The 116,174-nt window shown below is 39.4% G+C and overlaps 6 protein-coding genes and 8 non-coding genes across 24 annotated transcripts; 2 read left to right on the plus strand and 12 right to left on the minus strand.

Annotated features, from left to right (window-relative positions):
• Positions 1-6,811: 6,811 nt before the first annotated feature.
• caly (calcyon neuron-specific vesicular protein) lies at positions 6,812-15,758 on the minus strand. Its single transcript, XM_067585921.1, has 5 exons — positions 15,610-15,758; positions 12,683-12,845; positions 11,921-12,037; positions 11,657-11,770; positions 6,812-8,514 (listed from the first exon to the last, which is right to left on the minus strand). Exons 2-5 carry the CDS (start codon positions 12,809-12,811, stop codon positions 8,275-8,277), a joined length of 600 nt encoding a protein of 199 aa, XP_067442022.1. The 5' UTR covers positions 12,812-12,845; positions 15,610-15,758; the 3' UTR covers positions 6,812-8,274.
• An 8,232-nt stretch (positions 15,759-23,990) lies between these two features.
• Positions 23,991-25,779, plus strand: LOC137175996 (trace amine-associated receptor 13c-like). The gene has a single exon (XM_067581987.1). It carries the CDS (start codon positions 24,480-24,482, stop codon positions 25,470-25,472), a length of 993 nt encoding a protein of 330 aa, XP_067438088.1. The 5' UTR covers positions 23,991-24,479; the 3' UTR covers positions 25,473-25,779.
• Positions 25,780-26,471: 692 nt separating this feature from the next.
• On the minus strand, positions 26,472-31,231 carry nsmce1 (NSE1 homolog, SMC5-SMC6 complex component). The gene is made up of 8 exons (XM_067582001.1): positions 31,074-31,231; positions 29,944-30,075; positions 29,591-29,712; positions 29,270-29,347; positions 29,043-29,189; positions 28,421-28,537; positions 26,893-27,019; positions 26,472-26,604 (listed from the first exon to the last, which is right to left on the minus strand). The coding sequence occupies exons 2-8, from the start codon at positions 30,059-30,061 to the stop codon at positions 26,570-26,572; spliced, it is 744 nt and encodes a 247-aa protein (XP_067438102.1). The 5' UTR covers positions 30,062-30,075; positions 31,074-31,231; the 3' UTR covers positions 26,472-26,569.
• Positions 31,232-34,155: 2,924 nt separating this feature from the next.
• vps37a (VPS37A subunit of ESCRT-I) lies at positions 34,156-46,259 on the minus strand. Of its 2 annotated transcripts, none has more exons than XM_067582105.1 (12): positions 45,766-46,259; positions 43,943-44,017; positions 43,068-43,185; positions 41,680-41,783; positions 40,921-41,140; positions 40,573-40,643; positions 40,262-40,389; positions 40,110-40,168; positions 39,920-39,988; positions 38,775-38,918; positions 38,563-38,651; positions 34,156-37,768 (listed from the first exon to the last, which is right to left on the minus strand). In XM_067582105.1, the coding sequence occupies exons 1-11, from the start codon at positions 45,873-45,875 to the stop codon at positions 38,571-38,573; spliced, it is 1,179 nt and encodes a 392-aa protein (XP_067438206.1). In that variant the 5' UTR covers positions 45,876-46,259; the 3' UTR covers positions 34,156-37,768; positions 38,563-38,570. The 2 variants fall into 2 exon arrangements, with proteins under 2 accessions (XP_067438206.1, XP_067438199.1); XM_067582098.1 differs by having other exon boundaries at positions 40,921-41,143; positions 45,766-46,255.
• Positions 46,260-47,672: 1,413 nt separating this feature from the next.
• LOC137180660 (small nucleolar RNA U3) lies at positions 47,673-47,888 on the minus strand. The gene has a single exon (XR_010928032.1). It is a non-coding gene; the product is annotated as a small nucleolar RNA U3 (small nucleolar RNA).
• Positions 47,889-48,652: 764 nt separating this feature from the next.
• On the minus strand, positions 48,653-48,868 carry LOC137180673 (small nucleolar RNA U3). The gene has a single exon (XR_010928046.1). It is a non-coding gene; the product is annotated as a small nucleolar RNA U3 (small nucleolar RNA).
• A 1,596-nt stretch (positions 48,869-50,464) lies between these two features.
• On the minus strand, positions 50,465-50,680 carry LOC137180661 (small nucleolar RNA U3). The gene has a single exon (XR_010928033.1). It is a non-coding gene; the product is annotated as a small nucleolar RNA U3 (small nucleolar RNA).
• A 753-nt stretch (positions 50,681-51,433) lies between these two features.
• LOC137180662 (small nucleolar RNA U3) lies at positions 51,434-51,649 on the minus strand. Its single transcript, XR_010928034.1, has one exon. It is a non-coding gene; the product is annotated as a small nucleolar RNA U3 (small nucleolar RNA).
• Positions 51,650-52,407: 758 nt separating this feature from the next.
• On the minus strand, positions 52,408-52,623 carry LOC137180663 (small nucleolar RNA U3). The gene has a single exon (XR_010928035.1). It is a non-coding gene; the product is annotated as a small nucleolar RNA U3 (small nucleolar RNA).
• Positions 52,624-53,376: 753 nt separating this feature from the next.
• Positions 53,377-53,592, minus strand: LOC137180664 (small nucleolar RNA U3). Its single transcript, XR_010928036.1, has one exon. It is a non-coding gene; the product is annotated as a small nucleolar RNA U3 (small nucleolar RNA).
• A 758-nt stretch (positions 53,593-54,350) lies between these two features.
• Positions 54,351-54,566, minus strand: LOC137180674 (small nucleolar RNA U3). The gene has a single exon (XR_010928047.1). It is a non-coding gene; the product is annotated as a small nucleolar RNA U3 (small nucleolar RNA).
• A 756-nt stretch (positions 54,567-55,322) lies between these two features.
• Positions 55,323-55,538, minus strand: LOC137180675 (small nucleolar RNA U3). The gene has a single exon (XR_010928048.1). It is a non-coding gene; the product is annotated as a small nucleolar RNA U3 (small nucleolar RNA).
• Positions 55,539-56,713: 1,175 nt separating this feature from the next.
• micu3a (mitochondrial calcium uptake family, member 3a) lies at positions 56,714-88,629 on the minus strand. 10 transcript variants are annotated; one of them, XM_067582024.1, is made up of 15 exons: positions 88,306-88,628; positions 82,998-83,145; positions 81,471-81,502; positions 80,310-80,388; positions 77,041-77,088; positions 76,032-76,114; positions 75,152-75,223; positions 73,433-73,474; positions 70,310-70,405; positions 63,441-63,535; positions 63,124-63,295; positions 60,815-60,923; positions 60,534-60,691; positions 59,270-59,334; positions 56,714-58,402 (listed from the first exon to the last, which is right to left on the minus strand). In XM_067582024.1, exons 1-15 carry the CDS (start codon positions 88,567-88,569, stop codon positions 58,396-58,398), a joined length of 1,470 nt encoding a protein of 489 aa, XP_067438125.1. In that variant the 5' UTR covers positions 88,570-88,628; the 3' UTR covers positions 56,714-58,395. The 10 variants fall into 10 exon arrangements, with proteins under 10 accessions (XP_067438125.1, XP_067438185.1, XP_067438115.1 ...); XM_067582084.1 differs by lacking the exon at positions 59,270-59,334 and adding an exon at positions 84,236-84,387 and having other exon boundaries at positions 56,714-58,399; positions 88,306-88,420; XM_067582014.1 differs by lacking the exon at positions 59,270-59,334 and having other exon boundaries at positions 56,714-58,399.
• A 4,116-nt stretch (positions 88,630-92,745) lies between these two features.
• LOC137180530 (fibroblast growth factor 20-like) lies at positions 92,746-97,043 on the plus strand. The gene is made up of 3 exons (XM_067585922.1): positions 92,746-94,353; positions 95,523-95,626; positions 95,774-97,043. Exons 1-3 carry the CDS (start codon positions 94,029-94,031, stop codon positions 96,017-96,019), a joined length of 675 nt encoding a protein of 224 aa, XP_067442023.1. The 5' UTR covers positions 92,746-94,028; the 3' UTR covers positions 96,020-97,043.
• The last annotated feature ends 19,131 nt before the right edge of the window (positions 97,044-116,174 follow it).

The following is a 116,174-nucleotide window of genomic DNA, read 5'->3' on the forward strand; positions in this document are numbered from 1 at the left end:
TGTTGATGTTTTAAGACAGAGATAGCAAAAGTGTATCAGCACGTAGGAGCTTAAATAAGATGAAAATGATTTTATTGAGTGATGCAAGTTACAGACAGGAGTATTGTCTTCTGTAGGGGGGGGGGGGGGGGTTAAGGTTTATTTGAATTTGAGGATATAAAACTTCCAGCAAGTAGAAGGATAAGGCTGGCAATCTTCTATACATTTCTTATTTTACTGTCAACAAATCTCATAAAAAGACCAAAACACACACTGCATTCATTTGTCTCTCAGCACTTTCTGAGTCTCCCGGCCCTGCCTGTAGCACTCAGTCCCAAACCCATCGAGTCCTACCAGATAAATCTATAAATCTTTAAAAAACTGTTCTTAGATTTAAAGTTTCATTAAAGAAAAAAAAAGTGTAATAATTTCCTTAATTAGCTGGACACTTAAACTTACTCAAACAGGAGTAAATACTGCATTTGTTGGGAACTATTTTCAGCTGCGCATAAATACACACTGTTGAGTATTTACAGCTAGCAGGACAATGTGTGTGCGTGTGTGTGTGTCGGTGTGTGTGTGTGTGGGATAGACATAAAATAAACTACAGTGTTCATTATGATGAAGGAACATGTCACCCAGTGCAACAGTCTGGCTCACTGATGTTTTTCTAACAGACAACAGTGGAGCTCTGGCACAGAGTGTGAGACAGACAACACTTATTAGTGAAATCAATTCATTGTTGGTTTTAGTCTTTTCATGGAATTCGCTGACACTAAGAAAAATATAAATATCACCAGACTCATCTTTAAAACGTACGAACATTTCAGCGATGAGATTTCATCTTGTTTGTTTTAGTGCTCCGCTATGATATGAACATGCTATAATTATCAGTGATTACAATGAACAGTAGGCTCACAGACAGTAGCCTATATACATCTTCATAAAACTCCTGATACCACAGCGCTGGTATTACATGACACAGAAACCAGACCTCTTGTCTGGAAACTTTCAGAAGTCATGTTGATTGAAAAACAAATGTACTGTTTGGTAAACCCCCCTCGGTTTTAGTAACTGTTTGACATTAATTTTGTTTTATACTCTGTGTTCGGTCTCAGATCTCAGACTCAAACTGCATTTCTGCTGCATCATACTCTACATTTCCCCTGCAGATGTGCGTTTGCTGATAATTCATCCCTTGCTACATCTTAGCCGGCCGAGTCATGGATTCAATAGATCCCCATTAATCACGCGGTGACCTTCCTCTCCACTAGGCCCATCTAAGGCTCATTCATCCCCATTTGCCATGCAGCTCTGCGGGTCGATAATTGGCAAAGCAAAACACAAATTAAACCCAATTTGGATGGTTTCAACTTGAAGCTTAGCAGAGACAGCCGGGCTCAAGCTGAACTGGAGTTCACTCCACTCTGGTCCTCTCTGCCTGTCTGAGGCTTCAGCGGGAGGGGACCGCAAAACCTAAATCAAACCAGTCTGTGCTCTGAGTGTTTGTGTTTGCATGTGTATGTGTGTGTGTGTGTGAGAGAGAGAGAGAGAAAGAGGAAAAAAGTGTGTGTGTGTGTGTGTAGAGCATGCAACAGTGCACTTCTCCCTGCAATGCCATCACTAATAGAAACCAACTTCCAGCATTCAAACTCCATTTGTCTCATTAACCTATTAGCTTAAAGTTTAATTGCAGGATGTCGTAAAATGATTTGGTCTATGAGTAATGACAATATTTCGGCTCCGTAATGGCCAGAACAAAGCAAACTAAAGCTAAGCAAAGCAGAGCGGGTTGTTTTTCTTCCTCATGGCATGTCTGGGCTGCAGCTTTGGGCCTTTACCTTGCTGTGTCGGTCGGATAATTGTTTACTGGTGAGGTTTTTGTTGCATGAGGGCAACATCACGGCAGGATAAAAAGCTAATGACTAATTTCATGGCTACTGAGTCATTTTAAAAAGACCATCATGAGGATCAGCTTTAAAGAGCAACTGTGACTAATCCAATAGCAGGTATTCAAGGTATGGTCAACAAGGTATAATCCCCTAGTAAAGTGGGAGAAAAAAAGAGACAAGCATTATGATGTCTCCACTCATCAGATTTTTAGTTACTTTAATGGATTTTAAGAAAACATAATCCACTTAAATTCTGTTTATCAAACTAGTGGTTGAAAATAAGCAGAGAGGGGATGCAGCCTGGTGCCACATTCCTCTCTGCAACCATGGGAGATGACCCCTAGGTGGCGGTGTATCTCACGAAACCTCCACCTCTGTTGCAACAACATCACTCCAATTACAAAACCTCTTCAATTGTGCTCACTTTTATTTGCTCTGCGGGCAACGAAACTGGATGACAGTACGTCCGAACACTCGATAAGTTATGATCAGCTGCCCCGGCTCTCGCTCCCGCCCTCTAAACAGCAGCTTGATAGGATCTGTGAGGCGCGCTGGGCATGTATAGTGTTACTCTCATCAAAGGGGACTGAATGGGGGTGAATGGAGGATGATGTGTGTACTGCCTCTGCTTAGTGGAGGCATTTCCAGCTGGCGCCAGGGCAGAGGAAACCCACTGAGACACACAACAACACACACAGACACAGGGGTCAGCCTGGATTCACCCTCCTCCTCCTCTCCTCCTCCTCCTCCTCCTCCTCCTCCTCCTCCTCCTCCTCCACCTCCAGGCCTCTTGGCCTCCACCGGCTCCTCTTCTCCAACTCAAACCCTCACCCCCTGCCTTCCCTTCCCAGGCCCGGCCGCCTCTCATCTGCTCCTTCTCTTATGCTCATCCTTTTTCTTCTTCTGCTTTTCCTCCCGTTTTTTCTCTTTTTTTTTTCTCCTCATCAGCCCTGGTTTCATCTAATGTCAAGTGAATTTTAAGCAAACTTTTGAAATGACACAAAAAAAGACAAGGAGGAAGAAAATGCGAATGAGGTGTGTTTCCATCAACTGGTTTGGAGCAAATAAACTAAGCTACGCAAAGCATAGTTTGGTCAGAAGTTAGCAGTATAGGCTGTTTACACATGACGGTAATAAACAGGATAGAACCTTGGCCATCTATGAGATAAAAATGAAGAGATTTGTTTCAATTGGGCAGGTTATAATTGTTCTTTCATGTCAGCTAGTATTGGTCATGTGTTTGCGCGTTCTGGGAATATCAAGGAAGACATTGACAGTGGAAACAGCTGACCAGTCATGTGAGTTAAATGTTCCCTTATTTGGCAAAGGTATTTCCAATCTCCCATTTAGCACATTAACTCTTTTTCGGCTTTTTTTGCAAAATTGAGGAAGTTTTTTTGAATTTTGCCGTTTCCATCAACCTTTTCTGATACTTCAAAATGCACATCTTTTTTCTTTTTATCTGTCTCATTTGGTTTTCTTTTCTTTTTGTAAAGCACTTTGTAACATTGTTAAGAAAGTGCTATATAAATAAAGTTTATCATTATTATAATGATTATTCAAAATATGTTGATGGAAACACGGTTACTCTCTGTTACGTCCAGGCTCATATTTACCAAACTAATAATTACACTGAAGAGTTCTCTAAAGTTCAAGAAAGTTCTTTGTTGAACAATAAGACACATTTATCAAGACGCTTAATCCTACTTGTAGAGAATAAGAGTAACATTAACAGCAACGCTCAAGCGATCACATGATTGATCTCATGTATGTTCTGTGCAGGAACAGCCAATCAGAGACAAGGATTTCCCTACATCTGCTGTTTTTCTGGAAATAAAAAAATAAATAAAAAAACACAATACCCCCCCCACCCCCAAGAAAAACTAAGTTTATTTTAATTATAAATTAATTATTTATATTATTTATATTGCTGTGAAATCCTTTATATTACTACAAGCTATTAACATGTAGAATTAAGAACAATCTAATACTACTACTACTACTACTACACTACTATACTTACACATATAAGGATGCAGTAATTGGAATTTGGCTTTAAACAAAATGAAAAACAAACTGAAGGAAATAAATCCTGCTGCATCAGATAAATCATATAATAAGGAGATTTAAGCACCACACTGACACGTGCAGAGAGTGAAGATGTACTGACAGTGACTGCTGACAAAATCCATATATAGTAAACATTATTCTTGTTGTTTGCACTCCCTGATAAAAGCAAAGAAAAAGAGAGAGTGGTGCAAGATATCGAATGTTAAAACTATCATGTTCACAGTACGTATTGCTTCAGCTAACATAGTATGTATCATGTTTAATGATCTGCTGAGAGAACATGTCTCAGAAGGTGTATTCAGTCATCTACTCTTAGACCTCGAGAGCTCTCTTAAATCTAAGAGCCTTTTTAAGTTGTATGAAATTTTATAGCTCGCCTTTATTCTTTACAAGAGTAAAAGTGACATTTTTAAAGTGACTTTAAACTTTTATCTTTCACTTTTTTTTATTTGTGTTGAAACGCTGACACTGTGTCAGAGGGAGCTGCGCAATCTTAACGCCTCCTGTGTGATCAGCCACAGGAAAAAGAAAAACAGGAAGACGGTACTTGCATCACCATACAACCTCCCTCCTTCTGTCCAAGATTTGAGTGACATCAGGGTTCGGAGGAATTTGATTCTGGGGGGATGTTAACGGCTAAATGACTCTTGGCACGGCTCTCCCTCACAATCTTCAGGGGGAATGCTGGGGAAGAGGAGGTGGGAGGAGAGGGGGGTGGGGGTGGGAGGGGGGACGACGACTCTGAATGGTCAGGACAAATTAAAAAGCCAACCTGCTATTTTACTGTTCAGATCTGTTGATGCTATAAAGCAGGGAAACGGGGCTGGCAGCCTTTATGTGACTACTCGGGTGATTTTACGTGATTTTCCCCCGGCCCTGAATCTAAGCCTCTTTGGCACAACATGCTATGCCTTGACCAAGCATGGGCTCTGTAAATGCCCTAATAAATATTTTTAGCACTTTATTTAGTTCCATGCCCTGGGCCAACAGCATCTAAAGTATGTCACCCAGTAACAGTGGGGAGAAAAAAAAAAAAAAAAAACAACCCTAAAGGCTAAACAGGGCGTAATGTAGATTTAATTAACAAGCTAAGCATGGGCACACACACACACACACACACACACAACCTTCAAGCCACACATCCCTGGGTTTAGAGCAATGGTGTGAAAATATGTGAGTGTAAATGAGATGCAGACAGGCTCACAGCAGTGAACAGAGAGACAGAGAGAGAGAGAGAGAGGATGTGGCTTGGCTTTGAATTGCTAAACTAAACTTTTGAGGAGATGGAAGGAGTCATATTTTGAATTCTGTGCATACTGATCATCTCTGAGCAACAGAGTGTAAAAGGAGCTGTAGGTTTTTCTTCAGCTGGTAATTTAGGATTAGATCTTTTAGACTGTGAATAACAAATGTGTCACAAACACACGTGTGTGTGAGTGAGTCTTTCCTCCTGTGTAGCTCAAGCAGAGGTGGAAAAAGTATTCAAATCCTTTACTTGAGATTAAAGTAGCAACAACAGATTGTAAAAAAAAACAAACACCGTTACTGTACAACTAAAAGTTCAATGTGCTTCTGGCAAAATGTGAGAATCAAAAGTAAAATGAACAATTATGCAGAATAGTCCCTGTCATTGTTATACTGGTAATAGTTTATAATCCTGGGTGTGGAAGGAATCAGGAACTAACTGATAACTGCTGTCTTTGGTTTGACATTAAGGAACTAATTGTGAATTCTCAGTCAAAATGTTAGTAGCTATTTGTTTGTTCTGTAGTTTGATGTTTCACTTTACTCAAGGAGGCACAAAAAAGTCATATTTAAATCATCAAAAATGAACGAGTAGTCGTTTGTTTTTTGTCACTCCGTGGCCGATTCAACATTAATCAGCGACGCCTGAATAAAGTTGTCAGTATGTTGATTCACTGATATCTGTGAGCCATTTATCACATAAAGCTCCATTAACATAGCGTCTCAGTTTTCAAGTAACTTATCAATATTTACTATATGTGACACAGTTCAGAGTTATTGAGGAACTGCTTAAAAAAATGTTTTAATTATCAGGCTGTTCCTGATTTGTTCCTGACTCAGTATCTCACATATCTCACTGTGTAATCATGATATTATGAAATACAGTAGTGTTTTATTATTATTAATGATGCATAAATGTGCAAGAAGCATTTAAAGTTTTGGCAGGTCAAAGCAGAGCTCATTTGAACTGTTTTATATACAATATGTTGGGTAACTGAAATACTACGATAATGCATCATATTTTACAAGGTGTAATATTTGTTGTTTGTTGAAACTTATGCTGCAAAGTTGACGGAGTAAACGTAGTGGAGTAAAAAGTATGATATTTCCCTCTGATATGTGAAGACGTAAAGTAGCTTTACTCCAAACTTCAGTTCATGCAATAGTTCCTGGATAAAAACACCTAATGGCAAAGTTTCATCGTTCTCTGTGAACCATTAATTCAGGTCATTAGAGGCGATGAATCTAAATCAACGGGGCTCGTTGTGAATGAGAAAACTCAACACTTCAGTCATTTTATTTCTGTCCAGTCGGTGACATCAGAGCAGATGTGTCTGATGTAAATGTTTGGCACCTGAACCTCGAGGACAAGCTGTGCTGTGATCTCACCTTCTTCCTACTCGCATGAAGAGTTTTGTTCCAAAACAAGACATTTCGTCATTTGAAAAAAAAAAAAGTGTTTGAGCAACAAAAAGAGAGGAAAGGTAGGTCAACAAATCACAAAAGGCCCATCAGAGAATTGTGGGTAATATGTTTGCTCCCTTTTAAAATGAATGTACATATGATGAATCGGGGGGAAAAAAGATTTGAAAACACAACTTTTCCATTTGAAAGACACCAAATAATCACACAGATAAATAGTCTGTTAATGAAATAAATAGAAAAACGTGAAGAAGCTTTTAGGTTGTACATTATAATCACTAATCCTATCTACTGCAGCTACTCATACATTCATATAAGGGTCATGATGAGCGTTACATTACCTCCGTGGTTCTACTGTACATGTTCTTTTCCTGTACAAGAGCGTTACAGAATACTTACAGTGACATAAATCAAAAACAGGACGTAGTAACAAAACTTGGATGGAACATAATTGGTTAGTTTTTTACAGTCAGTTTGCACATATGAACATACAGCATCATTAAAATGTCGATTTTTTTTTTTTGTAGTAATACATTAAACGCTCTCAAGTTTTATCCATCGTTACAGGAAGTAGTTCACATCATATGTAATAAGTCTTCAAATGATTTACAGCAGCTTCAGAAAGTATTCAAACCCTTTTACTTTATATAGATAGATACATTTAATTTAAAACTGATTGCTTTTTTGGAATTATACACACAATTATCTATAATGAGAATGCAAAAAAAAAACTTCCAGAGATTTAAAGTTTTGATTTTTGATAGTTTGATATTTTCCAGAGCCAGTATGTGAGTCTGTTTTAAAACAAGTGCAACAGAGCTGCACTCTTGAGATAATAAGATGCCAAATCAACTCATTTCAGCAAACTTAAAATGGTCAATTATAGTTCCTCGTCTTAATGGTTAAGCTGTCAGCACGCTCACTGATGATTTCATACATTCCCTGGAATAGACAGCGAGATAACGAGGTGCAGCGATGAGGAGAAACTCGCAGTAATCTCATTAAAACCTGTTATCTTCACTTCTCACTCCGTGCTCTCGCCTTGCTTCTCTTCTCTCACCTCCAACTTTCTCAGACAAGAACTGAGACAAGTACGCAAGTCATGCAGTTTGTACAACACGTACACACACACACACACTGCACATAGATGCGTATATACTCTACGTACATGTGCACTCGTATGTATGTAAGCATTTACAGTGTACAGTTGTTCTACACGGGTGTATACACACATACAGAATGCAGATGGCAGAGTTTAGTCATGACTCAGTAACACTGTAAAAGTCAGGCACATTCTCCCACACTTTAATAACATTCCTGCCTTTAACCGCAGCAAGTCACCACACACACACACACACATATATATCCTCACACATACACACACTGCCACAGCTGGGTCTTTACTTGTATTAAATATTAACAGAATATAACTGGATTGAAGTTGAGTAAACTTGTGGTTTACGTTGCTGATTCCAGATTTTGGCAGATATTCAGACATATTTAAGGTTCTGACGCACCAGTATAGGTTTCAGTGGACTGTCTGGGGGAAGAAAAAAACATCCTGAACACACACACACACACACACACACACACACACACACACACACACCAACACACACAAAAATAACCTACGCTACCTCCCATCATGCTTTTCTATCAGCAACCTTCACTCCTCTCCCTCCAGCGCTCCTTTGAGTGGCTCGCTGCCTTGTTTGGCCATCTCAGCCTCCTTCAGAGCGCTGATGACTGGTAACCATGGCGATGGCAGCTCAGGCCCAGTCCTCTTGACCTGATTGAGGTGGCTGAGGGCGGCGTACAGCCCGGCGTTGGTGCTGCCGCGGACACCCGGCTCCTGCTGCTGCTCTGTGTAGTACATCTCCAGAGCTGCCGGGGTGCAGTGCTTCTGCTGTTAGGACAGAAAGTATGATTAATTATTATTATGATTATGAATAGTGATTTATAGACTTGTAAATGAACAAGTTATGAAGTGCAGTTCATGAAACTGAATACATGCATTTGATATTTTTATGCACTGTGAGTCTTTGTTGAAGAAATGATCAATATGTTAATGATGCACATTAACATAAACTGTCTCTCTTGAAGTGTTTTTTCAAACCTACAGTAATGTTAGTCTGTCTAAAAGTCTGTCAGTAATGTTAGATTGTATTCTGTAACTTGTAGTTATTGACGCAGACACTGCATGTGCACTGCGGGCTATATTTACATATAAATGTATCTGATAACGGTGTTGTTTGTCTGTATTAATTGATCCACAGGGTACGAAATGGCTCTTTCATAGTCAGAGTTCATGATCCAACACACCTGTCCATGAGTGCGTTTACATGTACATTAGTATCTTAGTTTTGATCATATTGATGTTTACATGGAACATGAGAAACCTTCTTATTCATATGTTTACATGATCAAACAGCAGGCAGGTTTCTGATCATTTGCCTGCAGATGTGTCCTGATTCCTAAACATCTCATGTTCATGTTCACGTATATTTCTGAACTGACTGAGTTTCCTCAACGATCGAGAATGAACACAGTTTGGTTTCTGGCTGTCTGAACTGGATTTAGCCTCTCCATCTCCTCACTGGTAACTGAAAACAGCAGCGATGACTGACTTTCCCCTTTCAGCATGTTGATCATCACTCAACATCATTTACCATCATATTTTTTGTATAACTGACGAACTACTATGTAATTTTAGTTGATGACACACATGGCAGAGAGTTATTAGAAACCTGGATAAGGTCACAATATCTTGGATTCTATTAGAGAACTTCAAATAGTTTCTGAAACCAGGATTAGGTGTTAATAATCATAGCTGGGATACTCCAGGATACTCGTGCACATGTAAACACACTCCATAAGAAGTTCTTGAAACTAGCCCTGCTCATGAAGTGACTCTAAATCCAAGTAGCTGGTCGGAGTCGGCCAAGTTAAAGTGTCACATCACAAGAAGGACGAGTACAACAAGCACAAAACAGTAACCGACATGTACTACTGCGTTTGCAGTGACAGCTGTTAGGCAAAACTACAGGATGTGCGTTGGAAAAATGATGACATCCGAGCCCTGACACGCTTTCAGGGAGATTAGAGGGCTGGAAGTGGCTGCACCAAATTAAAATATTTGACAGAATAATTTTACATTTTCTCACTTGAGTCTAGATTATTCTGTCAAATTACCATTTCCAAGGCCAAGAAAAAAACTTTCAAGCTCAAATCAAGAAGTGCACCAGAGGATAATGCAGGGTTTGGAAAACTTTTGGATGAACACTGCTGGAAAAAATATTATATCTATAAAAAGTAAATGAAACAAGTTTATAGAGAAATCATGGACAGAAATGCACAGCAGAGCAAAAAGTAAAACAACAGAAGTACTGTAAGTGCAGGGAAGCAGAAAGCATTTTGGGTCACCGACTGGATTTCATTTCTGAAGCGTTACGATTCTTAAAATACAACAAAAATGCAAAGAAGAAATTAGCACCAAAGCCTCACAAATTCTTCAAAGTTTGTGCAATAAAGTTTTAGTTTCAGGTCACAGGTTTTAAGTTCCTGAAATTAAAAAACTGGCAAAATGTGTGTATACACAACCTTTATCAGTATAAAATGGTGTCTAAACACTGTACAAACAAGCATTTACCTTGATGTTTTTTAAGAAGTGTAGGATGCACTGTTTGAGGACAGAGAAATACACATCCTTACATACAATAAATCTTAATGGAACTTTACTAACATGCACAGCAAATGTTTCTACAAATCAGATCAGGGGAGTAAAAATGCCTCCTGAAGTATTAAGTTCCTCTTAATCACTGAGCAAAGACTTAGTTAAAGATTTATATTACTAATAGGCCACAGCTGCCAGGCTCAGCTCAGAGAAGAAAAGTCAATTTTAGTTTAGTTTACTTCACATGTGCTTTTTGAGGAGAGAAAAGTCGTGTACCATGAGACACTGTGGGTGAATTAAGTCAAACAAACTGAACGTCCACCCTGATGTTATGTTTGGGGAAGAGCACTCTGAGTTGTGTTGACCTCACAAGAGTTTCCCTTCAAGGATCCACTACCTGACCTTCCCTCACAGTGAGGAGTTGCACATCTCAAAAGCACAGCAGTGACTACGCCGCCCTCCATCCTCCATCCTCACTCCTCTTTTTATGTCTCCAACAACGCATTAGCAGGAAAAAATGCTGAAAGCAACTGTAACCGGCAAAAACTTCAAAAGCCTTGCCGGAAGGCCCCCTCCCTCCCTCCTTCCCTTCCTTGCTTCCCCCCTCACTGTTAAGCCTTTAATCACAGTTTAGTCACGCTCAGCCCTAATTAAAGACCCCTCCGATTCACAGGCGGGCATCCCAATCTCTGCCTGACCAGAAAGCAGGCTGCGTCGCTCCCTCTCCCTTCTTTCCTCTCCCACTCTCTCATTTTCTTCTGCGAGACAGGCTCTTTAACTAACATGCGTGGCAGCGCCGGCTCGGTACACGATGCCTCCAAGGTGTTGTTGGGAGATAATGAGTTTGGGTTTCCAGCTCCAGTGTTCAGAGAATCCTGCTCAAGTGACTGATGTGAGGGTGTGCCGAGAAACAAAGCACCAGATGAGCAGCATTGTAGACCGTGTTAAGTACCATTTGAGTGGGTGTCGCACAGACTGCTTTGGACTGGATAATGCAATAAGTAGTCTTTGATATCCAAGGACAAGACTCTGATATGAGCTGTTTCTACTGATCTCTGCTATGGGCATATTTACATTTCCTTTCCGCCACTAAGTCATGTAAATCCACATGTTTATGTATCTGTATGCACATGGATGTGCAGACACATGCTTGAGTGCGTGTTTATGCAGAATCGGTTTTCCGCAAGGACAGTGAACATGTATTTGCTATGCTGATTTTTGGGTCAGTGGTTAAGGCTAGGGTTAGATTAAGTCTCCAGAAAATGAATATAAGTCTATATAATGTCCCCAAAGGTGACCTAGGTCAGTGTGTGTGTGTGTGTGTGTGTGTGTGTGTGTGTGTGTGTGTGTGTGTGTGTGTGTGTGTGTCGTCTACCTTAAGGATGAAACCCTCTGGGCAGGTAAGTTGGTCATACCACATGGCTTTGTACATGAGTAGGAGGAGCAGGCTGGTCAGAAAGGCCAAAGTGATGAGGATCAAACCTGTGATCTGGGCGATAACACACACATGTATATACATTAAATGATAATAATCAATATTTTTCTTGATTTCAGCAAATCACCATGAACAAAGATCAAAACTGACATTGTTTCAGTCCGTTTCTCAATACTCTTACAACCCATCAGGTTGTTTTTGTACCTTAACTTTCTCTGAAACGTCACTGTAGAAGTTGATATTCAGCTTCTTGATGTTGGGCACATACAACTTGTTCTTCTTCTGCTGCAGCTGGTACTGTGTCGACGTCTTCACAATGACCTGAGACAACATACTGTCAATGTGACTCTGCAGGAAAAACAGCTCACATTTCCTTACTAGCCATTATTTGTTATACATTACAGTTGATGGATGGTGTTGTGTTCGGTGTATCCACTGAAAACACTATTTTGCATGTCTAAAAATACATGAGCGTCATTTGCAAAAGCAGCCAGTTTTAATCGATGCCTTAAAAAGACATTTGGGAGCTGCAAAGTGGTTTTTATGGTAATGTTTCACCACCATCTGATCAGTCTGTGGAACATCCTGTGCTGTTGAGTATATCATCCAACCAAAATATGATTCTCAGGGCTTTCTTGTTGCATTATGCATTCAAAGAGGTGCTTGGATAGTGTGGGCTGGTGCCAAGGTTTTAACCTGTGATGGCAGGTAAGGGAAGGTAAATACAGCAGCCTCAGTGTTGGAACTTTTGCTGAGAAGGTAAGTACGCCCACATGAATTTTAATGCTGTTTGTCCACACGTGTTCTGCAGTGAGCCGTAATGTGTTGGCCATGACTGTAATGCTGTAATGCATGGTGTGTTGTGGCCAGCGCGTGCTACTTGGAAACACAGTATTTTAGAGAAAAACAAACATAAACAGGCACATAAACAGATTCACAAACACAGACATAATAGGCCTTGCGTACCTTTTCTGCGAATGGCTGCTGGAGCTGATTGACCTCCAGGGGTGTGATTAGGGGGATGTTATCAAAGCCGTCGTCCGCAGACGGCTGTTTCTCCTGCTTATCAGAGAGATTGCTGCCCAGCTTCACCATGGCTGCTCGCCTGCCTGAAAATTCCTGGACAGATCTGGGCAGCGGGGACAGACAGCTCAGGTCAGACTGACTCTGATGGTGTGCTTTGTAAACAAATGTGACTGCGCTGCTGGTAGCTCACAAAAGAAGATGTAGAAGAGGACAGTGTGATGAGAAAAAACAGGACAGGACAAGAGTGATATAGATTGTACCAAAACAAGCAGAGAATTAAAATTTAAGAAATCTCTCTGTCAAAACATTTAGCCTGGTAAATTGAATAAAACACAATAAAAACATGATAGGAAAACCACAACTTTGAGTATAACCTGTTCTGACATGCATTTTCTGAGTTTCTGAAAGATGCATTAAAGGAACAGTTCAACAATTTGGGAAATGCATTTGTTTGATTCCTCACTGAGAGTTAGATGAGAGGATGGATATCACTCACATGTCTGTGAAGCAACAGCAGCAGCCGGTTAGCTTAGCTTAGCACAAAGACTGGAAACAGAGGGAAACAGCTAGCTTGGCTCTGTAAAAAGTAACATAATCTGACTACCAGCAGCTCTAAAGCTCATTAATTAACACATATTTTTTATTTGTTTAATCCCTACAAAATCTAAAGTGTAAAGACAACAATTTGCCATTTTACGGGGAGTTCAGTGCCAGACTATTTCTTGACTGGGAGCAGTAACTCTAACTAAATGCTTCCACCCAAGTCCAGCACATAACCGGTATACAACCACAACTTGTCATTCTACTCTTATGTGTTTGATAACACAGATTACACAAACGAGATATGGATCAATAGTGAGCTTTAGAGGTGCTGGTAAGCAGATTTTGTCACCTTTAGAGAGAATCAGGCTAGCTGTTTCCCCCTGTTGCTAGTGTTTGTGCTAAGCTACGCTAACCTGCTGCCGGCTGTAGCTTCATATTTGCCATTCAGACCAGAGAGTTGTATCATCTATTATGTGTGTTCTTTCTCAGTAAGAACGCAAATAAGTGTATTTCCCAAAAAGTCAAACTATTCCTTTAATAATCTCTAATTAACTGCTGAATAATTACATGACGTTATGGTTAGTGGAATTGTAATTATGTGGGTTAAAGTGGGGGCGTATGTAAATGACTTCAGACTGTTTTTGCAACTATCCTCACAGGGAAAGTCGGCTTTCTTCCTGTTTATCAAATCAACAGTCTAGAGTAATCACGTTTCATAACTACTGCGTGTGATTCATCATATATATATATCTCTCAGATGCATCTCCTCCTTCAAGCTCTTCTTTTTAATATTTATGCCGATTCTATTTTCTCTCCTCGATCAAACGATCATCTAAATGTGGAGGGAAGAGGTGAGGAGCCACTTATCTCATTCACACAGTGCAACAGAACACCTTCCCCAGCCAAGGACCCCACGGGCCCACTGACGCCAATGACTCACAATGATGATACACGCCAAAGGGGGGGGCTACAGTTTTAATGTTCCAGGAGAAGTCTCTGATGTGCAGAAAATGTGTTTCTGGTAATGGAGATACTGGGTCATTAACAAAGACCTACTGGACACATCTACTGAGGATAAATAATATTTTCTGTTGATTGAGAAACTCTAACACTCCATCAATTGTAGGATTTCAACCAACAACAGCCGTACATACAGGCGGCCTTCAACACTGGTGCAAAGTAATCACCTCTAAATGATCGAAAAGACGAAGATGCACATCTGCTTTTATATTACAAGCCGTTAAAGAGCAGCATTTGTCAGGTGGTTCAAAGGATCTTGAATGAGTTTGTTACTCAAGGCTACATATCCGGTATCCTTGGTGTCTGTACATGTGGGTGGATAAAGTGATCATCTGTGCTGACCACCATTTTCATCCCCACAGTTGGAGAGAAGTGTGGGAACGATGAATCATCCCGAATCTGTGATTAACAAATGAGCCGAGTGTTGCTGTCAAACACTCACTGTTCCCACACTCTGACAGAAAACACGCCGAGCGAATGGAAGAGCTGCAAACGACAGCTTTTAAATGCACAGTGACATCTTAAAAACAATAGCCTCTATATGGAAAATGTAACTATGAGAATGATGATTGATTTAACATATTTTGACATATAAATATCCACAGACGGGACAGGGAAGACACAGCTCCCAAAAGGTGAATACGAGCGGTGTTATGAATAGGAAAGAGTGGGCTGTTTGCTGCCTGTGCCTCTCAAGTTCTTCAGGGTTCACTGGTCATGCATATCTGAACTTGCTGCATTGAAGACTGCTGCGACAAGACATATAGGCAGTGTAACCAGGAATCAGAGACACATCTACAGTAGCAGCCTGTCCATGTGAAATAGAGAAAAAGATTGATTTTCCATTAAATTATAGGTCTGAATTATGTTTTATTCCAGCTGCTAAAGCCTGTTTTCTTGCCTCTTAAATCCCATGGTGCACCTTTTCTATTTAATGAGGACTATCCACTTCTTCTTAATGAGTTGTGGACTCTACTTAATGTTGCCAAAAGCCATAAAGGACAATTAATAGATAGGTATTTAACTGTAGCCTTTATGTGGAGGTAGAGCAAATTATAACACAGCTTGTCAGGGAGACAGTCCCAGTAACAACAGAATAAAGATTCATTCATTCTCCACAGCAGATTAATCATAGTGAATTACCTGCACTACAAATCACAATCATGTGAAGAAACATGTCTCATATAGCGAGATATTCCGCAGAGGAGCTCCAGCATTTTACCCGCAAACACATCACTATCTTAAAAAAATTAGTCGGCTTCAGTCCCAGAAATATGAAGGCAGAAAAGAGAAGAAGAACTTACGGTGGTTTTCTCTGTTCTCCGGTCGCCTGTAGATGGGATCGGACCCCACTGATGCTGACGGGCACTCGGTGTGACCGCCGGTTGCCGTGGTGATGTGTGATTCACGGCAGGACTGCGCATGTAATTCAGCCTGAAGCGGCTCCGTCCTCCGGAGGAAGCTGCAGCTCAGTGTGAATGCGCATCTTAGCGCGGCTCACTGGGATCGTTGTGGCTGATCAGGAAATTGCGTTTGTCTGTGGAAAATAATCATATTTCGTGTTTATGTGCGTGTTTGTCATCAGTGTGCTGCTCACTGCGGTGGGCCTACAAACAGGGTCATATAATGTCTGGCTTGTCTTCGGATGGAAACACGCAAGACTCTGGATTTTAAAGCACAGTTAATTAATGGCTGCTAAGTATTCCAGCGTGCTTTGCATTTATAGTTTAGTGGAAAGAAATGACAAATGATAGGATCAATAAAATGCAAACCAATTAAGGGCATAATTATCTATGACATGCAAAACAACATAGAGGCTACCTCTACCCCAAACTGAAAATACACTGACAAACGCAAATCTGAGCCACTTCTTCTGTTTTTAGAGTGATTTGAAGGTATTTTGGTATTTATACTTTTACTTAATTAGATAACTTTTTTTTAATATAAAGTTTAAACTAGGAACGTTCCCAACATGTCCTTTAAATTTCCTCTTAACCTGTCTCCAGGTAAGCATTTTCCCATATTACAGATGAGCTGCAACTGACAATTATTTTCATTATCAAGAAAATTGTGAAAAATGTTGATCACAGTTCCCAAAGCCTAAGATGCAACCTGAAGTGTCTTGTTTTGTCCCAACCAACAGTCCACAACCCAAATATTCAGTTTACTATCATATACAACTAAAGAAACCAGAAAATCTTCACATTTGACAAGCTGAAACAAAAGAGTTTTAGCATTTTTCCTTAAAAAAATGACTCAAAACGATTAATTGATTATCAAAATAGTTGGTGATTAGTTTTCGATCGACTAATCAATCGACATCCAGGATACTCAGGCACTGAACTTAAGTTTTAAGGTGCTTGTGCATGACTTTAGTATTTTCATTGAAGCTAATTTTACTCAGAGTGAAATATTGTTATATAAATATTCTCCACTGGATGTATCTGACAGGTGTAGTTAGTTATTTTACACACAAAAAAATCATATAATGATATAAAACGTGATAGAATATTAAATGAAATTCTACCAAAAAATATATAAAGTGGTTATTTTAGCTCCAGCTAAAACTTAAATGTATTATACTTACACATAAATGCATAAAACAATCCAATAAAATAACTCTCTATTAATACTTTTACTACCTTAATGACTTTTTCTGCTAAGTATGGATTCACTACTCTCACTTGTAACAGTTTTTTTGTTTGTTTTTTTGAGGTATTTCTACACTTACTGAAGTAAAATATCTCAAAGGTTGTTCCTCACCACACTTCAGTGGAGAATTCTTGATGTCTTGTGTATCGTTATGGGCACATTACATATTACTAGCCTCAAATATTTTGCATCTTCGAGTATGTTGGGATCTTCTTCACTAGAATATAAAAAAAATTGCTCCGAGGCTGCAGAGCAAGATTCTGTTAAGATGGACAGAAGGTCAAAGGTCACTGGACACGGTGTAGCTTGCTTGCCTTACTAACAGATATCCTGTAACCTGAGGAATCTTCAAAGACATATTCAAACATTTGTGTATTTCTGGGTTTATTTACTCTTGAATCAAAGGTGTCTTGCTGTGAGGATCAGCGAGGTAGAGCGGCGTTCTGAAGGGTTTCTGATCCACGATGATCTGCTTCACCTCTCTCGGTGAAGGTGAGGGAGGAGGTGATGCATATGTAGAGTGTCGGGAAGAGTTTCGAGTATTCTTTCATACGTGTGTGTGTTTGAGAGAGAAAGAAGAGAGCGATGGGTCCCAGAAAGAGTGGGAAGAAGGAGCCAGGCTCAACTGCAGATTTATATCAACCTTTTCATGGAAAGAGGACTCATGCTGTTTCCTTCTTTGGCCATGCCTGACTGTATGAATGCATTACGCCTTTAGGGGAGCACTCGTCCAAAAATCAGCTCTGAACCCCCCTCGCCCCCCTGCCAACCCATCAATTGGGCCTACATTTATTATTTTGACCTTTCCTTTGCAGGGGAGCCACATCAAAGTGGATCCTCAACTCTTCCCTCTGTAAGGAGACGGAGGTGTCATCCTCACAGTGTGAGAGGCAGACTGCCGGCCTGCGCTGGTTTTTGTTGTCAGTGGAGAAGAGAGACGGAGTCTGGGTCAGCATAATTAAAATGAGAATCAATTAGGCTGCGGTGTGTGGAAGAGAAACTGGGTGAAATGTGGTGTGTTAATGTGTGGGCATCCATGTGTGTCCCTTTGTGTGTGTTCGGCAGTTTATAACCTTTTTCACACATTCACAAGAACATAATAAACTCATTTTATTTATACATTTCCCACTATAAACTAAATATATAGTTTAATTTACTTTAAAATATAGTTTTGTTTGCACCATGGTAATATTATCCTGTTTTATATTCTGACCTGAAAATATCTACAAAACACCAGCTGAGTTGATTTTCAAATTTGTTCCATTCAACACATTAAAGAACAAATTATCCTGCTATAAAACACTTTGGATGAACTGTGTTGTGTCTAAATTGCTATATAAATAAAGTGGAGTTGATAGTCCAACCAATTACTTGTTTTTGAGTCAGACAATGTCATTAATGGTAATTTCAGGACCTTTTAGCAACTTTCTTATAGCTTTAGGGGTCAAAAAAGTTTTTTTCTAGAGTGTATTATGAGATAAATAAAATATAAATTGGTTACACTTTGAAGCATATGGGAGAAACCAAACTATCAACAAAAAAAAAGAAAAGTTATATCCCTTAAACACAAATATTAAATGATTTCACTTTTCACTCAACCGGTGTATCTGATGATATTGTTAAAAGTGATTCTTTAAATTTTATCACAAACGTGTTTTTAATTTAAACGGAATCAAAAGTTTACCGAGATGTTCGCACTGAAGTAACACTTAAGAAGTTACAGTTCAGCTAAACTGTGGATTAAAAGCTTTTGTGCAGTTTTATTTGAGACAGAGCAGTGATGATGTGGTTACAAGAAAAAGAAGAATGGTGTTCATCATAAACAAGACAACCGCAGTGCTTCTTTGTGTCTCCAACAGTTTCTCATGACCATTAAATTTGGTTGATAAAATTCTGTATGAAAACCAGACATTTAAATAACATCCTATGAAAAGTGACAAGCCTGCTTTCTTATGAAAATATAACCATAAGATTGTATTTATGTCTGATTACAACAAAGATATAATTTTCATCAGCTTTAGGTCACTTTGGTCTTGTTAGTTATTTTGGTTAGAGTGAAGTTTTGGTCATGTTTTTACTTATTATACTTAAAATGCCCTGAAGTAATGTCTGCTCTTCTCAGTAAATATCAAATGGAAAACACTTATTTTCATACAAACAGTTACATATTTTCCATGAGAGATGGCTGATCCATCAACTTCTTGTAATTTCACTGTTATAAAATGCCCAGTAATCATTCTTTTCTAACCAAAACCAGCTATAGCTCAACTCAGACCCTCATTTCCAGACTTCAGCTGAAGACCAAATGAATTACACAGTAAATAAAGGTGACCTAAAGCACATTTTAGTTTTCTCCAGCCTTGATATTGGGGACACAGGACGAGATCTGCAGCAGATTACATTCAGACTAAGATGGAATCCTGCACGTAGCAGCCGCTCAGTTCTCCAACCTTCAGTCTCCTCCGTCCTGCCCAGCAGAGCCCTGACTGTCTGTGTCCTCCCTCTTTGACTGAAAACTCATCTTCTGGACGACATCGCCCTCTTCCACAGAGCAATTTAACCTCTCTAAAAATACCCCATCTGTCTTTTTCCCTGAGATTAATACCGTTCCCTTCTCAGCAGTCACTGCAATATTAGAAGGACACCAAGGCCAGAAGCTATTGCTTTTCTTATTTTAGGCTGCTAGTTATTGTTTTGGGGTAAGAGAATTAGGGGTTATTTTGTAGCAACTATAATTCTGTATAAAAGCATGCAATCGTTAATGCCTAAAATAAAATCATATGGTGGTAAAAAGAAAAAAAACAAGACCTAAATCAACCTAAATCAGTAAAGTAGGACACTTGTTATATAAAGTCAGGCGTATTCTGAATAACATACGATATAACCATAGAGTCAATATTTGTTTCTTATTTCAATATTATCTATTAGCATTGTTTCCATACTAAGAAACAAAAGTATTTATGCTTTTCCAGGTAATCCCAATATGTTTGCATTAAATTACCAGTAATTATTAAATAATGTTTGTTTGTTTGTTTCAAGTATGGATCTTAATTGCCACACTTTTACATAGTAAACAATACATATGAGCTCAGTAAAACACAATTAAATTCTGACTGATTTGCTCTCTACATCTTGTCTGCTGCACAGGTCGTAATTCTCACCGAAATGTGAACAGCAATAACAGATTTCATTTCTATGTATGTACACAGAACAGAGCAAGTTATTGGTGTGGGCAGTCCAGGTGATGTGAAGAGGTTAAAAATGCAAGAAACATAAGATTATAAAAGGTTTTCAAACATAAAACATACCAAATTGGCTGATAGAATGAAGTAATTTTAAGAATGCCTCTTTAAATATTGCGTTCATGTGTCTTTAAAAGCTTTTCCATGCTCTCTATAACATGTTTTTAAATTGGATGTCTTTTTAAGACGGTGATTTCTAGAAGCGATAAGTGCACTAAGTCATCAGAGATATTTTAGATGAGTGTTGACCGCTTTACCAACAGTGCCATCTAGTGTCTGATTAACCACACGACCACTGAGTTTCTGCTCCAGGAGTCAGTAAAGGTTTGGCTCTGCAGCACTGATGGGTTTCAGACAGAGAAGCTGCAGCACAAACAGCATCAATGCAAACTTTCAGTTCAAACCACTGAGTTTGATGCATAACTGAGTCAGTTAGTGTTCATCATCAACAGATGGCAGCAACACATCAGTGAAGAACACCTTCATTGTATAACCGGACACTGTCAATACAAAATCTGTTGATGTAACAATAAATCATGTCGATAGATGATGATGAACATGTGATACAGATTATGGTTTATTGTACTACAGAACAGTAGAGTAAATGTATCTTAATCATTTTAGGAACTGAACTGACAAATTAGATGATGATGAACTCACTTATTTCAACAAACTCATTGTGTGCCAATAGCTTACAAACTCTCTTTATATACCAAATTAATCACTTGTCACAGCCAACAATCAGAGAAACAGATTGACTTTTATTGGGCTTGATAAAATGGGGAAAGTCTGAAAAGAAATCAACAGCGCTGATAAATAAAGACGTATTATTAAAGGGTAGGTTTGTTATGTTTTTCAACCTTTTTAAGATGTTTTTTTAACATATTTGAGCGCAGTACAATCTTACCATAGCTTCAGCTTTGTGGATCCTACCATCCTGCTGCAGCTTCTCACAGGATTCAACACTTGAACAGGAAAATCACAATAAATTCAGACATCTTTAGATGTTCTACATGATTCTTTCTATTAGGTTTCCAGTGTGGATGTAACCAAAAGACTGTGGAAGATATCCACTTTATGTGACTAACTCAACTTAACTTTTAAATACATTTTGCTCAAAACAAGGACTGTGCATTTTGTCTTACCTTGGAAGTGTATTATGAAGAGATCTTCTAGAGGTCAGTGTGAACAGGAGGAATGATTACAGCAAGAAAAACATTTGGGCACCTGACTATGGCTTTAAGACAGACTTGAAGAAATGTGAACCTAAGTAAAGGTCCTGCACTCAATTTAGCTTTAGTATGTTCTGTATCAGTAAATACACTTGAGTTTTGTGTAAAAATTAACCAGCATCAACCACCACTGATGATTTGTTTATAATGTCCCCATTTATAGTTGCTAGTTTAAACCCATTTAATTAATGTTCATATTTTATATGATGGTGGTTGTAATTCCATCAGACAAATGTAATGTAGTAAAACTGATAGTAAAGTTATATTGATTATGGGAGTAATTTTAGCTTTGTATAAATATTATGTAGCCGGTGACCTCAATGTTAAGTTTCACTGTAATTTGCATCATCTAGGACCATCATCATCATCATCAAACCCATCAGTATCTTAGGGGAAACATAGAAAAACATGTTAGTAGATGGCTGTGTCTAGCACCTGAGGGGCATGTTCGCACGTTATAATTATGTCTGATAAGATGTTACACAAGTGAATTCCAGTCAAAGGTGTTAATAAACAAACACACCCTTTAACATCAACACATGATGCAACCATATTCCCTCTTCACATGTAAACCATGACCACAGCTGGGAAAGAAAACATGAATGTACTTGTATTTCAAAAGTAGGGAGCAGAAAATGAAAATATGTCACATGAAAACACACACACAAACACACAAGCAAGGTAGAAAGGACTAAATGCAATTTTCTGCTATCCGACAACTTGTTACTAAATTGTTGGAAAGTGGAACATTTGCATTCATGCATCGCTACAAAGAGTTCAGACAGGAAGAAACTGGGAGTACAAGTGTATACTGACTGAACATGCCATTTAATTAATAGTGTCTAATGAGCAAGATCAGCTTCTGATAAGGCATCAGTCCCTGAAATTGTCTTCTCAGCAGAGGATGCACAGTTTGCTACATTTTATCCTCACACAGTTTTTGTACCAACACCAAGGTAAAAGTAGTACAAACAGAAAATGTTAAAGTGATGATAGGTGGCTCTAAAGAACAGTAAAAAGGCCAAATATAGAGTATTTAAACCATTGTCTCACTGACGGGAGTATTAAGTATCTTCTCAGCTCAATTACATCAGCTTAATACAAACCTGCTGAAGCACACAAACACACAATAAAGCAAACACAATGGGAGCCACCGAGGCAAGGCTCCACATCCTGAACAAACTAACATCAGGGCCCTAGACTGTGTTGTTACTATTGAGTCACAATCTTCCCACACTGACTTCCATATGTGTCATTAACATCCTGAGGCTACGGCATCTCTGGAAAAAGATAAACAGATAAACACACGACAAGCTCAAAATGGTTGCACGAGCATCCTAATTAATGCAGCTACCTAGAGCAAAGATATGGTGTAAACTTTCACTCTCAGATAGGTGCTGGTGCTGCTCTGAACTCTGGTTTCAATCTGTGGCTCCCTGGTTGGTGAAATCAGTTGAGGTACTAGTCAGCAAAAGTTGGGGATAAAGTGGTAGTAGATAGTCTGCACTATGAACATCCTCTTGTCTGTTTGAGGCCATATTTGGTGGTAAATCTTCCCTTGGCTGAAGCCATATACCACACACTGTGCGTGTCTATGACTATTCAGGTATCAATGTATAGTTAGGCACAACTATAATGATATTATCCAGGTAAGCAGAAGCAAACAGTCAAAGTAAAGTGTGGTGAACTGGCCTAAAGCTGTGACCATTGATAGTAGGGGATTTCAAATGAGCATTAACCTCTGAGACTTTGCTTAGACTTACAATTATTTTCATTGTCAATCTGGTTGACTAATTGTAATTCTCTATAAAATGTCAGAAAAGAGAGAAAATTTCCCAGAACTTAAGATGACATCTGACCAACAGTTCAAAAGCCAAATATATTCAAAGTACAATGATATAAAACAGATAAAAGCAGCAAATTCTTCTCTTTGAGAAGTGAAAAAGTGAATGTTTGGCTTTTGGCATGTTTGATACAATTAACCCATAATCAAAACTCTCGTTGATACATTTACAACAATTTTCCGAGTCATTTCAGAACCACTGAAATCCATGCAGAGCCGCAGAGATGAGACCTGAGTGGATCCAGCATGGCTAAGACCCAGCGCTATAGTCCTCGTCCACCGCCAGTCCTGCTACAACAGTGAAATGTGAAGTAGCTTTTTTGCACTCAACCCCAGGGGTGGTTTAAAAGTGGTGTTTGAGTGTCATTTGCCCTCACAAGGGAGAGAACAGGTCAGCATATGACTGCTGTAATGACTGTGCTGCTCTCTTACTCAATGGGAGACGGTCATAAAAACGTGAAGGCTAGTTGGCCAGTTTTGGAAACTTTAGGCCTTAACTTATGTCTATGGATTTCCCACAAAACCAGATTACAGACACTGATTTCCTCTAGGCTTTAAAAGGTTGATGCGGTACGACTGTGCGGTCCATGGTGAGCCACCATTAAGGTTTTCTGGAACATTCTGCACTGAAAACAGGAAAGAAATGAGCTTTTAGCTTTATTATGTCTTTATCCCAGACAGCTTGAAACGTATGTAGGGAGTTAGACTTCTTATGGTCAAATAAATCTCTCTCTCCATCTAACCACAGACAAAATAATAGGCATGTCAAGTCTCCTTTTGAGACTTTGTTTTTGGTCTGAAAGTAAGTCACAACGCATGTAACTGCAAAACCCAAACAGTACATCTGTGAAAGTGAGTTGTAGTCGATAAGACTCGTATCTCCATCTGTTGCATGAAAGCAATATGTTGCATCATGTAACCAGGGATGAAAAGGGAGGAGGGAAAAAGTTAAGGGGGAGTTGAGGAAGAGGAGGGAGGGCGCAAGGGAGAAGGAATAGGCTGACAATAGAGGGAGGAGGTAGAAGTATGAGGGTACAGATTCAGTGGACACAAGCCAGCGAAGAGAGGAGACGGTGATGAAGAGGATGACTGGGGAGTTGAAGAGCAAGGAGTGCAGTCAGAGATAAATGAGCTGCAAAATGTTTCGTATGATCAGAGTGCTGCTTGAGCCCGGCAGGTTCAGACCATCATCTCTCCTCTAGGTGATGGAGGGTCTGGAAGAAGCTGAGCTCTGCTACCCTCATCTCCTGAACTCGTCCTGCAGGGGCACGATGCCTCCTAGAACCAAGGCCGTCATCCTCTACGCGCTGCTCTCCTTCATCGCTGTGCTCACTGTGACTCTTAACCTGCTGGTTATCATCTCCATCTCCCACTTCAGACAGCTTCACAGCCCCACCAACCTGATCCTCCTCTCCCTCGCCATCTCTGACTTCCTTGTTGGGCTGCTGGTGATGCCCATTGACACTATGCGTTTCATAGAGACTTGCTGGTTGCTCGGTGACCACATGTGTGCTGCGTCTTACGTTATCGGCTTCACTCTCACCTCAGCTTCGGTGGGAAACATGGTGCTCATATGCATCGATCGTTATGTTGCTATTTGTCATCCTCTGCAGTACCCCAACAAAATCACTCACAGCAGAGTTCAGGTGTCTGTGTGTCTGTGCTGGGCCTGTTCACTTTTCTATAATGGGCTGATTTTAACAGACCATTTTAGGGAGCCAGACAGGCATAACTCCTGCTATGGGGAGTGTTTGGTTGTGATTAGCCACGTCTCCGGAGCCGTCGACCTTGTGTTCACTTTTCTCGGCCCCTGCGCTGTCATCCTAGTTCTGTACATGAGAGTGTTTGTTGTGGCGGTGTCTCAGGCTCGTGTCATGCAGTCTCATATTTCAGCCGTCCCCAACGGCACCGTAAAAGTCACAGCAACGAAATCAGAGAAGAAAGCAGCCAGGACTCTGGGTATTGTGATTCTTGTGTTTCTGCTGTGTGTCTGTCCTTTTTACTATCCTTCACTTGCAGGACAGGACATGTCAAACGGTGCCCCATCTTGGGCTTTTGTGTCCTGGCTGTTGTTTTTTAATTCTTGTTTGAACCCACTGATATATGCTTTTTTCTACCCGTGGTTTAGAAAAGCTATCAAGTTCATTGTCACCCTGAAGATATTTGAGCAAGACTCTTCTCATGCAAATATACTTTAATGTCACTAAACACACACATTGTAGAATTTACATGACCGATATTACCTAAAAAAAAATCACCCTCAACAAAATTTAACTGCTGTTGGTCATATGTTTTACATTTTTGTCCCAGTTTCTCTCTAATCAGCATCTTAGTCTGTCAGAAATTAGGACTCAGCATACATGTACCATAGAACTGAAATATCAAAGTCATTTATGAAGTAATAATGCCAAACATTTAATAATTTCGGCTTCTTAAATGTGAGAACTTGCTGCTTTTCTTAGTTTTACATTATACAGTAAACTGAATGTCTTTGGATTTTGGACTATTTTTTATTGTCAAACAAAAAAAAGGGATTTGAAGCTTTGGAAATTGTAATGGGCATTTTATAGTACAAAGTATTGATGATTAAAAGAGAAGATAGTCATCAGATTTTGTAATAATGAAAACAGTTTTACTAAACAAGTTGACCCTTCCCATACAGTCTTTTCTTTAAAAACATTCAACACAGTATGTTGTTTACCTGTAATTCTGAACCTAGATGGACTTGAACAGACCAGCTGACACTGACGGGTTCAGGACAGGTGAAATTTTCTACTGAGTGGTTTTGGCTCTGTTTATGCTAACGTTTGCTAAATGTCATGAGCAGATAATTCACTTCTGATTTTAGCAAATGTGACTCAAACTGTTACTTTCGGAGTAGTTCAGTTTTAGAGAAAAAGCTCACATTTTATACCATGATTCTACTGAACAGAGGTGCCTTTTCACATTAGCTCAAAATTTAGCAAATGTTTAGGGGAGATATGTTGTAAAATGTTTAACAGCAGACTTTATGATATCTTATGTCTCCCCTAGTTTGGTTAAACTATTAACGTCCTTGTGATAATGAGGTTTGACTTCTGTCTTTTTAAATGTCTTTATCATCAGATCAAGAACTAGATCCTTGATCTGATGATAAAGACATTGTCAGTGCGACACATTCTCATTTATTTTTGTAGAGAAAATGATGAAAACGATGATTGAAATTTATATTACTGTAGCAGGTTTATTACAAACTTTTGTTAAAATGATACTTAACAATTTCAACAAATAAAAAACACATTTGGTACTGAAGTCCTCATCTTCTGGAGTGAGATTTGGGCCGTCTGACTTCTGTAATGAACAGATCAAATAATATGTGAATTATACATAAGATAATATTTAGAATGGCAGAAAATGTTCTTTCATGCATTTATCTTACATAAATCAGACAATTCCAGCGGTATATCAATATATTGAAAAATTAAACATGCATCGTTTTCCTTGCAAAGTAAAATCTCTTTGGGATGGAGCTGGAAGGTTGTTTTTCATCAAGCATGCAGGAAAAAGATGGACTTTTAAAGTGCATCTGTGTAATTCCTGTAGGTGTAATATGTGCATGTATAAATAAATAATAAATACCAGGGATTTCATGTGGCCAAAAGTCATCACAAGCTGGACACCGTGGCTCTGATCTTCCTTTGAAGTATCTGGCCACACATGGGTTGTGTATTTTTATGCCACATGTAGGATTCTCACATATTTGGCACTAAAAAAAAAAACAAGATATCAATCAGATCAGACTAATACTGTGAGCAAACTCATTTGGAATAAATGTCTTTTACACACATTAGCTGGACTAAAGCAAAACTCACAGTCACCTTATACAAGAGCAATGCAAATTTAACAGCTGCAGCTTAAATATCCCAGATAGTACTATTTAAAGAGTAAATTATTGGTCATTCATATTCATGTACTCAAGGACAAGTCTGTGTAGCCTTCTTTACGCTATAATCATAATTACTTTTACTCCTCATGTGCTTATCTCCAGATGGCTTCAAACAATAAAATTATTTAATTTATTTAATTCATTTCATTAAAACATCTGGTTTCAGACTCCTATAGTCACAACCAAAAACACAGATATCTATAATGTCACTGCCTTTCAAATACAAAAAATTGTATGAGATAGTGTCTTTAAGAAAAAATAGTTCTCACCAGTAAGGAATGGCTTGTCTACTTTATAGTAGTGATTGAAGGAAATGAGTAGTAGGCCCTGTTTACACCTGGCATTAACATGCGTCTCGGGTGATCTGATCACAAGTGGACGGTGCTAAGTACAAGTGTGAACACACCCGAGACGCATTGAGGACTTATTGAGATCCGATCGCTCAGACCATATTCGGAGGTGGTCTGAGCCACATTTGGCCACATTCTTTTCGCAGTATGAACATGTCCTGGGCCACATTGATGGACCACCTACTCAACATCTCGACGTCCTCTAGTTCCCAGCACACTAGGCACAGGAATTGAATTGCAGCCTCCCAGTCTGGGTACCCTCCGTCCAAAGTTGTGTTCAACTTGTTTGATTATATGATAAACAAATGCATTATTTTGTTTTTCTGTTTTTCGTGTGAATTAAAAAAGCTGAAATCTTCCCCTAACCCGTTTTCCTCTTCAAATCGGCGATTGGATTAGAAATTAAACCAAAACCAGAAAATAACTTGCTGCGCTGCTCAACATAATGAGCTCAGGATTTCTCAGGAGGACGACTGCTTTACTCCAGTTTCACTGTATGAACCTGGACTGTGTGTGTCACAGCTGATATATTGGATGTGTAGAACACAGAACATTAATCACCATTAGATCCTCACTGATCCTGTCTACGTGTCGGGAGATTTAAATAATCAATAAAGTTATGCTGCTGTTCCTCGTGCATAAATGTGCACAGTGTCTCTCAATGGGGAGACACAGCTGTGGGGAGACTGCTGCATATAACTCTATATTTGTTAAATATATATATATATATATTAATAATATTACATATGTTAATGCCAGGTGTGAACAGGGCCTTAGAAAGTGTATAAATGACAGAACTTTACCCCATTCAGGTATTTGAGGGGAACAAGGGGGACGTTAAAAAGTTGATAATCAACAGAGGAACGTTTACCTGGAAAGCAATGTAATGACAGATGTGGCAGACTTTGACCTGGTCTTGATACATTGTGCGGATGTATGGTTCCATCTCAATGATACCTCTGGTGGACAAGGTGTATTCACCCCGTTTCTGTATGAATCAACAGAAATCAATTACAAACCATATAAATCAACACAGTGGGAGCCAGATGTGGTCGGGTAACACAGTTAAGGGACAGGAAATATATCATTTGATGAAGAGATGTATGAACGTCATGTAAACTGTTTCTGAGAAATGAATCTAGACTTTGTAGCAATTGTAGTATGATTAATTGTGTTGATTAATTTCTCATATTGCTTCTTGGTTCCAACAGCACATTTTGGATTTATGAATGTGACTTTTTTATTTTTGTTATAAATATTTTGCAGCTTTCACCAGATTGAATCACAAAAAATTTTTCTGCTTCAGTGACCTAAATTTCTAGTGGTGATCAGTAGTTAAATCTATTAATACAGTGCCCTTGAACTGAATATATTATATTATATATTATATCTTATAGCTTTCTGTCTGCACAGAGTGCCTGCAGTTAGCAGAAACTGGAGCAGAGAGCACATCACCAAAAATGTGAAATCCTGGTGGAGATGCTGTATTTTACCTCGCTGAGCCACTTGTCATGCACCAGTCGGTTCAAGAGGTGCTCTGTCTCGCTCTTCTTCAGCTTTTTGGACGTCAGGGTGTCAGCGCTATTCAGAATGTCAGTGGAGGAGGCCTTGCCAGTTTCAGAGCTCACGATCAGGTCCACCTGAATCAGACCAGCTGACGTAAGTCATGACACAATTTCTACTAAGAAATACAGGTTTTAAAGCAGCTAATTTAACTCACCGTTTTCCTGAACAGCTCCAGCTCATTATCTGCATAATCTGACGACATTCTGGTGACATCAGTCTCAGCCATGTTGACCTGGACAGGAAATTGTAATTAATAATGCCTCCTGGTGGCTCAGCATACCTTTAATGCAGACAACCTTCCTCCTATATTATGGATTCATAAATCAGCTCATTACTTTGAAATTGAATTTGATGCACTCCCACTTCCCTTCTGACAGAGACAGGCTTTATTTGTTGTGAAATAATTGTGCCTCAGTCACTTAGTAGGACATAAACTTGATCACACAGGCCGAGCACTGCAATAAACATCACTAACCAAAGCGTAGTGCTGGTGACCGTTGTCTTCAGACATTCCTTTTCTAATCTGCATGAACATGGGCTGCAGCTTTGAGTTGATGGTATCAATGAAGTCATCCAGTCTGTCAGGAGCATGCTGTGCTGCAAGAGGAAGACACAGATTGTTAGTCTAAGGAATTGGCCAAATCCTTTGCATATGATTTTTATTCTTCTGTTCATCCTTCATTATGATGACCACAATTTCTACGTTCTTTACCATTTAATGAACCAATTGTAAGGTCAATTATCAGGCTATAAAACATGAAATATTGAGTTATTCTGGATTAATGATTTCAGTAACTGTCTATATGAACAAGATCTAAAATGACTCACTGTTGTGTGTTTCACAACAACGCTGATAGAGTGTCCTTGCCCCTTGTTCATCAACGATGCCATTGACCATCATGGTTTGTAAGAATCTTCGATGGCTATCATCCATCTGTCGTGACATGGCTGCAGACTGACCTAAACACACAGAACAAACTTCAACAACTATATGGAGAAATGGTTCTTTAAGTAAAGCAATGTTAAATGAGACAGATGAATACCACACTCTGTAAGAGTGGTGCTGGCCTGCAATCTCTGCTGTCACAGCTATCAAAGTGTTTGACCTTAAAATACTATGTACTACTATTGAAAACTCCGGTCAGCTTCTGGAAGCTCTCACCCATCTGAATGGCTGGCTAATGAAGCCCTCATTACTAGATTGAACCACGCTGCAGGATGTACAGTAAGAGACGGAGAGATGGAGTTTAAGTTCAGAACTTTATAATCAGGCTTCTTCACCACATACAGAACATCTCACACACACACACACACACACACACACACATACACACACATACACACACACACACACACACACACACACACACACACACACACACACAGACTAGTAATTTCCAAAGTGCAATAATGTGGCTCTGGAATGAAAATAATAAACACTGTTGAATATGCATATATCATATACACATATATAAATGCATACATATACCTATGAATATGCACATAATTACAGATCCACCCGTATATGCATATTTAAGTTAAGGCACAGTTATGATAATATAATAATAATTTAATGCAAAAGAGAGAACGTAAAAAAATAGGATATCTCAATCGCCCTACTATCAAATATCAACTGCGCATGCGTGGATGAGTCGCGGCAGAAAAGTTTTGAAACTTCCACACAGTATCAATAAACAGTGTGACATGCTTCAGAAACATCTCGGGAATGAACGAGGCAGTGCTAGTAAACAAACACTTCACTTAATATAACATATGTGCAGCAATTACCAGCCCCGTTTACACACAACGTTAACTATCAACGTAGTATGATACGATTAACATTACAGGTTTCTACAGAGCTAACATCAACAGTTAGCTAGCAACAACAGCAGATCCTGTATTTTACACAACATACGATATATCACTTTACGCACAAATGACAAGAATTGAACACTCACAGTTTTATACACACACAAGACGTTGGGATATTTCCAGCATCCGAAAGAATAACGTGTCCGTCATCGGTAAGTTTCCGTCTCTGTTTCCTTATTATCAGGATGCTTCTATTGTGAATCGTCTTTGCGACCGTTTAGATGAAACCCATGGCCACACCCACTTCCGTATGACGAAAGCCTCGACGGAAGCCTCGACGGCTGCGTTCCCATGGATACCGCGTACACGCGGGTCCCGCGAAATATGACAGCTCCAGCAAAGAACTTACATTGAAAAGGGTGAAAGCTAATTGGTCGTCAACATCAGCACACTGCAGCGGAGGTACGCCTCCGCCATTTTGGACTGAAGGCCACTACAATAAAATCGAAGACCTTAATGACGCCAATAAAACTACAAACCATGATGGTCACCAGCATTGTTGATGAACAAGGAGCAAGGACATGTTGTGCAATGTTGTGAAACACACAACAGTGAGTCAGTTTAGATCCTGTACATATAGACAGTTACTGACATCATTAATCCAGAATAACTCCAGCACCCCAGTATCAGGACACTGGATTCATAACAGGTCAAGGCCTATGTCTCATCCCTGATGAGATCCCTGAATCAAAAGAGTAGCACAGCCCCTTTAGCTTTTAGCAATGTTTTTTTTGTGATAATTTTCACCTTCTGAATTTCAACAAAATGTTTTTATGTTTTTAAATTTCTTGATTCTGGGAATATTTTCAGTTTTAGAGCCTGATAATTGACCTTATGATCGATTCATTAAATGGTAAAGAAGGTAGAAATTGTCTTCATCATAAGGAGGACTTAAAAACAGGAGGTGAAAACAGAAGAATAAAAATCACATGCAAAAGATTCGTCCAATTCCTTAGATTAACAATCTGTGTTAGAATTTAGACCAAGAAAGTCCATCCCTGAGATACTCAAAAGAAAAGCCAGTTATTTAAGAGACTTAGAGAACTAATGAGGGTAGGATATAGTATTATTTTATGTGGTGATATCAATACTGTAACTGAAGAGAAAGACCGTGTCAGCAGTTCTGTGTTTAAACTGAGTTCAGAGGGTAAAATTTTATAAGAAATCTGTGAAGAAGCAAATTTACCTGATGTTTATGGAGCCATTAAACCCTTCAGGACTGATTTTACTAGGTTCAATTCTAAAACGAAAACACACATTGATAGACTATATGTATTGTCAAATTTTAAGGTATCTAATTATGGTACAATTTTATAAGATTTCTCAGATCATCTCTGAAAACGTCTTTGTTATCTGGAGCTTCAGTTAACAGAGGATTCTGGAAACTTAACACACAGAGTTTACAAAGAATTAATAACAGAATTAAAACAGGAAATTAATCAAATAACCCAAATAAATATACTAACTAATCTGATATTAAATTATGGGAAATGCTAAAATATAAGATAAAGAATTTCTTCAAACTAAAAAGTATGACACATTAATAAATCAGTTTTTAAAGACTGTCCCTTCATACAGCTCAAACTTTACTTCACTTTTTGGTGAAATAAGAAAGGACGAGGTGTTTCAGGCCATCAAACAGTTAAATGTTGGGAATAGCACACTGAGTTTGATCAGTTTTATATTGATGAAGTCTTAAACCTGCTCACGTCTATGTATAATGAAGGTTTGCACTGAGGCTGTATGGGAGACTCCTTTTATCAAGGTGTTTTGTGTTTATTGGTGATGATTCTGATATAGATAATTACAGACATCTGACAATTATGAATACTGACTATAAAATATTTTCTAACATAATTATGAACAGACTAAATCATATTTTAGATGAAATTATAGATAAACAACAAATATGCAATCAAAGGATGGGTAATGTGGGACAATCTTTGTGTTTTAAGAGAAATGATACACAAATCTAAGGAAGCAGAAGATTTTTACATTAATGGTCTTGATTTAAAACAAGCATTTGATTATATTTCCAGAGATAATCTCTGGTCAACAATGAAAGCATATATCTTTCCTGATGGTTTTATTCAAATGATCAGATGTCTGTATGCTAAATCAAGTGTTTGTGTAAATGTAAATGACAGACGAGTGGCGCAGGGCTGTCCCCTGAGAGCTGCTCTATACATTCTAGCAAAAAGTCCTTTAATCAAAAGCATCAACTCAGATGGCTGGATTACTATGAAATTACTATCACTATTAAAAATCAAGCTGAGATGGATATTTTAAACAGTCTCTTACATCTGTATGAACAAGCTTCTGGAGCAGATCTAAATCATGCCAAAATGGAGGAGTTTGGATTGGAGGAGAGATTGACAGACAAAATATTAACATTCAAATCAAACAAGAAAGTCTTAGAATCTGTAACTGAGACTGTGGTGAAAGAAACTGGAAGAAAAATTGTGTGAAATTAAAGATGATGTGCAGAAATGAGAAAACAAAGATACTAATTACAATCAAGAATAAATATAGTCAAAACCTTCATCCTGTCCAAACTCTTCTTTCTGGCTAACATTCCTTCCTCCAGCCAACAAAATGATAACTAAAAGAAATAAACAATGTGTCAACTTAATTTAGGGAACAACCAGAACTAGAACTATTATATAAAAACAAAATGTTTCTGCTCCCTCCATGTAGAGAAGGAAGAGCCAGACATTGTCCCAAGTATAAACTAATATATGGAGATTGTATTACACAGCACTAACATTTACAAATCGGAATGGTCTATGTGGTGGAAATTACCTGTAAGCACTCAAGAATAAAACACACAAAGCATTTGACGAGTTTGAAGAAATGATGTAATTAAGAAATATAATGTACATTACATTTCAGAGAGAGATTTACTTAGTTATGGAGGTCAGGAAAGATTAACTACTCTCTCCCCGGACTCAAAATTCAGTCACTTCTTATAGTTTACAGCAAGGCACATGTCTTACAATGATTGGCTGTCTGAAATGATATGATGCCCTCCTCCCATAATCAGAATTATGGTACATATTGCAAATACATCATTATATAAGATCATTATATAAGACACCTTATTTCACCAATGTGTTTTTCACAGTGAACCTATCAGAGAACAGCATATACCACTAAGTTAAGTTTTTCACACCTGTCCTGGTCCCAGAGGACTCTTATCTACTTAAACCAAGTCCAACACACATGTGCAGTTCATGCAGTCTGACAGGGGTCATGACATGTAGTCTTAACAGCAAAATCAGAACAAGACATAAATGAAAAATCCATAATACTTAATACTACCTCAAGTAAAATGATTGATGAATGTGAGTTAATTAACTATAAAAGCTTAACTGATAACACAGGCACTGAGGTGATTATAAAATATAAATATCTCAGAGAGCATTAGGGATGTTCGGTGGTTTATCTCTGTTAACAGACTTCCTATCAAAGCTGTTGTTTAATGGAGTTGTTATAGAACAACAAAAGAATGTCCCACGATTTATTGTAATGATGATGATGATGATGATGAAGAAGATGAGACACAGCAACACCTCCTGATGGACTGTTACAGAGCTCAGGAGGTCTGGTCTATACTACAAGGCCTTGGACGGGTTTTTAATCTGAACTATGACTCTGTCATGTGTGGTCTGTGGGAAGAAAAGATGCCTTCCAAACAAAAAGAACTGTTCCAACTGGTCATCAGTATAGTGTGCGTTAAACTGTGGAAAACCAGTTGTGCCAAGGCCATCAAGCAGACTGTGATCGACAGCAACATGGTCATTAAACACATGCTTGCGGACCTCAGAAGGAGGAGAACTTTGGATAGGGCTAAAAACCTTCCTTGGCACGTGCTGGATCTTTAATCTGAGGATCCAACATGCATTCAATGAGGCATTTCCAGACTGACCTGAACAGACACTGAACTCTCTGCACTTTATTCACTCAGCATTTTATCTGCTCATTGCATTTGTGATTTGTGTCTTATGTATGGCGTCTTGCTACGAGGTTGCAGATTACAACCAACTGAATACACCTCCCCCTCTCCCTCCCCTTCCAAGCCTGAAGAAGCAATATTTTATTTAAACTTATTCTGCAGGCTACAGCTGTTTTTATTGCTCCTTTACATCCGTTCTGTTCTTTCAGTAATTAACGGGTTTAAATTGTCTATTTGTTTCTTATTCTGTGACAGCCAGACGCTGCTATAGATCTATAATCAAATAATAAAACGTTGGAGCAGATATCAGGTGTTTTCCTTCCAGTTATCACTATGTAGAAATTATGAAGTAACAGTCAAGTGTTAATTAATTGTACATTAACTTTTGATTTAAACTTTATAGTTTAAAATGTTACTTAATAATCTGTGATATATGACCTCTTCATATTTGACAGTTGAGGTGATGTGCGTCATGAGTAGTTGAGTCTCTTCATAATGATGCTGCAGTAAAGGACATCCTGCTGGATAAATTAAATTCCTCCGTCCTCGCATCTCTCTCACATCATTGCTGGGAGCCGCTGAGACGCTACTAGCGCATTGCTGCCCTCTACTGTTTGTTTCTGATGTTCTTTTTGACAATTATTTCTATTTTATTATTTAGTCCAATACTGTGCAGATATTCCAGCAGTTTCTTTATTTTAGTCCAGTTGAGTAAAGTGCGCAGAAGCTGCTACCAGGTCTCTGAACAGTTTCCTACTTTTAAGTGAGCATTTGTTGCACTGGATGAGGATGTTTCTTACTGTGTCTGAGTCTCCACACTCACATTCATCATCCAGGTGCTTCCCAGTCAGAGGCAGTCCACTTCTACGACCACAATCCCTAAACGTCAACCTGGTTCTGACAACTGGATCTTTTCTTTTGCAGGCAAACTTGCTTTTTCCACAGTTTTCTGTATTGTAAAGTAAGACCTCCCCTTCTTTTCTTTTCCCATGTATTCTGCCTCATTTCTTTGACTGACTTGTTTAGATTTTAGTTTGTTTCCAAAGTTTGTTTTGGCCTTTCTCGCTCTTCCCTGAATTTAAACAAATTACACTCAAATGTCCCCATGAGACATGTTGCTGAGTATTACTGGTACAGGAGTGTTTTCTGGGGTGAGATGTGAAACTTCAGCTTTAAAGGGGATAAAGATGTGCAGTAGTGTTATATTCAGTGTAAGTAATGGTAGTCTCCTGTTTGTTATGAGATTAACGATGGTGTAACTTTAAGGTCAGTGTGCTAACAGTGATTGTCAAACAGCACATAAAACAACCAATATTTATTCTAAATGCTTTATTACTCTAACAAATTAAATAAGAACATATAATACAAGATGTCTGAGTCTTTGATTACAATATAGCCTATTATTAACATTATTTAAATACAGTATCCAATGTCATCAAGTTTTACTGCAGCATTTAACTACTATTCCTCAACTTTATCCCATATCTTCTGAGGCGCTTAAAATTAAGATGGTGTCAGATAATAGTCGGGTTAATATAATAGTGCTCATCAGGGCAAAGTGGAGATCAGTGTGTCTACATGCACATAAATAACTTGAATGTAAAACACTACAGATAGTGTGAATAAACCGTTAACATGGTTTACAGTACTCTGATTTCTCTGATAACCTGAGTTTGACTGGTCAATGGCGGAAATGTGTGGTGACCTGCAGGGAACATTTTACCAGTGTCCCACAAAATAAAAGAAAAATAAAAGGCCTTTCATTGGTGTTTGTTTTCTGTATTAATACATTGATCTGAAATCATTAACTATGTCAGCTTGGAGAGAGTATATAAATGGTTACAGTGATATCAGAGTACTGCATGTAAGTGTTCAAATTATTCATGTTCAGGCAAACACACTGATATTCAGACTGTGTCCATTACATTGCTTAAATCCCACTCACCAACTTGATAAAGTATAAACCACATTCTGCAGACAGTATGCAGAATTTTAAACAGCCAAAATTAGAAGTCTCCTGACAATACTGCCCTGTCCTTGTTTTTTGTTAAATCCCAAATTTGTTTTTTTTAAATTCCAAATGAATTCCTTAGATAGATCATTTTGACTTATTGATAAGACACTGCCATTACTAAGACTTGTCTTGTTCAAGACTTGTAAATGTCTAGAACAACCTTTCCAATGTAAACAGGAGATTTAAGAAGCAGTGCATAAGTTGTTCTTCTGCCTGGGGCCTTTCTGGGATAACAAAACAAGGATTAGACAATGATCTCAGAGACGGGAAGTACAGACACCGACGTTAGCATTTTAACAATCATCCTATAGTGACATTTACTTGCTCACTGCATGGAAAATGTAAGATTGGGAATACTGTCCTACGCGTTTTGTACTTTCTTCCCATGTGTTCACATTACCTACCACTCTGATCAAGTGCACTCAACGTGAAATGAATCCTTGAAAGAAAAGAAACTCTTTGTCAGCACTGTCGAGTCAAAACTGGACAAACAGCATGTGCAATAGAAATTATCCACAATGTGATCAATCCTCAGTAATGTGGCTGGAACAGCTAAGTGTGTGTCACTCCCACATCTGGTCTCCTGCCGTGACTCAAAAGCTTTGTCCATCTTGTTCACACACACGATCCAACTTAAAACAGCTTTTTAGCCCAGATCTGAGCACAATGGGCTTCTTTTTTTCAGCCCACCGTGACCATCACTGTCTTCCCATTTCTCCAAAGTGCCCATTGTTGATTCAGTGTGCTTTTTGTCCATTCCACTGTCTTCAACCTTTTAGTTGGCAGCAGTCGGCTGAGAAAACACCCCAAACCTGAGGACCAAAAACATGGCGTGAAGAAAAGAAGAATGAAAAGACGATTATGACAAGATGGTTTTCCTTGTTAACTCTTCCCTCCGTAAAGAGACCGTTACAGTCTTGTGTTTTTTGTTCAGTAATTACTCTTATACCATTTTTCCATTACGTGGTACTGGCTCGACTCAACTCAACTCGACTCACTTTACTTTTTTGGATTTCTTTTTCCATTACAGATGGTACCCCCTCAATGTAGAGCGGGGTTTGCAGGGATGCTTGTCGCTGATTGGTCAAACACACACAGAGCAGCTGCTGTGTGTCTGTGCCGCTTCACTCTTAAAAACAAGGAAGTACTCTCGTATCAATTTCGGACCAGTTTAGGAGAAGGGAAAGACATTTCTCTTTGTTTGTTGACATTAAAAGTTAAACTTTGTAGTCGGCTTCCTGTCTCGTTTTAAAAAAGACGAGAGAAAAAGAGAGAGAGAGACAGCACAGCAGTGGTCAAGCGAGGAGAGGTAGTGATACGAGAGAGAGAGAGCACAGTGGTGGTCGAGCGAGGACAGAGAGTTGCAGTAGAGAGAAGCAGTATGAGAGAAATTACTGACCAATCAGTGGTCTGCAGTGTTTTCGCATCACATTTTCGCATCAGCTTGCATGGAACCTCGACAGAAGTGATACCAAAAACAGGAGGTACCAGGTCCTAACCACAACTGTAGCCAGATGGAAAACCAAAAAAGCGAGTTGAGTCGAGTCAAGTTTGGCCAGTACCATGTAGAGAAAAAGGGGATTTAAAACTGTTTGTGTGGTTGTACCTTGTGTTCTAGTGGCTGGTGGGAAACTGTTCATGTCTATTGATGGACTGTTGCAACTTCTCCTCTTTGGCCCTTCGGCTGTGGCAAAGCTGTGGAATAACACGACAACAGTTCATCTTTCTTCTCATCATGTACTTCTGATAACATTCAGACTCGATAAAGACACTATATCAAGATTATCTTCACATAAATAATCACTTCTGGCCTCTCACCGTTCTCTTCTCCATGAAGCTGGTCAGGAATTCGTCTATGTCGGTGCGTCCCTCCAGGAAGTTTTCAGCTGTCACCTCTGACTCCTCCTCAGCCTGATGTGCTGCCACCTTCAACCGAGCCTGCAGAGTGCTTAGACTGCAGCTCTAGTGGAGGATAGAAGACACAGAAGTGTGAGTGAGAGAAAAAGAGTCTCTGTTCAATTTCATGTTCAAACATGTTCAGATTGGTTTCTTTTAATGTTTGCCTCCAGTTACAGTTTGCTTCATTTGGCAGGGTATTGTAAAACAATGAAATCAGGCTGTCTCCATTATTTTCTGGATCTTCAGGCTTCTAAATAATAAATCTTTGGGTTATGGACTGTTGACTGGGACAAAACAAGACATCTTAGGTTGCATCTTGGGCTTTGAGGATCACTGATGACACTTTTCAGCATTTTCTGACATTATTAAGACCAAATGACTAATCAATTAATCAAGAAAATAATTGACCATAATCATTAGTTGCAGCTCTATTTACAACTCTGAACGCAGCCTTATGGTGTCTTCAGACAGAAAGCGAAGGGAATTTTCACCTTGCATTATTTGTGCGAATTTGACCACTGAACCGTTTGTGTTTTGTTTTGTTTGTGTACCAACTGTACAGATGTTAGCTGTAAGCTGGCTAGCAACAAACATCTGTGTGTGCCTTTGTGTTTGTGTTCAGCTCTGACTGATCTCCCAACTCAGGAGAAACTCTCTCTCTCTCACTCATCTCTGTTTGGTAATGAAAAGTCGAAACGTTTTCAAGTTGAGTGGACGTCTCAGTTCACACAATCATGCCACCACTAAGATTCACTTTGCGTTTTTGTCTGAACACAGTAAGTCTTCCTCCTGTTTCAACCGCAGTGTGGCTCCTTAGGAATAAAAGCATAATCAACAACAGGAAAAGATCCTCAAAACTCGAGGGTGTATGTGTAGCAGGAGAGCAAAATATTGACATCTGGTTGCTGGTTAAGTTGGGACTGATTCAGCTATTTCTTCAATCGTTATGTTAGACACTGAGCATTAAATCATGTTTAAGTGACAGGGACTAAAACCGTTCTTGTTCTTGGCTTCTATAATTCAATAAATTACTCACTCCATTTCATTTCCGTGTAGCCTCTTACCTCACTGAGCTCATGTTGTCTTTGCATCTTCGTCTCAAAGGCTGACTTCATCTGAGTCAGCTGCTCGTACTGTCGACGGACAAAAACACAGATCATGAGCTGCTACAGAATGGCATGAATTGGTTAGTTGTGTGTGCGTGTGTCGAGAGAAAGATAGAGAGAGTGCAAGAGATGGGAAGTCATAACTGACCTTGTAAAGCATTTCTTGTCTTTTTCCTTCCAGCTGCGGCTCCATCTGGAGGTTTTTCTCTGTGAATCACAGAAAAAGATATTCAGGTCTTTGTAAATCTCAACTCATTCATGAATCAAAGCCTGCAGTCCAGGGACGGGAGAGGAACTTACTAGCCATATCCACTATGTTGGTGACCAGCTCTTCTTTATCATTGGTGACCTGTTTGAGTTGTGGCAAACTCACAAAGAACTCCAGTAAGACGTCCTCGTTTTCAGACATATCTGACAACTGGGTCAGACTGGTGTGAAGTGCAGCAGAGGGCGGACACACAGATAGAAATAAAGCAGTGGGTAAGAGAACAAGACAGTAAAGACATTGATCATAGGTACAAAAGACTGTTTCCCTTATCCCAAACATTCATTATAACCCTTAAACAATGTCTCATTACGTTTTAAGTTAACAATATGTTGGAATACTTTACTTTAAGTCACAGAGTTCAGGGAAAGACTCAGGAATCTCAGGCATCTTGTACATGTGTCCATTCAGTCCAGCCTGAAAAGAGACAGATAAAGTAAGCCGTATTCGTCAAGTAAACACTCTGAACGTGACTGATCAGCTGCTAGAAAAGATATCTAAACTAATCGCTGCTTTTTTTTTGAAGCACTGGAGCTTTAAATTAAATGCATGACAAGCTATTTACAAAGCAAAACAGATATATATTTTATTTCACTTATTAAAAACTTAAAGCTCACATCATGGTCCTCTGTGTGTTTATGCACAGAACGGATGTTACCGTTACACTTGTGTGTGTTATCCATCATCAGCATACCTGTGAGTCTCCAGTAGGTACAGGCAACGGTAGGTCAGTAATGAGTCCATATGGGACCGGAGCTCGAGGAGGCCCGTGGACACTATCGACCCCTGGGTGAGACATGGGAGCCGGAGCTTGAGAAGGAGCCGGGGGCGGTGTCTGACTTGGGCCCACATGGCGAGGACCGTAGTGGAAAGCCTGAGTGGGGTAAGGAGCCATGCCTGATGGCTTGTACATACTGCTGTGGTAAAAAAAGGAGAGGAAATAAGATTATAACACTAAAGCACAACAAACATATAAAATATGATTTTAAAAGAAAAATAAAACATTGAAAGAAAATGTTTTTTCTAAAGATGGGTGTTTGTTTTATTATTATTTTATTCTGATCTTGTTTTAATAGTTTTATTCACCATTATTATTTTATTCTCCATCTTCATTGTAGGTAAGTTAAGACACAGCTAAACATAACTACTCAGTGAGTATTGGAGAAATCATACATAAGTATTACCCCAAATTTCAACACTAGCAAGCTGAGGTGGACAAAACACAGAAGAGTAAAGTGATTAAAATGATCAGCTTCATTTCACATCCTTATAATAAACCCAAATTGGCCCCGATACCTATACGAGTCAAGTCAAGTTTATTTATACAGCACATTTCAGATTGGAGCTTTGTACTATCTCACAGGATTTTCTACATTAAAGCGATGGGAAATGGGATCTATAATGACACGACTGTCAAGCCTGTATACAGCGCATGAAAAGAGAGCAGACTCACTATGGAAAGCCAGAGGCACCAGTAGACATCAAGGCAGGAGGGCTTTTCCAGAACTCGTCCAGCAGACTCTGAATGACCTTACCCAGATCTGAGTGCATCCCAAACTGCAACATACACAACAAGAAAAACAATGAAAGTAAGAATAACATTGCTGATAAAACTACAGCATGAACTAACAAAAGAACTTCAATAAAAGAAGTGGATTGTCTTTATGGAGAGCAAAGAAGCAGGAAAAAGAATAAAACAAGTTGGTGTTGCTACAGTTGACAAACTACATTTACAAGCACAAAGAAAACAGGCTTTTGAGAGAAATTTGGACAATGACTTGATTATTGTAAATCCATGTTTGGATACAGCTGGTCACAAATTAGACTTCTCTCGCATCTGTTATGAACTAAGGCTGTAATATTTGATTATTTACATGTACACTAATATCTTTGTTTGTGCATGATAACAACATATCTTTGTTTCAGACCCTAGATAAGCCCTTACCTTTATACAAACAAATGCTTAACAAACAAAGATGATCAGAAACCCTCATAATGGTGGAATTGTGAATACAGGGAGATGAATAAACAAACCATTTTTCTCCCTACTCAAAAGGTCAGAGTATCTCGCCTGATGACACAGTGAGAGAGGCTCTGCACTGAGAGAGTTTTTCTTTGTTATTTGCATGTGTCTGAATCTTGCAAATAACGTACCATTCAGCTGTGGAAACCACCTTACTCTGACTTACGCAGTTCAGTTTCGTTTTGAATCAGACGGGAGATTTAATTACTGTGGTTTCAGTTATGAGGAATCATGTTTCTTTTCATCCTATCATGCCGCTGCAGCAGCGATACTTGCCCTGTGCTGTGTTTTACTTATTGTGTTTCTCTTAATCTTTTACATTGAGTAAAGAAACCATGTTCAGTAAATTATGTTATTGTCAACAACGGTGTACACACTCAGCCAGTAGGATGATGTCACTGAATGTCAGCAAAGATATCTCTGCCCATCTCTAACACATGTTGTATAACTATAATACTGACTATTTTACAACATAAGAATAAAAACTCCTTTGCCATGAACACAACAAATGAATTTGGTGATGGTGGTTTTCTTCAATGTTTAAGGCTGCAGGCACAGGTTGTGAACATTAACAAGGCTTGCCACTAAAAACTGTGGCATTTCTGCCTTCTCAGCCAACAAAAGGGGATTATACATATTTTGCTCGTAGGTATTACCTCTCAATTTGCAAAACTGAAGGGTTAATGTAATAATATTCGTAAGGGAATAGAAAGGATTTGTATTCAATAAGTGGATATGAATTTGATAAAATGCCATCGAACCCATCCCCATTTGGGAATCGCAAGCTTAATCAAATAACGGACCGAGCAGCTTCTTACATTACTGATGAGGGGGCTTGTGATCATGGTGCCATTATTGCTGTCGACTAAATGGTGACCAACAGGAGGGTAGACACTGACCACCGGCTTCTCCTGAGGAAACTGAGGAGGCAGCAGACTAGAAGAAAGACACATTTTGACAGCTTTAGCTTAAAGGAATCCCTGTAACAGAATATACAACAGGATACAATATAAGTGATAAGCAGTATATTCATATTGTGATGTGATAAAAGTGCAAGCCTTAGCACTACTGGATAGAATGTGATATAAGGTGCTTGATTTGACCAACAGCTCTTGTGAGCATAACCATTCTTACTAGTTCATGCTGTGGCTACTGAAGCTAAAAGAGACATATTGTTTTGGTTCCTAACTGGACATTCAGCCTGTGAGAAAATAAGCATTTAAATCTAGTTTCTAGTGTAACATACAGCAGCAGAATCGTGTTTTTGTTGCACTAAATGTGCTTTTATGTGTCGTGTGTGGCAATGATGTGTTCAGACTGTCATTGGCTTCTCATTCAGGCTGGTATCACAATTGTAGTGCGTCACCACTACTGTAATTTGATTATTTCTGCTGTCTGTAATTTGTGATTTGATAATACACACACTTCAATCATCATGATCTTATTATCTTATTACTTGCGATTAATACACATCTACATGTTTGTTTGGAAGAAGAAAAAAAGCAAACTTTAAACCACCTACAGTAAGCAGTTCAACCTTATGTGAAATTATCATTCCATGTTTTTGTAATTTAAACTATACAAGTATATTACATATAAATCAGTGGCTGAGCTACAGACTGATTGTGAAGCCAGTCCACTGCTTGCTTTTGATACTGTGACACTGTGATTGTATGTGCAAATACGAACTCACATGTTAACACTAATGGTGGAGTTGTTGACTGTGAATGGTATCCTGTACTCAACATCCTTCTGGATCTCTGCAAGGCTGTTGAGACACAAAAACACATGAATGTCATGATCTGTAATCTTGCATCTGTAGTCATGCTCAGCACATTTAGAAAATGTATTGTATATCTAAATGTTTATGAAAATTCTCTTAGCTTGGAGGGAGACATACAGGTATAAAGAGGTGATGTATTTGATGTCTGTTCTGAACCACCAACTCTACTTCTTAACAAAACAACAAAACCAAAGTGTGACTGAAAATTTATTCTAACTTTTAAGGGTTAAGGGGTTTATGCAGCATATGTCGTGTCATGAAACAGAACACAACTTTTCAGGCATGAGGAAAGGCAAGTAATTTATGGTAGATTGGCAGTTAAAGGCTGAGGAACAGGTGTCAGCAATGATTTCATTGACTGCAGTGTATACTGTACGGTCTGTAAGTTTAATTGCTGTTCTTTCCTCACAGATGTATTACAATTTACAAAAGCATGTACTTATATGAAGCTGTGTCAATATTATGGCACAATAAAGAAATGAGCCTATGAGTGTATGTAAGTGCTTCAGTACTTATATCTGAACTTGTAAGGAAACATGAGTAGAAGAAATATGACTACTAAGAAAACATGTGCTGTCAATGTTACACCATGTGACATTCACATAGTATTATGCAATACCTGTAATGCTATACTCTTCACTACAAAGATATTGATCCCAAAAACAATAGCAGATTTTTAACCAATCTGTACCTTACACAATATGCCTAATAAATAATTTACTCCTACAAATCTCTGATACCTCCTGTTCAGAGGTGCAACTATAGACATGATATGATATTTTTGCTTTCCTGTCAAGATGCCCTGACATTTCACCTACTCCTGTACACATGGTTCGGATTCTTTTCCCATCCACTTATTCATCAACATCATTGCCATGAGCAGCATTCACCACACCACGTAAGGCCTCTGAAAGAAACCAGCTGCATTTCCGTAAGAAAACGCACATAACTTCCAGTGTTTAATCAGAATTCGTTGTCAACACTCAGACAGCAAACTTTACATCTGGAGGGAGACGGCTGTGGATGACTACATCTGGCTGCCAAGAAATGAACTAAGATAACCGTCTGTTTATGCAGGCCGTTAATGACTAACTGACTAGAAAGAACAAATTGACACTGAGACAGAGCTCCTTAGTAAACAAAGGCTAATACTTTAATCTCCATATCTAATTAGCTGGCTCCTTCTAAAACTACATGCACGACAAGTTGGCGTGACAAACACTGGAATGATCACAGGACAAGGCCTGTCAGCTACAACTTGTGTCATCAACCCTAAAAATAGAAACCGTAACTGTCACTGGCTGACTTGATTAGCTAGCTAGCAAACACAGCTCACCAGCAAATCACATCTAGTTAGCTACGAGGCAATGTTAGCAAACATTAGCCGCTCAACGTCAACATTGGCTCTTCTCTAAGCACAATGTTCAGCAGGTTCATGTGCAAGCCTGTCACTCGTAGGTTTTCTTCATGTTTACGTCATAATCGGGGAAAATGTGAACAACGAGACTGTAAGCTACTTCTTAGACTGTCTGTTAACGGTTAGCTGGGTGGCTAGCTAGGCTAGGTAAACATGTTGTTTATGTTAGAGGAGTTAACATGTTCCTAAAAATTGACGTCAACAAAGTGACCAAAAACCGGTTGTGAGCCGTTGCGGAACATGAAAAACAATGTGGACCAGCTCATAAGTAGCACCGGGGTATGGTGTTCGGTAACCAGGTTGCCGTTCACTCTACCTGGGGTGAGCCGCTTTCAGTGACTCGATCTGCCGCTGTCTTTGTTGCTGTAGGCTGTTGAGAGGAGGGAGAGGTCCGGAGCCTTTGGAAAGGGGGAAAAGCCAGTTCATCCTCTCCTGGCGAAACAACAGACTGAACTTGGTGACAGAATCTAAAGGCCGACTTCAGACGAAAACGAAACGGAAGAGAAAGTGTGAATGACCAGCACAAGGAGTGCAGCTTTGTGGAGCTAACGGCTGTTAGCTGGTTTACTGACGACTCGGTTTGTTGTTCACACGCGGTTTACTTTGTAGTTACGTTACAAAGTCGGAGGGCATGTCCTTATGTGTCCAATAAAATGTCGATTCTGCTCTATCTCCACGAGTTTGTATGAAATTGTACCGCTGACATTAATATTGCTGAAGCGAGAGATAATTATGGCTAAAGGAAGACAACAACCTTGCGAATAAGCAGTAGGAGCTTGATCAACTTATTTGCGTATTACGTCACATATCAAGTATACGTAGTACGCAACTTCCTGTTTCGTTTTTTTCTAGTTAAAAAATTCTTTAGGGCTGCACTACAACGTGATTTAGCGGTATTGTATTGTATATATGTATTAGATTCGTTTAAAACCACATTATTTTATTTATTCTTTATGCACATTTAGAGCAGAAACGATTAGCCGTCATCTATAGTCGTTTGTCAGAAAAATAATAATAAACTAATAAAGAAAATACCCTGAATACATCCATGTTTTCTCACAAAAACTTTAATACTTGTATTCTTATCTACAAAATCCTAGATTGTACGATAAAAGTTATGTGCCTTACACTGCAGTTGAAGAGATTCAACATGTAGTTTAGCACATTAATGGCACTGAGAATAACTGCTGACAAAGTGTAGTAGGATATAACATTGGGCTTTGGTTTATTTTTGTGTTAGAAATAAAAGAGTGTATTAGGGTTGAATGGAAACTTCAACCCTGCAAAACATAAGTACACAACAGCAAAGTCAGGAGAGTGAAACGTATCGTAGGCAGTAGCTGAGTGACTCAACACTTCTTTCAGGGAGCGAAGGATGACTGAACCTGCTGCATATAGACTTTTGCCACAGTCTGACCATCCACAGCTGAGTAAAGGTAAAAAAAACAGAAGTCAATAGATGTCAATCAAGCACAGCCTGTACAGTGATAACACCTGTGTGGGTGTTTCATTGACTAGGGAGGGCCTTTGAAACGATCTGACTTTTTCACAGCAGACATATCGACATGTCACAATAGGAAAAGCACAGCTGGAAACAATACAATGAATGATGGTTGAGTTTCATGTATCTGCTTTGATTCCAGGGTCCTGCCACGGTACATACTGGGGAACTGAGCCATTGTTAATGTTGTTAGTGACACCTGTATTTTTTCTGCTGTGAAAGCAGCCATTTATCCTCCACATTTGCTATAATCATCACTCAAGTTTGAGGTTAATTATGTTATTGAATTATGTCTACAAAATACACAATATCCCAGGCTAAATATTTAGCATAATTTTTTCATTACAGGTTATTTGGCATACATTTTTCACTTCAAGTTTTACTGTTTTCAATTGTTCTTACAATACATAAAAGACATCACATTTTCAGAAATATCATAACTCTTACTGTACAATTAAAATGCCCTCAAGTAACACTAGCCAGCCAAAATATTCCCTGCATAGAAAAAAAAAATTAGATTAAGGGCTGAGGTCACAGTTTAGATAATATTGATAATGGAAAACAAATCATATTGAGATTCCTATTAAAACAAATCACCTCAATTTTTCTTTATTACTGTAACCACTCTGATCATATACTCCTGTAACTTCAAATGTCTAACTATTTATTCTATTCATTTAATACTCATATTGCTAGACTTGTATTTTCACACTTTTCTGCAAACCACTCTGATCATATTCCCTTCCTCAATGCTCCACTAGGAAGCAAAGAACGGTCATCAATGACAGACAACATATGAAGTGAATCATTATTCTCTGTCAGCTTCACGCTCAGAAGGAAATATCACTGCTCATCATCGTGGTTAGCGAGACCAAACACTTTAGAAACACATTTCTCAAGTCAGAAACTATAGAAATGATCCCTGAAAGTATAGTCTTAATTTGACTGTGTGTGAAAACTACATCTCATTCACTACAGTGTGAGTCTCACTCAAGGTTGCTGCCTGCCATCAACAAGCTCCTCCTGTTGCTGCGTCTCGTCCAGTCATATGTGTTTGTGTAAATGTCAAAGTATTGCACAGCCAATCAATGCAGACCTCTGACAGCACAGCTGTGATACAGAGAGCACGCTGACTAGAGGAAGGCAGCAAATCCATACGTTTCAGAGGCTGGAAACAAATAATAATTGGTATGTGTGATAAATGGAAAATAGTTGATTGCCAAAAAATGTGTCTTTTATTTCTGTCAATTGATAAACAATTTACTTGACTAGTTGATTCAGCACTAAAAGTTATTCACTCATAGATGAGCAATTTACTCTGACAGCAGAGATGTGATACAGAGATAAAGAAAATGTTTGTATAAAAGTAACAAAATAAGTACAGAGGAAAGTAAGAAAAGAAAAGTTATTCAAAGATCACAAAGTTACACAGCCTATATTTAGTGAAAACTCAAAATACTGGCAAGACAACATCCTCTCTTGTCTAACTGATTATCAAAAATGTTGACTTTAATTTTCAGCAACTGACAGACAATATGTTTGACTCTTAAATAAAATACTAAACTTATCTAAAAAAAGAACACAAAATCTTCTTCCCTCAATATGAAAACAAGATATAAACTCCTGCAACTTCAAAATACCTAAGTATTCTATTTGTTAAATACTCATATTGCTAGGCTTGTATTTTCACACTTTTCTGCAAACCACTCTGATCATATTCCCTTCCTCAATACTCCACTAGGAAGCAAAGAACGGTCATCAATGACAGAAAACGTATGAAATGAATCATTATTCTCTGTCCGCTTCACGCTCAGAAGGGAATATCACGTCTCATCATCGTGGTTAGCGAGACCAAACACTTTAGAAACACATTTCTCAAGTCAGAAACTATAGAAATGATCCCTGAAAGTATAGTCTTAACGTATCAACGGGTGAAAACAGGACCCCATCTACAGGAGAGCCGTTCACACTCAGGGTTCATCTCTGCCGTCACACATGAACATATACATATATATATCCAAAACCACCAGTTAATGAGTAGTAAACAAAGTCTAACCATTATAAATCATGATAATAGCATGTTAATCTTGACCTAAGGGTTTTCATTTACTTATAGTACAATTTCACAAGACCCAGAATGCTTTGCGAAAGCAGTCACAGGCGTCATTGTATTTTATTTAATTATTCGTTTTAAAAAAAATAACAGTACCAGAGTCGACTCTGATCTTTGGCCGGATCGTTTCAACAGTGTGATTAAACAAACGCGAACATTTCTCTGTATATTAGGAGTGCTTGTTTTGCGTTTACACGAGATGTATGTGTGCTGAAAGCACCCAGATAAAGAAGCAGCTTGTATAAAAGAAACAAAGTATGTGGGAACTTAAGAAAAGCAAGTTGTTAATTGTTCAAAGATTACAAAGTTACACAAACTATATTTGGTCACTAACTGATTGATAATCAAAGGTTTGACTTTTATTCCTGTCAAATGACAATATGTTTGACTGTTTGTTTTAGGGCTGTAGTCTGCTGGTCGACTGGTCGATTAGTTGGTCGATATGCTCTTGTCTGACTAAATTCTCATTGGTCGAATAATCTCTGTGTTATTTTCATGAGGAGTAAAGTGCTACATCAATAGCTTTCCAGGGTGAATCCATTATTTCCTGCAGCCGGAGGGACAGACTAACAAATTACCTGTGAAAACGGGGGTGTATTCAAAACACCCCCGTTGTTTTCACAACTTTGAACTCACCCAACCTAATGGAGACTGCTGGGTCTAACTGTACTCAACGTTTACTGAATCTGTGTTTCTCCATAATAATAACAACGAGAACCCCCGCCAGGCCAAAAAAAAAGTTTTTAATATTTTATTTCCGAATTAATGGATATTCATTCGCAAATTGACAGTGTTTGGGAGTCTCTGTGCAGCGCTGTTCCGGTACGGGAGTCAACCTCTGTCGTTGCCTGGGAAACTATTGGTAGCGTGGCTCCGTTAAGGAGTATGTTTGCGTAGCGAGTGGGAAAAAGCGAGGGGCAGAGAAGTGACGGTGGATGCGAGCGGGGCAGAGGAAAAGGTTAGTAGTAAGTTGTCAGTACAGTACAGTCAGTTAATAAATGCTAAAAAGTCACGTCTGTTGTTTCCCCAAATGCTGGAAAAGTAAAAGGGGTTAGCTTCAAAGTTAGCAACAATGGGTTAGCATAACCTGAAGACACAAAACAGAGAAATACAGAACAGAGAAATGTGTGGCTGCCGGGTTTACTGTGCACTCTGTCCCGTTACCACCCCACGCGCACGCACACACGCGACTAATCGATTAGTTGAAGATTATGTACGATTTTAGTCGACTAAGATTTTCTTTGGTTGACTACAGCCCTAATTTGTTTTATCACTAACACTTCTAACTAATCAGACACTACTTTCCTCAATGCAGAGACCCTGAATAATAAGCTGTGATATTAATCAGTAATTAATCTTCAAACTTAACATTATGAATTTTATATTCACACTTTTCTGCAAACCACTCTGATCATATTCCCTTCCTCAATGCTCCACTAGGAAGCAAAGAACGGTCATCAATGACAGACAACATATGAAGTGAATCATTATTCTCTGTCAGCTTCACGCTCAGAAGGAAATATCACTGCTCATCATCGTGGTTAGCGAGACCAAACACTTTAGAAACACATTTCTCAAGTCAGAAACTATAGAAATGATCCCTGAAAGTATAGTCTTAATTTGACTGTGTGTGAAAACTACATCTCATTCACTACAGTGTGAGTCTCACTCAAGGTTGCTGTCTGCCATCAACAAGCTCCTCCTGTTGCTGCGTCTCGTCCAGTCATATGTGTTTATGTAAATGTCAAAGTACTGCACAGCCAATCAATGCAGACCTCTGACAGCACAGCTGTGATACAGAGAGCACGCTGACTGGAAGAAGGCAGCAAATCCACACATTTCAGAGGCTGGAAACAAAGAATAATTGGTATGTGTGATGAATGGAAAATAGTTGATTGCCAAAAAATGTCAATTGACAAACAATTTACTTGACTAGTTGATTCAGCACTAAAAGTTATTCACCCATAGATGAGCAATTTACTCTGACAGCAGAGATGTGATACAGAGATAAAGAAAATGCTTGTATAAAAGTAACAAAATAAGTACAGAGGAAAGTAAGAAAAGAAAAGTTATTCAAAGATCACAAAGTTACACAGCCTATATTTAGTGAAAACTCAAAATACTGGCAAGACAAAATCCTCTCTTGTCTAACTGATTATCAAAAATTTTGACTTTAATTTTCAGCAACTGACAGACAATATGTTTGACTCTTAAATAAAATACTAAACTTATCTAAAAATAAGAACACAAAATCCTCTTCCCTCAATATGAAAACAATATATAAACTCCTGCAACTTCAAATGTCTAATTATTTATTCTACTCACTTAATACTCATATTGCTAGACTTGTATTTTCACACTTTTCTGCAAACCACTCTGATCATATTCCCTTCCTCAATGCTCCACTAGGAAGCAAAGAACGGTCATCAATGACAGACAACATATGAAGTGAATCATTATTCTCTGTCAGCTTCACGCTCAGAAGGAAATATCACTGCTCATCATCGTGGTTAGCGAGACCAAACACTTTAGAAACACATTTCTCAAGTCAGAAACTATAGAAATGATCCCTGAAAGTATAGTCTTAACTTGACTGTGTGTGAAAACTACATCTCATTCACTTCAGTGTGAGTCTCACTCAAGGTTGCTGCCTGCCATCAACAAGCTCCTCCTGTTGCTGCGTCTCGTCCAGTCATATGTGTTTATGTAAATGTCAAAGTATTACACAGCCGATCAATGCAGACCTCTGACAGCACAGCTGTGATACAGAGAGCACGCTGACTAGAGGAAGGCAGCACTGAGATAAAGAAGAAGCTTGTATGAAAGAAACAAAGTATGTGGGAACTTAAGAAAAGCAAGTTGTTCATTGTTCAAAGATTACAAAGTTACACAAACTATATTTGGTCACTAACTGATTGATAATCAAAGGTTTGACTTTTATTCTTGTCAAATGACAATATGTTTGATTATTTGTTTTAGGGCTGTAGTCTGCTGGTCGACTGGTCGATTAGTTGGTCGAAATGCTCTTGTCCGGCTAAATTCTCATTGGTCAAATAATCTCCGTGTTATTTTCATAAGGAGGAAAGTGCTACATCAACAGCTTTCCAGGATTAATCCATTATTTTCTGCGGCCGGAGGGACAGACTAACAAATTACCTGTGAAAACTCGGGTGTATTCAAAACACCCCCGTTGTTTTCAAAACTTTGAACTCACCCAACCTAATAGAGACTGCTGGGTCTAACTGTACTCAACGTTTACTGAATCTGTGTTTCTCCATAATGATAACAACGATCAATCTTCAAACTTAACTTTATGAATTTTATATTCTCACAATTTTCTGCAAACCACTCTGATCATATCCCCTTCCTCAATGCTCCACTAGGAAGCAAAGAACGGTCATCAATGACAGACAACATATGAAGTGAATCATTATTCTCTATCAGCTTCACGCTCAGAAGGAAATATCACTGCTCATCATCGTGGTTAGCGAGACCAAACACTTTAGAAACACATTTCTCAAGTCAGAAACTATAGAAATGATCCCTGAAAGTATAGTCTTAATTTGACTGTGTGTGAAAACTACATCTCATTCACTACAGTGTGAGTCTCACTCAAGGTTGCTGCCTGCCATCAACAAGCTCCTCCTGTTGCTGCGTCTCGTCCAGTCATATGTGTTTATGTAAATGTCAAAGTATTGCACAGCCAATCAATGCAGACCTCTGACAGCACAGCTGTGATACAGAGAGCACACTGACTAGAGGAAGGCAGCAAATCCACACATTTCAGAGGCTGGAAACAAAGAATAATTGGTATGTGTGATAAATGGAAAATAGTTGATTGCCAAAAAATGTCAATTGACAAACAATTTACTTGACTAGTTGATTCAGCACTAAAAGTTATTCACCCATAGATGAGCAATTTACTCTGACAGCAGAGATGTGATACAGAGATAAAGAAAATGCTTGTATAAAAATAACATGATAAGTACAGAGGAAAGTAAGAAAAGAAAAGTTATTCAAAGATCACAAAGTTACACAGCCTATATTTAGTGAAAACTCAAAATACTGGCAAGACAACATCCTCTCTTGTCTAACTGATTATCAAAAATTTTGACTTTAATTTTCAGCAACTGACAGACAATATGTTTGACTCTTAAATAAAATACTAAACTTATCTAAAAATAAGAACACAAAATCCTCTTCCCTCAATATGAAAACAATATATAAACTCCTGCAACTTCAAATGTCTAATTATTTATTCTACTCACTTAATACTCATATTGCTAGACTTGTATTTTCACACTTTTCTGCAAACCACTCTGATCATATTCCCTTCCTCAATACTCCACTAGGAAGCAAAGAACGGGCATCAATGACAGACAACGTATGAAATGAATCATTATTCTCTGTCAGCTTCACGCTCAGAAGGAAATATCACTGCTCATCATCGTGGTTAGCGAGACCAAACACTTTAGAAACACATTTCTCAAGTCAGAAACTATAGAAATGATCCCTGAAAGTATAGTCTTAATTTGACTGTGTGTGAAAACTACATCTCATTCACTACAGTGTGAGTCTCACTCAAGGTTGCTGTCTGCAATCAACAAGCTCCTCCTGTTGCTGCGTCTCGTCCAGTCATATGTGTTTATGTAAATGTCAAAGTATTACACAGCCGATCAATGCAGACCTCTGACAGCACAGCTGTGATACAGAGAGCACACTGACTAGAGGAAGGCAGCACCGAGATAAAGAAGAAGCTTGTATGAAAGAAACAAAGTATGTGGGAACTTAAGAAAAGCAAGTTGTTCATTGTTCAAAGATTACAAAGTTACACAAACTACATTTGGTCACTAACTGATTGATAATCAAAGGTTTGACTTTTATTCCTGTCAAATGACAATATGTTTGATTATTTGTTTTAGGGCTGTAGTCTGCTGGTCGACTGGTCGATTAGTTGGTCGATATGCTCTTGTCTGACTAAATTCTCATTGGTCAAATAATCTCCGTGTTATTTTCATAAGGAGGAAAGTGCTACATCAACAGCTTTCCAGGATTATTCCATTATTTTCTGTGGCGGGAGGGACAGACTAACAAATTACCTGTGAAAACTCGGGTGTATTCAAAACACCCCCGTTGTTCTCAAAACTTTGAACTCACCCAACCTAATAGAGACTGCTGGGTCTAACTGTACTCAACGTTTACTGAATCTGTGTTTCTCCATAATGATAACAACGATCAATCTTCAAACTTAACTTTATGAATTTTATATTCTCACAATTTTCTGCAAACCACTCTGATCATATCCCCTTCCTCAATGCTCCACTAGGAAGCATAGAACGGTCATCAATGACAGACAACATATGAAATGAATCATTATTCTCTGTCAGCTTCACGCTCAGAAGGAAATATCACTGCTCATCATCGTGGTTAGCGAGACCAAACACTTTAGAAACACATTTCTCAAGTCAGAAACTATAGAAATGATCCCTGAAAGTATAGTCTTAATTTGTCTGTGTGTGAAAACTACATCTCATTCACTACAGTGTGAGTCTCACTCAAGGTTGCTGCCTGCCATCAACAAGCTCCTCCTGTTGCTGCGTCTCGTCCAGTCATATGTGTTTATGTAAATGTCAAAGTATTACACAGCCAATCAATGCAGACCTCTGACAGCACAGCTGTGATACAGAGAGCACGCTGACTAGAGGAAGGCAGCAAATCCACACGTTTCAGAGACTGGAAACAAATAATTGGTATGTGTGATAAATGGAAAATAGTTGAAAATGTGTCTTTTAATTCTGTCAATTGACAAACATTTTACTTGACTAGTTGATTCAGCACTAAAAGTTATTCACTCACAGATGAGCAATTTACTCTGACAGCAGAGATGTGATACAGAGATAAAGAAAATGTTTGTATAAAAGTAACAAAATAAGTACATGGGAAAGTAAGAAAAGAAAAGTTATTCAAAGATCACAAAGTTACACAGCCTATATTTAGTGAAAACTCAAAATACTGGCAAGACAACATCCTCTCTTGTCTAACTGATTGTCAAAAATTTTGACTTTAATTTTCAGCAACTGACAGACAATATGTTTGACTCTTAAATAAAATACTAAACTTATCTAAAAAAAGAACACAAAATCTTCCTCCCTCAATATGAAAATAATATATAAACTTCTGCAACTTCAAGTGTATCACTATTTATTCTATTCATTTAATACTCATAGTATTAGACTTGTATTTTCACACTTTTCTGCAAACCACTCTGATCATATTCCCTTCCTCAATGCTCCACGAGGAAGCAAAGAACGGTCATCAATGACAGAAAACGTATGAAATGAATCATTATTCTCTATCCGCTTCACGCTCAGAAGGGAATATCACGTCTCATCATCGTGGTTAGCGAGACCAAACACTTTAGAAACACATTTCTCAAGTCAGAAACTATAGAAATGATCCCTGAAAGTATAGTCTTAACGTATCAACGGGTGAAAACAGGACCCCATCTACAGGAGAGCCGTTCACACTCAGGGTTCATCTCTGACGTCACACATGAGCATATACATATATATATCCAAAACCACCAGTAAATGAGTAGTAAACAAAGTCAATTATAAATCATGATAATAGCATGTTAATCTTGACCTAAGGGTTTTCATTTACTTATAGTACAGTTTCACAAGACCCAGAATGCTTTGCGAAAGCAGTCACAGGCGTCATTGTATTTTATTTAATTATTCGTTTTTTAAAAAATAACAGTACCAGAGTCGACTCTGATCTTTGGCCGGAATATTTCAACAGTGTGATTAAACAAACGCGAACATTTCTCTGTATATTAGGAGTGCTTATTTTGCGTTTACACGAGATGTATGTGTGCTGAAACGGTGCGTCATTTATAATGTTCCTGATAGAAACTCGGAAGGAAGTATAGTTCCCGTTTACAACTCCCATCGCCAGAGCAAGAAGACGTTGATTGTAAGGAGTTACAAAAGCTACAATAACAGAGTTTAAACATTGACCAGATTTTATACAACTTGTGGACAACAGACACACCAGAGAAATAGTCTGAAATAGACAAGAAAGCCCTCCTGTCTGTGGTTTAGCCGTTTGACCAGCAGTTGGCTCTGTCGGACACGCGATGGCAGCATTGTAACAATGATTTCACCAACCAGAGCCCACACTTGACAACAAACAAACTTTCCACAATGATATAAATAACCAAAATGTCTATTTGTCTATCGACGTTGTAATGGTGCCGTTGGAACCGATGATAACTGATAGAAACACTCAAACGACCGCACTTTCAAGAAAAGTAAATTGTTTCGACTGACGTCACCGTAACGGTAATTAAGTGTTCGATGTTATTTGCCCGAAAAAAACAGGTTATGTTCGTTTTCCTGCCTCTTTAGTTTGAAAAACGACCTATAAACTAAAGCAAACACATATTATTATGAATACAATGGGCAGAACTGTGCAGGAGACGACTCACCTGATAGTATCCCGGTTGCTAAATTACGTTAATACGTAAACCCCTAAAGTTAGCTAGCATTTTCACGCGCAGAGCCTCAAAAATCTCCTCTGATGTCAAATAACTTTTTTCTTGATGCCAACATAAAGAAAAACAACTTACCAATGTTACATCTGTGTGTGTGTGTTTTTTTTTAACTCGCAGGAAGATTCAAAGACTTTAACGCTAAATTAAGGTGTTGCAGGTTCGTCTTGCCAATTAAAAACTGGTTGTGTAAGAGGTGTCGTTGCGCATGCTCAAGTGACACCACGGATTTCACGTCCTCTTAAAATAGTTTATTCATGCATGAAAATTCATTCACCAGCTCTACTGATGTGACAAATACATGACTTATTCCAAACATAATGAAAATAATTTACATTATGAGAAATAACTTGGCAAAACCCCACCTTTAATTATACATCTAGACTTATTCCTTCATTTCAACATATTGAAATTATATTCCATATTTCACACTGAGACATCCACAATTTATATTCAATAAATCATAATATATTACAACATTAAAGATATAGTACATATAATGTAATCATTGCACGTTAGTTTTTTTTGCTGTCAAAAACTACCCAGTGCTGGTAAAATTGTTGAATGAGAAAGGGAATGGATAGAAGGCACCTATGTGGATATAGTATGTCGTACATGCACCTAAGACACTCAAACACAAAATAGGTCAAGACATTGAGGATTCAGTAATGTAAAAATATGGAAATGACAAAAATAAATTGCATCACCCTCTCTTGTGTTCGTGTTCTGTGCCGTCACATCCAGGTCAAAGACACCCCAAGTATTGTAGTAATATTAGGATAATGTAGCATTAATAACTGTGGCAATTGTGTTTATATACTCAGTGCAGTAAAAAAGCATTTAAAGTAACAAAAGCTATACTGGCTATATGAGATAAAAAACATATTTAAATGAAAAAAGACAGATGATGGGACCAAGGTGAATACAACACATATTCATAATACTTAAATTCAATAAATTTTAGTGTATGTGAATATATTATTTTACAATAGTTTTATCAATTACATGTAGATCTCTTCATAACTATCATATTTTGGTAATATAGTTATTGTTGTGCTCTTTAAGTTTTTACAGTTTGTAGTGAAGCAGCTCAGCTATTAATGTGAAATGAGTGATTATTCTACCCCTCCCAAAAAATTCAGAGCATTTTGATGAAGTACATAATCATGTCATACACTGAGTGAAAACACTGCAAACATTTCTTATTGTTTGTATATATCATATTGTTTATACAGTATATGATATTATAAATTAATACTTTGCATTTTTAGGCTGGTCAGATTAAGTAAGTGATTGTGACTTAACATGTCATTACTTCATCCAAAAAGGTAATAGATGTATCCAAAATAAAAAAAAAATCATTATTTGTAGTTCTACTGTTGTGGAGGTGCCATCCATAGACAGTAAAGTTTTATTCTAATCTGGTTTGATTGTGTTTTAATACCCTGTAATCATACTTGGGATGATTGGCAGCAGGTGACTGAGAAAACAGGAACCAAAAGAGGAATGATGTTGCTCATAATCAGCATCAAGAACATCAGTCAGCTGTGTGCAGACATGCTTGTAATTGTTATCAGCTTTGGAGGTCTAAAGGACTTTTATATATAAAAGTCAGAGCTTAATTTGATTTATTTCATCATTAGAGGTGTTTTTTAATCATCTTCCTCCATGCTTTTTCTCCTCCTCTACAGGTTCTCCTTGTACCTCCTCAAGAGCTTGTGCACTTGTTTCTTGGCCTCAGAGCGAACACACCTGGAGAAGGACGTGTGGTGTTGGCCCTTCACCTGGTAAACACAGAGCAAAGGGAGGCACAGTCATGTTGGGGGCTACAAGTCAGCTCTTTTTAACTATGATTTGTACTATAACCACAGTGACAAAGAAACATTCCAGTCAATAGTCAATCAGTCAACAGCTATTCAGGGGTATATTTCCTTTATCTTGCAACTTTTACTGGGTGAAAGTGTTGAAATGGGGAAAAAAACTTTTCAAACGTTCACAAATACTTGGCACGTGATTTTGTGCTGTGCACACATTCTGGATTATCCAAAATGAAAACATTCAGGAACCAACTGTTGCAACACTGTAAACCTACTGGCACACTGTGTATGACCTTGAAATATGACAGTTTACAGGATGTACAAGCAGTAGTAACGATTAAATCTAGATGTATTTTCTCAATGAGGTGCAAATTATGAAAATGACATTTATCATTTAACTTTCACTTTACTGTTATAAAATGTTTACCACCCAACTTAACTCAGATTTACTCATTCTGTTAAAGCGCTGCTGTAAGACCAGGTATTGAGTTAAAACACTGTATGTTTATGGTGGGACAGGTGAATCCGTGATGTCAGAGATGTCAAATTTTAAGTTAAATTCCCCTTTCCTGTAAATATTTGCATAAGACACAACAGTGTTATCTGTAGGTTGTAGATTAGTGGCATTGTTGTACTGTCATAATGCAAGTTTATCATAACAGGCCACATTTACAGTAATGGTGCAAATGATACAGTAAATATAATATTCTATATCAAATGTCAAAGATATTTTCATTTTCAAATAATTTCATTCTAACATAAAAATGAATTAACTTCATGGGCATCATCTAACATCCTCTCTTGTTGTTGGTTGTTATGGTTGTTGGTGATACTTATCTGCTTGCCAGCTCCTTTTTCAGACAGGATTTAAAGGAAGTGGCGCGTTCCACAGCTTTATAGCCCTGAGAGATTTGTAGAAAGTCGCCATGGCAGAGAAAAAAAGAGGGAGAAAGAAGGGAAAACAAATGGGAAAGAAGAAGAAGGTATGGTGTTGTAATGCGAGTGAGGTTGGTATGATAGAAGCACAGATGAGCGTAGCAGAAAGATTGAGGATGCAGGCAAAGCAAAGAGGGAGGGAGAGAAAGAAAGAGATCGTAAGAGAGAACATTGTTAATAAGCCAAGAATGCGAGGCCAAGACAGCGTCCAAAGAAGACCATGCGGTCATATGTAGAACAACTTTTAGCTTCACTGTTGTGCAATGTTAGTGAAGTTTGCAACATATCAAGCAAGTAGAAAATGAGGCTCTGTACTGTACTGCTGTATCACAAAACACCACTAGAGGGCAGTATCCCTCCTCCGGAAGAATACTGTAACGTTGATTAAAGGTGATTTCCAATTCGGTTGGGAGTTTTTCATCTGTTCAAGTAATTCATTGAAGTTGTTACCAGACTCTGTCAGCTTAGATGGTCAAGATCAAACACAACCTTAGCGATATTGTGTGTCATTTAGAATGTTTTACATCCCTATTTAACTGAAATCTCACTGAAGGTCTTTTATCAGCTTTATATTCTTTACAATCTAAATGTTTTGTATGGATTTTATTCTACTCTGTGTAAAGTCGTTTTCTGTGTGTTGTTTCCATTTTGGCTACATTTTTAATTTCTTGTATTTAATTTCTTTTAAATTTCTTCTGCAATGGCAGAAGGTTCAATGATAGCCTCAGATTTTTAGAACAGATATTTGGCTCTCAAACAAATCGTGACAAGTCATCCGAATAAAACACACTACCAAAGTGTCTGTTGTGTTTGCAGACTTGACCTGGAAATTGGATGTTTTTTTTGTTCATGCTTCACAAAAGATGATTACTTATACTGGGAATTTCACCAGGACAATAGAGGGGATATGATTAGATCATCCTGAACAGAACAACATAGGCTCCTTTTCATAGATAATTTTAAAGGAAAAATTCACCGCTGTGAATATGATGATTTCTTAAAACTAGCTTACCTATGCAGTAGAAATCTGCAATTATTTTTTAAATTGATGCACATCTTGTCCAATCAGCTACTGACTGACTCGACTGATGGTATGTTCATGACTATGAGCGCTTTTCCTCTACTAGCATTAATCTTTCAGTTTCTCTCGCACACGGTTCCTCACCCTGGCTCCTCTGTGCAGCCGGTCCTTCATTATGCCAATGAACTCCTTGTATGAAAGCTGGTCGTCGTGATCTACATCAAAGATCTTGAAGATAGTGTGGACCAGGTGACGTGTCAGCTTCAGACCTGTGGCCACATACACGGCCCTCGCAAACTCATCTGGTAGGAGTAAAACAAAGTAAAACATTTTTCTAGCTTTCTGCCCACCAAGCTGGAGGAGAAAACACTGCGTCCGTGTGTCTAAGCAGAAACCTCGTGAGACCGTAGTTGCTGTCTTCCTACCTTGTCCGATTGAGCGAGAAGCGAAATTGTACATCTGCATGGCGATGGCGAAGTCCTCGAGGTTGTTGAGAAACTGGAAGAAGGATCTGAACTCATCAAAGGTGATTCCCTGAAACACCAGGAGAAACCACACATGAGGCAAGAACACTATAACCAGTCAGGAAAATTACTAGGGGGAAAAATATTGATGAAAATGCCGTACTCGGGAAAAAAAGAAGCTAGTAAACGAGAGTAATGACTGTTTCAGCACAGACTGCCATCCAAAGTGACCTTGACAGACGTGCATACAACATTCCTCGAGGCACATCAGCTCTGTGACCTGAAATATTAACTAACCAAAACCAAAAAAATGTAAAAAAACAACTGACCATACTACTGACCACTAACAGAGAGACTTCATGAAACGGGTCTATTAATGACATAAGAGGTCATTAATGACAGGATTGTGTGCACATGATATGAAAAATACAAAAAGCAGCCTTCTTGCAGTATTTTACAATCCTAGAGGAGCTGCACACAGCACTAATGCCGAAGCCATTCAACACGTAGCTGACTGTTCAAACGGCAGGTGGTTGTACACTGTGGATAAGACAATGTGACTCAAGGATGATTTTCTTTATATGAGCTTTATATATGCTTACAATGAAATTAATGACAAAAGCTCATGTGAACAAACTTCAAGTCTAGGATTCTTTTGTTTATGCAAAACCACCACATGCTCTTTGCTTTGAATCAAAGACAGACGTATGATGGCTACATATATAAGAGACACAGTAAAAAAAAAAAGATTAAAAGAAATAAGAAAATGTCGTCTATGTAGCTTTACATGAGTAAATCCAGGTTAAAATACACAGATAAATAGGTGTAATTAGGTGTTTATCTGTGTGTGCTAACCTCTCCAACCCTCATATGGAGAAAGAAAGGATGGCGTGCTAACTGGATAGCGGGATAGACTGACAGATTGTAACTGCAGGTTAGATGTATTGTACGAGGCAGAGACCAACCTCCTGCTTCTTCCACAGCATGAAAAGGAAAAAAAAGGGAAGGACAGAAACAGAACCTGGTTGTATAAAGACTACAGACAGACAGACACAGATAGATAGATAGATAGATAGATAGATAGATAGATAGATAGATAGATAGATAGATAGATAGATAGACCGGCACTGTCAAGTGTGTGTGTGTTTGTGTGTGTGTGTGTGTGTGTGTGTGATCAAGTGAAGCAGTGGAGCACTGAAGTGTGGAAAGCCACAACAGCCTCAGGCAGAGACAGTGGTGGGAAATTACGGACTCTCTAGATGGCTGGAAGGGTTAGGAGCATCCGTAGAGGAGGAATAAATCAAACAGATGTATGAAGAGATGATTTGAAGAGGTATTTTTGTCATCTAAAGAAAAATTAATAATTCAAAAGATCACATTTTGGCAACTTTGCATGTTTTTTTCCCCACATATTTTGCATTCATTTACATACTTTAATTGACTTATTCTGAAATGTCCAAAGTACAAGAGGAGCCTGTTTGAACCTGTTTGTTATGACTTCTCAATCTTTAAAGTAGCCATTAAAAAGTCCCTAAATGTATCTTAGTAAGTGTCAAGTAAGATTAACAGGGAAACTATAATGTTTGATAGCTCTTGCTGTCAATACGTTTGATAACAGTGACCCATTAAAGTTGACATCTATATATTTCTATTCAATCTACAAAGATGGCAGAACATCCAGTGTCATGGTTGAGATGTCTCAAGTCATTGCTAGAAGTGCATACTATGGGGGATACTTACAGATGTCACTACAGATCTAAATGATCTCAGTCAATCTGATTTGCATGAAGAGCTGCTACATAAGATCTGATGTGGGACTGTCTGAAGAGCATCAGCACGCAAAAGAAACTCTTTCTGTTGCTCGACTTGGAATGCTGAAAGACACTTTTAAAACATTTATTAAATAATTTCTGTAAAGAGAAAATATCACAGCCTAAGCCTGCTTAATAAGTGTTATTGGCTGTATCAATCATGGCGCACTGGACTGGACCTGCTGGGAGCCATTAAAAATCTGAAAAAACAGGCAGGAGGGACCTCAGTGCAAAACTTCAGTCCAGTACTTTAGTAGATAAGAAGAAACACAATTTAGCTGTTTAGCACCTAAAAAAGGGCTGAGGCAATCCACCCACAACATGGTCAGAATGAACTCAAAGTTACTCTTTTGAGACAGAGAGAAGGTTTTATGTATTATGCTGTGGATATCCCTTCCTTACATGTATGTCCATGCGTTCCTCTACCAGTTAAAAATGGTGTGCATGCATGTGCTGTACCTTCTCATCAGGTATACACTGCCGGACGTTCTCCAGATAGGCGCTGATGTTCTCCACATTGGTGAAGCGCAACAGGATTTTGGCAAAGTCTTCTTCACTGATAGTAGTCATCCCTTTAGAGTAGGTCAGAAACTCAATTTCCAACACCTCAGTCTGGAGGTTATCCATAAACCTGAAGAACAGAAAAGAAAAGAAAGGAGAAGAGATTTTACTCAAAGATCTCTCATAAGAAGCATGTTGGTATTTTGAGGTTTGGTTTATATTGTTCATAGCATTAGCAAACATTTTGTGCTCTTGCTCTTGTGTATTTTTAGTACCTGTAGAAGTCATCAAAGGTGAGCTCTGCCTTCCCTTTCTTTCCAAAGAAATGGACCAATAGGGTGGTGTCAATCGTTATACTCTCATCTGCTCGCTATGAATCATCAGACAGGGAGTCATGAGGGGGATAAGAGAGAAAATCAATGAGTTACTCATCAGAAACTTCAAGCATTTTGGTTGGAGGAGAAGCAGTGGGCAGGAGTCCATCAGCAATCCAACATGGCCACCGTGGTGCCAGGCTAGCGGGAAGCAGGTTTCTGCTGCACGTGTGCAAAACGTGCATTAAATGAGCAACGACAAACTGTCAATCAAACAGACCAATACCGATCAGCTCAGACAAACAGTCAGCGGCCATCATGACATCAACGCACCAGTCTAGGCAGCAATAACGCTAAAGTTAAATCTCTCAGATCAGATAGGTGTTCATTTGAGTTATAGACACAATTTAGACATGGTGGAAACATTTCCCTGTCGAAGCATTCAGGAAGATATTTGCTGCGCAGATGGACAGGAAGGCAACTTCCTGTTGTATCACGGCAGTTGCATGTGGTAACCTGTGATTGGGGACATATCGTACGTATTTGACAACTTTGATTTGGCCATCATGACCGAGTACTAAAATCAGATTAGAGTCGATTTTTAAATCTGAATGAAACTGAACTGAGTGATGCAAAGGTGTGTTTCTATGAGACTGGGGGTTGCATGAGGAAAGAACATGAGTGGGATTAAATGACCGGACAGCAAAGATCTTCCTCATCATTGGCTCTCGAAAGCAAAGCAATGAGAGATATTTTTGTGGCCCTGACACTAATTATTTCTTGTATAGCTCAACTATCTCTTCATGCAGCCCAGACTGGCGAGGAGTGTTGCTGTAGCAGCGTGAAACACAGACCAACAGAGGCTGGTGAAGACATGAGAAGTGCTTAAGTAGCAGTACAAAGAAAAATACAGGGACACAATGACAAACAGAGTCATGCCTATACTCCGCTGAGGATGTGTAGACAAAGAGAGAAAGAACAGTTGACAAAGAGAAACGGAAGAGAGAGGAGGGTGAGAAGACTTGTGGAAGAACAATTAAGGACAAGACAGATAAACATACAGACACTTAGCTGGCGAACATACACAGACACATTAAAGCCACCACGTCCCATGCATTTCTCTGCAAATGCCACATTGACACACCCGAACAGAATATCAAATCACAAACAGCAGCGCTAAACAAAACCCACATGAGCACAAATGCAGAGAATGTGAGACGATTCCACCTTTTTCCGTCAACGGATGAGACTCTTGGGTGTCACCTTTGCCAGTTTTCTGGTGTTTCTTTCTCTTTCTTTTTTTTCTACACTTCTTGTTTACATATCCCTCTATCTTATCTTGCCTCTGGTGTTTGCAAGTATCTTCGCTCAATTATCCCATTTAACAGGCTTTGTGCTGTTTGTTCTCTTTGTTTGTGCTGTAATCTGTTGTTTAACACTTTTTTAATCCCTTACAAAAACCCCCTCTGGAGAAGAGGAAACAAGGTGACTTGGGATAGGTTTGGTGTGCCTTCGAGAGGACTGTGCGTAATCGTTTGCGTGAATATATGTACGTATGCTAACGTGTCTTATCTCAGAAAAAGGTGACTGTGCTTTTGAGCAGCTCCATAAAAACTCAGCCAGTGCCAGGACAGAAAGAGAGGATGTCAAAATCCCATCTTTTTACTCTCTCTCTCACTGCCATGCCCCACCCAGTCAACCCCCCCCCCCTCCCCCCGCCCTCTGTTCAATCCATGGCCATGCTAAAAGGTATATGCAGACATCAGATTGAGTGAAATCTCATGTCCCTCTAAGGAGGTGGAGCGTTTGTGCCATTTCCATCATCATCATCATTATCATCATAATTATCATCAGCAAGATGCCAGTCGTGGTTCTACCTCGAGGGTAAAATCCTAAAATCCAATGCGGGACAAGAAGAAAACGTCAAACAAGATGACACAGATTTTAAAGAAGAAAAGAAAAGACGATGTTTGCTAAAGTCAAGGTGTTGTAGTTTTTGTTGTGCTTGTTTGGTGTGACACAGTGTGTATTAGGTCTGTCAATATAATATCATGATGGAGAGAAAACTTTGCATATTGATTCAGGTGAGTAAGTTAAGTAAGTTAAGGTTTCGCCTTTTTGGCTTGTCAAAGATGTGATATTAATCCTGCTGAAAAGTTTATATATTTCTATGAACTGTGAGCTTTAAATCGAAGGGTGATTTTTAACTTTCCAGATCATTTAATTTCATCACTTTCTAGAGGCCTGTAGAGATAAAACTACATTATTTTACAGGACAAAGCAAAGATAAATCTCCTACAAATAAACACTGTTTTATGGAGCAGAAAAATATTTTTGTTCTTCCTTCCAAACTTCCCCTCAGATTCATCTCGTCATCCTCTTGAGTGATGCTGACCCCGAGGTTGGGAACCTCTGGGATAGGCGTGTAGTTATCTAAAAGGTCAAACGGCAAAAGTCTATTAAATTCAGTTGAAACAGGTTGCGCAATCAGATTATAGGTCTCAGTTTTGGGCAATTACAGCTACCGATGCACATTATTCATATGCTCTCAGTGGATTAACTAACCAAAGTCCAAACAAAATGCCCTTTAGTAGATGCTGCTTTAATGGATGCAGATTGGTTACTCACAGGATAAAAAAATGTGTTCTGGGAAACGGACATTAAAAGAAAATCTTGTTTTAAGACCACACACAATGTGACTCTCAACTTTTGGTCTGTTTGTGATTCACTTCGCAGTCTGGTCTTTTGGTCTCTGATTAGGGACAAAGGAAGATTTGCTTCATATAAACACTGACAAACTGAAACAATTACAGACGTATCATTTCAGCGTCTTGTTTTTCTCTGTCTCACTTATTTAAGGGTCTTTTCATTAAGCCTCTGATTATGGACAAACAGGACAAAAATACATTTTGCTCTTTTATCTTATAACTGACACATTACTGAAGTCTTTATGACACATGAGTGGTTCATACATCTAGACCAGGTGGTGTGTCTCTGCCTCTCCTCTCTCCTCTCTGGATTTCTCTCCTGTTCTTTTGGTAATATAAAACTGTTTAAGTTGCTGTTTTGCTCTTAAAACAAGAAAATCATTTTATATGCCATTAAAGAAATTCTTCTGGAATCTGATGGCTGTCTAATCTAATGTGCAATGAGTGGGTTCATGTGGTAAAAAACATAGTTAGAGAAGCCCAGTGTTATTTTTTACAACACCAATGTATCAAATGACAATGTGTGAGAGGCGTTTATGGAACTTTATAGCAAGTTTCAGCTCATTGTTTAGCTCTCCAGCCTGCAACTTTACTATTTTGCTCCACTCTCACTGCTCTCGGTGTCGTTTTCGGCCGCTGCAGGCAGCTGTTTTTAGAGAAAAAGCTCTAAAATCCCACCTGCTCAGCACCAAACGGCAAACAGACACAGTTAGGAACTAACTGGTGGAGAATTTAGCAGCTAAAGAGGCAGATATTTCCTCAGGAGTTGATAGAGACCAAAAAAAGAGTAAGAAGTGAATATTGGACTTATTCGGAGGGTTGCGAAACATGAATGAATGATATATTGTTCTGTAACTGCTGGATGTGTAAATAAGTAACAGTTTGCAGAATAAGTTTAAGTGGCCAAAAAAATAGTTATTGCAGGTTTAAAGTTTTTTTAGTAAAAACAGCCTGCTGCTGTTGATGAGAGCATTGAGACTGAACCAGAGAGTAAAGCTGAAGTTCGTAAATCCAAAACAATGCACTAAAAGATACTAAAGAGCTCTTGAGTTGGCTTATAAGTTTATGTAGGTTCATCTCTACAAGTGACTCCTTTCACATTACACATAGTTATTTGATATATTGCTAATACGAAAAGTGTACAGCTTTAATCATTAACCATTTTAAGATTTCTTATCCGAGCAGGCTTGGACTGGCATCGTAGGAAAACAGCCGGTATCGTTAACCTCGAACATGACACTAGAACTAGTGACTGTTTTGATTATAGCGACTATAACTTATTTTTAAATCAAATGTCTAACCAGAGAAAACTTGAACTCACTGTACTGTGGTGGAATTTCACTGTGCATAGATTTAGTCTTTGGTCAAAAAGCGGATGAATAGTGGCACAAATCGTCAAGAATTGAAAAACATTGGTATTAATATTTGTCCTTGAGGAACCTGTATCAGTCTAACCTCAGGTAGACATAATGCCAAACTGATCATAACAAGCTTATCATTCCTGGAAGTGTGGCAGCACTAGTGTGAGCTCATCATCCCCATGACGACGTAATGATTACCACGCCCACAGGGCACGAGCCGACACCTGGTGTATGCATGTGTCTATTTGTCCATGTACTCGTGTGTGTGCGTGTGTGTGTGTGTGTGTAAGCTTCAACAGACTTTGATCATGAAGCTGAAGGTAAAAACAGTAATTACTGATGTAAACACTAAACAGTCTTCCTCACCCTCCCTATCTGTGAGTAATACCTCGGAGGAAGAGCTCATTGTCTGTCTTTAGTCAAGTCAGTCAGACTGTCAGTCAGTCACACCTTACAGGGGTAAAAACAGCTCACCCTCCCTTTCCCTTCCCACGATTTGTTCTTCTTTCTCCCCACACCTCCCTCCTATTTTTTTTTAATCTCTTCTTTCTTCTTCTCTCCCTCTCCTATCACTTCTTTCCCTGCTCTTATTACTCTGATTTCCTTTCTCCTCATACTACCCGTCAGTACCTCCTTCAGCTGACAAACATAGAGGTGATTTGGCCTTTCATTCCCTCCCTCCTTCTCTACCTGTCAGTCAGACCCTCCTTCGCCAGACAAAAGCAAAGAGGTATAATGGTGACTAATCTGTTGAGTAAACACATCTTTCTCTAAATACAACCTGCTTCTTTCTTTTCCCCCTGAATGTGCTTCCCAAAACCTTTTTTCTCTCCACACACTTTGTTCCTCAACATTTGTTCTCCCTGCTGACCTGTGGCATCTTCTTTGGGCCTCTCTCACCTCTTTGTTGTCTCTCTGATTTTATCTCTTCCTTTTTTTTTTTCTTCTTCACCCTCTGGTTTTCTACTTATCTGATCAAGCGTTCTTAAAAGATTAGTTAAAATTCAGTGTTTTGTTTCTCTTCAGCCCGTTCCTTTTTCCTTCTATCGTGTCTGACGTTTTATTTAATCTTCTTCATTTTATCAATTTTCTATTTCCCTCACACTTTTAATATCCCTGTTTGTCCTCACCCCTCCTTCCCTCTCTGTCTGTTCTGTCCGTCTGACGTCCCGGCAGATGAAAGGCTCCTCCGTGTAAATACAAGGTCAGCCCCGACACACTTCACTGTCATTACCTCCACCTCAGCTTCCGCTGCCACCGCAGCACATAGCCTGTCATTAGCCTGGGAGCTAGCCTGCTAGCACTACGTTAGCTGTTATTAATCATTACCAGCACCTTCAAGCTGTTTTTTTCTATTGACGTTACGCTGTCTTGCACGTATGTTAGACATATCTGGAAGCCAATGAAAAGGTAGTAAAGACAAGATTTTTCAATTTAACACAAATTGCCAAAATTTGCTATCTTACGAACTTGTTAAGTGATTCTTTTCATTCTATTAATTGTGCCCCAAAACACTTCATTGTGTGATAAGTTATATTTATGTCTAATCTTGTAAGCATTCACTTTTGAGGTTATGTTTAAAGGTATCACTATCATATATCATATTTTGAATTTCCAAATGTATATACTTTTGTAATTCAAAGTTTCGAAGCAATAGATTTCTGTACTCCAACAAAGATTATTCATCAGTTCTATGTGATTGAAGAAGAGTGTTTGCTGCTATAATGATCAGGGTTTTTTGTATGTGCTGTGCAGGAAGCGTTCTTATCATTATACCGGTGTCATTACACAGGTTGTGGTGTAAACTGAGAATGATTTCACACCAAAGTTACAACACTAGCCACAACACGGCACAGATAACAAGGCACAGATACCCATACAGAAGCATAATGAAGAGACAAAAGGCAGGTGATAAGACTGAGAAACAGGTTATTAAGATACAAACGTTACAATATCTTTGATCTAACTAGCATCATTGGACAGATCTGTCACAGCAGTACAATAGATAAAATTCTTTAGAAATCATAATCAACAAGAACAAATATAAAGAAGAAAGTTCTTGTTATATTTGTTCCAACAGGGATATGTGAGTGACATCATGAAATGGGTTATGGTAGAAAGATTCTTCAAACATTTGGAGGAGACTCAGATTTCACATACAAATTTAGAAAGAGTGTCAAGTTGAGAAAGAAAGTTTATACTGCGTGATAATATCGTGTTGAGTGTGAGGAGTCTGAGCTCCTCCAAACAGGAATGATTTTACACGAAGGGAAAGGGAAGGTAGTCTCTAGACTCTTAATGTGGTTTGTAAAAACAGAGTGATAGAAGTATAGCAGCTATTGAATAATCTAACTTCATGAGGCGAGGGAGTGGTGATGAAAACTAGAGATGCTGGGAGAGATAGGAAGGTACATCTGAACTAATGTGTGTACATCAGTATCAAGCCAACCCAGAATAAAAGAGTTAACGGGATCATAACTTTTATAACAATCCCATACTGACAAACATTTTGGGTTTTTTTAGCCATGAGGAATTTGAAATAAAAAATAACAAAAGGAATCTTTTGGTTTATGTGAAAATTGAGCAGTTCGGCCTGACTAAGGACTCCACGTCTTCTTGCGTTTCTGGTCTTATTCTGGCCGAGCTTGATGCAGCTATGTAACCGTGAACCTACTGGGATGACTGGAAGGAGAGGATAAAGAAAGAGTGGAGGATGAATAATGGAGGGATGAAGCGACAGAGGACAGTTGGGTCTGTGTACCTCCGCCAGGTCAGAAAAGAGGACTTGACTGGCGCTTCGTCTCAGAACGTCCCAGTAACTCCGCGCCACAAACTCCTGACTGTCTTTTTTTAGCACCTGTAGGAGCGGTCAAGCAGGGCCAGGGTCAGTTCACTTCCAATTCTACCACTTCAGGAAGTAAACTTCAGCTTTCAATGATCACTCTATCAGTTCTCATGAATACAAACATACACATATACTGTATAATCACAAACAGTGTCACATATAGTAGCATATAGCATATATACAGTATACCAGATCAAGATTATTATGCTAGAATCAGGCCTTTACTGAACTAACAATGTGGGAACCACATTCATCCAAAATGGTTATGACGAATAGTGACAGATGTGGGAATTATTTGCTAACTCTATAGTGTAGTGAAATAGAAAAGCTGGCTAATACAGCTTGGGAGAAAGATAATCAAAACCTCAAATGTTAAGAATTCATTTTCTGTCATCAAGACCATTTCATCTACAGCACTAATATTGATTTATGATGTTTGACTTCGCTGTAAATTCATCCACACTGGTAAACACCAAGCATAAACACTCATTAGTGTCAAACACAGCAGGAATGAAGGGAGGAAGGGTCAGATTATATACAAAAACTCTTCTTCTCTCCAAATCTAGATACATCTCAGATAAAGCAAAGGACATATTTGGAATATTTGTTCTCTATATTTTTTAATTGCTGCTATAAGGCTACTATATTCAAAGCACTAAACCTAGCCTTTCTTTACCATGCCTTTGCACTGATTCAGCATCACACACAAGTCAAATTTTGATCAAATCTGAATAAAAAATCTGTTTTTATCTAATCTCTGATCTCTCTGAAGCAAATACACAGTTCTTCCACCCAAAAGCAGGTTTTCCTGTGTTACTCATATGATAGTAAACCAGCTGAAAGTATTTCCGTCCCTGACACTATAAAAAGCTGACTTTTTTTTGAGCCGGTTCTGTTAAGAGTGTATTCTGCCTTCATTAAAGCCGACAGCGGTGCTGAGCTCCTGACCACCCACATCGTCTTTCTCTCCAGGGAGAACCAAGCAGCGGCCATTTTAACATGACCCTGCACCGCTCTTAACTTCACGGTGACAATGCAGCTATCCATCACGACGCTGACAGGACGAGGAGCGTGTGTGTGTGTGTGTGTGTGTGTGTGTGTGTGTGTGTGTGTGAGAGAGAGAGAGAGAAAGGAAGCGAGAGAGAGAATGAAAGCTCATAGTCTGAATAGAGATAAGTGGATGTTGTATTCAGTCACTGGACAGTACAAATCTTGTGTCATTGTACATCTTCAGTAAAAAATCTTCATTACAACTCAGGATGGACAGACTTCTACCGCGTTTATCATTAATCCCAAGAGGAATTTACCTTTTTTCCTTTAAATAAGATCGTAAAAATGTTTGTTTTCTACACAATTTCAGTGTTCAAATCTCTCATATTTCATTATTACTTGCTAATTTTGATTTAATAGTTATTTCCAGCCTTTTATGTGATCATAACTTATTATCAGAATGGTGTTTTTTAATTCTTAACAGAATCATAACAAGAGAATAAATCCTTCTTTTACATGAAATAATAAAATGGTTGTCAGTTTAATTTTGGATGCCAGCAAACTGATGTTCACCCATTACTACAAACTTTGCTTTCTTTCTAATGGAAATGTGAATCTGCTCAGACAATAGAAGCAACTTTCTGTTTGTATCCTTCAATAAAAAATCCCTCCTAACAAAACTCCCCTCAACAGGAACAAACACAAATGACTAAACAAACAGCACGTGTCCTAAAACATGTCTAAAATGGACAGCGGCTGATTGTGTTTCCAGCTTTAGAGTGTCTCGAGTCGTTTTAAATCACATCACTCTCTTTTTGCAAGAGTTCATCTCGCCTGACCCCTTAAATATATTACTCCTCTTCTGTCATCCCTCTCTCCATTCATCCCACCCTCTGCCATCATCCCTCGATCAATCACTCGGCTGAGCTGGCAGATGGACGCTGTCTTGAACAGTCTTTCTCTGCTGCCCTCCCTCTTTCCATCCATTCTTTCATCCACCCTTTCAAGCAGCCTACTACTGAGTACATTTAACTGACAACAGAGGATCAAGTGGACTGGGTCAGGGTCCAGCATGTGGGTGACGGGGGAATTAAACAGAGTCCCCAGAATGAAGGGAAATAGTCCAAACAAAATACTCAATTAGTGAAAACTAGGGTAAATGTAGTTTGTATGAGCAGGCTGTTTCTCTATCTCCTCTATTTCTCTACCATATAATTGTAATTTATCAGAAACAGCATTTTTATGTGAATTGCAACTTATAAAAGGGGAAATTAAAGAAGATATATGCTTATTTGCTTTCTTGCTAAGAGTTAGGTTAGAAGATCAAGACCACCATCATGTCTGTCCATAAGAATAAACCTAGAACCAGGACACGGTTAGCTTAGCTTAGCATAGAGACTGGATGCAGGGGGAAACAGCTAGCCTCGCTCTGTCCAAAGTTACAGGCAACCAGAACCCCGACAAAGAAATAGTCCAGTGTACAACCGAACAAAAGGTCAAACTTGACGTTTTCACACTTCGGATCTCATACAAATTAAGCAAACTAGATATAATGTGTTAGTTGACGAGCTATAGAGATGCTAGTAAGCAGATTTTGTTATCTTTGGACAGATCCATGCTAGCTGTAGCTATGCAAAGTTAAGCTAACTGTCTGCTGGCTGGAGCCATATTTTTATCATATAAACATGAGAGTGGTGACTCACTTGACTGTCGGCAAGAAAGCTAATAAGCGTATCTAAAAAAAAATGTCAACCTATTCCTTTAACTGCAGTTACCAATATCGTGAAATGCAAATGTCCAACGTTCAGAAGTGCTTCAAGATATTCCGAAATGTTCTTAAATATCTGTCTACTGTGAGTGCTTAACCTGTTGTCACCTTCATATTATAGTCTTCATCATGGTTTTACTGCTCTTATAAAACTGCCTTTTTTTTTCAAATGAATAATTTTGAACCCAGCTGACACCTAGTTCTCTGTTCACCTTCCCATCCATTTCTTTGACCATCTAAAGAAGAGCAAAAAGGAGACTACGGGGTTTTCGGATACATACGCTGTTCATGGGAGCAACCTGATATCCATACAGCTGCATACTCTAACACACAGAGAGAGACATGAGAAAGAGAAAGAGGAGGACAGAGCATGCAATCAGAGAGGAGGGAGGAGAGAAGGTAAAAGACATGTTAGTACATGCAGTGAAAGAGGCTGTGGATACACTCTGCACAAGGATATCTCATTTTCAACGTATCTATGATTAGAACTACACACATCTTGCATTACAATATCATTCTGCTATTTTTTGCACTGCACCCAAAGATAATTTGTCAATCTAATAATTTATTTAATAATATGTCTTTCATTATTTAAGATTAATAGTAAATGTCATCTGTTGCAGCTCCAGTGAGATGAGCAACAAATGTAAAATCTGTATCACTTTACCGTAAGATGTACGCGTAAGTTGTGACTATGATGACTTAATGGTTTATATATAAGTTCATTACAGCTTTAAGAATCAGTAATATGTTATTGCACAGAAATAAAATTAACTTTGACTTGCCAGATTATCAGCCTTCATTCAAATTAAGCAAATATTACCTGCAAAATAACAATTAATTAATGACTTACTTAAAATTGTAACTATAGCCCAGCCCATACTGAATTTTTGAAGTTGATACCCATATCTATATTTGAGATTAAAATTTTTTGATAAATATATATCTGCATATTTTCATATTTTTAGTCCTCCTATTTTTATTTAAGAATTGTGACAATCTGGTGGACAATCTATATACATAATGGCCTCATTGTTTCTAAATTACCTCAAACATATCGTCTGTACTGACATGCCTTGCTAGTTATCGTCCAACATGCTGATATATGTATAATAAGTTAATATTGACCCGGCCCGGACAAGTGTAGGCTTGATGGATTAATAAGCAGTTATCAAACCACACAAACAGTCATCAAGCCTGCAGATACAAACATAAAACACGTAACTGAAACATTAAGAAAGCAAGATGTTGTTCCTAAACTTTAATCACAGAAGTGTTGAAAAGGAAAAAACTCTTTTAAGAGTGTATCCAGTTTAACAAGTACACAGTATAAACAGAAGAGATACCACATCATCAAAAAAAAACCAGTTCCTGTAAGGCAGCATGCACACGGTTACATGATGGGTTTAGTTAACTCTAATACCTTTAAATACAGGTAATTCACTTGAATGATGATGTGTCATTTTAAATACATCCACTTTTAGATCCATAGCACCTTTCAGCTGTTGATCAAATGGCTTTTTATGGATTTATTTATTAGTTGTGTACTGTGAATGCAATGTTTATATTGTTTGTTGTCAGTATGAGGTGATTTGGTGGCAAATGAGTTTCACCATCGGGGATTAATAAAGCTGTCTAATCTAATTTAATCTGACCTTCAGCAACATTACAAATGAAACACGAGAGGTGTTGTGCCACATCACATCACATTGTGGATGTATTAAAATGACATTTTAAGAGAAACTTTACAGCAATGTTTACTGTTCACAGTCCTAATATGAATAAATTATGTTAACTTCAATAACACAAATACATTCTGGATCTTTAACTTCAAGTTTACCCCACTGATGATAGCGGCATTACTGAAGTCCACGTCTACGACTGATAACTCAAGGTCGTTGCTCTGTTGGTTGCATTCAGGGTATTTGGTAAAATAATTGTTTTTTTCATCCATCCTTGCACACACACACACATTCGTTCTCTGTTACCAACTATCTTACCAACTGCGCTGATTTCTCAGCATCCCCTTTCCTCCCTTTCTTCTCGTTTTTCTTCCGGAAGATCTCCTGAAGCTGTAATAAGAGAAAGAATGAAGATCACATTGACAATTTGAAGTCAGATTCAAAGCTCTGAGTTCAGGAAGTCAGTCAGTCTTTCATGTTGCTCTACCATGTGTATACTGACAACATGATCAAGAGAGTGTTGCTTTCCCAGTTTGACTTAAGTTAAATAATTGCAATAAGATACTTTTAGAACACGTATACTGAATCTGTATCGATATAAATTAAGTAAAAAAGCAGCTTCAGCTCAAAGCAGTGGGGATTTAAGTCAATTCTCATAAAATCAGATATGAACCAGATGCTGGAAAGTCAGACATCAGAGTGTTCACCGTGTTATACATTAGTGCTTACAGGTCAGATCTGGTTTAACATTTAACTGAAATATATATAATCAACTACACAACTAGCCAAAAAAGCTAGAATGAGTGAGCTTTACAGAGAGACAAACTGAAACTAAATTTAATTTGGTATCATATATGGTGTCTATGCATTTACTTAGTTAAGTCTAGTAAAATCTGTCCCTCTTATCATCATATTTAGAATGACACCCCATGTTTATTATATGATGATAATGCAACATCTTGTGTATTAAAGTAAATCTCCCAATGTTCCGCAAAATGTATTTTTCACCCAAAAAGTCACATGAATGCTATTTTCGAGCTTTCGTCTGTAGCACTAATCGTCATGTCACTCTGATTGTCACTCTGACATTTAACAATGTAAACAACACTTCTCTGTTGGAGGTAAAAGATGATATTTAATGATGGCGTGTACATTCTGTCAAGGATGGATGGATTTTCTCTCAGTATTTGCGACTCACCACCATGAACTCCCTCTTGTCCACCATCTGGTTGCCGTCTGCATCAAACATATTGAAAGCAATCTTAAAGCCAGCATGGGGCTCTGGAGAACAGAGAGGAGAGCACATAGGGTGAGTGTGTGCATGTGTGTGTGTGCGTTAAAGGCCATTTTAAATCCAGAAATAGCACGGTAAGAAGTGGCGTATAGGGCATAGGGAGAAGGAGCAGGTGGATAAATCTATACAACCTGTGTAAGAAAGGACAAGACGGCATACATGTGAAATTATTATTTAAACTAATGCAGGTGAAGGCACAGATGGTTTCGTTTGTGTAATTACTAACTGAATTTCATTAAATAATTACTTCAGAAATTAAACCTCAGATGTATTTTCAAATAAAACCTTCCCCTCATCTGTTTCCTGAATAGTTTTTGTCATGAATAACGGCTCTTATTTGATGTGGGCGCACAAAAATGGATGCAAAACGTCCTGTAAAGTTGACTTTTTCAAAGTGAGATATTTCTGTGACACTTTTTGATATCATGATCATTAACAGAAGAGAATAAACACTTCCTGATTTTGAGGGGAAACGCAGACATAAGTCAACTATTTCAAGGTGTATCACAAATATTTTAATATATGAAATACTTTCACCTACAGTGGTGAGTGAGCAGTGAGCGCTGAAGTTTTTTTTTGAGTAACATGTCCAACATTCCTGCCTATGTAAATAGTTTGAATAGGCAGTAAGTAAAGCTATCTTTTTTCTTATTCTTTCTGCCTCTCAGTGTCTATCTTACCCCAAGGGGAAGGGGAAAACCACCAGATTTGTGTCATAATTGCTTCTTGTTGAGTTCTGGGTGGGCCTTAGTATAGCCTTGGCTAACACCCAAAATAAGCGCTGAATACTGCTAGCGAGAGAACAATATTGAGGAAGCGGGGGAAAAAGAGAGAGAGAGATGGAGCTGGAATAATAAAGTAGAGGACAAGGTGAAGTGACAGGAGGGTGTGTAGAGAGACTGAATTGACTTACTTGTCAGGATGCAGAGCAGGAACAGGTACTCTGTATAAGAGATGATGCCTAGACACAGAGAGAGTTAAAGAAAAGGTCACATTCAACACACACACACACACAATGTTTACAGATGTTCAAAGACCGTGGGCCTCTTGAGAGAGAGAGAGAGAGAGACACACACACACACACACACATAGACAAACACTCACAGTAACACACATAATCCTTCCTTTCATGAAGATAGCATCTTAAAATGTGTCTTCTTGAGCTGAGCTGCCAACAGCCATTTGGCCACACACCGTTTCTTTTTCTACACCCTAAGTGTCCAAAGTAAAGACGCAGGCCGGTATGGGGTGTGTGCGTGTGTACGCGTCTCTGTTTGGATAAGCACGTGAAAAATGTTTTAGGTGGTGATCCTTTCTTACCTCGGGCCCATTTAGGAATCTTTTTCGCTTTCTGTCTGATCGTTCAGATAGTTCAGGGTGACTCGCTTGAGTGTTTCGGGAGAGTGCTTTCCCGTGAGTGTGTGTGTGTGTGTGTGTGTGTGCAGGTGAACATGACACCAGCTAGAACCAGAGTGAGCCTTGTGTTTTCCTGATGCTTGACTGCTTTGTGTAAAGGAGCTGGTTTGGAACTGAATTCTCTTTACCCCATGTAGCCCGAGATGCACAAAGACCAAGAGATACACTCTGAAACGACTCGGGTTTCTAAAATACATTCTGCATATTTAAGGTCACATACTTTCAGTGATATACTACTGAAAAAAAGATGAGCACTGAACCCCAAGTAGCAAATATCATGAGGGAAACAAAAATAAGTTATACTATTAGTTCACTCTTCTAACTCAACATTTTTTATATTATTACCTAATATTGTATATTCATAATATCTTTTTTTAGCAATAAATCACTGTAAAGCATGAAGCCTCTTAGAAAAGGACCACTCATTTATGAGAAGAGGTCACGGGAATCAAACTAATTTCTGCATCCCAACAGGTGACGTAGTCTCACTTTATGGTGACGCCGCAGCCTGCAGCTCCTCGCAGTTTTCAGCTGATTGTTTTAAGTATCCGGTCCACAACAATCCCCACAAAAAAGCAGACATTCCCAGCTTGCAAGCTCACTCAAGTTCATGGTGAACTACCTGCCCCAAAAAACAACAGCTGGTGAAGAAGGGTTAAGCATCACGCAACTAAAGAACCAGACATGTTTCTCAAGAGTTGGTGGACCAAACAGGAGCGAAAATGTTCATAAATTTGGGAATTGTATCTTGTATCACAATAATTTAATAAGCTAATAGTATGTCAAAAATGAGCCTAGTGAAGTTAAGTTATAAATAACCATTATCTTTATATAATCAATAACAGTTGCTGACTCAGTCAAAGCTCTTTAAGAAGACAAGAAAATCCTCCTTGTTTTATAAAGCTGCAATTACTTAATGATGCTTTAATAAAGCGATGGCATGAACATGAACGAATCATGTTAAAACTCGTCCAGGTCTGTGAGAGAAATGGTAACAATTCATCATGAGCACATGTTGAGACAATTATAATGACATGACAATAGTCATAACAAACCATTATACATGGAATCTATGAATATGTCTCTTGTTAATGTGTGTTAGCAAAAATGTAGTGATGCTGTATTGATACTAAGATATGAGACTGTTAGTTGTAAATAATGCTTTTCTACCACAGGTGAAAGATAACATATAAACTCATTATGCTGACAACATGGATTTACATTTACTGTGAGCTGTTAATGTCTGTAATGTAAATACTACGGATAAACCATGAACTCATCACGGTGCCGAATACGTGTGATGTTTATTCAGCAACAAAGGTAAAAACATTACAGTGCCAGGTTACTGAATAACCCATTGTCAACAGACTGATATACTGTATAGCGTACTCAATACACACACACACACACACACACACACACAATCACACACAGTCAACTATGTTCAGGCAGCACTGTGCAATCCTTTGTCCAACGTACGGCTCTGTCATTCTCAGAAATATGAAGCCATTCCAGAGATTTTAACTGTCCTTGCTCATCATGACATGGAAAAGAGAGCATATCCTGACATCAGTACACACACACACACACACACACACACACACACACACACACACACACACACACATGCACGGCATACATGAGGGACAGGACTGAAAGAGAGAATTGAAAAAATGTGTGAGTGAGGTTTTGAAGTAAAAACAAATTAGTGTACATAAATGGGTTTTGATGCTGTGTGTGTGTGTGTGTGTGTGTGTGTGTGTGTGTGTGTGTGTGTGTGTGTGTGTGTGTGTGTGTGTGGTCTTCTCCTCCTTCTCTCCATTTCTTTTTTCACTTAATCTCAATTTTTCTCTCATCATCCAGGTGATGACAAAAAGGAAGACGGCAGTGCTCCTGGACTCTGGTCCCTGAATGCAACACACAAACTCACACACACGCTAGGTACGAGGTGAGGAACGTACTCGTGTAATCACGGCAGAGGGAGAGAGAGGGATGCGTCACACACGGCGCGTTATATTTAGCATCTCCCAATTTGTGTGTGTGTAATTAACACTACGGGGACTTACTCCCAGACTGTGTGATTCCTACGTTACACACTCCTGAAGCAAATGCTTTAATTAGGGGGGAGCATCTTTCCCTCTCTCTCTCTCTTTGGTGCTGTATAATTATTTGTTCTGTTCTCATATGCACTGAGGAGAGGAGAGGAGAGGAGAGGAGTGGAGAGGAGAGGAGAGGAGAGGAGAGGAGAGGAGAGGAGAAGAGATGAGAGGAGAAGAGAGGAGAGGAGATGAGAGGAGAGGAGAGGAGAGGAGAGGAGAGGTATATTTTTAGTTTGGACAGCAGGTTGTTTGGCTGTAAGGTGGGACAGCATGGCACCAACCCCGGATTAGAGACACCTACAGTGACACACACAAGCTCACAAGTGTGACTACTATTTAGTTACACATCAGCAGGTAAGCCCTGCTATACACACACACACACACGAGCAATCGTACTGGAAAGCTGCAAATAAAAGCAGTAACATTTGTAAAGCAGTGAAATAATATATATCTTAACAAAGGAAATTAGATTGTAACGGTTATCATAATCCACTGACATTCACTGACTTTGATATTATCTGACTACTATTTACTCTGTCTTTAAGTGTGTGTGCATTTGTATTAGTGAGTGCAAAGGTGTTCAAGGTGCCTTTGCTGCTTTTTTTCCATGAGTGAGTGTGTGTGTGTGTGTGTGTGTGTGTGTGTGTGTGTGCGCGTGTGTGTGTACCTCGTTCCCTCAGGTTGCGGAATAGTTTGGACGATCCTCTCCACACTGGAGGAGTATCTAACAGAATCTTCTCCAGCTCCTGAAACAAAGAGGAAGGTGAAGAAGAGCCAAAGAGCTCATTTCATTTATATAAACACACAATTCAAGGAATTGTAAACATTAAAGGTACCCGTGGAGTTTTTCACCCCTTGTGGCACACGGAGTAACGTTTTATTCAGCAGTTTCCTTGTAATCTCTCGCTCTGCTAGCACGACAACGAGGGTGACGTGACGCACATTGCTGCTGACTACAGAGGACAGTAATGCAACTGTGTTGTGCATGCAAACCACACTTTTCCACCGATAAACAATTGGTAGCAGTGACACGCAGGGAGGACGGGGGAAGAAAAAGACTGCTAGTTGATGTCAACATAGATGTAAAAAATTCAGTATCTGGTGGAAGAAAAATGAATTCAACACATTTATTTCGCCTCAAGGATACACACAATACCTTTAGTGAAAAACAATGAATGTAAACATAACTGTGTGTGTCTACAAGAAAACTCCAGAGGGTACCTTTAAGATCCTGTTAACCATAAACTAAAAGTCAATACCACTGACAGCAGCAAAGCTACGGCATAATTGAAGCAAAGCACCTTTGTGCTTTTGAGCTGGAGGACTGAATCTGAAGCAACACATCCATAATATATTTGCTCTATTTAATATTGTATAGAATTGTTCACACACAATAAAGTCTGCAAAAAGCGAAGGGGTCTGACTGCTCTGCATAGTCTAATGCCACAGAAACAGATAGATATCCTCTACTTGACATATTGTCCTCTCAAAAATGACTCAATTATTCATTATTTGCTCATTTTGTCCACAGCAGCGATCTAGAAGATTTCAGGCCTGGCATCCGGTGTTAAAGGCAGCATGAAGGCCAGGAGAGGCTGTCAACCGTCTCACTTTACATATACCGACCATGAATCCATTAATGATCTGCGATGCATGCACTAATGCAACATGTAGAATCTTTACATTCACATAAAGAATCTCTTCAACAATCCTGGCAAAATCCAGATCCAAACTCTGCAAGCCTGCAACAGATGTAACATGCAACAGATGCCTGCAACATGGAGGAGCAGAAAAAAAAAAAAGAAGCATTTAAGAGTGTGTCTCCCACCTGTTTGGTCAGGGACCTCCAGGGCCTCTTGCCTGCCAGGGAAACGAGACAAAAGAGGAGAGAAAAAGAAGGGAAAGAGGAGAAGAGAGTTTGGGTGGGCTCAGTCAGATAGCATCTGTATGATCTAGAAATGGGTCTTAATGTGCCGGGTACAGTCACAACACACACACATACACACTAACACACACAGAGACACTCACTATATATACACTGTCATCATCACAGGCCCATTTGTACTGTCTAAAGTGCCCCGTGCTTGTCTTTGTAGTATGTGTAATGTCCCCGTAAAAGCACATACTACTTTTGTTCTGTTTTATACAACAAAGTTCATCTAATTCAACTTCAAAGGGGGCATTAGAGGATGTCGGCTGCTGAGAGGGTATGTGCGGCTGTATCGTATGTCAGTGAGCCAGGGTAGATGTAAACACACACATACAGGTGCACAGTTTGCACGCAATACAATCACACGTCCGCCGAAGAAAGGAGCGGCAGCTTTTTTTTACGACGGGTTTGTAAAAAAAGTTTTAGCGATTAACTCGACTTGTGCGGACATTTTTAAACCAGTTGTCATAAAGGAAATATTTAAGCTGATTGTCTAGGTTTAGATATTTACCGGTTTAAAAGAAAGGGTAAATGTGAGCAAATGGAATGTGGACGAGTCGAAGAGTGTGTGAGGAGCGTGTGTGTGTGTGTGTGTGTGTGTGTGTGACTAACATTAACCTCAGACTAAACAATAGCTCTAAAGCCATCTGCTTTGAGGCTGGCTGGCCAGGACTAATCTGTTACAACTGGCAGCAGGCTGACAGAAACAGCAAAGATGTGTTTAAAAACGGGGATTTTTAAGTGTTTTAAAACATGGTTGCAGTAAAAAAAAAATTTTAAAAACATTTTTTTAAAAAGATGTTTTACACCTGACGCTGATATCAGAGTTGGGAAATCAAATTCAGATCCGAGATGGTGATCAACAAACAAATTCAGTTGGTTATCAAACCTGCATGAGGACACTTTTACAACAAAGTGTCAGTCTACTAAAATCACAATGTGGAAACATGGATATTATATAATGGTAACACAGCATGATGAAGTTTGTACTGTCACTTATATGTTGAGAGTGGATAACATGCATGAGATTCGATAGTTCACTAAAATAATAGTTGAGTAAAAGAGGAATTTGATGCAGGATGCCAAATATTTAAATAGCAGGTGTAAATGTCAAATCAAATCAAAATGATATCCGAACACAATCCAGATATAAGCCACAAATTAATAACAGGTGGAAAAGGGGTCAATGTGACAAAGAGAGCTGACTAAGAGCTGATGCAAAGAGAATATTATTTACCTCAAAATAACAATCTTAAAACATTCTTTAACTGAATTTCAAAGACCTTTCGAGCCAAGAGAGCATGTTCCCAGCACAATATACAAGCAGCAACAATAATGAACTCTGGGCAGGTCTCAATTATGGAAACCGAGCCTATAAATTTTAGTATATTCTGTCCAAGGCCAGAAGATTTGAATGATACATACTCCTTGGTTCGCTCATGGTGACCGACTCAATGAAGTTCTGCGGAGTCATGTACAGCTGCCCTTCGTACTCCACGGAGCTGAACATGCGGAAACGTTGCTCGTGGGACGACATGTACACCTCTCCTTCCTCGAAGTCGAACGGACGTGCCTGCAGACGTAAAATTAAAAACACAAAACAAAATACAGTTACTGTACTTTGAGGGATTCAAGGCAACATGAAGTGAAACTCCACGATAAATAAAATGCATTCTGGTTCCATCATTATACAGTACAGACAATGAGTGGATCATACTGTATCTGATGATCTGAATAATGAGGTATCAAAAATGTACTTTTACTATTTAACTGCCAGATTTGACATTCAGAACAGAAAACAGCACACACACACAGGGAAAGGTGATTAATTTCTAAACGTGATGGTAGTTTAAACGTGACTTCCTGCTGTCATAGTTTTTTATAAAGAGAACTCTGTGCCCCTCATACAGACAGCAGGATCTAAACTGTAGCAAATCTTCACTGCTTTTGAACCTCTATAATGAGGAGATCCATCTATTCTTGGCACCAACTCTCTCCATTTAGCTCTCCGAGATTATAAATAGAGTCAGCACCTCTGGCGCAGTACAATAACACGAGAACAGGGGCACACACGAACACACACACACACACACACACACACACACAAATACTTTGTCACTACTTTCTACTTGATTAGCATCTCTCTCTCTCTCTCTCTCTCTCTCTCTCTCACTCTGCAAGGAGCCAGGGCTTCAACTTGATTAACTGCAGTAGAGGGAGTTGCTACGCCAACAGATTGTGCTGCATGAAGCTGTGTAATTAGCAGAGAGGTTTCCAAATTTAAACCTGTTTGGCCGCAGGGCCCGGCGCACCGAGGTTCCTGCTCAGCTCAGCTAACATGCTAATGAGCGCACAGATTCATTCATAAAGCTTTGATGCTGCCTTTCACCGAGGGAGCTTTTGAAGGCATGAATAGGAGATGAGTGCTCTTCTTCATAGGAATGCACTGTAATCAAGTGTAAGAGGAGAGACGCCCGTGGCTTTGACTCTCACTAATGAATGAAGTTTACAAAGTTCTGCGGAGGCAGCTAGGTTCACATGCCATGCTGCACAACATGATGTAGAAAGTAATGTAAGCTCCACTGGAAAAAAATCTGTTATTTGAAATTACGTGCAGAGTGATACACCGTGTTCTTGTAAGTGCCATGTAGCCACAAACAAACCTGTTCCTGTTGCCTCGTCTTGTTCTCCGGGCTGCACAGCAGATGCCCCAGGTGTTTTCCCCTCAGGGAACCCAATGTTCTCCATTCACAGCTGCAGCTCTTCAGTCCATCTCCTCTGTTTTCTCAGCCCTGAACTGTCTTGTGTGTTCCTCCTAACATCAGCTTCAGTTATTTCAGTTCAGTTCAATTACAGTGCAATCTAGCTGAGGTCCCATACAAACTGGCTCTTGTAGACGTCAGAGATTGCTAACACTGTTCATCAGCTCATTTTCTCTATTGCTAAGCATCAAACAATTTCATGTAGCAAGAGGCCGTTTTCTCTGTTGTGATATGAGTCTGAAGCTGAACCATGGGTATTCTAGCTGGCCCTTTAACAGTAGACGTCATTGCTTGAAGTTTTGCCAACGGCATCTTGTGTTTTCTTCAACAACAAATTCAGTCTCTCTCCTTCTTAGTGCAGAGAGTCTAACTGCCTGAGCTGAAGAGTTCCTCCAGCCAAAATGAGGACACAGCTGCCAGAATCAGTCAGCACATTCCCAAAGGGGTCCTGTGTCCCTTGAGGACAGCCTAGCGTCACTCTGGTGGAGCCAGCATCTCTCAGTTCCCACTCTATTATGGCCAGACTGCCAGATCAGCCAAGTCAACCATTTTAGTTTAGTTCTATATGGTCCTGTCTGTCTCATGCTTCTGGACCCGTTGCAGATGATAGATAAGCAGATCCCTAAGGTCAGACACACACCCCTGTTTCCTGGGAAAGTGGTTTTCTTGTACTTCGAGAATGTTTTCCAGCAAATCAGATGTTCTGTCCCTGCATTTCAGTTCTTCCAGTTTCTTTCAGCCTACTTCAACCAGATGGATTTTCCCATTCCCTCCTGACAAACTATTCTCTTCCCAGCCTGGCTGACTATCGAGCCAACTCTTCAGTCCAGTTCACTAAGCATCCTGTTCCCCAGTCAGATAGTCTTCCTGCCTCCGCCTGTATGCTAGCTTTCTAGCTAACTGGCTACCCTCATTCAATCCTTTGCCCCAGTGGGCAACTCCTCAATCCCTGGCAGTTGATTAAGAAGATCTCATTTAATTTTGAAGCAGTGTGCCTGTAGTCTGGCATGTTTTATCCTATTTACTACAAAATGCATCTACTTACCATTTGATTTCAGTGGGCCTGTACAAAACCAACATACAGAGGCCTGAAATCTGCTTTAGACACAGCAGTCAAAAGTTTGGACCCACCTTCCAGTGTGTCCAAACCTTTGACTGGTAATGTAGGTAATCCACCACAGTGAACATTTTGTGTTCTTTATTTTATTTAAAGCTCCATCATCATCATGTGCAAAGGCATTTGTGGTCCCAATATAAAACTCCTTAGCAATGTCTTCTAGAAATGCTCTGACATTAGAGCTGCAACTAAAGATAATCTCATTATCAATTAATCTGTTGATTATTTTCTTGAGTAATCGATTAGTTGTTTGGTCCGTAAAATGTCAAAAAAATGTTGAAAAATGTCTATCTCTGTTTCCCAAAGCTGAAGATGACATCCTCAAATGTCTTCTTTTGTCCTGACCAACAGTCCACAACACAAAGATATACAGTTTACCATCATAGAAAACTAAATAAATCAGAAAATATTCACATTTAAGAAGCTGGAGCCAGAGAATTTGGAAATTTTCTTCTTAAAAAATGACTCATAACAATGAATCAATTATCAAAATAGTTGGCAATTAGTTAAATAGTTGGCAACTAATCGCTTGAATGACTAATCTTAACAGCTCTATCTGACATATAAGATGCTGAAAGGCATTGTATGCAGGAGCTGAGATTCAAAGCCAGAAATCAAACCAACATGTTTTTAAAGTAAATTAATAATTTTGAACACAGGAAAACTCAAACCTGAAACTCACAACTCAGGAACGCTGTGACTTTTAGAGTTTAGAATCTGATTATTAAAATCTTTTTTGAAAACTCTGACGTCTCTGGCTTGTGTTTGCATTTATAAACTGACAGTGGATTACCAGGTTAATATCAGAAGATACTTGTTAGTTCAGTAGAGCAACGCTGTACTTTACCCGAGGGACCATAGCAATGGTGATCAGGTTACCATTAATGATACATTTCAAGTAACAACTAAAAAACTAGTAATTAATATGCACATAACAAGGAAGTAATGATTCATGATTGTATTTCCCATTTAGTTCCTGATTGTAGAAACAATTAAATAATCATCAATCTTTATTTAATTTGCAAGTTAAAATAAATAATTATAAAAACAGGAAGTTACTCAGGTGCGTACTCAGCCAAAAAATAGTGCATCAATGTCAAAAAGAGATAATGACACAAAAAACCTTATTGAACCTTCCCTACCAAGCTACACAGTCCAAACCAAGTCCAAGTAAAAGTTAGTGATGCATATATTGTGTACATGTGTACACAGATATACTGTATGCATGCGCATGCATATACAGTACATACATGCAAGCATGTATGTACTGTATATGCATGAAAATAGTACACAGATTTAAAGATATCTAGGTAGGGCTGCCACTTACCCAGTTTCATTACTTATTCATCTGATTAAATTAACAAATTGATTAATTAATATTTTGGTCTATCAATCAACTGCTCAGTTAATCTACTAATTGTTTGCACCACTCATTAGGTACTGGAAAAGTCAAAAGTAACTAAATGTAGTAGATTTCAAGTACTTTACTTAAGTATTTTTATTTTACCATACTACATATTTTTACTCCACTATATTTCAGAGAGAATGTTGTCATTTTTACTCCACTACAATTACGTGACAGCTACAATTTTACTTTATAGATTAAAAACTTTCATTCAAAAACACATAATCATCTCATGAATTTTGAACACTCTATCAAACTACATAGTTTCAATTAATTCTAGTTTCACCAGCTGCAACAATAAAATGCTGTTTTAGTATTAATGTGTCAACAATAATAATAATACAAAATAATTTACATAATAATATAAACTTCTAAAAGGGACCCTTTTACTGAGAACCTTTACTTTTGATACTATTAAGTATTTATATTTTCTATGATTCTATATATCTATATTTTTTAACATGTGATATTGTTACATTTATTTAAGTAAAAGGTCTGAGTGCTTCTTTCACCACTGGGCACTGATTCATTAAATAGTATTTACCCACCTTTTCTCCAGTAACTTAACATTATATGTTATTCATAAACCAACATACAGGTTAAAAAAGGTTTTGCAGTAAGTAAAGTTACTCATTTGTCCCATTGTCCATTAAGATTTTAAACAGCAGAAATTAAATGCTGTTGGTGGAACAATATTTAGTCACAGAGCACTTTACAGATGGTGCACACAAGCATGTGCAATACTTAAGCCGTTGGCTGAACGTGCTGCAATATCCTGCGACAATGTGCAATACTGGTGCAAACTTGTTTCCCTGATTTTATAAGCTGTAGTGGTTGTTATCAATGTCATTGGTCTTGTTGTGGTGTTGTGTGGTTTTATTGTGATGTGTGTTTTTTGTTTGTTTTGTTTTTGTATGAATGATACCAGCTTTTTTTTTAAAACCAGTAACTGTCCACAGCTGTCTGACTACGTGACATTTAACATCCTCAACACTTTGTTGTCATTTCAGCACCAGCTCGAGCGGAGAGCGCCATCGCTGCATCTGCGCGCGCACATCGCCCAGCAGCCAAAGAGTGAGCAAACTGTTTCCACTGGGCGTGCTGGGAATGAATGACACCGTTTATCCGCCCGAGAGGAAAACATATAAACTGCCAGCCACATCATGAATACAGGACAGAAGCAGGCCCGTCTAACTGGGTCTAATCTTTGAGTAAAGAAATGCGAAACACTCAGTGGTCTCTCTCTCGCTCTCTCTCTCTCTCTCTCTCTCTCTCCCTCTCTCACTCTCCTTCTCCCGGTGGTCGTTTGTCACCGAGGCCCTTATGTCAACATTGAGGAGGAGCACTGTATCTTTTCTTCAAGTAGCCTAACCAAGTCGCTACGTGTCACTACAGCCTCCATGCCACCGTCACCGATCACAGCCCCCCCAGTTTCAGTCGGACACCCACCTTCTCCTTGGCTTCAACGGTCGGGATGGACGGGAGCAGACCGTTGATGCGGTGCCTCCCCATCCTCTTCCTGCCTCCGCCGCTCGTCATATCGTTGTACAAGTAAAGAGCCACGGCGCCTCCGGTTGCAAGACACATCCCGACAGCCAGACACCTCCGTGTCCTTCCTGCAGCGGCCGTCTGACCGCCGACAAACTCGTTTCTCGCCGCCGACCAGACGTTTATTCTACCTGCCAGCGCTGCCACTCTGCGGAAAGCGGCCATTGCTGCTGTTTCTGTTTCTGCTGCTGCGCTGCCGTGATTATAACTTTGCGGGCAGCAGAAAAACTATCGCGTTGCTTTCATCGCGAGATGTGCGGCCGGCCGCTCGGTTGATGCTGAGGCTGAGAGCAAAGTCCTGCACAGAGCAGAGCATGGATGAATCAGGTCTTATTAACCCTCATCCTAACAACATATTTAACATACAAACCGACTGAGGTCCCTGGGGACCCTAAGAATAAACTACTGCAAGAAACAACCATCAGAGCAAATAGTAACTTATTTCTTCTCAAAACATGATTAGTTATGTAATTAATGTCATCTAAAAAAAAAAAAAATAAAAAAAAACCCAAAACTGATTATTATTATTTTTTATTTTATTTTATTTATTTTTTTATTATTTAGGAAAGTTACAGATAATTTGCATATTGTGTACAATGATAATATATACTTTTCTTTAATACAAATTGCAGCTTTTATCCCAAGTACAATCTTTCCACAAAGTCTTCAAAATGACAGAATGCTCCTACCCCTGATAGTGTGTAATACTTTAAATTAGGAGCCATGGCGAAAATGAACTCAGTAAATAGTTCCATCTATTAAAACTGAATTGGGTGGGGTTCCTCATGATGCCAATACATTGGTATTTTTTAAAAAGCACTAATTAAAACAGAAACAGAAAACAATGATATGAAGTCAATAGGAACAAAATGATTGTCAAATTCATTAAAAATTGGAATTATAGAATAAAACACCTGTGAGATATGACAAAAAGTAAACCTCTGGGGTCTGTGGCTACCCCAGTTGGCAGCATTAAGGTTATACATCCATAGTACAGAGTGGAGAGGATTTGATGTTTCTCTGAGTCAAAGTCAGTAATTAATTTGAACCACAGAGAATTATTAACAGTGATGTGATCAAAGGTGAATCTGTGCGAGTTTACATCAGCCATCAGTTTATATTGTAGAATATATACATAGAATTTAACTAATGATAAACTGGTAGCCTAAAATTGCATATAGTCTATACATCAAATTTATATAAATCAATATAATCTAAAAAATTTAACTGATAAATTAATATCTAAAAGTGTAATTAATCAAGTGGAGATTTTTTTTAACTGTTGTTTTTATTCATTAACTGCTAGTGATAGAAGTTCATATTCAGATATTTTACTACTGTTAGTAAAAATTGTAGTCCTAATCAGCCAGAACAATGTAAAAACACTATTATAAGTAAAAGTCATACTATTCAATACTTAAATGTTTGTCAATCAAATTTGAAGTACACATGAGGAAATATGATGAAGAAAACGTACATGAAATATAAAAAGTTGTCACTACTGCAAAAATGCCCCTGTCAGAATTATAATATTAAACATGATATTGTTGGAATATTAGGCTATTACTGATGTTACTGTGTAATCAGCATTTTCATGTTGTAACTGGTGAAAATTAAAGAACGCAAAGAAGAAATCTATCTAATCTATAACAATGCATCACATTTTAAATTGATATGATGTTTTATATGTAGAACTTAATATTTCCCTCTGAAATGTAGTGAAGTAGAGGAAGTATGATGGAAACACTCAAGTACAAGTACATCAAAAGTGTACTTAAGTACACTTGAGTAAATGTACTTTTCACCACCTCATAGGCTAATACCAAGACAAACTGCCAAACTGAGACACACATGCAAAATCTATCACATTCAAAAGCTACAGCATTTGTTAAAAGTCTACTATATCATGTTGGAATCGACATGAAAGACATCTCAGTTTACATGGGGAAAATTAAAACTGACCAATGATGTCAACATTTTGTCAATCTTCACTTTTCATTGAGGGTCAACGTGGTATCAAATGTCTAGTGGGAAGTACAGGATCAAAGCAGCCAATGGAGAGCAGATATCAAACGAATATCAAAGATGAACTCTCCATTTAAGTCTTTACATGTAGGACTAATGCTAACCTGATGGGGCTTTTCTCATGACTTTGATGCTGAGAGAATAAAGGAGAGAAGTCTAATAGATGGGCCTGTCACCTGTTCACACATGAAGCATGGTGGATCACTCTAACCTATAAGCTGCATTTAGCCAAAAGTTGAAAACAGATCAAACAAGGACTATCAAAACCTCTTGGTAGAAATAAACCCTTTTAAAGATTGAATATACCTATTAAGACCTTAATTTGTTCCTTTGGTTTCTATTTTGCTCACAAGCCAAAGATTAGCTTGTTATGGTGACTAATCATAACAGTAGGTTCCCTAATTGGTTGATGATGACCTTTCAGAAGTTGAAAGTCCCCATTCAGTTTGGCTTATTTGACTCCATTATCTAATCATTGTTTAATCAAATCTTTTTCAGCCATTTACATGTAATCAGGCCCCAAACAGAGAAACATTAGATCCTGGACAACACCTTCATTTGACAGCAGTTTGTCCAAAACAGGACAAAAGCATTTGCTGATTTTTGAACTCAAGGCCTATCTATGGTGTAATAGTGGTAAGTTCTAAGTGTAATTTCTAAGTGGCAAATAGTAGAAATTATGATGAAAGTCTTCATTTTGATGGGGGCCCTCTGGATGCAGCTTTCAAAGACCGCTGGAGTCCCCCAGACTGGAAACAACTTGCATTAATAACCTCTAGGCTACTTATTCAGTTATTCCATTATCCAGGCATTCGATTAGGTTGTAATTTCTTTGTGTGTGAGAGTGTGTGTGTGTGTGTGTGTGTGTGTGTGTGTGTGGGTGGATGCAGGGTGGGGTAAGGATATAACCCTGGGGGCCTCCACCTCCTCCTTCTCCTCCTCCATACAGCAATGATGGCAGCATGGTTGGTTTCACTCTCTGTCCCTGTCAGAAACAAAGCAGTAAACCAAGAAATTATATTTTAAAGCAAACCATGTGACCCTGGGAACTGTTCACTTGCACCTTGTAAGTGCGCGTGGAAATGCGGCGTTGTAGTTGACATCTTCATTGTGGCCGGGTCGATATCCAATACATCAGGATCCGATCAGCCTGGAGGCGATTCCGATCAATCCTGTCTCCTTTAAAAAAAGTTCTTTTTGATGGTCATAAATACTAATGAACCGAGGGAAAAAGGGAGAAGGACGCACGCCACACACATAGATGTCCTCTCAGTCTGTCTGTCTGTCTCACTTAAACACACACATACACACACAGAAAGAGAGAGGGAGTAAAAAGACAGAGAACAACCACACAACATAATCACAATATATAAAAGTATACACTCTTGTCTTTCCGTCACGCTAGAGAAATCGACATGAGTGCAAAATGACCTGCTTATAGCGACCACACACACGCGCGCACACACAAACACACACACACACACACCTCTGCACCTTCAACTCATTTATCAATGCGACTCCCGAGGGAGGGGGCAGCTGTGAGTGCGCGTGCGTTGTGTGCGCGAGCGCGTGTCTGTATAGCTGCCAAAATCAATGCCATATAGGCTACAACACGGGCCCCTGTGCCCCTGTTCAGAGAAAACCATTGTCCATATAAAGCATGTAGACCGCACATTTGACCCTATGTGGCCAAGCGACTCAGATCTGAGTGAGCAGTAAGCTATATGCATGAAGAAGATGTCATATTTGGTGAAAGCTTCAAGTCAAAACCCCATATTTGGACTGGATGACTTCTGTTGGTAGCCCAATCTTGCATTATTAATTGACAATCCACAATTTTATTAACATGCGACCACAATGCAAATAAACGTGAACAGACCAGACCAGCAATACAATCAATTTATTATCTTATCTTCATTTTTACATCACTGGTATATGTTAAGATTCATAAAAAAAAATAGGCTAATGTATGTATGATGTAAATCAAATTAAACCGAAAATCTCTATTCTGTGTTTTCTTGCATGTATGTGACATATTAAATGGTCAGCGGAATGTGTTCAAAGTTATGATCAATGAAAAGATGTATGCATGACAAACTAAATTTATTTACATAAAGAATTAACAGTTACTGAGGGTTTTTTTTTTCTCAAGTCCTCCAAGTGTCAAGTGTCGGGGTATTTTCTAAGCCTGCAGTTCAAACAGGTATATTCCCTTCTTCAGGTTGTTATTGCCTGATCCCCTTACAAGATCCCTCCACTTTGAAGCCTCTGTGTCTTTGATTCGTCTTTTAAGACCACAATTAAGGATATATGGGCTCCTGTTCAAAGCATCTTGGAAAGATCAATGACGGGATTGACAGTCAAGTGATGTCGTTTGCACAGGTGCGTGTGTGGGTGCGTGTGTGTGCAACTGTGTTTTTGTGTGTCTGTGCGGGCGCTGTAAACGTGCGGCTGGCTTACATAAAACGGGGGCCATAAATCAACAACCGAGTGCGAAAATTACGCAAATGGGGGCTTTCCTTCTCTCTCCGCCGCACCTGAGTCATTTCGAAATGGGGGGCGTGGGGCTGTAAAGCGTTTAGGGTAATGGCAATATCACTTTCATGCTGTTTGACATACACACACACACACACACTCTCTCTCTCATTCGCTCCGTGTCCATCTCACACACAGGTTGCAGCTCTGAGTTGCGCACTCTCACAAACACTCGTGCAGTTTAAACTGGCCCGCTGAAGTGCCCATAAACACGTTGAGCTTCTTTTAATCCGTTAGCTGCATGTCAGGCAAATTTCCATTAGTAGTTTTTAATTTCTTCTCTAAGTCCCTGCGCTCTCTCCACTGAAACTGAACATCAAAGGTGAGACAGGAGAACGACGAGCAGGGGGATGAAGGGGCTCCTTTTCAAACGGGAACAGAAATGCGCCATAAAGGGAGGAGATCGGGACGCATTTGCATAAAAGGCAACTCGGGGTGAATTTATATAGCTGAGGAGTATGTTATATAGATGTGGAGTGCAGTAGTACCGGTCTCATGCGCTTCATGCTGCTGCTGCTGCTGCTGCTGGAGGAGCTGAGAGAGCAGAGGGTACCGCAGAAAGAAGAGGAAGAAGTGAATTGAGGAGGTAACGAGAAGGAGGAGAAAGAGAGAGAGAGAGAGAGAGAGAGAGAGAGAGAGAGAGAGAGAGAGAGAGAGAGAGAGAGAGAGAGAGAGAGAGGAAAACCCTGATGTGCACCGGAGCAAAGGGGAGTATCCCGAGGTGAAGAGGAGAGAGAGGGAGCGGACAGAGGAGAGGAGAGAGGGATAAATAGCAGAAGAGAGGAGGAGAAGGGACACGCGTTGCTGCAACCGGGATACCTGCATACATCACGATAACGCGGGAGTTTAACCAGATGACAGTCTAATTAACACTGCTGGAGACTGCGCCAAAACGCGCACTCATTGGGGATTTTTCTTTTTGTCCGCCCTCAGTCCAACTTTTCTTTTTCTCCGTTTCACCGGCTGACCCTTGCTCGCTGGTTCACATCGAGACTCTCTGCTCATCACTTGGATCTCGACTTGGATCTCCTGTGCTGTAAACCGGATCGGGTGTCTTATCTGTGATGGGGGCAGCAGCTGAGGTTGGGAGCTTCAACGGATTTCTGGACAGCTTTGGCCCCGCGGGTGGCGCTCCGGCTCCCGTTGGCTCTCATTTCGTTCTCACCCCAGCCGGGGCGGTGGACTCGGTGACCGGACTGATGATGGGGGGACAGGGGCAGCAGCAGGAGCACCTGGTGTCCGCGGAGAGGCTGTCCCGGAGCCTGGCCGACCTCAGCCATCTCAAGGGGATTCTGAGGCGGCGGCAGCTCTACTGCAGGACCGGCTTCCACCTGGAGATCCGTCCTGACGGCACCGTGCAGGGCACCAGGAAAGACCACAGCAAATTCGGTACAGACCTCTTTACAGTGTATTATTATTACATAACTCTTATTTTTATTTTCTATTAATATTAGCAGAAGTGATAGTAATAGCAGTAATACGAGTAGAATAGCAATTTACTATCCCAGTGTGGATGCTATAGGCTCTGTAACATGCTGACAGGTATCCTTATGGTGGAGGCACACACACACACACACACACACACACACACATTGAGAGAGAGAGAGTGTGTAATTAGTTAAATGTTTTCAACTTAACGTATTTGCATCATCCTAGTGAAAAATTTGATTTAAAAGGGCAAATAAGAGAAGGTGGTGTTGGTGGTTCAAACTCACGACATTGGGGGATCATCACTGCATCAGCACCCACTGGTGCACCCACTTTATATAATCATGTAACCTATTAATATCGCATGATAATAAGCCATACAGACTACTATAATCAGATGCTTATAATATATGTAGCAGCCTACTACTACTGTGATGCCAGCTGCTGCTGCTGCTGTTGTTGCTACACTAAGCTGTAGTCAGTGTTGCCACCAGTAGATGTAATGCATCTAACGAAACTGAATTTATTTATTTTTGGAAAAAGCTTGCCAGGTGTGACAACAGGAGTATTTTATGTTTGCACATTTCTACCACATTTCCTCTTTGAGATTAGATTAAAAGCTTTTTCTTGAATTTACTGGCTAATCTTTAGTTATCAAGATAAACAGCTGCAGTTTACAGATCAAAAGTAGACCGCTCTGAGATTTATTTTACTGCTGCGAGGCTGTAGCACTTCTGGCACTTGATTCATTCCATTTGAGACTTGGATGTAACTTCATGCCAGAGGCCATACCAGACACCCAGCCTTGCTTGTCAGAGTCAGCTGGTTAAATGTACTGGACTTTCTTGTTTTGAGTGCAGGTGAAGTTTGGTCTGACAGTCAGCCTTCTTCATGTGCGGTTTGATTGGTAAATCTAAAGTATTGGACAAATATGTGATATAGAAGGATATTGTACAGGTAGCAGCGGAGCTCTTAATCGTGGCAGATCTAAAGTCATATTGTGCACAGTACTTCAAAGATTCAATACATGTGTGCCATGAGATGGAGTTTGAATGTGTTTATGATGTGTCATTTTGGAAAAAAAGTGTCTGGATGTGATGTAATCTAATGTAATGTGTGTGTTGTTGCAGGTATTTTGGAGTTCATCAGTCTAGCAGTGGGACTGGTCAGCATCAGAGGGGTGGACAGTGGTCTCTACCTCGCCATGAACAGCAAGGGAGAACTGTACGGATCGGTGAGTACACATTATTGAACATGCACTAAACAGATGTGTCCTTCAAACTACGGCACACTCAACATGTCAGATGTATATCTCACTGCCAGCAGGTGGCACATTTTGCACCATAAAACTCACTTTTCCTCTTTCTTTTTCTTTCTGCAGGATAAGCTGTCAGCAGAATGTGTTTTTAGGGAGCAGTTTGAAGAAAACTGGTACAACACCTACTCCTCCAACATCTACCGGCACGGAGAAAAAGGTGCATTTTACTTTGTTGCTCTAAACAAAGATGGGACGTCCCGGGATGGAACAAGGTCGAGGCGGCATCAGAGGTTCACTCACTTCCTACCGAGGCCCGTAGACCCGGACAGGGTACCGGAGCTGTACAGGGACATACTAGGCCAGAGCTGAAACTGAAGGGGTGTTAACCCCTCAGAGTCAGTCTGAGCTGAAAAGCAATCCAAGTGCACCTAACCTCGACCCCCTTCTTTAGGGAGGTGGAAGATCTTGTGGATCTGGACAAAATGGGATCACATGAAGTGCACCAAATCCACACTCCCAACGGCTGGCATGGAGGAAAGAACCAGACCGGCCAGGGAGTTTGACTGAAAAGCACCAGGGATCTGGGAAGATGTGAAGACACTACCTGCTCCCCCAATACTGTCCCTTTATTGGCCTATGCAGAGGCCCTGGTGGCCAAACAGATGGATTTCCTTTGACTTTCCATTTCTTAAATCCAACTACCTACTGGTCAAAACTGCATGTTCAAGGGGACAAAAGTGTGGAACTTATAGTTGAGATTAACTACCAGCTGCTAGTACCTTTTTTTCTGCTCTGGCTGGTACGTCTTGTCATTTCCACTGTTTTCAGTAGGCCTTTTTATTTTATTCTAAACACTACTGTGGCTGCTAAGTAAACTATTTCTTAAAATGCATAATCCACTATACGGTGTGGCTGGTTTACACAAAAAGGTAGTTTCATGCACTGGAAAGGAGCCATGTTTGGTTTGGGAAAATGTTCTGAGAGCTGGTGCAATCACCTGTATCGAACTGACTGTTGTCCTGAAGTGGATGGACTCTGTTTGAAATCGCTCCAAAGACAGACGCTGCTCAGAAAATGTAACTTTTCTACAAAGTGCATGAGGAATAAGAGAAGAAGAACTGGTTCGATGGAGTTTTATATAGAGGACTTCTTCTGTGGTGTCCTGTGGCGGAATACTGTGTGTTCTGTTGGAACTCTAGAGACTCATTCTAGAACCCAGTGAAGGAATTCTGACTGCAGTCAAACACACGAAGCGACAACGACACCTTTTCAAACCTGTTGACAGATTTTATTCTTATTTATGAGGTTTTGTTTCCTAGGACATACAGTATATTTATTTCATATATTTATTTATTTTGAGAATATATTTTTACAGGTATGAGATAAAATAAAAATAAAAAAAAAAACAAGCCATGAGAGATTTCTTTGTGATTTTTCAATTTGTGTGTCATCATGGTGTTTTCTGCTATGTAGCATTCTCACAGACTGATTGAAGGATGTACTTTTCACGTCAGTTTTTCCTGACTTTTTGTTCACAGTGTGGGACTTTAAAAGCATTGCATCTCTAGGATATAATTAGCTTCAAAATCAGTGATATGAGTGAGACAAAAAAAAACATCCTTTCCCAGTCAAAAACAGCACAGTGCAGTTTTTAAACATGGTTAAAATGGCACTTGCACTCATAAAGTTGGGGGAAAGAGTGGTCCAAATTGATGCAACAGATGCCGAGACATCCCGGCATTGAGTCACACCCCAAAGCCCTGTATCCTACAATTTACAGCTTTCTGTTAAAAATGAGATATCTCCAATCCCAAGCTAAGGCTGCTCAAGTGATGAGTCATTTTCTCAAACTTTGTAAAGCTCCTCCAAAGCCACGGAGAACATCATACAACTTTTCACAGACTGAGAAGTACTCCCTGCGACTAGGAAATTGACTCTGGCATGTAATATTGGTGAAGCGACCCTTTAATATAGCCATCCGTATCTCAAAGTACAAACAGCACAAACCTGCATATCGAATTCTCTCTATATCCATTTATGATCGATTGGCTGTCGGATTTGTCCTGGCTGATGATGTCCATGAGGTCGGTCAGTGAAAAAACAAAGCATTTCACATCTTGTTTGTACTTTAATGCATCAAAGTCAAGCAGTATCATTGGCTGGCACATATTCCATTATTTCCAGCCAAGTCCTCCATCTTTTGACTGTTTAGACAACTACTGTAGCTACAACTACCAATGTGTTGGTAAGCAGTGTGCAAACACTCAGAAGAACATTTTAGCTTGATAATGTAATTACAGGATGGATTGATTAAACAAATTATAAAGACTGGGTCATCTGTACTGTTCTGCTGAGATATGGCTCAGTCCTACATTTATTAATACAAGTAGCTTTTTGTTTGAAGCTGTCACTGACAAGGACTGTGGAGCTACAATATGGTCACCTTGTTACAGGTTAGATATTGCTACAAGTAATGTGTCATTTGGTAGCTCACAACTCCAAACCAAGCCTATAGAAACAAAGCAAAAAGAGCAGATCCACATAAAAATAGATTGCTAGGTTGCATGCTGTACTTTCCCCACCCACTACAGCAGTACCAATAACTAAAGGACCGTTCTTTGAGATATATATTTTGCCACCATCCAGGGAGGCAAAGAGATCAGGCTCAATTACAGTTACACACAGCTGAAGCTGCAAACTGTCTTTAACTGCTGGACTTGGACTGACAGAATGAAATAACCATGACGCTACAAACTCCTCCATGCGTTATTAATGTCACATTCAAACGCATACCTCCAAATCATTCAAAGCCTTTCACACACACACACACACACATACAGACACACACACACAAACATGAGCGTGTTGCTCACCTACTTCACATTAAGGTTACTAAAAATTTATATTAAGTGTTTCCAAATCCTTCCTTTGTGCAGTTTCCATTGTTATTAATGAAAATCCATATTCTATAAGCAGTTAAAACATTTTTTGTAGATGAAATAAGTGAAAGGATATTTAGTTTTTTCCATTTCAGCTACCCTTTTAAAGAAATATGTCACACACATGGACATGAAGGGAAGACAGTGGAAAAGAACAAGTGAGAGAGGGAGGTGACAAATATTTAAGAGTATGGTTCATCCAAAACAAATAGAGTGATGGGAGTAATGGGAAAGGAAGAGAAAAATAACATGAAGTCATCCGTGTAAAGAGTCAGCACGCGCTTCCTCTGACAGACACCACAATTAGACAAGTGACTGGCAGGCCGAGTGCTCTGCTGCACTCTTTCATCCTCCCCTTCATCATCCCGTTATCGCTCTCTTCATCCGCCTGTCTCGAGTGAGTCATCCCTTGTTCTTATGACACCTGAGACGTATTTGTCCAGATGTCACTCTGACATATACAAGAAATAGGTTAGACAGAAAGAGGAGTGATGGTGTTAGAAAATGATGCAGCAAGACAGAGAAAGACAGGTATGAGCGAGCGAGGTGTGTGATAATTGTTTTGCAGTCTCTTGAAGACAAAGAACACAGCTTGATGGCAGTGTGAACAGAATATTTTTCTGAGTTGAGGGACGAAGTTCAGTCTCGACCCTGGAAACAGGTAGATGACAACATCTACAATTCCAAGACATCTGGACAAACTCAATCTCCTGGTGGAGATGATGTGATATAATCATAAACTCCAGGACAGCTACTAAAAAGACCTTGACTTGAGATTGTTTTGTCAATCTCGTTGTGTTTGTCAGTGTATCTTTAAGAATTATAATCATTCAACTGTAATCTAAAACTGGAGTGAAACTGGATTAAGCATAATTCAGTTACTAGAGCTCAGTTACTTGTCAATCTTTTGAATTACTGCTCACACAAGACTAGAGTTACATGAGGACCACATGTGATGCAGGAATTTACCCTCCATGTTATGTGTAGTCACCTTTATTCTACTTCGCACAGGCGAGGCACTCTAACAGGCTCTATAGGCTTATGCGAGTGGAGTGTGACGCTTGGACCCTGCTTTGTTGCTCCAACAGGACCTCTGTACACTGTGGATGGGAATGAAAATCCTGACTGACCTTACACATCTGGCCTATGTTGGTCTGACACCAGTGGTGGAATGTAACTGAATACATTTACTTAAGTACTGTACTTAAAGGGGACATATTATGTTTTTTGTGATTTTCTGTTATTTGTATACTGTTATGATTTCGGATGTGTATGTTAAACATTGTCAAAGTTCCAAAACTTGAGGTTAATGTATGTAGAAATGCTCCCTGCGAGTCAAAAGCCCAGGCTGACAAGTTCACATTTCAAGTAAAAAATGAGAAAAAGTAGTAATACTACAATAGTTTGTTGTATGGTTTGTTGACGTAGCTTCTGAAACTGGTTGATGTCTCCTGAGGGGCATCTTCCAAGAGCTGGCCAATCAGAACAGAGTGGACTTCTTGGGGGGGTGGCCTCAAAGAGACGGGAGCTAAAACAGCCTGTTTCAGACAGAGGCTGAACTGAGGGGCTGCATAAAGGGCCTGTACAAGAAAAAAAGGAGTTTTTTGAACTGTAAATCATGCAAAGATATTCCAGTACACTTGTAAATGTGCATAATATCCATCCATCCATCCATCCATCTATCCATTTTCCGCTGCTTATATGGCATCAGGCTGAATAAGAAAAACCAGACATCCTTCACCCTGGCAACGCTCTTCAGCTCCTCCTGGAGGATCCCAAGGCATTCCCAGGCCAGAGGAGATGTGTAGTCCTTCAAGCGTGTTCTGGGTCTGACCCGGGGTCTCCTACCGGTTGGACATGCCTGGAACACCTCCAGAAGGAGGCGTCCAGGATGCAGCCAGGTGCCCAAACCACCTTAGTTGTGTTCTTTTGATGTGAAGGAGCAGCAGCTCTACATCAAACCTCCTCTTGGATGTCAGAGTTCCTCACCCTATCTCTAAATCTGAGCCAAGACGCTCTTCGGAGGAAACTTATTTTGGCCACTTGTATTTGCAATCTCTTTCTTTCAGTCACTACCCAAAGCTCATGACCATAGGTGAGGGTTGGGACATAGAGAGCTTTGCCTTCTGGCTCAGGTCTTTCTTTACCTTGTTTTTGTGTCGATTGATTTTAGCACTGCTAATGAAGCTCTGCTAATTTTGTGAGGAACACATTTAATTTCCTGTAAATTCTTCACAATAAAAATCTCCTGTTATGTAATCATTTAAAAGCTTTTAATTTGTAGCAGTAAAGAAAGAAATGTTGGGTTTGCCTCAGCAGTAACTTTACACTATGATGTGTGCTGCCCCTCAGCAGGCTTCCGGAAAGCTGGCCAATCAGAACAGAGTGAGCAGAGTGAGGGGGTTCTTAAAGAGACAGGAGCTAAGAGTGCCCGTAATGAGACAGAGGCTGAACTGAGGAGTTGCATAAAGATGATAATATTTCTGCACTTTTACTGAAGTACAATCTGAATGCAGGACTTTTACTTATAATGGAGTAAATTTTACATTGTTGTATTACTACTTTTAAGTAAAGGTTCTGAATACTTCTTCCACCACTGTCTGACACTGGGATACATCAGTTCAGATGGTAAGTGTCAGATTTGTCTTCAAACTGTCTCCAGCTGCATTTCACATCAAGGAGATTTTGCCATGGAGGTCGGTGCCTGCATACAGGCTCATCGGCTCGGCAACATGTTTCAGATAAGATTACAGAGCACTGCGGTTCACATCTGCCCAGTTGTGCAGGCAGGGGTGTAGCTACATTGTGTCTAGTTAAGACATGGTTCAGTGTGGGCATAATCCTCTGATAGGGGTACACAGTGTAGGATGAGAGGGAGAGGACATCAGAAAGACAGCTCCTGAGTACCAGCATATGTACACTGACTGAGCGTGTGTCTCAGATAGAGGGAGAGAGGAATGACTTGAAAGTTTGCAAGAAACAGGTGGGTTTCTGAGAAGAGGAATTACCAAAAGAAAACCTGTATGTGGGTTCTTAGTGTTGCTAGCCTGTCATGTTACAATCTTCCTTTGAAGTGTGTGTGTGTTGGGAAGGAGGGGGGGCATGTTTATGTGAGTCAAAGTGACTGCATAGATTCATGTCAGCACAACTTCTGTGTGTGTGTGTGTGGTGTGTGTCTGTGTGTGTGTGTGTGTATGTGTGTGATCTGTAAATCTGTGTGAAGGTGAGCCAGGGGTTCTCCTGACTAGAGGGCTGTCTGACTGATGTGTGAAGGCTTGTGTGTGTTTTAGTGTGTGTGTGTGTGTGTGTGTGTGTAGTGCCCTGCCTCCACCCCCCTCTCCACTCTCTGTCTGTCCTCTGTGGGGTTTTCCATCGACTGGTGAGACCTCCACTGTTAGATCCAGCAGGTAATGGTCCATGATGAGATAACCAGAGCAGGAAAGAAGTAAAAAAAAAAAAAACAACTTGTCATCTCTTCCTCACACCCCTGTGGTCTGTCTCTTTAGTGTGCTGTCCAGTAGAAATCCATAAAAATTACACATCTTCTCATGTTGGTGTCCAACAAGAAAATCCTCAAAACCTTTTAACCCAAATGGCTTTAAATGTGTTGTGATAAAAGTTAAAAATGTCAAAGGAGGAATGGTTGTGTAATCATCTTCAGGTACCTTCAAAATTGACATTTTAGAGAATTTGTCAGTGTGAAAACAATTCAAACACTTTCCAGCCACTGTGCCTTTTATGTGCCTTGAAATGTGTGTGTGCATGTGTGTGTGGTTTTTTGTTTTCCTCAACAGGCAGGTGTAGAAGTCAGTGATCTCTGCTGGTACGTATCTACGACTGGCCAAGTCCACACAGGTGTTCTTCCTGCAGTCGTCAACACAGACACGCACACTCACACACACTTACGATATGCGCACACCGTCTGTCATCTCCTCTCTATGCGTGAGATTAGTGGTGCTGTGGGAGTGACTCAGCTGTGGTGAATTCAGACAAAAAAAAAAGTGTCCTTCCTAAATTCTCAGATGTATTAGACAGCTATGAACTCATCCAACTTTTGACTAACAAATGACTTAAGCTCTCTTAACTCTGACGTACCCACCGATGGCAACATGTTTCTCAGAACGTTAGCAGCAAAGCACTGTTCAAACCCACAGAAATTTCATATATATTTATTTTGAATATCCTAAAGTTTTCAAATGTACCAAATATGTCATGATGAATTTTGCCCTGTGTGCATCCTTCCATTGAAGTACAACAGGAAAAGATCCCCTTTGTGGTAGGAAGAAACCAATTATGACTGTTGGTTAGAGACAAAGCACAAACCAAACACTCTCCAGTGTTGAAGTTGTATACTTTGTACACCAAACTGTCCACCCTGATCTCCTCTCAAACAGTTTCCGCTATACTGGAACGCACGCTATGTCCACTTCTCAGGCCGAAACATTAGCCTGTGACATCTGCAGGATCCTGAAAATGCCTTTACAGATACAACAAGCTGTTGGATAACAGTTAAATATAAAGTTCTGATTTTCTACCTAGGTTTGCATTGGAAATGCTAATCACAGAGTAACCTACAGAAGTAGCAATAGAGGCTACTTCCATTTTTGCTACTGAAAGAGTTCAGTCACTACATGCATTACCACAAGAGCTTGTTTTAAGATAGATAGCTACACTGTGCATAAATGTATTTCATAAAAATGTTGCACATTATTACAAATATGTAAAAAGAATACTTCTTAAAAGAATAGAAAGTACAGTTGAAACAGTGTAAGGAAGCTGGTTCAAATTAAGGCAGTAAATTAACTCCGAAGACACAACAATAAACAGTCAAACCACATCACAGGCTAAAGTAAACCAAGTGTACCTGATCTACGTCCCCCAACACACTCACACCCTCCTGCTGTTTTTCTCTCGGTCTGTTTCAATGAAAGAGTGTTACCTGACATATTGCAGATGAAAGATTAACACCGGCGCACATATTTTCAACCCTGTTATCATCGACCGTTCTGAAGCAGTCGTTGAACATGTCGAGCAGAAGGCACAGCGCGGATTCCATGTCAAATACCCATCTAACCACTGTCTTCAGCTCATATCCACAAACCTTAAAACCACAAATTACACACAACATGGGTAGGACATGAAATTGGCCAGAGAATGAAAGCTAGTTCTGTCAGACACCAAGATATATAGATTACGGATTGCATGTTTTTTTAAAAAATTTTAATATTCACTTCTGCTCAGTAGAAACCTTGTGTCTATAAAAAGCAGCATTTCAGGAATTTAGAATAATATCTTTTCTGACAAGATGATTATAACACTCACGATGCGTTTCAGATATTATACAATAGGTGTGAGATTAGGTGAAGATTTTCTTTGGCCCTGAGGTCACAACACTTTGCCAGCACATAAATCCCTTTTAAGTTGAGTAAACATATCAACAGACCGTAATTGATGCTGCAAAAGTTCTACATGAAATCAATGGCTTGTCTGTGGCTGCAAACAGTTTCTACCTTCTAACTTTAATTAGATTAGTTGACTGAATTATGCTTACGGGTGAATGTTTGCCAGGTAAAATTAACAACAAACTCAGCTGAACCTGCAGGTGCGAATTCACAGTAACAGGTTTTTTTTGTTTTTTTAAACCTGTTCAGGAAACGCTCATTGTTTGGATGAACTCAAGCAGAATAACCACCTAATCTGGCAAAGCTGCATGTCCTCTGCCTGACAGTTTAAGTTCATTTTCTCCTTTGAACTAAGATGTGTGGAAATCTCTCATTGCAGACACTTTTTACTCATCCATCAAGATTTTTGTGTTACATGTTTATTCGAAAATATGGTAAAATGAGTTCAAATTATCTTAAATATCTAATTAGAACATTATTAAAACAACTATTAGGCAATCCAGCTGCAGCAGCTCTGGTACTTTAACATCTTCTTCTCTTTTATTACAACACATTACTGGTACTAACTCAATGTTAAGTCCACACATATGTTTATCTCATCAGCATGCCGGTTGCACTCGAAATACAACTGTAGTTTAATGGCTGATCCCAAATACACTTTCCTGCTGTTGTAAATATTTAAAAATGTGGTATTCAAATGTGTATACACAGCTGAAAATATCTGCTCCTGTTTGAGTATCTTTAATTAAAACTACAGTGCAGTACAGTAGTACTTTTTTTTTTTTTAAAGATTTCCGACTTGGAGCTGAGTGCAAGGACATGGTGGGGAAGTGATGTCTGATGAATAATGAAATCAAAAAATATTGAATCATTGTTCGGTCTGTGGATTAGAAGCATCTGTGTCATTGCACCGAGAAAAAGTGTGAACTAAATTCCGAACTAGATGAAAATTTCTGTCTGAATCAACATGTTTCTGAATTTTTCCTTTTAATACTCCTGTCATCCATGAACAAATAGCTCACCAGAGGTGTAACGACAGCTAGCGTGAGAGTGGAAGTGCAGAAAAAGAAGTATTGGGAACTGAACCAATAAGAAGTGTGGAGGAGGGATAGACAGGATTAGAGATGAGACAGCAGACACTTATTCCCTGGTGGTTCTCCACCCTTGTGGTGTAAAATCATTTATGTGGCTTATGGAGGACATGTCCGCTCAATGCTATGGATTCACAGACAAATTCACTCTTAAATTCTTAATAGCAGTGGAAACATCCATTAACTTGCCAGACAAAGACAGGAAAAGAGAGGGAGGGAGAGAGAGAGAGAGAGAGAGAGAGAAATAAACTTAGAGGAAGAAGAGAAAACTGTGATTTTAACCCACACATGTGCAGTATACAATATGTCAAAACATGTCCAATTCATGAATCATACATTTATTTAAAAGCTAGCACAACACACAACACGCAACAGTCATTCAATTGAATTCATCAAAAGAAAAAGATTGTGAAAGATAACGAGATGTGTAACATGCATGGCAGCATTTGTAAAGAAATATTTAAGGCTGATAGAACCTTCTCATCTACCACTACAGCCCCTGATACTTCATCATGAAGTATTTTTCTGTAACATTAAATATTCATGACTAAATGAGCAATAATCAAAGTTAAAATTCAGGAAATAAAACATCCTTATTATTCATTAAGACTTGAATAATGAAAAAGTCAGCTAATATGCTTTATGTGCTAGTTGGATTAGATTTGATTGGCAACATAAGAACCCAACAATTTTCTCACAATTTTCACCACATTTTGATTGAAATTTTGCTAAATCCTCATTGGTGCACACAAGTATGCCAGCCTATGCCAGAGGAGTGGGACATTTTTCCATTGAATCTTGAGTGCAACACCTTAACCACTCAGCCATCCTGGTCATAATCAACACATCATAGATCACGATAAAGCCTGTGAGATTAGAACATTTTCCATCATTATTTGTCCTTCTGGGTTATGGAAATCTTGCAGCTGCAAAAATGTGTTGTTTTACAAAAAAATATAGATCACAAACAATATAAAATTGACATATATCATCAGAAATATTTTGTATTCTTTAAAATAATTACTTCCCTCCTAAATTCTCACCTCTGAGGGTCACAACCCTCTGGACCCTCCTAAATACTCAGCAGACCTTGGATTCAATAATGGCCAAAGCTATATTTTTATTATCAGCCTTCACGGGTAGTCTAACACCACTCAGCCTCTGGGGGTACACACACACACACACACACACACGCACACACACACACACACACACACACACACACACACACACACACTGGTTGGAAGTAATTAAAGCAAGTGGAGCTAAATTGAAGTATATTGAACTCATCTCTCACACGCTCCCGCTCTGTCAATAGATCACTCGCCAAGCGCTATCGACCGCTGCAAAGACTTCCCTCTGCAAAACACTCCTCTCTGCAGTGTGTGTGTGTGTGTGTTTGTGTGATGTGAGTGAGAGAAAAAGGGGGCAAAGAGGCAAGACAGGAGAGAGAAAAAAAAAAAAGAGCACAGCATAATTTGCAAAAGGTAATTTTAGAATTGCCCTTCATGCTGCTCTTTGTCTCTCAGTTTCTCTTCATCCCTCATTTCCTCTCTCTACCTCTGTTTTCCTCATCTTTTCCTGTCACCTCATGTGCCCTCCTCTCTCCCTCTAGCTCCTCTGTTTTCTCCTTTCTCTCTAAATCCCTTTATCCCTATCTATCTTGTGGGAGGGGTAATGATTTTAACTAAATGAGAGTCTTGCACTTCCCCACCCCACTAGATTAACGGATCAATGGAACAGCATTTGTGTGTTCGTCTGGGGGGTGGAGGGGGTGGCCTGTGTGTGTGTGTGTGTGTGTGCATGTGTGTGTTTGTGTATGTGTGTGTTTGCTCAGTCCACACAGACTGTATAGTCATCATATAGGCTATACCCAACATCCCAGGTGACACCGCACGGCAACCGAGGACAAAGCCCTACTGATGAGAAACGACAAGAAAAAAATGACAGCAGAGGTTTTCCAGAAACAGCAGGGGAGTAAGAAGCCATGGATTTTCTATCGAATATTCGGTAGGAATTCTCCACAAGGTCTCGACATGACAAATGTGTGTCAAACGAACCATCAATGGCGGAGGAGAAGAATGCCTCTGCTGCCTCTATTGAAATGCTTTTCCCCTCTGCTTGATGTGAATTCAATTGGAGTCGAATTGATTATATCCTATTTGTAATCAATCCTAAGTGGGTTTGCATCCACTGGCTCAGTCCTCCCGCTGTGTGACCGAGCTGCTGCTCCACTAAAGCTTTTTTTTTCTCCACTTTCTGCATACATTCCTCTCTCTCTCTATGTTTTGGTTTTCTTGTGTTTGATATGATTGATAAAAATGTGTCAAATGGAAACATAACATTTTGGTAAGAGTTGTCAAGGATCTTTAAATGGTTGATTCACCCAAATCTCCAAACACATATTTTCCCTATCTTCCTTATCTCCCTATTCATTCCAATGAGAGTTGTTTACTGAAGCGTACATCGAAAAGTTTCCAAGGCGTCCATGTTTTTGTTTTTCTCATGCATGAATAACCTGAAAATAATTTACTAATGGGGCTCTATCAGACATTTCACAAAATTTTATCGGACAAAAAACTCAAACTCTGATAAAACATTTTGGGGCGTTGTCATGCTCAGAAAAGATTATTCATCATTTTACAGCCTTTTTTTTTTTTTGGACCAGTGTTTGTCATATGATCCTACAATACCGACTCCGGCTAACCTGCTACATCAAAATCACCTCGAACTCCAGCACTTTTCTTGGTGTCTTGAGTTTTAAACTAAACAGCCCTGTGTTAAAACTCTGCATGGGGCTACATTGGTGGCGACGTGTTCCTATAGCTACCGGGGAGACATGAAACAGGATTTTGCAACTCTGGAAAGTTATCACAGCTGCAATCGTCTTGTCTTTCATTGTGACAATTGCAAAGTAAACACAAGAGATACAGCAACCACGTCCAAAGTAATCCACCAGGAATGTGCTCTGGCATGTATTTGGTTAACCAACGCAGCGCCTTGCCAGATGACGCTATGCTGAAAGTTGAGCCAGGTTCAGCTTATTTGCAATTTTTTACCAATGAAAATGAATGAATAGATGAAAGTGCTGCATATTTTTTACACAAAGCTGAAAGGACAAGTGTGCAGAGTTTAGGTGGATCAATCGGCAGAAATGGAATATAATGTTTAAAATTATTTTTTCATTAGTGTATAATCACCTGAAACTAAGAATCATTGTGTTTTGTGTTACCTCACAATGAACCCTTTATATCTACATACCGAGCCCGTCATGTTGCACCGCCATGTTTCTACGGTGGCCCAAAATGGACAAACCAAACACTGGCTCAAGAGAGAGGGCCTTTTTTTCACAGGTTTTGCAGCCACCGTCGATTCTCCTAAGTGCTTAGAGGGGGAGGGCGAAGGTAGGGGTATTAATTTGGTTGCAATCTGTCACCTCACCGCTAGATGCCACTAAATCCTACAGACTGGTCCTTTAAGTTGGTCTGAATGTGGCCTAATGTTTAGTTGCCCACAGGTATGGTCACATCAGGTTTCAACATGTGTTTTGCTTTACCAGTGTGCATGGAACATGAACTGTACATGTGCGTCCATATGTGCATGATTTCTGTTCAGCGTGGAGGGCCTATCAAAGCGTGGTGGTTTCCTCCTGTTAGTGTGACAGCTCTTAAGCCTCATACATGAAAGACTGACAGGGAAGTTTTATTGCACCTTTACTCAGGGCAAGTGTGTGAGTGCATATGTGTGTGTGTGTGTGTGTGGTATTTTGTTCTCAGCCAGGAGAGGTGTAGACAGCGGTCAGGCTGAAGACGTGCCAGATTTTAAGAACAAAACATGACTTCCCAACAACGCAGCCCTCCACAGTGCTTTTATCTGTTGCTATTTCATGAAACATGTAGCTGTCAGTACAAACACAAAAGAATTAATCCTTACACACAGACAGAGTTTGGCTGCTTGGCTGTTTGAATATTTCTGGATTAAAGCTTCTGACAGAGTGCATTACATTGAATGCAACAATATCATGCCAAAATAGAGATGCCAAATAATGGATTTTATTCTTAGCAAGGTGGAATCTGAAACAGTAGATTTTCATGAATATGTCAGAAACGAATGAAAAGAAAAGACAGGGTTGTCTGAGGAATTTTATAGAAGAGGTGGGCCACCTCACTTGAAATAAAGACCACTTCAACTTCAGGAGAAAAGAGCAGTGCTGTACCATACAGCAAATATATTTAATGAGGCTATTATTTAGGCAGACAACTACTGACTAAGGCTGAAATGTTTCAGGCTCTGGATGACTTGCCGCCTCTGGAAAACAGTTTCCTGGGGAAACCCTGACAGAAATCCTGAAAAGGTGGATTAACTGTTCAACATTGCCAAAAACGTCTAGCCTACATACTTTAACAACATTAATCATGTTCACATGAATACAAGTAACTTGAGTACTGGTGATTAACTTTAATCTTACACCTGCATTTGGTATCAAGTCAAACTTTCTGGCCCCTTCAGGGCAGCAGAAACAAGCTGTGAACAAAACACACTGAACAAAACACTGACATATTTACCTTCCTTACCTTTACCACACCTTTTAAAAGGGACATATCATGTTTTTGTGTTTTTGTCATTTTTATACTGTTGTAATATTGGATGTCTATATCAAACATCATCAAAAGTCCAAAACTTGAGGTGAACATATGTAAAAATGCTCCCTGCAAGTCAAAAGCCCAGCGCTTCAGCCTGCTCTGAATGCTTCATTTGCGATGTTATATCCCGTCCTCCTCATGATGACGTCAGATTGTTTGCGCATGTCTACTGTCATATTTCTGATCAGATTTGGGTTCAAACATGTACAGATGTATTTGAGAAGTTTCCATTTCGAGTAAAGAACAAAGAAAACAAGTGAAATCCAACCACTGCTGTTTGTTTACATCACCTCCTGAGTCTCCAAAATCTGCCGAGGAGCAGCTTCTTGAAGCTGGCCAATCAGAACAGAGTGGGCTCATCAGGAGGCCGGCCTTAAAGAAACAAGAGCTAAAACTGCCTGTTTCAGACAGAGGCTGAACTGAGGGGCTGCATAAAGAAACATTATAAGATACATAAGGAGTTTTTTGAACTGTAAACCATGCAAAGATACTCCAGTGCAGCTCCTGAATAAAAATATGAACCTGGAAATGCAATTAAGTTGATAAGATGAATTTGTGAGCAAACAGTAGACTATTTACACACCCAACAGGCATGGAGCAACATTAGAATTTATTTTGAGTGTTTATGTCCAGATAAATGTAAGTCCAGTATTCAGTCTTCTAGTAGCTCTGTTTAGCTCTCCACCCACTCCTGAGGGAAATATCTGGCTCTTTAGCAGCTAAATAGTCCAGCAGAGGGTAACACCAGTCTGGTGATAATTCTCTGTGGGTTTGTTATTGCGAGTGACCTCTCTCACGTTACCCATAGTTATGTGATCCATTATTGATACTGATATATATTCATTGAGTAATTTGTTTATTTACATAATTTGCGAGTCATGTCCAGGAGGCTGTTTGGTGCCTACATGCACACGTTCTGTTGTGACATGTGTGTTTACTTCAGGTTCACTCATTGACCTTCAAGGTGCATCCAAAAGAATGTTTACATGACAATAAATAACAACGAGGGAAGTATTGCCCAAATAAAATTATAGCGTGCATGTATAGCATGTATGCGCTGCATGTGGATGTATGCACACAAGTGGACACACAAGATTCCTGTTAAAACTCATGCAGCCTGTACTTATCGGTCATAGCTTAAGTACTACACGCAGGCACACACACAGAGAAGGTATTTGATCATGTCTTATTTTGCGGTTGTGTCACCACTGTCTCACCAATGATTTCTCTTTAAATGGAGAGAGACTTCAACAAAGAAATAGAGAAAGACAGACAGGGAGAGGTGTTTGCTTGTGATGACAGTATCCATACCTGAGGTGTTACGACATGTGGAGGTGACAGACAATATTTGGAAAAAGCAACCTTGTGTGTGTCTGTCAGTGCGTGTGCGTGTGGGTACAGCGTATAATAGCGGCAGAGCTATGGAATGCTTGTCCTATACGTACTGTAGCAGCTGTGCTCATGAACAAATACAGACAGTAACTATGGCGATAGAAAGCATATGAAAAAGTGCATAAACCGCACAGACACACACACACACACACACACACACACACACACACACACACACACACACACACAGACACTTTGTTATCAGAAGATCAGGATATGAGTGATCACTGCCTTTCCAAGCCAGGGAGTTTCCTTCCCTCACTGAAGCTCTATTAAATTAGTGTGTGTGTGTGTGTGTGTGTGTGTGTGTGTGTGTGTGTGTGTGTGTGTGTGTGTGTGTGTGTGTGTTCTTACCACTTCCAAGCTGCTTTGACCTGCCAGGAGGTAAACAACATTGTCAGCTCAGGTTGTTCTTAGATATACCTCAATTACACACACTCATGAGTGCAGGCAAGCACATGCAAACACACAATTTTACACATTTACACATACATACACACACATACACACTCTCTCTCTCTCCCTCTCGTTCTCTCCAGAGAGACAGTGTATCATATTTTCGATCTTCACTGACAAATCCTGGAAGCTAAAGAAAGCAGTGTTCACTCTTCAAGAGCCTCATTCAGTAATTCTGGCACTTGTCATGTCAGTACACAAAGCTGTAAATGACACTGTAAATCATGTGACTTCCACATTACAACTCAGATTTATTATCATCTGGAGGGGAGAGTAAACCCACCTGACAGATTTGGAGTAGTCAAAAGGCATTTTGTGTTCATCTTGACGGAGCTACATGTAGCCTCACAGCTTGTGCAACAACAAAAAAAAAAGAAGGAAGCACATCCTGGGATATGGATCTTCTCATCCGACTAAATGAGATGAGCGTGTGAGCGGGCGGCAGTTCCTTTATTGAGAAATATTCTTATCAGACCTGTGTGTTATCTTCTTGCTGCACCAAGTGCAGGTGATTGGGACTGGATGAGGCATGACTGAGATCCATGTCTGGGAAGAAAAAAATGACACTTCAAAGATGAGCTTTAAAAACAGTTGAACAGTTGAACAGTGAAATTTTGGATTTGAGGCATTATGAGGCACCATAACAAAATCTTTAATCGGCATTATGACATATAATTATAATACTGTTATGTTCCTTTTTGTTAAAAGGTTAAAAGGGCTGAAATAGAGTTGCAGCATGAAACTTTGAGACTAATTTGTGATTTTGGGCTATATGAACAAAACTGACTTGACTTTAGACTGATGTCACATCAAGGATTTGACTCACTTGAAACTTGACTTCCTAAAGAAAAAAAAACATTCAAGACTCAAGTTTTGATGTGGTGAAACCCTGGAATTTACATCACCACACAATTTGAATATTTAATATGTATTATTTACTTCTTTGAATTGGCGGGACTTATTGTTAGTTATGTAAAAAAAACACTATATCACATCTTTGCATTCAGAGCTAAAAGGCTTGACTTACAATCTAACTTGTGTCATCGACTTCAGACTTGACTTGGACATGCCCCTGTGGAATAACTATAACTGGGACTTTAATGTTAGACTTCTCGACAAAAAGTTTCCCACAAACTCCCTCTACACATGACAAATAAAAGTGCTCCAAAAACGCTCCAGCTGCAATGCAGAAACTGTTGTATGTAGCACTGTCCTCATCATTTTGCTGTCCTTTCCACTGTCCTGCTCCAGCCTGGTTCTCACCTCACAGAGGCTGAATCCAGGCCGATCCTGCCCAGCTGTGGTGCGTTGAGCCTGCACATGTTTGGACATGTACACTCCCTGAACATCCACAGAACTGGTGATTTATCTGAGTGTGACTTTTGTGTGCTTTAATTGCTGACAAGAAACACACACACACACACGCAGGCACATGCACAGACACAGTGACAGGTGGGGCTTGCATATACAGAGTGTGTGTGTGTGTGTGTGTGTGTGTGTGTGTGTGTGTGAGAGAGAGAGATAGAGAGACAGAGAGAGAGACAACGTTCAGTCACTCTGTGTGTTTGTGTGTTTGCACGAGTGTTTGCATGAGAGTGTATGTGTCCCCATACTGATGCTTGAAGTCAGGTGGGCTGGCACATCTATGGTCCCCTTTGAAGGTGTGTTCATGTGCACGCATGCATACACACACACCCACACACACACACACCCACACACACACATTGACCAGCTGTTTCTCTGTTCCACTGCTCTTTGATGTCTCTACTTTTTCCATCCTACCTTCAGCACTTGCATCTCTCTTTCTCTCTTTCTGTCACACACACACACACACACACACATAAACACATATGCGAAGCGCTGGTATACTCCATCAGATGTGCTTGTCGGATGGTCAAAGAGCACCTGAAACAATATATGTTGCTTGTCCATGCCGTCCAGAACGATGGTTATGACTGAATGGTGAAGGTTTAGGCACAAAATGAACTTGGTTAGCGTCAGGGAACGATTGTGGTTTAAGTTCAAATGACTTTGTTAGGGTTAGGGGGCCTATGTCGTCATGGTTACAATAATAACCACTAAGGTGGGAAATGGGGAACAAACATTGGTCACTTGTGTTAAAATCTGATATTTTGTTGATCCATCAATCCAACCTGACCTCCTTCCTAACGGACTTGGCGCCATAACAATGAAACCCAACTTCAGTCAAAATTCCTTTGGCAACTCGAGGGCTTTGACTCTTGAATGTGCGTTTGTGTTGTTTTGTGGCTGATACTGTCGTTTTTCTTGGGAGGACAGTCTTGAATTGGGGGGAGGCTGCATCCTGTAACTGAAATCCTGACACACACCCATTTCATGAATGAATTTGCAGGTGTGAAAGTGAGCAAGGAATGAATCCTGAGCTCTTGATTTTATTTATTTCTTTATGCAACTATTTTATTTGTCATTTTTCATGTGTACAAATTAGTGCAACACAATGAAAACCCTCCAGGAAGATTGTCCATAAATGTGTGCTGTTATTACCATTTGAAGGCAAAATTTGAACTCTGCCTTCAAGTGTGGCTATACTGAACACCCATAAACAGTTTTGCTTTCAAGGTTGGATGACTCGTTGCATGAACTAATCCTTTTTGAGTATACACCCACCTTAATCATTCGACTCCACGTCATCATCTCAGCTCACAAGATGCCAGACATTTGCCTGCAGAGGAAAATGATCTTAACAAATCATTTTGCCGACTATTGAATTGAAATTGTATTTACTCACAGCGTATTATTTATACTCTTTCGGTTCCAATGAAATTTAAATTTAATAATATGTAGCTTTGTTCTTTTTTCCCCTTCGTCTTGCTCACATTCACATAATTTGGGCTGCAACTAACAATTATTAATTGATTAATCATTTGGGGTGCGACCACCTAGAGCCCAAGGTGACGTCATCAAATGTCGTTTTTTTTTTCGTCCAACCATCAGTCCGAAACCGAGAGAGATTCAATGCATTGATCGTATGATTCATGCATGATTCATTGCAAGACAAAGACAGACAGCAAACTCTCACATCTCACACACATGGACACACATACACACACCATACATCTGTCTGTCTGTATGTCAGTCAGGTATGGTAATTATTGTTTAGATTCAGCCCTCTGCAGTAGGTATGTGTCTGCAGTAAGATGTAACAGAACAATGCAGATATCAACACATCTTTTCTTTCATAAATATCACTGCTGTTGTTGTGTGGGGGACGCCTTGGCGCTAAAACGGGGATCAGTTTCGCACTCACTCATACACACATATATAGTATTCTTTATGTTCGCACTTTCAATAAGGATTTTTTGTGTATCTCAACAGTATTTCAAGACTGATCTATCTGTATTAGTATTTCCACAAGGCCTCACTGAAGGCTAGAACAGCCTGGCCTTGTGTGTTCAACGCCTTGAACCAATTCTTCTCATTCTCTATTTATTATTTTTTTACTATGAGGCGCACTGGGCAGTTTTTGCACATGTTGACAATCACAAACAATGGCAAGAGATGAGTTTTCAGGGCCTCAATATGCAGATCAGTAAACTGCACACAGCTCGTTGATGTTAATAACACAAATGCTTTGTGAGAGAGAAAAATGATTGAACAGCAGCAGCTAGAAATGCTTACTTTAACTAGCAATATGTATATTTATTTCATCACTACATGTTGGCCAACTAGTAAATGTGCACCTACAATATTCTGTAACATTCAGTCAGGGGTCATTATTTTCAATATTGACTCGTTTTTACAGATAAATTCCCTTTTTTTTTTTTTTAGGAGAGAGTAGAAAGTGAACAGGTCAGTTATATGAATAGTTTGACATTTTGGGAAAACACGCTCATTCATGCTCAGACTGAGCACTAGATGAGAGGATCAATACATATGTACACAGTAATTTCATATTAAATAGATAAATTCAGAAATGTTGAGAGTATAAATAAACAATTAATTCCTGATAAGCGTTGCTCTGCTCATGTATTCCAAACGGCTGCATGGGAAAAAAGTGAATGTGTTGACTGCGGAGCCTCAAATCATCAAAAAGCTCTGTTTTTAACCCAACATTTTCCCATGTTGTAATCTTCTTCTAACCATCTTCCCTTCATCTTAGAGCCATTAAGACCTTCTAGTGTTACCTGTCCTGTCTGTGGTCCAACAGAGCCCCAGAGCCCCAGCCTTTGTCCAGGTCCCGGGCAGCAGGTGAATAGGATGCCCATGCGAGGGGCCTCTCAGCCCAGATACACCTGATACCTGCAGCTCATACCCCCCCACAACACCCACCCCCACCTTCCAAAGTCCCCACCGGACCCCTAAAGCCCCCCAACTCCTCCTCCTCTTGTCTGCCCGCCAGCTGGCTTTTTTACCTTCAGACACACAACAAGAATGAAGGATGTTATTGTTGACAGTGTGTGTATGTTATGTGTATGTTCTCAGTTCTGCCCTCTCTGTTTTTTCGTAGACCATCACAGTCTATGTGGGCTCTGCCCTGTTGTCTGAGCCTCATATCTGTGTGAACTCTGTGTTCACCTTTGAAGTTCTCTACCATGCATCTCTGCACCCCCTCAGCCCCTCCC

This window comes from Thunnus thynnus, chromosome 3 (genome assembly GCF_963924715.1).
Source record: "Thunnus thynnus chromosome 3, fThuThy2.1, whole genome shotgun sequence".
Taxonomy (NCBI): domain Eukaryota; kingdom Metazoa; phylum Chordata; class Actinopteri; order Scombriformes; family Scombridae; genus Thunnus; species Thunnus thynnus.

Excerpts from the sequence above, each read along its gene's own strand:
- caly (XM_067585921.1), bottom strand. The coding sequence starts at position 12,811 with ATGGTGAAGCTGGGCAGCAATCTCTCTGATAAGCAGGAGAAACAGCCG. Across the intron at positions 12,038-12,682 it reads AGCAGCCATTCGCAGAAAAG|GTCATTGTGAAGACGTCGAC; the intron begins GTACGCAAGGCC and ends ATGTTGTCTCAG. Across the intron at positions 8,515-11,656 it reads CAGAGGGTTTCATCCTTAAG|CAGAAGCACTGCACCCCGGC; the intron begins GTAGACGACACA and ends CTGTCCTAACAG.
- LOC137175996 (XM_067581987.1), top strand. The coding sequence starts at position 24,480 with ATGGAGGGTCTGGAAGAAGCTGAGCTCTGCTACCCTCATCTCCTGAAC.
- nsmce1 (XM_067582001.1), bottom strand. The coding sequence starts at position 30,061 with ATGTCACGACAGATGGATGATAGCCATCGAAGATTCTTACAAACCATG. Across the intron at positions 29,713-29,943 it reads TTGTTGTGAAACACACAACA|CACAGCATGCTCCTGACAGA; the intron begins GTGAGTCATTTT and ends TTCCTCTTGCAG. Across the intron at positions 29,190-29,269 it reads TGGAGCTGTTCAGGAAAACG|GTGGACCTGATCGTGAGCTC; the intron begins GTGAGTTAAATT and ends GGTCTGATTCAG.
- vps37a (XM_067582098.1), bottom strand. The coding sequence starts at position 45,875 with ATGAACTGGCTTTTCCCCCTTTCCAAAGGCTCCGGACCTCTCCCTCCT. Across the intron at positions 41,784-43,067 it reads CAAGCCCCCTCATCAGTAAT|TTTGGGATGCACTCAGATCT; the intron begins GTAAGAAGCTGC and ends TGTATGTTGCAG. Across the intron at positions 40,169-40,261 it reads CAACATAGTGGATATGGCTA|AGAAAAACCTCCAGATGGAG; the intron begins GTAAGTTCCTCT and ends TGTGATTCACAG.
- micu3a (XM_067582014.1), bottom strand. The coding sequence starts at position 88,569 with ATGGCCGCTTTCCGCAGAGTGGCAGCGCTGGCAGGTAGAATAAACGTC. Across the intron at positions 76,115-77,040 it reads CCTGCTCTGCATCCTGACAA|AGCCCCATGCTGGCTTTAAG; the intron begins GTAAGTCAATTC and ends TCTGTTCTCCAG. Across the intron at positions 63,296-63,440 it reads ACCTTTGATGACTTCTACAG|GTTTATGGATAACCTCCAGA; the intron begins GTACTAAAAATA and ends TCTGTTCTTCAG.
- LOC137180530 (XM_067585922.1), top strand. The coding sequence starts at position 94,029 with ATGGGGGCAGCAGCTGAGGTTGGGAGCTTCAACGGATTTCTGGACAGC. Across the intron at positions 94,354-95,522 it reads GAAAGACCACAGCAAATTCG|GTATTTTGGAGTTCATCAGT; the intron begins GTACAGACCTCT and ends GTGTTGTTGCAG. Across the intron at positions 95,627-95,773 it reads AGGGAGAACTGTACGGATCG|GATAAGCTGTCAGCAGAATG; the intron begins GTGAGTACACAT and ends TTCTTTCTGCAG.